Below are 144179 nucleotides of genomic sequence, written 5' to 3' on the forward strand. Positions count from 1 at the left end.
TTGCATGACTGTGAACAAGAAAATGAAAACGAAGACGAAAATGAAAACGAAATAAAAGAGAAGAGAAAATAAAATAAAATGAAAATCAAAGTTTACATTTTAATTTGAATTGTGTCAGTATTATTGCGTGAACATTAATAAAACCTTTGTAAAAAATGTTTTTACAATTTATTTTTCACATTTGCCTTTTCATTTTCAAATTGGCAGTCTTGCCTCGAGATTTTAGTGAAAATGAAATGTCAAATCACCAATTGCATTTTCTTTTTCAATTTGACAGGGACAATGCATTGTCAGTGTAAAAATGAAAATAAAATAATTTCATTTTATTTTTCATTTTGGCACATATGTGCACGCAGTTGTGTATAATGAAATTGCTAATCTGGTTTTCATTTTCATTTTCATCGTTTAATTTATTTATTTAAATTTGGCAGGATTTGCCTCCCATACATTAGAGAGTGTCTGTGTGATCCTGAAGCGGAGGCTTGAATCAAAGAACATCAAGAACATACAGTAAAAATATACTTAAAAAACTGTTTCCGTTTAATTGAGTAGCATTCTTAAAAAAGTAATGAAGGACATGGAATAACGTCTACATAACTCTTCACAACTAGACTGTACATTTGAAAATCATAAAACCTTTGAAAAAGGTTAAAATACGGCGGACCATTGAAGAAACGCTAAGAATATCAAGTGACATACAATATAATTCCAGTGTCAAGCTACTGTACATAAAGTGAGAATATGCTGTGTGTTAGTCTAGAGCTACATGAGAAGGAAGAGCATTCTGGAAAAGGAGAAACAAACACAAGAGCCTACAAGAAAACAATAAATTATTCAGACAAATACATTCCATGCTTGTTGTTCTCGTAGCATAAACAATACAGAGAACATGCATTTGTATTTGGCTGCAGGCTAATAAATACAGTATATAAATGCAAGAAGTCATATTTCATTCTCAAAGCAGTAGTCTTTATATTTAACCGTCTATTGCTGTCATTGCACCTTATGTTCAAAGAAAAACTCTAGATTTTATATTACATGCTGGCATGATCTAATCTCCTAAAACATGACTAGATCAGGTGCAAACGTGTTTTTTAAAACATTATTTAAATAAAATTCCCCTGGTCTTACAACTGTGGCTGTTTTCAACAAACGCATGCACATGAACAAATCCTTTTTCTTGCAAAACAAGCAAACCGTTGCATCCAATCGAAAGTTTAAATGAATCAGGGTTGAAAGCAATGGATATGAAACAAAAGTGTGCTTTCCTATTCCATCAGGCCAAAACGTGAAGGTGCACAGAAGAAATGTTTGGCTGCTCAACATACAGGTAGATTTTACAGTGGAGTCTCTTATGAATGGATGACGACTCTTCTACAGCCTGAGCGTGAAGAACACATCATTGTCTGGACTGGGGGGGCTTCGTTGGGGAGGTCCTGGTGGAAGCTGGCTCAGCAGATCCAGGCAGGCACAGAGATTGTGAGGTACGCTACAGGCTCCCTCGGGATTGCCTCGCTCTTCCATCGGGCTTCCGGTCCCACTGATCAAACTTTGCAGCCGCTGCCTCTCCTGGGCTTGCCTGGCGCGGTTGGCGATGTACCTCACCCGGCTCTGGCTCCGCGAGGAGCTCCTGCGCAAAGACGGCAACTCCTCTTCATCCTGCACCTCTTCTGCATCGCTCTTGCTTTGAAAGTCTTTGCTGGTGAGGGGCTCCACGTCAGTGAGTCTCTTGAGCTGCTCCGTCAGATCATTCTGCTGCGCTTTTCTCTGAGCTTTACCCCGCTGGCGGCTCGACCTCACGATGAAACTGCGGCTAATGCTGCGATACTTGCTGTCAAAGTTACAGACAATATCGTCTGAGGTGAGATCTCCCAGGCTTTTGGATTTGGAGCTGCTGTCCGTGTCTTTCGCTAAGGGGGCGGTCGTCCTCTTGGAGCCAGCGGCGGCGAGGGCGGATGACTGCTTTAAGCCCTCCATGTACAACCTGCTCCACGTGTGGCGTCTCTGCATGAGCCGGCCGGCATCTTTCTCGGTCACCAGGGGCCTGGGTCGTAATTCGTCCTCTGGCGCGCACATTTCTCCATCCCGCAGGTTGGGGTTGGACTTGCTTTTACTGACGACGGAGGACGAGCGAGGCTGGATGCTCCAGTTGGCCATGGATGCCTTGTTGTCCGAGCAGTCCCGCGCGGCTGTGAGGCAGGTAAGGCTCTTTCTTGAAAGGTTGGGCAGGGACAAATCAATCACAGTGTCATTGGAGGAAATGCTGGAAGACGATGACACGCTGTCCCGGTGACTGCTGGGATCCAGTTTGCTCCAGAGTCTGTCAGTCAGAGTGGCGTCGGTGATGACCTCGGGGACGGCTGACGGACTGTTGGCTTTATTCAAGGCCTTGACTTGTCCTTCGCTTCTGGTCCTCCTGACCGGAGGTCTCGGTCCTGTTTGCACGTTTCGCCCCAAGTCTCTGTCAAACTTAGCTTTCAACGTCTGAACCCTTTCAGAAGTCGAAACGCTGCAAACCGTCTCCTTCACGCTGTTTATCTCTAGAGTCTGTCTTGTGTTTATTTCAGCCGCGTGTTGCACGACCTCAGCATCTGCCTGCTCAGCCAAAGGGGGCGTATCGCATCCGATGTCAAGGTAATTTGTGGAAAGTGAAGAGTTGATGTGGCTTTTCCTAGAATCTTCAGCATTGCCGTGAAATGAAGTGTCAGACGGGGTTAGCACAGACGGGTTCAGAATGGCCTCATTGTTTTTCACAGGGATGTCCTCATTGGAAGGAGGTGTTATTGCTGTGGATGGTGGAGGAGATGTAATGGAGTCACTGGTGTGATGTGGTGAGCTATCCACAGGAATGTTATTCTCCTGAAGTTCCTCAGTAATGGATTCCAGACATGAGGCCTTCAGAAAGGGAGTCACACTCTGTGCTTCAAAATGTTCTGTAGGCACATCAAGAGAAAAAAATCAACGGGATGTAAAGTCAACCATTGAACAACACTTAGGGCTGCACAAGTAACGGAAGAGCATTCACACACTGAATACATGAGGTGTCTACATTATTTCACAGGCCTATCAGCAGTGTCCAGCATCTGTAAGCGTCTGACGGACGCATGTTTGATATTTCACGCTCTCACATACAGTCATGATGAACTGCAGGATTCAAGCAGTCTAAGCAAACTTCTAGTGAAAGTTTGATGAATAAAGGAGGGATTTTCTAGTTCTGGCACACTGCTCACTTTTTGTGTATAATGTCAATTGTACTAATCACAGTTGACATGCAAGGGAAATAATTCAATTCATTTTGTAGAAAATATTGTGCAGCCCTAAATCTAAACAATTTTTGCCTAAAAAGATTGGAGAGAGACGGGAGAGAAAACAAACCACATTTGAACAAATCTGTAACATGCTTTGTCTAAATGGATGAACAAATGGTTTCATGTTAATATTAAAATAAACACAAGAAATACACACACAATACCAGAAAAAAACAATGTGCATTAAATATTCAAGTGATAAAAAAGCACATGAAAACTCATGTTGTGATGATATAAAAATGATCAACAGGTTGTTAAAAACACAATGTGAGCAGAGAGCATCAGGCGATCACTGCATTCTTCAACACAACACACATGCCCGCCGTCTATATGTTCAAATCATGCGCTTTACAGAAAGACAATACACAAGTACTGTACACATAAAGTCTGTTTACCTGGTCATTGGTCAACCCTTCAGTTCTGCACTAAACACAGAAAGCATGCAGGAAAGAACCAACAAACCGGCATTTTACAAGAGAAACAGAAGGAAAGACATGTATGCTTCTAGAATCTATATGATTAATTCTCATAAAAACATCTTGAAGAACATTCAGTCATTATTGACTCAACTTCATTTACTTTCATTGAATCAGCCTCATGTCATACAGATATGGCAATAAAGACACGAGGTCGTCCTCTAACCACTGTCAGAGTGCTCAGATCATGTGAACTGTGATATACCTGTAGGAATACTAGCGCACAGCTGCATATGACCAACAGCCCACTCACACATTAAAATACAAGAACATGGCCAATGGTGATGTCTTGTCCCACAGGTGAAGCTAAACATCTGCTTTTGTGCTGAAGCTCAAAGGTGTGGGACAGAAACACATTCTTACATAACAGAGTTTTGTGACCATCACATGAGCACTATAATCACTCACTGTCTGCATTCTAAACATGTAAGCAAACATTCACAGGACTTCACATCTTTTGATATGCACAGTTGACGTGAAAGACTGGGGTGTTTTTCACAGACGAGCAGCAAATGGCTAATTTTCTCTTCAATTGACTGATGTTCGTCACTATCATTTATCTGAGGATCAATGTACTTCTCATTTGTTTTTGAAGACTGTAATGTATGAGCTGTAGTTTCTTGTTTTAAAACCTTACGGATTACTTTACAGTGAAATATGGATTGATGCTTTCAGTGTTTCAGCTGACTGTCATGACTTTAAGCGTATTGAGTTCGAGTCACAGGGATTAAGATGTCACCACTGTTTTAGGAGGGTAAAGGGATTTATTGGGTTCCATCACAATCTATTGATCTCTACCCTACGGGGCCACTGGGAAACTGAGATCGAGTTACAAATTGACCTTACCGGCGAAAAATAAGGGGGATTTACTTCGGATCTCATCCATTTTCTGGGCAAAGAGGGCATTCATCTCCCGCTGCAATGTCCCTGCGGCCCGCCTTCGGTTCTCCATACCCCGCGGTGGGAACATAGCAGGCAGATCAAGACTGGCCAAACTGTCACAGCTGCTCGAATCACTGTCAGACAGGCTCATGACGTCATTCACAGAAATATTACAGCTGCTACCATAGTCGGGTGGAGCGGGGCATTTAAGACAGAGACTGGTTTTGCTGTCGGGGATTGGAGGAGGAGGACCAGACGGGGACCGGAGGAGGAGGCGTGGAATGCTACACGAGAGGGCATTTCTCACAGAGGGGACGTCAATCGGGTGGAAAGATGGAGAACCCAATGTTTGCCCGACCTTTGTCCTCGTTCGGGGTACCGGTACGGGTTTGATTTGACCCCGAGGGTCTGGTTTCTGTTTAGCGTCTGTCTGGGCTAAGACTTGTGGTTTAGGACTAGGCTCTGGCTGAACCTGTCGCGAAGCCGTTGGAGAGCGACAAGTCCTTTCAGACCTGGGTGAAGCAGTGCTCGTTACCTTCCTCTCAAAGACGGGACTCTCTTTGGTGCCAATTACACACTTTATGCAATTGGAAGTCATCCCAATCCGGCCCGAGCTGTTGATTGCCAAGCGAGCGAACACACCCGGCTTCTCGTCCAGCGGATCCCGGAGACGCAACCTGTTGGCTCTCTTCAGGGGTTCACTCATGGTCCCCCTGTCTCGGTAAGGTTTGGCACGAGGCACGGGATAAACGAAAGCGCTCTTACCTTTACTATCATCAGGGTGAAGCTGCCCGTTTGTGCCGTGACCCCATGATTTTGCAGACGCTGTGTCTCCGTTGTGGTGGACTACTGGGCCCTCTTCCGACTCCCGCTCCTCACTGGCGCCCTCTGAGCTGCAGTCTTTAGTGTCAATGGAGATCTCAGGAAAGCCCCTCTTGACTTTGGGTTGACCCTTGGTGGGCGCACTGGCGGTGCGGCGCAGCAGATGAGCACCGAAGGTGGGCTTATGGCTGAGCTGTGAAGCAGCATGGCTGTCGAGAGAGGCCTGCTTTGGATTTCTGTGAAACAGTCCTTTTATACCACTGACTGCTCGAACCTGTAACAGGACGATACACAGAGAATCACCCAAACTGGTACGTTACATTAAAATGTATCAGACTGTAACTGATCTGATCTTAAAACAGAAACCCACGTACACTCTAAAAAAAGCCGTAAAAATAGGGCACAATATACTGTATTAATATGAAGGAATTTTCCGTGTTCATTTTTACAGTTGTTCTACCTGTATTTTACATTTTGCACTGCATTCATTTGCATTTTAGCATTAACGGAAATGTCCGTAAAATAAAGGAAAATGTACTGGTAATTTTCTGCCAGTACTTTATCTGTTTTTTTTACGGGATTTTTTTACAGTGTAGCATTCTTCCGTAAACTATTAAAACCACATTAACACCGCTGTTTAAACCAGTCTAAGGTGGTTGCTGATCTCAGCTGGCTCGGCCAACCTGTTGTTCATCTTGTTTTGCAGGTTGAACCAGCCGAGTGTCCAGAACCCTCTTATCATGACCAGCGATCCACGTTGGGCTGGTTTAAGCTGTCTTTTCAACGGGCTGTACAGACCCCAAAAGACATGTTCTCACACCTGCTACCATTGAGAAATGCTTGATAGCAACAGTACGATTATCTGCTCAGCAGTGCTCATCCACATCTGGACAGTTTATGAAACATCATGCAAGAACTCTGAGCTGATATTACATGTATGTACAACGTAAGTTAGCACAAACAACAGAATCAGGAATGGACAGACACATGTGGGTGACCAACACAGAGCGTTAGAGCGTATGACAGGAATGTGAATAAATGTGAAGGGAAAGGAAGCAGGACATCTTTCAGGATAAAATGACACTGGGTTATCAGTTCAGTGCTTGTTCAGAATGGCCAGAAAACCCAAAGCATCCTCCATAAAATTAATCATTCAAGACGTCTAGAGACCACAACACCCAATGTCATTTTGCCATTCATGCCAGGTTGACTATGAACTGCTTTTACCTCTCTGATCTGCTCACCGCTGACGTGCTGAATGAAGAATATCACACACATGCTGTGATCTCTGTAATTATAATGCCTGTACTCGAGCTCAAAGCAGATTCAAGCTTTACCTTTAGCTCCAAAGATACATGTGTAAAAATGACTAGCTCAGATCTCCCGGCAGCCCCTCAAAGTCATGGATAAAGAATAAACAGAAGATAACAGACTCCACATACCAAGAGTGAGTGCTCTGTTACTGTGAACGGGGCAGCCGAGACTCATCGTGGACCTGAAATGCCCTGAGTTCAGTGAAATAGGAGTAAGGCGTGTCTCCCGCTGTTTTAGGGGTCAATGAGAATGCAGTGGAGGAAGGCGGTCACAATTATGTAGCAACTCATTCTGCACGAGTTGGCATGGTGAATGCTAGCAAATGAATCAGGATTTAACCGCTCACTGGGGAAGGGGAGGCATGCAGGGTGCTGATTGGGTCTCACTACACCTGAGTTATGAACGAGGATCCTAATATTTTCCTGCCTCTATAGACAGCTTTTGGACTAAGATGGGTGTACTGTAATCACAAACATAAGAGAGAGAAGAGAGAAGCCAGAGAAAGAGTAAAAGAGCGAAAAAACAGACAAACTACACAGATAACATCTGCTCTGGACACTGAATGTGTAGGTGACAAATTATGGAAAAGAGCATGTAAGCATGTTTCTAACATCAGATGCCACTTCCCATCAATAGAGGACAAACTGCAATGACATTTCTATCCAAAAGACGTGCACGTGCATTCATCTGTAAATGTTATCTAACACAAAGTATACAAAAGTCTGCATGTCTTTAAATCGGTGCGTGTTCATTTATGGAGCTCTCTTATTGTTTAGTTTGACCCCTTAAGGTCAGAAAGTTTCATTTTTTTGTAGTCTATTAAAGGAAAGTGTCATGTACAGAATATGCAGTGCCATAGAAAATATGCAGAAATACTGTGTGTTTATATCCCAGAGATATTAAAGATTTCTTCAGTTGATGTGGATGCATATTGTGTATTACACCCTTCAACTATTTACTGTGGGAATTAAAAACAGTTTCTTGTATTATATTGTCTAGTATTGCATAATGATTACAATGCATAGTAGCAATGCTCAGCACATTCAGTCTTTTTAGATTTACAGATGAACGTAAGAGATGTCACATACGCTGTGAAGCTATGACTGACTTTGTGAACACTATACAACATTAAAAAGAATTTGTGCCTGTTTACCTGAAGTTTTCCAGTAACTACAATAACAAATCATGCAAAAAGTGAAAATGAAAAATGTAGAGCTCTCTCTGACATGATACCAGCAAACTATACTTTCATGTAGCTACAGGAGGTGCCCACCTTACTAGTGATGTCATTGACTGCAACATGAACAAAGATGGACGCCTCCTCCATGCCTTCCAAATACACATGCCGGTAACCTGAAACACAAACATGAGTGAAAGTGTAAACTTGCATCAATTTTACAAGTGTACATACATGTATAGACTCAGTCTGGGGCTAAAACAAAAGTCTCCTATAGCACAGATTAATGTTTCTATTATGAAGGAGAGTGTAAATCATGACAGATGGTACCAGGAAGCATGCTATTAAAAGCGATGGTCCTCTGGCCAATATAATCCTGACCAATTGGATCATGATCCCAAACCAGAAAGCGAATAAGGGCAATCTCTGGCATGTGTAGAGTAAAGACAAGTGTCTCCTCCCACATGGGGTTAAAACCTGAGAGACAGTGAGAGACAGACAGGGTAATTCATTATAAAGCGGTACATTTATGGAGAAATCAGAATGAATGAGAGATTCAGGATTCCAGTATTATCGGCTTGACCTTCCCACTGCAGTGACTGAATAACTTAAAGTAGCCTTTACTCTTCATAAATTTCTCTGGACTTGTCCACTGTGTTGGTCTATATGATTTCTACTTGCACTTATCATATCAGTTACAAAGAAATCTATTTCTCAGAATCTGAGGTGCCACAGGGCTCCATCCTCGGGCCAATCCTGTTCCACATTTACCTGCTGCTATTATCTTGTTTCTCTTGTCATCATTATGTTGATGATACTCTACTATATTATAACGTCATTGTCTCCACTTTTTCAGATGACAGAAACCTCATAACACTTAACCCTAACCCAATACCTGGTGGGTGACAAATTGAAGCAAACTATGAACTTTCAATTGTGTCCTGAGCCCTGATCATAACATTAAGTCTTTAATCAATAAAGTGTCTGTTAAATGATCTTAATGTACATCTACTTGCATCCGTGAGTTACTTTGGTAAGAAATAGTGAAGTTTCACGCATGAATGTTGCCATCTCTTCCAATCAAACAGATATATACAGTATAAATGTACACTTTTACACTACATGATACTTTAATGACCCATCTCTCAACATTTATGAGTGAAACGACAAGTGACTGCGTGCGTGACATACTGTATAATACCTGTCGTGCCTCTCTTACCGTTGTCGTCAACCACTCGGGTTTGTGCCTTACAGCAGTCCACCGGAAGTCCAATGATCTCCACTTCCACAAACGGATCAATGATCTACAGAAGACATGATGAAAAAGCTTCAAAACAGTTCCCACATATTGGAACATCCAAAATATTCACATTACAACCCCTGAAAGAGACATGTCCCTCAAGAATCTTTGGAATTGAACAAACTGAATTTAGCAAGCAGACATGTGTTGTAAGATTCTTGATTTGTGTATGCAGATGTTTCGGATCATGACTGCAGAGTGACTCAGATCACCTCTCCTCGATCGCCCAGCATGGAGTCTTTGGGTTTGGGTAACTGTTGACCACTGATGATCTTAAGAACCAGTTGTTTCTTCAGACGGCCTGGTAAAGGATCCTCAGCCAACGGATTGAATGAACCTGTCAGAAGAAGAGAAGGACTCATATCTCTGAATGCCAACACATGCATCTGTATAAGAGTAACGAGGTGATGTGCAGACCTTCACACATGCAGGAGGGTTTCTGAATGTAGCCACAGTTGCCGTTACAGTAAAACATTGCTCTGTTCAGCTGCAGAACTCTGCCCTCTGATTGGTAGTTCAAAGCAACTACATACAGCATATAAAAATAAATCAACGTTAATTCACTCATCGGTTCGTTTGACATCAACAGCATCACAACAAACAGGTCGTTCCTAGCCTGTGTACATGTTCTTGTCTCAGGTTTGTTACAGCGCTGTACGGATTATTATTTGTATTTCTGTGACGTGTTGATATGACAGCAGAAGGTTGGCAGCATGTTTCACACATACGGTTTGTTCTGGACAGTAAATGTTTGTCTGTACCCAGATGGCAGCCAGCGTTCCAGAAGGGCTGTGGGTTGAAGTTGCTGGAGTCCACGCGGTAAGGCGACGGGTAGATGCGAGTCAGCTGACGCTGGTTGAATCGTACGAACGCCGCAGGTTTCTGCTGCATCAGTTGATGGGCTTTGGTCTCGCTCATAGACGACACCTGAAAACTGCAGCTGCCTGCGACCGCTCCATCCCCAACACACACGCAAACACACTCATCACGAGGAAATCTTCAACTCTCGCAACTCATGGGTTTATAGAAACTGCACAAAAGATACGCAGTTCTTTTATTAGTCCAGTTCTCTTCTCACCTTGTGTCTCAAAGTCCGGCATGCCCACAGATTTGGTGTAGACCAGATCAGAGAGCGCTCGCGACAGCTTCATGGTTTTCTTCTTTCTGTTGAAACGCATGAAAGCTTTAGATATAAAGAGACATTGACACAAAGGCTTTGACATGACGAATGAGTCGAGCCGTGTACCTGCTGTGATGTACGGCCGCTTTAGACGCTCCACTCGAGCTCTCCTGATCTGTGTCTGTGTCCTCACAACTGGATGATTTCCTCACTTTACGTGTCTTTTTCTGCAGATGAAAGAATAATGGAACTGTACATTCTCTGATCCTTACATTGACATGTAAAACTGCAGTGACAACACAAACATCACACAGAGTGATTATGATGAGAACAAGAAACAGGTGAAGAATCACCTTGCGTTTGGAGAAACTGCCCATGAATGATTTGGCCAGACGCTTATTGCTGCCAGCATTTGCTTCATCTCCAGTGTCAGTGCCCTCATCTCCTTTACCCTGAACACACACACACACACACACACACACACACACACACACACACACACACGCGCGCGCGCACACACACACACACACACACACACACACACACACACACACACACACCGTCACTAGGTGGCAGCAAAAACCAACATGTACAAAAAATAAAAGAGACCCACGGGTTAGCCAGTCTCAACATCATTTACATACAGATAACATAGGTTTTCATTAGCACGTGTTTGTTTCTAGGAAATTACACATGATCTGTCAACTGAGCTACAGCAACGACAAAACGTCTGTTTGATGTTAAAAACCAGAAAGAAGGTCAAGAAAAACTCAAGTAATGTAGCTACAGATAAAACTACAGACTACGACCCTTTCACGTAACCTTGTCTTCAGTCTCAGGATGTTATGGATGACGGGCGGAGTTTTATTTCAAACATCTATCCACAACTGAACTGCATTATACATGAAGGACAATCTCTCTGTCGGACTACTTTCTGTAACATAAAACTTCAAACTGCTTCACCAGTTCAACCTAAAACCAGGCTGGGTGACCAGCTTAAACCAGCCAATGAGCTTAGGCAGTTTTTTTTCAGAAACTAATGTAAATAAATGACGAGAAACAGAAGAGAGTGATTTGTACTTTCACAGCTGATTTCTCAGGAGGTTTGGCCGAGGGCGGCAGGGTTGTGATGGTGAAGCTGTCTGGATCCTCTCGGTCTCGGATCTTCGACTCCTTCATCAGGTTATCTAATTTCTTCTTGGCAACGTTCTCAGCCTGCTTCCGGTTCATAGACGTCTGCACATGGAGAGAGAGAGAGAACTCAAGACTTCTTTAAATGAGCATTGGGACTCCACCTGCAGTTTTCTACAGAGGACGTGAAGGTCCAAACCATTCATCAAAATATCTGGGTCGCTCGCTTCAGGTTTGAAGCCCTTGACCTGATTTCACACACAGAAAAATCCAGGACAAATGTCCTCCTCCTTTAGTTTTACTTGTACTTCAAGCACTTAGGAGAGAAGAGCCTTCATTTAAAATATATGAGCATCTTTCAGACAGAAGAGAGAGAGACGGATTTCATCTGAATATGTCATCAGCAGAGGGAAATGAAAACACACGTCTGTGTCAAATATCACCACAAAAAATTACATTTAGAGTTATTATGGTTATATTATATTATCCAAGTCCCAGTCCAAAGGGGGCCGAATTGGACTCAAGTCCAAGTCCTTAACATCCGAGTCTGAGTCGAGTCCAGAAGGTTTGTATGATTTGAAATTGCATTATTTTTACAGACTCTTTTTACAGTGAAAAGGATACTAACAATGCGCCGTCAGAGCTTTTTTTGTAATTTGCAACCAATTCAAACAATAAATACTGTTTTGTGGTGCTTTAATGTTTAGAGCCTCAGTTTAAGCAGCGTACAGTACATGTTAACCAATCATCTCTTCTAGTTGCACGAATTCAACATGAAAGAACATCAGAACTGTGGAAATATGTCAATGCACATACAGTATCTACTAAAGTTCATCTACTGACTCGCCTGTCTGGTTTGTTTGTTGAATAATAAAAATGGCATATATCTGCATTATGATTGGTCAGATTGCCTGTCAATCAAAATCTAGCGAAAGGTCAATTGTGAATTCAACACTGAGCTCTTCAACATTTTTTTAATCTTTACAAATCATTTGCAATGTCCAGTGCAATCATAAGTTTGCCTTCATGCTCAAAAGGTCAAGATGATGCTGACGTGTACATTCTTTTTCCATTTTTAAATGTTAATATCTTATTTAGCCTCTACTAAATGAAGAAATGAAACAAAATAATGTTCTAATATAACATGCAAACAATTTACACTTATCATTCTATTTAAAAGTTTACACCTCTTAATGCATCAATAAATGGCCCTATGGTGTGATAGGCTAGTGCTCGCTTTCAAGCCGTCACTTACCACGTTCTGCACTCTTACTTTTGCAAGCTGTCTCCACTACACAGCGAATCTCTAATTACATCGTGTCTTGACTCTGTTGGTTATCAGTGGAAATAAATCTGCTGCTGCTGAACACATCTGTTAAGAGCTAATTCTGTGCATGCCCACCTGATGCCAACCCACCTGTGACTGAAAGGCCCATGCGTTTAACAGAAATGTCAGCGATTGCCCGTGCTCAATGCTGTGACAACACAATGCAAATAGCTGAAGTCATTTAGTTTTTACTCATCCAGTGTCTGGACTCGACTCGAGTCCGTGACAAGTCTGAGTTGATTCAAATTGGACTCGAGTCCGAGTACCCCAACCACTGAGTTGATTTATGAACGGTAATACATGTAATGTTGATTGTATCGCAGTGTGATGACGAGAGATTCTGATGTCATGATCGGTTATTCACACAGAGATGTTTGCAGTGAATGGTGTCTCTCATGACTTACGTCTCCATTCATGAGTTTACAGTCGTCCTCCATCTCATCAGCACTGTCCTCATCAGACACGTCCCCCTCTTCTGCATTCTCATCTATATTCGGAGGCAGTTTTTTACCCTATGACAGGCAGATGAATGGAATATATTATAATTCATACAGCGCTGACCTTGATGCTGTAAAAGAGGATATTAAACACCATTTCTCCTACATCAAAGTGACATATTTAATGTTTCAATCTTTCATTATAAAGCTCCATAACCTGTTACAGTGTGTGTGTTTTACGGCATGTCGAGCTGTCTGCAGGCTTTATATATTACAGTCTGTGTGTGAGAGACTCATTGGTAGTCGCTGTCTGTGATGTGTGCCCAGTAATTTGTCAATATGACGGACTGGCCCACATTTCAGTTCAGGATTCACTCCTACAATTATACTGTAGCAACAACTGGCCTGTTTGCCGAGACGCTCCATTCACGGCCCGGTTTCGAGCCCTCACACTTTCTTAAAAGCACGAGATGAGCTGGACTACAGCAAGGACACATTAAAACACTGCTTTCACACCGTCTCCAACACTGAGCATTGTAGACATTTCACTATTATGAACTTCACATTACCATTGAATATATGCAAATACAGTATATGCATTTCGGTTCCTTAGCTTTCTTATTATCTGACCTGTTTCTCACTTGACAACTTAAAAGTGTATTTCTTCATTTTCCTTTCTTTGTCTTTGCATTTATGTGTATACTGTATGAATAATTCTGTTGAATGCTTTACTGTTTTTTTTCCATGCGGAAGCACAAGCTGAATCACTGCATGAAATCCAGTGTGAATATGATGGTCACCTTGATGAGTATTTTTCCCTTCAGCTCTTCGGGTGACGGCAGGAGTCCGGACGGGTCCGTGGAGATGGAGGAGACGTCCAGTTTATCTCCTAACACTTCAGTCAGACACTGAGCCATCTTCTTCTGCTGAGGAACACTGCAGTGATTCTCGATGGACACGATCACTGGATACCTGCACGCACGCACACGCATGATGGACATCTTCAAACACCTCATTGCTCTTACTGTATGATTCTCCGTTTTATCTTCATTGCTTGAGAATGATTAACTGAAGTGAACCTACAGCTGAGCAGAGGCGTACAACACATCATCATCAGGCAAAAATAGATGATAAATAACCCTGCATGTTTACTGCGCTCCTTTTACTATCACTGCCATTCCTGAACTTACACTAAAGCTAAACAACAGGCTGAACAATCTCACATCACATCTCCAGCAATGTTGAGAGGCCGTGACTAAAAAGAGTTTACAGAGACCTCCAGGAGCCACGACAGTGTGAACACACACGCACACGCGCACACGTACAGCGCCGCTGTAGAGGATTGTGGGTCCTTCAGGATTGAAACTTGAGGGAATCTTCAGACACTTGTCCTCTTTCATACAGAAGAGATTTACACACACATGTTCAGTGCCAGACTCTTTCAACCCTCTCTGAATCTCAAGAAAACCACAATAACCCACACTGAGAGATGATCACCTCAAAGGAACAAGGAAAGAAAACTAGACAAATCCCACATGAGATCGCTGTCACGTCTCAACCGTTTCTCCAAGACATCAGTGACATTCATTTCACAGGAGAAACATTTGAGACCGAGAGCTCCATCAAATCTCATGGAATTGGAAATGGCAGTTTTGTCGTCTTCTGCTAAGTTGTAATAACGTCAGGAGATCTTAACGCTCCTACAAACAGACAGCGCTTTCTTTTCGTGAACTCTAATTTCATTTCTTTAAACTTTAAAATGTCTCTTACTGGCTTTTGATGAAGGCATATTTGTTGATGGTCTCGATGACGTCTTTAAAGAGGATTTTGGAGGTCAGGGTGTAGCCATGATGCACCATGGGTTCTCCGTCCGGTCCGTCCCAGCAGTCCACTACAGGAGTATTGAAAGCAAACGTGTGACTTACATGTGTGCTGAGCTCATGATGAAGATGTGAAGACGGACGAGCGTGAGTCTCACCCTCCACGCATCTACAGCCGGCCTGCAGAACCCACGAGTACATGTCCACCCGAGACTGAGACATCAGCTGATCTCCGGTCAGGTATGTGTTATGAGACGAGGCGATGAAGTAATGATTCAGAGGTTGTGTCATGTCCTGATTCACCTCGTAGTGCTCAGGGTTGAAGATGTCTCCGGCGGGACTCCGCATGTAACTCGTAAAACCTGCGCGGATACAAACCTGCTTATATTTCACATCATCACAGTCAGAATAAAACTGTTGCAACACTTAGACATGAATGAAGTTTGTGCTACTAAAATGAAGACAAAGATGGATAATGTTATCACAGAAGAAATGATTGACTGACGAATAAGCCAAAACAATGAGTATTACACTGAAGTTCAGGGAAGAAAAATCTCAAATATGCGGACTATTCGCCAAGATCAAATGGAGAATGTTTCTGTGGTTGTTTCCTCAACTGTATGTGTCGAACTGCACTCAAAAACACCAAAGTCTGCAGAAGTCAGATTCATTTCTCCTGATATATGAGAGCAGGACACGCTAGATTCATTTCAGCATCTTTATAGTCTTACTGCACGTCAACTATTGACTTCAAGGTTTGCTTTACATAAGCCCTTGTGAACGGCTCTGATGTGGTGTGTGATGAGCGATGAAAAGACTCTTACCGTCTATCCCCAGGACGCCCAGGGTCTGGTTCTCGGGACACGGCTCAAACTTGGACACAATCTCAAGGCAGTGTTCTTTTGTGACGCCGGTCATCTGAAACACAAGCAAACATCCACAGCATGCAGTTCAAGTCTCTGGCTCTGTGTTATTGTGACGGTTAAAGACCACAGCTGCCGGCTACATGAACGGACGAGTCGATGACATTCTCATCCATGTCAATCATTCACATGTTTCCTCCAGTGAATGCAGCAGGGGATGCTGGGATATCACGGTCAACTGAATGCTACATGAACACATTTGTCAGTGATTATTAGCTGACAGCGGATCATAAAACGCTTTGCTCTGCTGCATTCTCACCACTGTGTTCTTCATCATATTAAAAAATGATTTAATGGTTGTGTGTGTGCGCGCGCATGTGTGTGAGTGTACCTGGTAAACCCTACAGTATGGGGACAGAATGTCCCCACAAAGATGGCAATATCCAAAGTCCTTGTGGGGACATTTTTTGTCCCCATGAGGAAACAAGCTTATAAATCATACAGAATGAACTTTTGTGAAAATGTAAAAGAGCAGACAGTTGTGTGTGATTGTTAGGGTTAGGGGTAGGGAATATGATATACAGTTTGTACAGTATAAAAACCATTGAGTCTATGGAATGTCCCCATAAAACATGGAAACCCAACATGTGTGTGTGTCTTCATGTTTGTATATCCCGGTGGGGACCTAAACCTGAATGCACACCAACACATGGGGACTCGTGTCACTGTGGGGACCAACATTGAGGTCCTCATGAGCACAAAAGCTTATAAATTGTACAGAATAATATTTTTTTAAAATCTAAAAATGCAAAATGTTTTCTATGATCTTTAGGGTTAGGGGATCAAATATACGGTTTGTACAATATAAAAATCATTACGCCTATGGACTGTCCCCACGGAGATAATAAACCAGACATGTGTGTGTGTGTGTGTGTGTGTGTGTGTGTGTGTGTGTGTGTGCGTGTGTGCGTGTGTGTGATGTCTTGGTGCCGGTGAGCACTGGAGTGAGTGTGGTGAAAAGGTCATCGTGAGACGCTGGTTTTCTGGGTTATGATGTGAGATTTCATGGTGGGCTTTTCTTGCATTTAATCTCAGTGTAATTGCGTCTCAGCCGGCTGTACACCAACTTTTTAATGGGATTTTAATGAACGCCTGAAACGTTATTTCTGACAGATACCACTGGAATCAAACTTCAAATTTGCCATTTAAAGTAATAAGAACATTTAGCACTGGAGGTGATTTTATAAACAAGGTTACAGTACTTGGGTTAATGAACATCGCCCCCAACAGAATAAAAGAGAAAACACGGAATCATTAGAAATTTCAACTTACTGAGGTATAAGCACTGAAGTTTTAATAAAGAAATAAGAAATCCACATGTGCCTGTTAGGCTAATGATAATTTTCTAAATGTTATCTGTACACTCTCAAAATATGAGTAAATCCACTTCAATCTACATAAATATATTCAGAATTATCTTTATATGGGGGATCTGTAAAATCATCTACAATCAAAAAACTCAGAGAAACATAAAGCTCCATCAAATACATGAAATGATTCTTTGAGTGGTGATGATGTGATTTAAAGCAGCAGATGCAGACGTCCATGAGTGGATGTGTGAGAGGAAGAGGATATTTTTGTGGTTTTGGCAGGTGAAGCCGGCTGATCTTATTTCTGTGCTCAGACAGACACCGAAGTGAATCAAACACATTTTCCTGTAATCACATTGTGTGGTTAAGCGTTTATCATTAGGTTAGGTGCGGTCTTACTGATGTAGTCTCAGTGTTCCAGAGCGCTGAAAACAGCTCTTATGAAGCGTGAGCCGTCATGAGTCAAGCCTCGTTGAGTTGTGTGAAAGAGGACTGACGGACTTTGTGCCTCACCTTTTGTTCAGTCTCCAGGAAGCGGATGATGTCATCGGTGTCCAGGTGATCCTTGTGATTACTGTAGGTGAGCATCAGCAGGTACAGGTCTCGTCGTGTTGATATCATCTTATAGAAGGAGCAGAACTCCTCGAATCCCAGCGTACCCTGATTATCATCAGTATCTGCCTCCTGCACATCACACAAACGGGTGGATTTAAACAATACTCTTCAAAAAACAATGTTAGGACTGCGTTACTGCAATGTTATTACAATGTTGTTCGACAACCACACAACATCATAAAGTTGTAATTGCAATCATTATCGATTTACTCTCTAAACTGTGTGAGGTGCATTCTGAAATGAAACACAAGTAGAGATATTATAAACAGCATACAACACATGCTTACAGGGTTAAATGACCCTTTCCTTTCCGTGCATAACAGATGCAAGTATTTCAGAACGGTTGGTAAATGTTTACAGAAATGTGCTTGTGGATCTGATCTGACTGTGTCTATTAGTCACAGATCATTGGCGACTGTATGATGAGCTTCTCAAATGTCACAGTTACACTCCTGCCAGGCCGTGTGTGTCATATCCCTTCGTCTCATCGCGACCACAATAAACCCTGGCCTGCGCTCCCTGAGAGAAGCCTGAAAAACCCCAAACGCCTCACAGACACTGAAGACACGTATTCCCATCACGAGGAGCTCAAACCTAACATGGCTGTGTTTACGCACATAATGAGCAGATGAGCAGGCCATCACACGTGTCCAGAACAAACAACACGTTCACACTGAACTCAACACACAACCGAGAATCACACAGGTTGTAATTCAGACTAAGAGCCAAAGCGTTCAGGTGAGAAATCCCGTCCCGTCACACAGAGCAGACTGTGTCTTACACTGAAGGCCATCTGTGTCCATCTACAACAGACGGGAAGCGTGAAGCTTACAGACCTACACACAGCTGACGTGATGTCACACGCCCGGAAACACACACACACACGCCGAGGCTTGACCTACAAACTCCACACACACGTGTCAAACTCTTTTCACAGGACAAACACGACTGACAGCTCAAGTGTGGATATGTGACAGGAATGGATGATTTACTCACAGGACTATATTATATCATGTGTGAGGTTAAAGTGGTTTTGTGCATTAGCGTGCGAACGTGAGGATGTTCTGTGTCACGTACCTTAAACATCTGTTTGACCTTCTGTCTGGGCAGGTTGACATTGAGCTTGTGCAGGAGCTGAAGGACTTCACTGATGCTGAGACATCCGTCTCCATTCTTATCCGCCTCAGCGAACGTCTGCTTCAACCACGTGATGTTCCGAGTTAAGATGATCATGTTCATGTGCTTTATAGAGACACCATCACAGATTTACAGTACACAAACCACTGTTATGCGACAATGAACATCCCATAAAACGCCGAACATCACTGAAACCTCAAATCATGCATGTGCCTGCTGCAGTTTCACCATGGTATTTGTAATGGTGTGGTAATTGTCACTAAGTGTCTTTGTCTTGTTTTGTAGAACAAATATCTTAAATCAAGAAAAGTGACCTAAGATATTTAGTCTTGTTTTAGGAAAAACAAGTTTATGGTAAAAACAAACAAAAAAACAAATATCTTAGGTCACGTTTCTTGTCAAGTAATTGTATTTTGATTTAAGAATGTTTAGATTCTTTAGACAAGACAAAAATGCTTAGTAAGAATGTCATATTTTGCAGTGTGGTTAATAAAGCCAACGCTTGGAGTTTATATAGACCACTTTGTTAGACGTAAACACCGGTCCAGAAACACTTCTGGCCTGAGATTGTAATCTTTTTTTAAATCCTATAATATTTGTTTAACATTTGGTTATCAAGGGTTATGTGTTGGTTGTATTTGGTTTAAATGTTTATGTACTGCAGTGTTAAAAACTGAAACAGGACCAGCGTTGTTTACGTCATCTGAAGAGGTCTACAATGAGAGTTTGGTTCCAAAATGAGATCATCGAGATGAGAAAAAAAGGTTTTCTTGTGTTAGTCAGCTGTATTGTTTGAGTTCTTATGGCTTAAATCAAAACAAACCAACTGCAGTTTGATTTGACATTATTGGAACGCACAATAAAAGAACATCAAAACATTTTTTGAAAACAGAGTTGTGTCATTTTGGAAATAAACTCTTCATACACAGTTAATAGTTATAGTAAGTAAGTAGTGAGAGTGTAGGGACACATCGGCGGTGTTTCATGGGAGTGGTCATTTTTTGATTGCATTTTTCAGGCATTTCACTTTTCAGGCATTTCATGTTTCCATGGTAACAGTGAGGATTCTGACTGGTGTAGATCTCTCACTCTTATGGGTAGTTATGGATTTTCACTGCATGTACAGAAGCACATATATCAGGATGGTTTTATTTCTGAAGACCTCCTGATGAAAGAGTTAGTTAGTTAGTTGAATGTATAATGTCACACGTTAAAGGTGTGGAGGTTTAGATGCATTTGAGTCTGTATAACTAGCCACATCTATCAGCAGTGTGTTCACGAGACTTGAAGGATATTGATCTCGAGTGCGTTGACGTTTAGCCAGACTGTCTTCATCGCTGATGCCGGCCATCAGATACTTCAGACCGGTGATCCAGGTGCGAGCCTCCTCTCCCGTCCCGGACACCAGGTCCAGAGACTCCATGTGCTCACCGTAATAGATGCTGAAGCAGCAGTTGGGATCGAAGCTGCCGTCGGCATATCTCTGGAAGATGTCTGACTGCTTTCCCTCGCACACTTCACGGACGGAGTCGATGGAGACTGAGAGACGAGAAGGAAGAACACTGAAGGCCACATACAAACATCATCTCGTATGAAGCACCTCCTGAAACACTGAATCATCTGCAGCAGATGCACGCACTCATGGACTGAAAAATACTGAAATGTTCCTCTTAAACGTGTGACATAATCCAATCTGTGATCTCAGAGCGGTCTCCTCAGAAGGCATCTCATGAATGATGAGAGGAATTCAAGTGAAACATTGTTCTTCTCCATCTGAAGTAAATTCAGGTGAGTGGTTCATACACAACAGAGAAAAGTAGAGCGAGGACGAGACACATGAACGACTCTTACTTTTGGCCTTCTCGTTCTTTCTGGAGGGCCGCCAGCGGATGCAGGACTTGTGCTCGTCCAGGTAAAAGAAGCGCAGCAGGCCTTTAGATCCACCTCGCAGTTTCAGCATCTGAGTCCCTGTCTGCATGCAGCTCATGCATTTCTCCACTGCCACAGAGAGAGAGAGAGAGAGAGCATGCGTCATAACATGAACACATTCAATCATCATTTAAAGAAGCGCTGGTACCCTGAACATGTTGAGAATATGTTTGAGATTTGAAATGTCAGATCCAGCTCACACCCAGAGCAGAACAGACGGCACAGATATTTATAGCGTTTCACACAGTATTCCTGCAACAGAGTTTATATCAGCAGCACACGTGTGCATCTCTCAGAGAAACACCAATCCATCAAAACATCTGACACGCCACCCTAATCATTACTGTGACCTTTCTGAACCCACTGAAATGCAATCCATCAACAGAGATTGTGTGTTTCACCTCTCATATTGTGCTCTCGTGAAACATAATTCATGTGTCTGACACACGGGATGGACTCCCTTCAACACGCTCCTATCACACACCACTGTAAGACTGAGACTGAACTCCTCAGCACAGTACGCTGTAGATGTATGAGCACGCTTTGACTACAGATACGATGCCACCACCATCCTGCACTTAGGTAAGAGTCACAATATCGCAGAAACAGAAATACACTCAGGATTTCTGAACAGAAGATCACACGACACATTTCTTCAGACAACAGATTGCTCTTACATAAACAGCAGATGCACAGAGAGACACAGATGATATAATAATCACAACACTTAATACATGGTCATCATGACAACATCCACACAGGCATGATCTTTGCTTCATCTGGGATTTGACATGAGTGACACTGATATGAGTGTTCAGACGAAAATGAAAAGTCATCCTTTTTCACCCCAAAGAAGATATTCCCAAGAATGTCGATCATCAAACAACACTCAACTGAACCCCACTGACGTCCATTACATGAACACATTTCTCAAAATATACATTTACAAGCAAATCTACAAAGCCAAACACTGATGATCTGAGTTTAGTCATGAGCATATCATGAGATTTTATTCTCTGCCACAAGCAGCATTTGCAGATTCAGCCGCTGTTTAACATTCGCTGAAAAAAGGTGAAAGATTCAAGCAATTAAAACATTTGAGGGTAAGGATTCACGTCTATATTTTATAACTTATATGAGCCAATGAAAAATAAAAAAAGTCATTTCTTTCTTCGGTGTGATAACAGACACTGGCGGTGGACAAATGATAGCAGTTGGATTATTTGGCCGTAAGTGTATTTTTGGGTGGATGGATGAACGAATGGTTTTGCCTGTGTAGGTTTAGTGAAAGTTGTTGTGCGTTCTGCTCAGGATGTCGGTGAATTCCTCTGATTTGCTCATGTGACATTATTTCTGAATAAACAGCGGGATGATGCTGAAGCAATCGGGCTTTGACCGAAGCCGTTTTTGTTTGCGCCATGACGAAAGGCTTTGTGAATATATCCCGCGCTGAGCAAAGTGGTTCCCGTGTGCCGCCTGATCACAAACTCTCCTCTAGTTCGTCAGAAACAGTTGCCATGGAAACCAGGTTCACGGTTGAAGCGGTTTAGAGTTTGAAGCTTCACGACGATGGCGCTCTGGAGCTGACTCAGGAACAGTGGTTTCAGTCACCGACACTGAAGAGCTTCAGCACGAGCCGGCTCTTGATCAAGAATGAAAGGTGTTGATGACAGAAGTGTGTGTGTGAGGACGCTCCATCGTCAGGGAAACAATTGGCCATATGTCACCTCTCCATCGTCAAGACGTCTGAACGCCTCTATGAAGCCAAATGTCGGCCAGAAAGAGAAAGAAGTACACAAGTGACATTGTGTGACATTCAGCTGCTTCTCTCACTTCTTCTCCTCCAGCGTGTAGTATACATGAACTGAACTGACTTCACTTCAATCTGTCCATCACAAGCCCGTCCATACAAAGCCTTCCCTTCAGTACTCATTCTCACCGAGTTTCATCAGCTTATCACGGAAGCAAAAGCGATTTTTGATCAAAAAAAGGCTTTAGGTGGATTCTGATCTGATAATAAGACACAAGAGTCTCTCTGTCCATCACAAGGCTGTACAGTTTTTTAGACAAACCAGTGAAAATAATAAAAAATATGTTTAAGTACAGTCAATGTCATCCGCAATCTTCTGTAGTGAAACTTAAAGCTTGACCCAAAACAGAAATTCATGTCTTCGTGAAACATTTATGGATATGCACATGCTTATCAGGACTGTAATCATGGAAAAACTCAGATAACTAGCCAGCCCTGAGCTGGATCTGCCGTAAAGCTGACCTGTGATTGACTGGCAAACAGGCTTGATCTTAAATCAGACAAGAGAGAGAGAAGGTCCATGTTCTTACCAAACAATCCAAGCGTCCATCTGCATCCATTCGCAGAAGTGTCTTCAGTCCAGAAGAAAGCTGCCGTTAACCGTGACAGAGTCAGTGTGTGTGGAGGCTGTCGGGTGAGAGGGGTCAGAGGTCGGTGGACTCGGGTGGGCTTCACTTCAGCCACTAATGTGAGAGGAGCCGCATGAACGCCAGCGGCACACATCTCTCCGCCCGCGCGCCTTTACGTCTTTACCTCAAACAACAAACTCCAACAAAGTGTCTGAGCAATTCTCACACCAAGGTGAGAAAAGTTGGTTTGTCCGAACCCTGAGCAACAGACCAGATTCAGCACGAGATCATCTTCACGTGTCCTTCTGATGGAATGCTTTGAGCTATCAACTGTCCAACACCTGTCAAACAGACACACAAATCCCCTCAGAAGCCTAATCCCCGTCTGGAGGATTTAAGAAGCTTAAACACAGCACAGAGACACAGAGACTTGATTTCGGTTCATCTGTTATTACGAGAATCAAAAAGGCAATGTTTCCTGAGCAAAGCCTTTCATGAGGCACATCTAACGTCTGTATAAATCTAACACCAGAAGTGTTTTATTTACATTGATTCCTCACATATGATCTGGACTGGCGACGGTTATAGTGAATCAGGTCATTGGGACTCATGACGCTCCTATAGGATGATTTCAGGAGCACACGTGCAGTTTGACGAGGAGAGACACTTTCTTTCATTTGACTTCAACTCTGATTGTTCTATATGAACAGAATGTGCTGACGAGCAGTGATGTGTGTTAATGATGACACTAATGTCCACAGCTCATGCTGGACATCATCACAGACTAGAGATGGCAAACTCAGGCACAAACTCTGGTAGAACACACAGAACAGTTGTTGACTCATTCATATATAATACTCTGACGAGGGAGACGTCAGGTCTGCAGGTGAATGATGTCAATCATTTTCATCAATTCATAGTGATATGTTGAATGTTGAACTGTAATCATTTGTGTGGAGGCTGGGAGTGTCTCTTACGCACGCACTCACGCACGCACGCACACGGACACACGGAGAGGGATTTTTCCTGTGGTCTCAGGATAACTCATTAGTTTTCAGCTAGACCCACTTTCCTAATGACTGAAAATCCCTTTTGCTCTTGTGTCCTCTCTCAAGTGTGCACTATACCAGAAGAAGAGTTTTAGTGTGTTTGCTTGTGTCCTAAATTAGACATCAATGTGTCTGAATAATGGCTGTATGGAAGACACCGGAGCATATTTAACTGTGTGTTTAAATTAAATATACAGTAGGAGTCAAAACCAGATTGTGTTCAGTATGTTTGAATATACAGTTTTTCTCGATTGCTTAAACACATTTCTTGAAATTATGCCTGGTATTCTCAAAACAGTGAACACAATTCCATAACATCTCACCCAATTCCCCAAACATCCTATTGTCAGGTCAAAATGAAGCTCTCTTCTCAAAACCATTCAACCTAGCTGAAAAACCACCCTTTTCCCACAAGCCCTCAAATCACCCACACTGAACACAGTCTTGGACACGGCTGAGATCCATTCAAAACACTGTTACTAAACCTCTTATCGGGATTCAAGAATCATTTGACAGCTTAGTGTTTACTAGAATATACAACACAAAAGATAATGAATGAGCTTTAGGAAAAATTATAACATTACACAACTGTAAAGTAGATGAAGACCGAAGACCAATATGAAGTGGTCATGCAACACAATACGGTCCACAACTGCACAAAGAACATTTACATTCAGGCATTTAGCAGATGCTTTTATCCAAAGCCACTTCCGGAGAAGATGAAGGAAACAATACAGTGAAGCCATTCGTCAGTAGGAGGCAATGTAAAAAATATGGCATCCTCTGCACCTTTGGCCCAATTTAGTCCAAGTATTCAGAATTTTCTGCACAAATACAGGACGGGTAAGAAAGGGTGTAGACGTGCTACAGTTTACTGCATACAGAACAGTGACATGTCTCTGGTATAAAGTGTGTAGTGTCACTATACTGTATGTTTCCTGTAGTACTGTAGTATAAAGCCCTGTAGATGATTCTAGCATGAGCTGTTGATATGATCCTGAGATGCTGATTGGTGTGTCATCAGTTTGTTTACTGATGGATAAATGTGTGCTACTCGACTTTACGTCTCCACACTTCAGTTCATTATATTGTGTGTTTGTGTTTTCTGAATGAGAACATGGTCAAACCTTTGCTAAATGTGTGTGGGGTTTGTACAAGTTGGTGTATTGTTCTGAGAATGTGTTTATAGTTGTCAGAAAATGGTGAATTGTTTCATCAATTGTGTGTTAGCAATGGAGAAAAACTGTAATAGACTCTCTCTCTCTCTCTCTCAGGTCTTTATAGTTTATTTCAGCTGCTAACAAGCATTGTTCAATACTGAAGCCACATCTTCAAAACTCTTCACACATTCAGCAAAACAGACGTCTGTGCAGACCAAACTGTCAATCATTTTTCATTGCTTTCAGACAAAATGCATTCAGTGACCACATTTTTCAAAATTCACAAACACTTTCGTCATTCATAGTCCACAACCTGCAAAACACTATGAATTTACAGCACGTTTTTCAATCGCTAACACACTGCTTTCAAAATGCTTAAAAACACTTTTAAAACAGAATGATGACAAATGCGTTGTATTTCTGCAGTCATTATTTTACGTACAGTATAGACAATTTTAGCTGAAATCCTACTCCTGTGATCTGCTTTAGTCTCATGACCATGATTTACTGTATTTATAAAGGGGATGTTAGGAAATATGGATCAAAGAAGAGTGGTTCAGAGAGGGAGAGCGCATGAGACCAAGAGCCATCGTGATCTCTGATGAGATTATTGATCATGTAGTAAATGATGATCTCTCTTTGAGAGAGGCGGTCTAAGGGTGCAACCCAATCTGCCGCGTTCAACAGTGGCATCAACAGTAGGAATGTTGTGACAGAACAACAGGCGAGACAAGCATCCTTTAATGATACTGTAACTGAATTAGACATTCCAGACGGTATTTTCCACGATGGCCAGAGAAGACATCAGATTGATGAGAACTTGTGGCCAAATGCAAGAGAGAGGGACGACTAGATCCCTCACTGTACTTTTGTTGATGTGTTGAATTCATTTTTATTCTTTTTTTTTTGATCATCATTGCAGCCCTGGAACGTTTTTCCTCTTTTTTTTCACCTTTGTATACTGTAACTTTCAAAGATGAAGTACTACTGTATAAACAAAGAAAACTTACTGTACGCATATGTCACAAGACTGATTAAATTCTGTAGTACATTCATTAAAGTGAAAATGAGTTATTCTATTTGAAAGACTGATTTATGAGAAAAATAATTCAGCATTTACTAATAAAGTTCATCATTTCTGTAATGCTCCTTGTTGTTAGTGTTTTTTAGGTCAGTATGTTATGAATGAAATGTGTGTTTTCTGAATGAGAATTGTTGTCAGTGTTATGTTGGAATGATCTTATTTTGAGACATGTATGAAGTGTTTTGTGGGTCGGAGTGAGTTCTGGAGGTGAGATGAAGTGTTTGGCCGACAGTCATGTTGCTCATGCAGACTGTGTGAAGAGTTTTGAAGATGTGGCTTCAGTATTGAACAATGCTTGTTAGCAGCTGAAAAAAACTGTAAAGAGTGCAGTGTAAAGGCAGTGATTTCTCTATATAGCGTTAAAGTCATGGATGCAGGTACATAATTGATGCCAGTAACACACTCAGAATGTATATAATGAGACTACATGTGTACTTGAGAATGACAGTGAACAGGAATCTTGTCAAGGTGTAAGTATGACATTATCCAGCAGGGGTGCAATGAGCACGCTGACAGATCTGTTGGGCCACACAGGAACTCATCCTAGAAAACCTAGAGTTATATAAATACACAGCTTCTTACAAAAGAAATATCTACCGACTACCCACAGATTTTTCTCTATATACACATTTGTCTCTGCTAATATGTATTTTCTGTAAAGCTGCTTTGCGCGTTGTGAAAAAATGTCACAAAAATGTAAAAAGTCGTATAGAAATCCATTTGAATTGAATATCATGTATTCATTCTATGAAAAGAAGAGTATGGAGCAACATGAAATGGGGTTAAATATACAATACATCAGCTATGTTGAAAATAATTTGCCTGTGACAATAATTATTATAGATTTAACAGTCAATAATCAAATTCATGCTGAAGCCACATTCTAAATGCATACAGTAGTAATGACTTGTTGAAATAATGAACTTTCATTTTAATTGTGTTCTGGTTCTTTCCAAAACAAGCAGCCCTGTCTAATTGTGTGTCAGATGAAAGTGACACACACACGCGCACACACGCACGCACGCACACACAGGAAAGAGTTGTGTGGGATCAGAAGCGTGTGCAGAGGGCAGGAGACTGAACAGATGGCAGCGCACAGGAAAGGATTCAATGCCCTGCTGGTAAACCTTCCCCGGGTGATGGTTTGGGAGGGATGACAGCTCAAACGCTCCTGTGAACTGCTCTCATTCAGTGTGACTGCATTTCTTCTGCTCATAAAGATCATGGAAATCAATGAAGACGACGAAAGAAATGTGGCACTGTTACGTATAGTCCTACTCCTTTATCTGACACACCTGCTTCAGGTGTTGGAGTCTCGACTGAAGAGCTGATGGGTTGAATCCGGGTTGTCAGATGAGGGACACTTATCAAATTTACAGGACGAGAGGTCTTTCAGGACTGAAGAGAGAACCGTGACTGTAACTCTTAGACTAACACAGATCTCTACAGTCTGAAGAACACGAGAAGTATGAGAAGTATGTCATATTCGTCAAGATCTCAGTCAGTCTGGTCTAGTATAGCCTTAGAGAGAAGCGTAAGTGTGAACAGACAGGGACGAATACACTATTTGATGAGTAAACACAGAGAAAACATGTAGTGTGTCCATCTCAAGAGACGTTCAGACGGTGTTAAAGCTCAGCGCTTCAGTCGCTGGTGTCTCTGAATAACACTTCAGATGTGGCAGATTACAGGTGGAAAAATGCTCAAACATATCCTAAAAGTGATCATGTCAGCTTTGATCTATACAACACTATTTTCACGTTCTACACGGTGAGAACACAGTCCTTGAACAACATTTCTGTCAGCTCATCAATGTTTTTGGCTGAAACAGACAGAGATCATGAGATGATTCACACATGAACATCACACACATACACCGTACTGATAAACACAACAACACAGCTTCCAATCAAAACATTCATCTCTTACTACATGGTCATCATTCCAAAATACAAAAAGTGGCTTTTGTCAAAAAGAAATGTCTTTATAGAAGTTGCTGCACTCCGTGGTCATGTGATATCTTTAAAAACAACCCAATTATGACCAACACTTAAAGCAGACATCAACTGTACCGTGCCACTAAAATCCCTTCACTACGGAGCCCCTCCTCCCCAGAGAGTCGGCAGTCTTTAGAGATCCATGATTGGCTCTTTTGACGGGACTTCTTCTGCTTTGCTTCTTGTGCATCAGAGGTCCGTTTCAGAAAGGAGGTTTAGTGAAAACTCGGAGTGTATTACTGTAACCTGGTTTACTCTGGGCTTTCCGGTATGTCAAACCCGAGAGAGCGGGGTAACTCAAGCCCGTTTCTAAAGGAGAGGTCACTTCTACTCGGAGTCAGTAACCATAGTAACGTACTCTGTGAACCTAACCTGGTCGGGAGCAGGTTTTCTTTGGTAAACCCAGAGTTTCTTTCCATCTCCTCCCCCTTTTAAAGCGCAAGTGGTGTACCTCCATTCATTCATTCATTCATTCACGCATTTTGATCACACAGAGAGCGTCTCAGTGACTTATATGCCATATGTGCTTTTATAGAGGATTCATGAAGAGGCTGCATTCATTCATTCATAGGGCTGTACTTTGATTTCGGGAGAGCAATTTAGGACCCGAGTGGAATTTTGTCATTTCCTTGTGCATTTTTATTACAACTGTACCACTTTTCTTTACAGTGAATTACATATATCAAAATATATCTCATCCATCCTTACATCAATAACATCAGCCACCGTACGTGTCTTACATCAGAGCAGATTCTTTCCCTTACATGTTCTCACAAATGCTAGTTTTCTATGGAGGATAAGAAACGACTTAATAAAGAAATGAATAAATACAGACAAATGCAGTGATGAAGGTAATAAAGAATTCTTTTAGATGTGCAGCCATTCCTACCCAAAACTGCTCTGAGCAGGGTTCCAACCCAAGACCAACGATCAGTCTGACTTTGACACCAGAGTCTGACGGACTAACAAGTGTCCCACACACCATGACGTCTTTCACTCATCGCTACAGCACTGATGCGGAGTGAGAACATGAGCATCGTTTGATTATTTCTCTTGTTTCATTCATTACTGATTCATTTGTTTGTTTCTTGGTAGATTTATCTATTTGTTAATTGTTAAATCAGTAAATCCACTGTGTGCAGAGCGGAAAGTGTGCCTCGCTCTCTAGCGCTTTCTGCCGCCATGTTGCTTTCTTTGGTGCCGTTGCCATGGCGAATTGATCATTGATCATGGCTTGTGTAGTCGTGGTGCAAGCGCTTGACTCAAGGTAAGTCTACCCAGAGTTGATAGAACGAACTCAAATCAGCTGTTCTGAAACCACAAACTCAAAGTTTCACATCTCAGAGTTCACATTTGAAGTCACTGTGTTTGTTTGTCTGACATCATTCAACACAGCTCTTTAGACACTGTTGTCATTAATGAGCATTTCCAGAATACACAGATGTCATGTCACATGTATGGTAAAGATGCACTGCATTTCTCTCAATAGCAGCGGCAGCTGGATGAATGAGGTTTGCTCATCAATCATCTTCTGATCCTCCATGTTCACTTTAATACATGTGTGTGAAAGGTTAGATGTTTCTGCTCACTCTCTGCACATGCGTGATTCAGACTCAAGTGTTATTTTCTTTGTTTTCTTTGTTAATGCTGTCGGAAAGCAATAGTAAAATATCAACATGACATTGCCAATCCAAAAACAAGAATTTTATAAAGAAAAGTTTGATAAAAAGTCCTTAAACAAGATGACTGTGGAAGGAATGTGCTGGAGGAGTGAATCTCCCACAATGCATTGCAAGCTCACACTCATTTCTGACTTCATTCTGATATGTAACGCTGCGAGCGATGATACTTTTGAAGATGAAAATGAATGAAACCACCCAACGTTCGCTCTATAGATTTGAATTGAGGAAAGAGTAAATCAGATTGACTGTAATAAAGCCGCTTGATAAAGCTATAAACACACTGGATTGAACGAGAGACACTGCTGTTTTAATAAAGATAAAAAGATGATGATGATAGTGAGAGCAGCAGCACGTGTGACTGAAGTGAATGAACTGTCAATCAAACATACATCATCATCATCATCACAGCATGAAGTCATGGAGTGATGAGACGTCACATCTACTGCGAGCTCTTTCGTCTCCAGACATTTGACGCAAATGGAAGAAGAGCGGTTTTCATCCTGGCCACAGGAATACAAATGTCAGATGTCTGTCGTTCGTAGTTTTCAGTAGCCAGACTATAGACAAGAACTGCAGAACGCTTGTGCTAAAGCAACTCAAGACAGACTGGACATGACCTTTAACATGACTGACAGAAACACACGTCTGATGAACATGAACGGCTGTAGACATCACACTTTACTGATCAAACAACTTTACTCTCTGTGACCCATCCAGAAACACGATCATCTATCATCACTTGTGTTTATTTCAGACTCGCTGTAGTTCACACGCCGATCTGTCAAACACACCACCCGTGATATGAATGATTCAATGACATGACTGACGACACATAAACATGCATGTACAGTCTGATCCCTTGACTTCCACCCATGTGAGTCTGTCGAGCTCTCAGACGTGCCTCAGAAAAGCAGAGGGATTGTGGGTAAACAGACCGGACACGCTCAGAAATCGTATTAAACACGAAGCAAAGCTCTGGCATGTCAGACTGACACTCTTATAAATGATTCTTCATTGTTAAACACCTTTCTGTTATTATAGATGTCCTTCATAACCAATCTAACAAATCAATGTCCAGAAGAAAAATCACAGATGACAGGGACCGCTTTCATTTCTCAGTCAGTCTTTTCTCTACGACATGAAGAAGATTAAACCGAGAGCAAGTAGAAATGTCTTGAGTCTCAGATCTGTCTCTCCTGAGGAAAATCTGACAGATGTTTGAGAAGAGATGTCAACAGTGACCACGTTTACACGGACGTCGGTAATGGAATTATTCGCCTTATTCTGAGAAAGCTAATATTACGATGAAGCTGTTTACATTAAGAACATAGTTGGATTAATGGCATCCGTCATTACGTCCCTAAGCGACGCCGTTCAACTTTCCCTCCATCATTCCATGTATCAACAAACAGTTGGTCTTCGCCATGGTACCACATACTTCATTTCTTTTCTAGAATTGTTGGCATCTTTCTTGTTTCCCGTTCGGACCAAAAATGTGCTTACTTGCTTGAAGCCATGTTGTTTGCTGTAAAACGAAACGGCTGTCCACTGCTGTGCGTGCGTGTAACCTGTCGCAAAGTTCCTACGCGCCGCTAATAGTGCGATTAAGGTGTGTACATGTCTATACCGCACTTCCATAATGCCACTAAAACAGGAGTACTCCACCCGTCTTAATTCCATTTGTGTTCACTACCATTATGAGTTTAGACGGATTAAGCGAATCAAAAACCTCTGTTGACATGCTCCATTCTCAATCAGAGTATTGTTTAATCGTGTTAATATCGGATTATTCTTGTCCATGTAAACCTGGTCACTGTGTCAAACTGAGCTCAGATCTGTCAAGTCTGCAATCAAAAGTCAATATCATCAATATCAACTCAAACATTTCTCATCAAATCTAGATGATTTTATAACCGCTTACATTCAAAGTGACTTTAGGAGTTGAAAGGAGCATGTGAAGTTTATACTGTAATCACGTCATGTAACGATGACTGGAGCATGATGAAAGATGACATCACTTCTTTAATCTAACACATTCCACTGGACTACATGGGGAAAGTCATTTTCTTAGGAATAAAATAGTGCGTCTGTAAACGCCGTGTGGTGTAAAGGACAGGCACAGCCAGAAATAAAACAAGAGATGAGAATATAGAGAAAGAATCCCTCGAGAAGAACGAGACGTCCAAGAAAACTCCTACCCAACAACCCCCACCATTATTCTTTGTGTTCTGCAATGAAATGTAAGACAGCTTACCTTTGTCTGGACTGAGACTCCTGATATTGCTCAAATCCTCCATAATTCACCCAGAGAACGCTCCATGTGCTAGCGAGAGCTGGAGAGATGTGTGAGAACAATCCCATGAGCACCTCTTCCACAGGAGAACCACTGAACGCATCTCATTCTCAAGAGCAGAAAGCAAAGCACCTGATCCTGTTTCTCATGTCATTCTTTTCTTAGCCTCTCTCTCTGTCTGTCTCGTGTGTGTGTGTGCTGTGGAGAGTATGAGGAGATCTGGCCACGTGTGTGTGTGTGTGCGTGTGCGTGTGTGTGTGTGTGTGTGTGAGGCTGCTTCAGTGCTTCGGCGTGGCGGGATGCGGCTGAGGAAAAGGAGCTCAACGGACGGCCAGAGAACTGAAGTCACACACGTGAGTGAATGAACGAGAGACAAAGAGAAAGAGCAGCGTGAGTGAGGTGATGGGGATTTCTCTCATCTCATGTTTTATTCAGCGCTGCTCAGCGAGCGCGTCTCTTCAGGACAGAAAGCTTTAGGAGACATGGAGGTGAAGGAAGATTCAGTCGTTATTTCCTCGCTGGAACAAAGACACGCGACTCTCTCGAGCACATCTCTAACATCACTCCATACAAATCTGCTTTCTCCAAACCACACACTGTGACGCAAAACACACCTCCAAGAGACTGAACTAACAATAAACAATACTTTTACATAAACACCATCAACTGTATCATAACATTAACTACTATATATTGTTGATTACAAGTTCATGTTATTTATATGGATGTCCACATATTCATGATTTTGTGTTAGATTTTTCTTTTTTATCTTCACAGGCATGATACCTATGGAAGGTAATTCCTGACAAATTTAAATAAATACATTTAATGATGAAAAGAAAATTGAACACCAGATTAACAATTTCATTATACATAACTGCGCGCACAATATGTGCCAACATGAAAAATAAAATGCAACTATTTTATTTTCATTTTTGCAGTGACAATGCGCTGTTCCTGTCACATTGAAGAAGAAAACGCAATTGGTGATTTGACATTTTATTTTCACTAAAATCTCGAGGCAAGACTGCCAATCTTTAAATGAAAAGGCAAATGTGAAAAAGAAATCGCAAATACATTTTTACCAAGGTTTTTATTAATGCTCGCGCAAAAATAGTAACGCAATACAAATATCTTACACTCTTTTATAGGGAAGGTTTTGTAGTTATAATCATAAGAGCACTAAATGATTTCAAGTGAGCATTGTGACACAGTAATGCTTGAACTGCATCTGAAGTGTAATTTGCTTAATATAACCCTTATACATACTTCTGTCGCATCTATCAATCCATTCTAACTGCCAACTCATCACATACTCAAGCTTGGTCAGCAAACCTCTCTTTAATTCATTTATTTACATTTGGCAGGAATTACCTTCCATAGATAACTATGAACTGTTGTTGTGTTCAAAAGTATGAAGAAAATTCTCCACGAATTAAGGAAACGAAACAACAACAACAACAGGGTTTATAACAGGCAGTAAATAATGCAAAGTCATTTTTGGGTGGACTACACCTTCAAGGAAATGAAAGAGAACTACATACAAGATATCAAAAGTCTTGAGGTTGAGTTCCTTCAGGAGCTGATAATGCTGAACACACAATAGAGATCAAACTCACTGTGCCATACATGAGCCACCAATAACAAATCACTTCTAGGTTTTTTTTGTTGCATAATGCATCTGATTTGAGCGGAGAACACAGTAAAACGCTGCCAGCCGTTTGTCTTCCTCGCAAAAGATGCAGGCAAATTGACAGTTAATGCTATTTTCTGTCATTGGTAAAGTGCTTCGGAACATTCATCTCGTTTTAGGAGACATTTATTGCATCAGATGTCAGATCCATTTCTCTTAAGTGTCAGAAGTTTGAAGAAATGAAATTCTGTGTCCGTGGAGTTCTGTCTGTGTTCTGCTCAATTAAAGCAACACTATATATCTCATCTGCCGTTACGATGGGTGCGTGTGTGGCTTATATCGTGCTTTTATTGTGTGATTTCACTGTGTTAAGAGAAAGAAACGTTTCCATTACGAGCACATGCTGTCTCTGCACCCTGAACATCGATGTTTTAACTAGTCATGCAGGTAAGCCGTGTGCCACGCTTATATTACACGTCTGGATTTAACATATAACTCGTCTTGCTATGAAGATTAATTCAGGCTAGTATTAAAGTTCCTTCTGTAGGGATCTCCATTCAAACCACAGAAATCTGCTTCAACAGCAAACACATTTCACAGACAGCTTTTGCTCTGCCATGACAAGCAATGAAAGAGTGTGGAAGAAACATCTGTGATGCTTCTGTGAGGTGTGAAGCTATTACACAAGAATACAGAGAGGAAAGAAGCGCCACGTTTCTGCAGTCGTTGACATGAAGCTGGAACGCTTGAGCGCTTGAAGTCAACGGATGGAAATGAAAGGCCGGGAGAAGCTCGCGAGCGCTCTGTGGTTCTCTCCGCTCCGCCTGTGGGAATCACCCCACACTCGAGAGAAAGTGGGTCAGAAGAGACCGACAGCAGGAACACAACACACCTCAACATTTCATCCAAAAGCACCGCAGTGAAACACGTCGTATGAAAAAACACAATCAGACACAAACAACCGTACAGCCAAGTGTTTGAGTGTCAGTGTGAATCAATGTAAAACAGACTCCAGTCGAGGGGTTAACAGCCTGGGCTACACATAGAGAAGAGATGAAGGAACGTGTGAAGAACACATGAAAACAGATCAACCTTAAATCTTAAGATCAACATCACATTCATGTCTTATGTACAAATACATTTGATGGTTTGCTCTGACTTCACATGCACGCACACACACACACACTCACACACGCACGCACGCACGCACGCACGCACGCACACACTCGCTTTGGTTGACTATCCCCGTGGGGACAGTCCATAGGCGTAATGTTTTTATACTGTACAAACTGTATATTCTATCCCCTATCCCTAAACCTATCCCTAAACCTAAAGATCATAGAACACTTTTTGCATTTTTAGATTTGTAAAAAATATTGTTCTGTACAATTTATTAGCTTTTTTGCCCCTGGGGACCTCAATTTTGGTCCCCACGGTGACACGAGTCCCCATGTGTTGGTGTGCATTCAGGTTTAGGTCCCCACCGGGATATACAAACATGAACACACACACACACACGCGCACACACACACACACACACACTTGTTGGGTTCCCGTGTGTTATGGGGACATTCCATAGACACAATGGTTTTTATACTGTACAAACTGTATCTCATATTCCCTCCCCCTAACCCTAACAATCACACACAACTGTCTGCTCTTTTACATTTTCACAAAAGTTCATTCTGTATGATTTATAAGCTTGTTTCCTCATGAGGACCAAAAAATGTCCCCACAAGGACAAGGGTTTTGGATATTGCCATCTTTGTGGGGACATTTTGTCCCCATACCGTAGGGTTTACCCTTCCCACACACACACATGCATGCACGCACGCACGCACGCACACACACACACACACAGGCACACACACACACGCACGCACGCTAAGGCTTTGCTCTTTTAGATTTTCAAAAAAGTTCATTCTGTATGATTTATAAGCTTGTGTTATGACCTGGAGAAAGTTTATGCATTATGCTATAGTGTGTTGTTTGTGTTTTGCATTCTCTTGTTCGTGTGTGTAGACACGTCACTAGTCCAGATGGGCGTGGTCTCTACTAACCACTTGGAGATGGTCATTGGTCCTACGCTTTGTGCCCTTTGTATATAAGGACCGCCCCAAACACTCATTCGAGGCCTTGGGTTCCTTGTGTGCCATTGAGCTCTTGTGCCTTTTGCTGATGGTTCTGTTTGGTTCATTCTATTTGTTGTGATCTCATGATTCTTGTGACTATTGTTGGGATAGACTTATTCTTCCTATGCTTATTCACTGCTACCTAAAAGGAAACACTTGTAGCCGAGAGAGTTAAAATCTGATTATGTGAGTATGTGTGCTGTGAATTTAGTAACTTAATTCCAGTATCTGTGGTATGTCTGAACATGGTATTGTGAATACGGAGATTTGGACTTCATGTTATTTTAAGTACACTCTCATACATTGTAAATACCTTTTACATATTTCACCAAGTTTCTGGAGGTAGGGGGTTAGACGCCATTTTGATTTACAGTTTTACTTTGTTTATCCTCAGGCAGACAGATAAGATACCTTGTATTTTGTTTTCTATTATTTATTCTCCTAGGTTATTTAGTACTCTAAAATAAGACTGCTTTTGTTTATTATGTTGGCCTTGTCTGCCCCTGAAGAGAATCCCACATTGTACCAATAAACTTGGTTTACTGAAACTTTGGGTTGCAAGTGTGGTATCTTTTTTTTGTCTGTTTCGGCTTACCCCTAGAGGTCTTAACAGCTTGTTTCCTCATGGGGACCAAAAATGTCCCCACAAGGACAAGGGTATTGGATATTGCCATCTTTTATGGGTTTACCCTTCCCACACACACACACACACACACACACACTCATGCATGCACGCACACACACACGCACACACACGCACGCACACACGCACGCACGCACGCACACACACACTCATGCACACACAGAAACACACGCACAGGCTTTGGTTGACTATCCCCGTGGGGACAGTCCATAGGCGTAATGTTTTTATACTGTACAAACTGTATATTCTATCCCCTACCCCTAACCCAACCCCTAAACCTAAAGATCATAGAACACTTTTTGCATTTTTAGATTTGTAAAAAATATTGTTCTGTACAATTTATTAGCTTTTTTGCCCCTGGGGACCTCAATTTTGGTCCCCACGGTGACACGAGTCCCCATGTGTTGGTGTGTATTCAGGTTTAGGTCCCCACCGGGATATACAAACATGAACGCTCACACACACACGCACACTCACGCACGCACACTCACGCACACACACTCACGCACACACACACACACACACACACACACACACAAACCAGCAGCAGCATTTGTTTGCACACCGCACACAGTTTTACTCTCATCAACATTTGTCAAACAACTAGGTCAGTCATTCCTGTTTCACACAAACCACCCATAATTGGAACTCACGGGAAGACCAGGAACCAGGCAATTACCTCACACACACACACATGACATTACAACAGGAGATAATATATGAAGAGCACAGATTTCAGAACGCTGAGGAATAAAATGAATGAGAACAGAGGTCAAACACACACACACACACACACACACACACACACACACACACACACACACACACACACACACACACACACACACACACGCGACTCCCCTGTGCACACACAGGTGTGAGAAATCAACACCCAAACAGACACTTCTGAGATCCAAACAACAAAACAACACTCTTGTAGAGGTGACTGAGAACTGAGCTTTATCTCTTATATGTCTTACGATATATTGACGTGGTGAATTGATGGTATTTACTGTAATTGATGATGTTTACTACATTAACATGTGTTTTGGTAAACACACGTGTGGTCATCTGAAAGATATTTCTGGATGTGACATGATGAGGACAAACTTCTTCTCATAGAATAACGTGTAGAGATGAATCAGTCTGATGAATGTGTGTTCTGAAAATGAAAGAGGTCATGTGACTGAACACCATTGTCTGTGTCTATCGAATTTGAACTCATATAAGGTTTTGTTCAAATGTCTGGTTTCAGTTGAAGGTTTGTCACATCACATGTACAGTATGAATGTGAACATTAAACAATGACACGTCTGCTCACCAGAATCAATGCAAAACATGAGTGAAATTCATTTGCACTTTAAGTTGACATGACATTAAAAACTGACCACATTTACTGAAAAAATCTTTCTCATCTAAAGAGCATCAATTCAAGGTAATACAGTTTGTCTCATAAGATTTGATCAAATCCTTTCTTTTCAGTCAATCCTCCTCCGATCACATCTGAATGTTTAGTGTTCATCATCCAATTTCTAGTGGAATTAAAGGTGCTGTGTGTCATTTTCTGGTGGATCTATTGACAGAAATGCAATATAATATACACAACTATGTGTTCACAGGTGTATACAGACCTTACATTTACATTTATGCATTTGGCAGACATTTTTATCCAAAGCCACTTACATTGCATTGTACTATACATTTGTGTTTCTGACTATGTGCAATCCCCTGGGATCAAACCCATGACCTTGGCATTGCCAGTGCCATGCTCTGACCACATAATGAAGCGTTATGTTTTTATTATCTATGACTGAGATATTTCTATTAGCATTCACCGCAGGTCGCCTTACATGGAATTCATGGGGTTGTTTCTACGGTAATCCTAAATGGACAAACTGCTCTACAGAACGTGTTTCCTGAAAAAACTATCTCCTTCTGCAAAGAAGCGAAAACATGACGACAGGGTAGAACAATAACCTTGACTACTAAAGATAGTTTCGCAAAGAGCTGCCAGATCTGACTCCTTTAATAACCACACCAATAAATACAGAATCGCTCGATGACATGACCAGCAACATGGGAACTATTTTCTCTAATATATTAGAAGCTGTCGCACCTATGAAGTCAAAAAAGATTAATGAGAAAAACATGGCACCATGGTACAATAGCACCACTCGCGCCCTTAAAAGAGAAACACGTAAACTGGAGCGCAAATGGAAACAAACCCAATTAGAGGTCTTTAAAATTGTGTGGAAAGAGAGTGCAAACTGTTATAAAAAGGCACTAAAAGCAGCAAAGGCTGAGCACCTCCATAACCTCATAGAAACTAACAAAACAATCCAAGGTTTTTATTTAGTACAGTTGCTAAACTAACAAATAAACAGACTTCACCTGACCTGGGTATTCCGCCGCACCTTGGTAGCAATGATTTCATGAATTTTTTTACAGAGAAAATTGAAAACATACGAGACAAAATAGTAAAAACTCAACCTCCAAGTCTGTCCTATAAATTAGTACCAACCATCGCCCCAAAAGAAAGGCTACAGTGTTTTTCACCTATAAAACAGGAAGATTTAATTAAACTTATTGCAACATCTAAACCTACAACTTGCTTATTAGACCCCATACCAACTAAATTATTAAAAGAGTTATTACCCGTTGCAATTGAGCCCATTTATAACATTATCAACTCGTCAATTAATCTAGGCCATGTCCCAGGACCCTTTAAACTGGCCGTCATTAAGCCTCTTATCAAGAAACCAAACTTAGACCCCAATGAACTAGGAAACTATAGACCGATTTCAAATCTCCCTTACCTGTCTAAAATACTAGAAAAAGTAGTGTCCACTCAGTTGTGCTCTTTCTTACAAAATTGTCACGGTCCTGCCTTCTTGCTTATGAATTTCTAGTCGTGTGGCAGGATCGGGACAGATCCCTTGGGTTATATGTGAGAAGGCCATGAGATGTTTATGTTTTTGACATCTCGTGTGTTTTCTCGTGTCTTGTCATTGGCCCCGCCCCTCTCGTTTCTTGTATTGCTTCCCTGCCGTGTCTAATGTTTCCCACCTGCCCTGCGTAATTATCCCTCGTTTGTCTCTCCTTTATAATGCCCTCTTGTTTCATTGTCTTGTTGCTCGTGGATTACGTTGTATGTACTGTGTATGTACCGTTTACCTGTACCTTGTGCTTGTGCTTGTGCTTGTGCTTGTGCTTTTGCTCGTGCTCCCGTTCCTTGCCTTGTCCATGGATTGTTTGTGTTGTGAGTTACCCTGTTGTGTTTTCAGACGTTTGGTCATGTTTTTAGTTTAGTTCTGCTGTTCATGTTTTACGTTTGCCCCCACGTGGGAAGTCTTTTGTTTGTATTCTTAGTTTTGTTATCCCCATCGTGGGTGTTTTGTTTGTGCAGTGTTTTGTTAAAAGAATAAAGTATTATTTTGTTAACCCCTTCATCCCCGCTGCCTGCAATTGGGTTCTTCCCACCACGAGCCGTGACACAAAATAATGACATACACGAAAAATTTCAGTCAGGCTTTAGACCGCATCATAGTACTGAAACTGCGCTCATTAAAATTACAAACGACCTGCTTATAGCATCAGATAAAGGTAACATCTCACTCCTAGTCCTGCTCGACCTTAGTGCTGCGTTCGATACTGTAGACCATAAAATACTTCTAGATCGCTTACACAATTACACCGGTATTCAGGGACAGGCACTACAATGGTTCAGATCTTACTTATCAGACAGACATCAATTTGTCCATTTAAATGGGGAATCATCAAATCTAACGCAAGTAAATTATGGATTACCTCAGGGATCAGTTTTAGGACCCTTGCTATTCTCCATATACAGTACATGCTGCCCCTTGGAAACATTATTAGAAAACATGGAATTAGCTTCCACTGTTATGCAGATGATACTCAGCTATATATCTCATCAAGACCAGATGATTCCTTCCAGCTATCCAAATTGGCAGAGTGCATCGAAGATATAAAACATTGGATGACTACTAATTTCCTTCTTTATTGCACCAAAAACACGTAAACAGAATATTTCGGATTATAACCTGCAAATTGAAGGCTGCACTGTTACTCCAACAAATACAGTTAAAGACAGAGGTGGAAAGTAACCAATTACATTTACTCGCGTTACTGTATTGAGTAGGTTTTTTGTGTACTTGTACTTTTTTAAGTGGCTTTTAAAATCTGTAATTTTACTTGTACTTAAGTATGATTTGTGTGATGTATTGTACTTCATTATATTTAAACTCACATCCGTTACTGAGTAAAAAAAGGACAACATGGCAAGGAAAAAAACGTGACCGGAAATTACTGAATGATGGGCGCGAGAGTTTTTACGTCAATACCAGAAGAGCGATGGAGACGGTTGTGCACATGTCCTCAAGGTGAAACCCCATCGAACTCTGACTGCTGAAGACAATGAAGTAAACCCTATTTAAGCAACCATTTCAGCTTCAAGACAGGATTATGGACACTGTGCAAACTAGCATCTTATAAAATGTGCAAGAATGTAGAGGTAAAGATAAATCATATTTGTACAAATAATGCTCGTACCCTTGTTGCATTGGTAACTTATAAGAAGTTTGGACAGTTTAGTAAAAGTCAAAACAACATTGGTTAGTGTTTAATCCCGTTTTGTAGACGCATGGTTCAATAATGTGTCCAGACCACATTTACGCAGTGTGTATGGAACCGAACTGAACAACTTTAATGACATATTTAAACGTGCATCATATGTCTCTCTCTTCTGTAAGCCTGGGGGGAAAAAATCACATGAAAATATGCTTGCTATTTCATGTGTTTTGAAAAGCCTCACCAGCCCTGCCGTAAAAAGGACCGTGTTACCAGATTATATTGTTGAAAAGAACAGCAAAAAATGACAAACCCAAAATAAACCTACACATCGACACATTTAAAAGGCAAAAAACCACTACGCGCAACTGTTCACTTTATTAACTATATAATGTATCTGCAGCTTCATAAGAAAATGCTAAACAACAAATGCGAAGCTCTTAAAATATGTAAACATGGCAACACCGCGAGAGCGCGCTGTTAAGCTCTGAACATAAACAAAACACAGCGTCTCTGTTTGTGTTTTAGTTCAAATTGCCTCACTTAACCAGCCTTTGGCCGAACACAGCAGATACGTATCAAACGGATTAAACTCTTGGGATTCATGTTTCTTGTTAACTGCGATCAACAGCAAAAATGTTGCCATGGTAACGATCGGGTTACAACTGTCAATCATTACATTTACATTTACTCTCATTCCGTACAAACGTGGAACCATTTATATGTGGTTTCACTACTGAAACTTAGCAGTGTGTGCCATTGATTATTTATTAAGAAAATAAGCCTTACAATCTTTTTTAAGGCTTAATTTTGCTTCTGAAGAAAATGTATATTGATTTAAGAATTGTTTTTGTTAATATTTCTGTGATATTTCTGCAAAACAAGGCAAACATTTATTTGTTGCAGTGCACTTGTACCCTGTTTTAATATATAAAATTAGGCACTATGATGACTATTGTTGGTGTTGCACAAAACAGGAGAGGTCCCCCCCACTTTTAAAAAGTAACGAAGTAACTTTTACTTTGAGTAAATTTTAAACAAGCTACTTTTACTTGAGTAGATTTTTTGACTGGCAATTTTACTTGTACTCAAGTACAGTTTCATCAAAGTAGTAGTACTTGTATTTGAGTATAATTGTTTTTACTTTTTCCACCTCTGGTTAAAGACCTAGGCGTTATATTAGACAGCAACCTGTCACTTAGAAATCACATCTCAAATGTCACAAAAACAGCCTTCTTCCACCTTAGAAATGTTGCCAAATTGCGAAATATTTTATGTGTGGCTGATGCAGAGAAGCTTATTCATGCATTTGTGACCTCAAGACATGACTACTGTAATGCACTTCTTAGTGGTTGTTCTGCATCATCAATAAACAAACTACAGTTAGTTCAGAATGCAGCTGCCAGAGTTCTAACCAGGTCCAGAAAAAACGATCACATAACCCCAATGTTATCAACCCTTCACTGGTTACCCATTAAGTGTCGTATTGACTTTAAAGTTCTTTTAATTACTTATAAAGCCTTAAACGGTTTAGCCCCTACCTACATAACAGAGCGTCTACCAAACTACAACCCATCACGCTCTCTAAGATCTCAAAACTCCAGACTTTTGATAACACCTAGAATAACTAAATCCACCAAAGGGGGCGGAGCTTTCTCATACGTAGTACCTAACTCTGGAATACCCTTCCCTATACTATTCGAGGGTCAGACACACTCTCCCAATTTAAATCTAGATTAAAGACACATCTTTTCAGCCAAGCTTTCACTTAATACATAGTTAATGAACAGCAGCTACGCTAATTATTCTCTTTCTGCCCCCGCCTCGGGATGCCCATCCCGAGGTAGGGAGAGATTCCGCCAGGCCCAGATGAACGTCATATGCCCATCCCCAACTAGAGATTACGCCAGCTACATCGGAAAATCCCGTGCCATCCTCCTGCGAGAGCCTGTGGACTGACTGACCATCCCAGCTCCATCCAAGGCAATTCCATCACCACCCAAGAGAAAAGCAACCATCTGACCGGCCCAGCTCAGACAATTCCATCCCCAACCAAGAGCAAAGACAGACTAGTTGTCACATTATTGCTTAATTTACAATACTTGGTATTGGGACCGGGTTGGACCTGCACGGTTTCGGCGGGTGGGGCTTCCTGGGTTGCGGCTGGTGGGCTCTCCCTGTTCTTCGTGGACGTTGCTCGGTGGCTTTGGTCGGGGTCAATGAGTGCAGCTATGACACGTCAGAGGAGATCTGGCCCTCCCGGCTGAGCCTGGTTTCAACCGAGGTTTTTTTTTCTCCATTTATTTATCTTTGGAGTTTTGGTTCCTCACCACAGCAGGGCAGTGTTGGCTTGCTCAGCAGGAGACTGCATTTATTTATTTATTAGATATGATTTATTAGAATGATCTTGCTTGGTCTATAAACACCATGCACTGTGCTGTGTTTTACCTTTCTGTGTTTTTCAGTTTTACTTATTTGCATTCTTAAATGCACATTGTGAAAAGCGCTATATAAATAAATTTAATTGAATCTTGGTTCTGTGTCAGCCACCATAGTGCTTCCAAAGGGTGGCTGGAGTTAGTCTCAGTGTTGTAATGTAACGAAGTAAAAATACTTAATTACAGTACTTAAGTATTTTTTTGGGAGTATCTTTACTTTACTTGAGTTTTAAAATTTCTGCAAACTTTTACTCCTTTTCCTGAACAAAATGTATACTTTTTCTCCGATACATTTCCCCAAAGTATGTTCGTTACTACTAAAAAAACATGAAACAGAACAGAGACCGATCATAGACCAATGAGCGATCCAGTCACGATGACAGCGCTTAACCAATCATTGGTTAAATCTTAATGTGCAAGTGCAGACAGGCGCGCTCGAATTTCAACACAAGTGCGGACATGTCGGATGCTAGTAGCAAGCGATCATTTGGGGCGGTTTCAATCGACAATAATGACACACGTTTGATAAGAGAAGCAGAGAACGCAGCAGCACCTCCTACTTCCGAGGTAAACGACGGTTGTAACGAGGACGAACACCCATGGCCGTATTTGCAAGAAATGTTTTCTGCGTTGGAATGAAAGACTCTTCAAACAGGATGAATTCCCTTTTATGCTTACCTAAAAATACAGAATTACTGGCATTTAAAAACTCTCTGTCCAATCTCAAACACATTGAGGTAGTTAACGGTACTCAGCAGATATTTAATTAACGTTATTTCGGTTCAGATATGTAACCAGCAACCTAGCCAATCATTGCTGCTGTGTTTTATGCTGCCTTCACGTGCTTTCGGAAATTCGTCCGTTCCCACTTCTGAAGTAATGATTCCGAGCTGGTTGTGTTCAGGTGCTTTGTTGTCGGAAAAAATGGAAGACGCCAGATTCATGCTTGCGTGTGTCTTGAGAAAATCATATACGGTAATAGTTTTTAACCGTATACATCCTGTATAGTTTTACCACACTATCTAGTCATCTTGCTGACTATTCTGGAATATTGGTGAAATACACGCTATTTTCACTGTGTATAAAACATACAGTACGCTTCGAATGATTATTCACATATGTAAATATACCAGTTTAACAACAATACAATTAAGTTGTTGTGGGAAAACTAATAAGTCATATTTGTCAGAAATCCTTCTCCCATCCGCCATATTTAAAGTTTTGAGAGAGTTGAAAATTATGTAAGCTGAATTTGTGTTAATGTTAAAAAAAAACATTCTTGTTAACAAAACATATCAAAAAAGTACTTAAGAAGTATACTTAAGTACAATATTTAGCTGATACTCTAAGACATTTACTCAAGTCTTATTCTAAAAGGTGACTAACTTCTACCAAAGTAGTTTTCTGGCAAGATATTTGTACTTTTATTCAAGTATTGATTTGAGGTACTTTATACATCACTGGTTAGTCTCAACCTCAGACATCCACGGACCGTTGGCTAAACGTCTGATGCATAAGGCACACTTTTCTGGAAACACTTCAGCACGTTCGAAGTCATCATCTGATTGGTTATATTTCACAGGATTTCCGGGAGACGTGTGTCGCGTTCTTTAACGGTCCACCTGGAAACAACACGAAGCCGCCTGATCGAAGTACTGTAGTAAGCTGTCGTGTTACAACGATTGCTATAAGACGATCGACTAAATGCTTAATTCTCAAAAGTATGCGTGGTTCACGGCATAAACTTATAATCATCGTTGTTGCTGTTAACTTTTGACATGTTCATGAATGTTCACCAGTCTGTTACTGCAGAGACATTTCCACACCTCTAAACATGACGCAGCACAAAGAGAAACATGATTGGTTGCTTTATCTGTCAGTCCTATGGCTTCTAGACCTTCACATGACGGGAGAATTGACTTATCTACAGACACCTGCGCTCTGTGACTGGTGAGGGAAGTACACTTCCTAGGGTTCAAATCAATATCTTGAAGAAGCTGTGTGAGGAGTATGTGTTGAGTATTTCAGCATGTCTAGAAGGAAGGCGTTTTATTACAGGGAATCTTTATATTTACATATGTTTGTGTGTAGAGATAACAGAAATGTGTCGTCGTCATCATCATACAATCTCCACTTCTCATCTCATTCAGCACACTCACACATAACACTATTAAAAAAACACAAGATCGGTAATGATGATTTAACTGTGATCAGGTGAGACATTCAGTGATTCAACACATGCATGATTTAAAGGCAGAATATGTGATTCCGTCCAGAAACATTTTTTGGCATGCTGGTTGGAAATCTCTTTACATCCTTATAGCAATCAAAAAGTATAGTGGTTAAATAATATTTGTATAATTATATATCGTCTGTGAAAGGCGTAGGACCAAAAAACGTTCGCCCAATCAAAACGTTCTGGCCGAACGCTGTGGCTGGTCATGTGTACATTTTCAGCCAACGTATTTGGCATACCACTGCGCACCCTGTTCACGTAGACATCATACGTCATCAGCACGCTCACGTCCGCTGTGTCACTGATGCACAAAATAAATGGATATCTATCAAAAATTAGCTTATAAAAGAAAACTTTTTAATGTGTTTACATGCATATCAATAAACTGGCTATGCAGAAAACCGTGTTTACATGGACATTTGAGACTTGCCAGGTTTCTTGCGTGCAGTGACATCACCATCGATAGTCCATCTACCAATTAAAAATGGCAATGGAAATCGGTCAGAAGCTGCATTTTTATATCTTGAAATCGGCGTAATGGGCAAAAAACTTGTCAAGAGTTTTGCTTACGCTGTTTATGAGCTTTCCCCGATAAAAGAAAACCGATTTATGCATTTACATGACCTTACACGTTATCAGTTTATTAAGCATAATCGGAGTAAGACTGTGCATGTAAACACACTCAATGTAGGGAGAATGGCGGATAATCAGCAACAATCAAACTTGCCTGTGGAACCGACAACAAGTAAATCTACAAAACGAAAGTCAGTTTTTGAAAGAGCAGTGAGGAAAAAACGTATGGATCATGAAAGAGGAAAAATTGGAATTAACATCGGTTCAGCTCTAACATGATGGAGACCGCTCCCTGCCAGAGGGTCTGAAAGACGATACCATGGTTGCTCTCTTTCTTTTGGATAGGTATGTACATGCTTCCAGAAGAATTTAATGGATTTCGTTTGTAATTCGTTACGTGGATTTACGAAATACATTCATGTGTTTGGAGGAGGCGTGGCTTTAGACGGCGAATCGCAGAGGGTGGGATTATAATTTCAGTCCTAGCAGGCTAAAGTTAGCACCTTTCCAAATCAACCACCCTACCTTTAACTGACTAGATAAATAATAGCAAAAGAAAAAATCTTCAAAAATATAATTCCAGTGCTGCCAACTCTCACACTTTCGCCGTTTGATACACGGTTTTGCCTGTTTTCACACGCACTCACGCCACACATCCAATTACTCACGCAAAAAAATGCCCTGAGATGAAATAAAGCCCTGTATACCCTTGTTACGGATGGGTCAAATGACACTGGTATTTCCCAAACTATTTGAGATTTTTCTCCTCTGCAAAGCATTTGCTTTGTGTATTTTTAAACATCTAACAACATGAACATCTGTATGATTCTAACTTGTCATTATTATAGGAGTGCAAAAGATGAACCCACTTACTGTCCGGGTCTTCATGGGCAGTAAAGTTGTCCACCAGTTTTTAAGTATGTGCACAACAAGTGGGACGAGATGTGGGACAGCAAGTGCGATCTTCACCAAAATTAACTCCACCTTAGACTAGCATGGCATCCCTTGGGAGAACTGCATTGGTCTCTCAGTCGACAATGCAGCTGTGAACATTTGATCACATAATTCCATTGCCTCTAGGGTCCTCCAGAAGCATCCCAACACCTATATTCATGGTTGTCTTTGTCATGTGGCACATAACACCGCCAAAGCTGCAGGAGTGGGATTTTTTAAAGTGAGTTAAGGCCTGATTTATCTTTACATGTAACTTTTTATTTGTATCCTAATTACGTGCATTGACTGAATGTGTTATGATTTGATTAATGCATTGCAGGTGTCCGGTTTTGATTTGGAGGATATGGTAGTGGACATCGGTTACTGGTTCAAGGGTAGCACAAATCGGAAAGGATACCTGACAGGTATGCATGTTTGATACTATTAAGTGTCATATTGAAATTCTGAGATGTAGAAAATATATGATATAGAATTAAATGTCTGAAACAGAGTTTTGTGAGCTCCATGAAGCGGAGTACATGGAGGTCCTCCTGCATATCTCGGTTCGTTGGCTAAGCCTTGAACGTTGTGTGACCAGGATCCTGAGGCTGTATGAACCTCTGGCCAGCTACTACAAATCTGCTAGTATGGTCATCAATTTTCAATTTCATTATGCAGCAACTACATAGATTGTTATTCACATACTTGTATTAATGACAACCTCTTGTTTTGTGTTATTTATTGATTGATTCAAGATGAAAATCAGGCCAGGTTCATGAGGCTTGTGCAGACATTCACTGACCCTATGACAGAAGTGTACCTGCTTTTCTTCTAAGCCACCGTACCAACTTTCACTTCTTTCAACTTGCTTCTTCAGCGAGAGCAGTCGTCAATATTTTTGTTACGTGATGAGGTGGGATTGGATTTAGCTGTTTTTTCCATTCTGTGTTTCTTGCTGATATCTGCAGGGATCCTCTAAAACAGGTTTCACCTACTATTTTCGTAAATGTCTGTTATAGATGGTGAAATTCGTATGCAAGCTATGTTCCAAGTTTATGGTTCCAGCAGCTCTGCAGTGAAATTGCGTTTAAAGAGAAGGCAAACCATTTACCAGGTTAGTGTTTGACTATTATTATGATCAAACACAGTGATATGTGATATTTAGCCTTGTACCTAGCCTTTTGCCACTTCATGAGTAGAAACCTAGTAAGGTTTGTGGTAGTCCTTCCATTAACCGTGAGCTTCTGGTTGGATTTTTGCCCTATGTGTCTAGCTATATATTGCCGCATCAGCATGTTAAACTATTTATGTTAACCTGATATGCTGTATCTGTGACAGGAAGAAAGTTGAACATTGGGTTCACAACCAGGGCTAAATTTAACAGATTACTCGACGAGGGTGCCATCACACCACAGCAGGTGGATATATTCCATGAAGCTGTGTTGTGTTTCCTGACAAGTGCTGTGGACTATGCACTTAAGAAGCTACCACTGGAAGAGCCACTGATCAAACATGCAAAATTCGTAGATGTACGGCAGAGGGCTGAAAGTGACATTGAAGATGTCCTGTACTTTGTTGAAAGGTTAGTTTTTTTTCTCTAATTATTGTCTATCATCTTGGCTAAAATACCCTGCATTTTATGATGAGGTATGTTCACTCCTAAACTGCACATGAGCTATTCTTATGTGGCTTCTCCTCAAAGATGCGTATGAACTGCTCCTGGTTGATGACAATATACCTAAAACTTAACAACTTGTAACTCTACTTTCATAAATAGGTTTCCCCATCTCCTCCCATACCATGGGCCAGAGAGGAGCATGACCTTCTGGGTGAGGAGTTACTAAATTATCAGACCATGCCAATGATATCCCTGCAGGACGAAACTGAAATGGAAAGCTTCTGGGCTGAAATGGCAACCCGGAAACATAAGGTAAACATTTTTTTTTTGTCTTTCGTTTTGGCAGGTGTGGCTTGGCTACATCTGTTGCTTAAAAATTGTTGCATGCATATATGTGTCATGCATGTTGCAAATTATGCATGTTTTTATCTTTACTTTGTTAATGGATCAACCTACAGTATACTTACAGTAGTAATCAACCAAAAATCAAGGTATGTTTTTCCATTGTGTTCTTGGTGCATTTTCCATAGGTGACAGGAGCTAAAGAATTCAAAAGGCTTGCTGCCGTCGCCAAACTGGTCCTGGTGTTGCCCCATGCAAACGCAGATGCTGAGAGGGTGTTTTCAGTTGTGGGACTGAACATAACCAAGAGAAGAAACAGCCTAGCACTGGATGGCACCCTGTCATCAATAATGACCATAAAGATAGCCAATCTGGAGCCCTGCTTCAAATGGGAGCCCCCATAAGATATCATCAAGGCCTTCAAGAAGGCCACAGGCCAGCATAACCATGCCCACAGGTCATAGACAAGGACTTTACCCAGCTTCTGATCTGCATGTGATACTGATTATGCCTCATTTTTAGTTATTTTTGTAATGCATTCATATGTTTTATTGCTTGAAAAAGTTGTACTGTTTAAGCACTTTATTTGTTTCTGATGGACCATGTGGTGGGAGGCTTTGATTGAAGAATAATGTCCCTCCCTTACTAATCTTGTGTCATTTTTGGCTGAACATTAATCATCAAGTGCTCTTAAGAATACAATTATTCACAATATAGGCTAGGTTTCAGTTAAGAATTAGTTTAATACCATTCTAATCAAAATATCAATCAACCTACCTAGGTCAAATCTTAAACACTGGTCTATGAATAAGGCTTTATTGTGGTACATAGGCAGTCATTTAGGCACAACAATAGTTTTCTGGTTAAGTGTTCAGCTCAAGTCTAGAAGGCCCTACAAGTCATTATGCCGAACATGAATCAGAATAAGTTCAGGTATTGCACATCTTTAGCAGATCACCCAAAAATCCACTAGAATGCAGGAAATCACATCTACTTAATCCAAAATTTCCTGGGGGTGGACCTTCAGCTATGTCTGCTTCACAGAATGTAACCAATATTGTCCATCTCCATTATGCTGCCCCTATCAACGGCTTTGGGCCTCCCCACAAACCACCAGAATGCAGGGTACAACATCAAATTAATTCCAATTCTCTGATATCTGAGCCACCATCTTGTGTGGCTGCATGCGCGGCATAATTTTGATCACCCCTGACAAAATCTCAATCCAAGGTTTTTTGAAAAGTTGGCAGGTATGTAATTCTTAATCAAGTGTAACATTTGCCACACACACAGTGTGTGTGATCCTGTCCACAAGATTCTTTCTCTGAGATGTGTGTATTCATCTCATCTGTTGTTGTGATTAGGGATGTAACGATTCACCGTGAGCCGGTTGAAAATCGGTTATAATGAGCGACGATTCAAATCGGTTGAGGTGTGAACTGAATCGCAATACATTTTTTGAACAGCAGGGGCCGCTATTTTCACTGCAAATCTAAACGTGGATGCTGATATTTCTTAAATGCAAAAAAATCCAAGAAAAGCACAGACAGTATTAGTAGTTTGTTTATATTAAAGAGACTTTTTCTATTATTAATTTGTTATAAAATTGCAGTTTAGTTTTGTTATTTGAAATAAAACATTATTTTATCATACAAAGAAACGTGAAGCATTTAAGAAATAATGCAAGGGACGTTGTTCATTTCTAATTGGTTTCAACTCATTTTTTCTAAATAAATCGTGAGTAAATCGTGAATAAATCGCATCGTGAGATCAGAATCGTGAATAAATCGCATCGTGAATCGTTACATCCCTAGTTGTGATTCATATTCACATTATATTTAGATGAGATTTCAGTTTGTTGACATGTCTCTAATATATCTAAGTGATATTCCTGGATGTGTGTGAGACAGAAAGCTCAACTGTTGTTTTATGTGTGAAATGAAATGAGATTGAGAGTCTGACGTGTGATGCAGTATGAACACAGTATTTAAAGCTCCATTACAGTTCATACAGCAGATTAGATGACATCTCAATAAAGCCTTCCACGTACTGTACGTGAGATTTCAGGGCCGTTGGCTTGTATTACCTGTATTCATCTTCACATTAATGTGTATTCCAGTTCACACACAGAGAGATGCAGACGGGAAGAAATTACATATAAACTGCTCATTTTATGGAGGCCAGAAACTACCTTCTCTGGTTCATATCCCAGAATACATTACGAAAAAACACCCAGGGTGGTGGACAATGCTACAACATTTGTTGACTTTAAAAGGATGTTCAGTTCATTCCATGCTACAAGAACAATCCATGCTACACAATCATGTGTGCTGTGTATTTAACCATTAGCTTAGCAACATGCTAACATCAAACCAAAGATATTAATATAGAGGGTATGGACGTGTTGTCACAGCGCGCCCCGTGCAAAATGACTGCTGTGGAAATATTTTTCAGATAAAAGTATGATTTAATTATCAATATAATCAATAAGTGTTTTCTTTCATTAAATCATTAAGCTGTGTGCTTTTGTCATGTGCTTTCTATTTTACTCAGTGGAAAGTTACTGTGGCAAACGGAGTGAGACAGGATAAGTGGGGGTTGGAACCATAAATTTAACTAAGTCAACACACACACACACACACACACACACACACAAAGAGTCACACAGAAAAGAAATGTTATGAATCAATCCACTGCATATGTTTTAAGTATAATCATGAGTTGTGATGTGTTTTAATGAATCATAGGATTAAGAAACAACGCTACATAATTAAAAGCATTAGATGATTGAGTGTTTTCTTTTTACTAAAAGAATGTTAAGAATGTTGGTATGTTGTCCGGCCACAAGAAACTGTCTCTAGGAAACACTCCCCAAAAGAAACGGTCTCTAGAGAACATTCCTCAAAACTAGCGACTGACCACAGGATGTAAAACATGTGTTGCAAAGATGTTGTTTTGCAGATATACGTGGTGCACGGTGATTGGTGGAAAGGGAGCAGCACTCCTTAAAAGGCAGAGGAGGAGTCAGAAGATGCGAGCGACGTCACATACTGAATAAATATGTGTGTTTTTGAATAATTTGGGTTGTTGGCTTGTGGTGGAGTGAGGAGATCGTCTGACATCCCAAAGCTTTGTTACTCCTTTTTACATCTGATAATAAACTTCTAATCGATTTTGGAGAACGTCTCTGTGCAAATTTTTGAAGATGCAGGACTGCCTAAAAAGTAAAACAATGCTGACAATAACAGGAAGAGTAATTCCTTTGTAAGTCGTAGGGAAGTGGTAAGGATCGCTGTCGAGTCCAGCTGCTTGTAATTTCAGCAAATAATTGTTTTAGTCCCGGTTTCTTTGTTTCTCCTATTCTCCTCAGCCATTTTGCTGGGTGTTTTGCCACCCAGGGGAGCGTGTACCAACATGTTCACATGCGAAAGTGACATCAATGCATACCCTCTATTAACAAGATGTGCCACTGCTTTTACAATTAGGGCTGGGAATCCATTCCAAAAAGAATAGATTCCTCGATTCCAAGGCGTTGAGAATCGATTCCATTAAAGGAATCGACGACTCTTTAAGAGCCTTCATAAGCACAAGCCCCGCCCCTTAGCTGATGTCATTGGTCAACTAAATCACATTAGTTTCTTGTCTAAAACAGTGCAGACTTCAGAAAAAAACTGATAGATTAAGTCTAGAGCTGTGGAATGACATAAATATTCTGCATCCATAAAAGCAAAAGCTTTGTTTGCACACACAATGAAGATATAATTACATGTATCCACACATTTAACAAATCATATAAGCACGTTTGCTTTTCAGTCGGACTGTAAACGGACCGTCTTCTCTGACTCTACCGATGAGCTCAGTATGTGCGTGAAGAGAATGACATGTACAGTCTCACAACATATTTACTTGGATGTCTGTTTAAAGCTGTTCAAGCTGGACGAAACGTTTTCAACACCTGTCTGCAGTACTTGCATTTAACAGTAATATTAATATGCACAGTATTCTTACATATTTTTAATGCTATTTACTGATTATCGATCTGTCTATACCTATATTCCTCAAGTATTTTTGTGTAAACTGCTAAATAACTTAAAAAATAGTAATTTGACCTGTGCTTTATTTTTGAAAACAGCTAGTAAATTAGATTATTAATGATATTATTAAAGATACATTGGAATTGCAGGAGAAGATCGACATATTTGGTTAAGGTTTTTGTTATAGAAACAATAAACAATTAATAAATGTAAAAAGGGACAGCTTAGAAAATAGTATTGCATAAAAAATGTGTACTTTTTTAATAATTAATAAAAATCCGTAGTAAAACAGGGAATTGACCAGGAATCAAAAACAGCAGCTAGGAATCGATTCCCAAACCAGGAACTGGAATCAGAATCAACTCCAAAAAATTCAGAATCGAACAGCCCTAGTTACAATCATAGACTGTATAAAATATGGACGTAGTGTCCATGACGTCACCCGTAGGTTTGTGAAGAGTAAAAATGAAGCCTAAAGTAGGCGGAGCTGGTCGTCGCCATCTTGGCATCGCGCGTCACTCACGGATAATCGTAAATGGGCAAAGGGGCGGGACGAGGTTGGAGCTGAGGCGCCCGGTTGGCTGAAACCACTTGTCACTCAAGTGGCCACGCAACTATTTTGCAGAATTTTAAGGCTTAATAGAAGTTAAATGGGTGAGTTATAAAAAGATGCACTCTCCTCACAGTTGTCATGAAGGGTAAACAGATAGCACAATCCATCTGGTTTACATCTATTTGACGTCTGCATTTACATCTGCAAGACATCTTAAATACATAGTTTGCTCATCTGCAATACGTCTCGGAGACGTCTGAACGTCTGTAATACGTCTGCTAAAGATCTGGAGATCTGCTGCTTAAAAACATCTGCTAAACATCTTAGAAAGAGCTGTTGTACATCCATTCTAAATCATAAACATCGTACAGACATCTTCTAGATGTCTATATGATGTCTGACAGCAGACATCTCCGAGACGTATTGCAGATGAGCAAACGATGTATTGTAGATGTCTTGCAGATGTAAATGCAGACGTCAAATAGACGTAAACCAGATGTATGTGTGCTATCAGGGAACTGACCTATATAGACCAAAATAATTTTCTGTAACAGGCTGTAAACATGTTTTATTGTGCTGTAAAGTTGGCCATTTTAACATGGGGCTCAATGAGATTCTGCTCTGTTTTGGAGCCAGCCTCTAGTGGCCAGTCGATGAATTGCAGTTTTAGTCACTTCCGTGTTGGTTTCACCAGAGTTGCCCCTTGGTTACAATGAATGGCGAGGAATGTAACGCTCAAGTCCCGCCTTCCAGCAAAACTTTTTTTTCAGTAAACAATTTAAGCTTAGCAAAACAAAGTTCAGTTCATGCCATGGTTTATTATCGATCAGAAATATGCTGTTTAATTGTGATTTTTGCCAGCAATATTATAAATATCTGCCTTCCCCCATTCAAGTAGATAGGACTGTGGACTTGCTCTGATGTAAATAACTGCCCAGAGGCGTTCAAACATGGCCGCCGAGTGACACGACTTCAGTAAACAGACTTTGATCAAACTCTATTTAAACTGAGGATGATGGCTGAGGTCTCCTGTGTGCCTTACGTAAACTACTCTTACAAAACATATTCCATTTGATTTCATGTGATCATTTCTGTCTTGAGAAGCTAGAGAGGAGAATACAGTGAAATCTGATCATTGCAGATATGGCATTGTCCGTTGATCAGGATGAGGTGGATTTTAAAACTGATAGAAGAGAGATTTAACACTTCAGTTCTGGTTATTAAGCAATGCTCATAATCTTGCACTGATCAAGAACGACTGAAGTATGGATGCATGATGATGAGAAAGCAGGATTTCTACAGTAGTTTAGGAACGGTTGATTCCAGGAGAACCGACGGTGATAGAGAGAGGCAGAAATAAAGAGACGCTGTGTGAGTCTTCTGGCCTTGGGCCGCTCTCTTCTCCAGAGAGAAGACCAATACAGAAAATTACACGCTCACTGCAATTTCAGCCTTATTTAGAGGAAACGATGTTTATCCTGAAGAGAGATGGAGAAAGAAGACATGGAGGTGGACACAGAGAGAGGAGGAGGAGGACACCATTAAAACCGGACCAGACAGAAAACATGTGATCAGAATCACAACGGCACAGCTCAACAATACAAGAGCTGAACAGCAAACTGTGACTAAACGTTATTATTTATTTTTACATGTGAAGACATAGACACAGACACGTGCTCACACACACGCGCGCACACACAAAGACAAACACACGCGCACACACGCGCACACACACACACACACGCACGCACACACACGCACACACGCACACACGCACACACACGCACACACGCACACACACATTTTCAAACAAAACTGTATTAGTGTGGACAAGACCTGCAAAGCTTTTGTTGGAATGGTAGCATTTCAACTATTACTATACATAACAGCACCAGACAGACTGACCGGATGAATGTTGGAGACATAGATAGAAGGATGGCTGGAATTGTAATATTCCACATCAGAATGAATGGATTTATGAAAGAAAAAAACTATCAAATACAGCAAAACATATCGGCGCACTTGCTGATGTGCATTTTTAATTTGCTTTAATAATTTATTTTTATGAGAAGAACAGTCATGTGCCAATGCCATTATATTAAAGAGAAAAGCCTCATGTAGGAGTCAGCAGATGGATTTGTAGAAGATCCTGGAGTTAAAACAACACTGAAGGGATTGATGCCTTTAAATCCCTGTATTGACTAACCTTTCCATCAGCTTCATTATTAATCTTGTGCAGTGTTAATAAAACCTGACCCACACCCACCCCAACGCATTAAAAACATCCCGTGTCTGAATGACGTTTGCATTCATTGTGTACATACATGTTAAACATGTTCACCAGTGTGCGGTCACTCTCACTATTCAATACTGAATGTGAAGCATTCATACAGGCCTGAAGTTCTGCTGGAGATGTGACGTATTCATCAGCCATCTCCAAAATACACACTTCTATCTCAATGTTCAAAGCTCTCTTCTGAGAGACGACAAACAAACCCGTGCAAGAAAGAGAGACACACACAGAGAGAGAGAGTTTTGGAAAACACACTTATTTTCTTCTTCATAGAACATGCTGAGCCGCAAGCAAACACACGCACACGCACACGCACACACACTCACAAACACATGCACACGCACACGCAGTTCATTCTCTCTAGTGATCAAACAAAGGTCAAAATGATTTACACTTTCATGATAATATCATAAGGCCACAAAAACATGTGTGTTTGTTTGTCATATATCTGGGCTGTTGTGGGTGGTTGCCAGGGTGTTGCTATGCAGTTGCAGAGATTTCTGAGTGTTGTTTTTGTGTAGTTGTCAGGACATTATTACTGTGTGTGATAACTAAGATGTTCTGAGAGCATTCTGAGTGTATTGCGATGACTTTGAGGTGTTTGTCAGGGCGTTCGGAGTGTTCTGACAAAAGATCATCACAAGAACCACAATCTATTTTCGTCAGCATTTAATGTTATTATGTCCTGACTGGCACTTACAGTAAATATGAAGCAGCATTCATGTGCAATATTCACTGCAAATGAGCTACACATTAATACACAAGATTCTGACCGCGGGCGACAGGATAATGCAGCGAGTAATATTTCAGCTGAACGTTTGTCATTACAGGAGGTGTTATTCAAGAACTTGTTAGCGCTGCCACAGGGAGAGAAAAGCGGCTTCATTTCAGCGCAGAATTGGCTACGGTGTCTTGAATTCTCAGTAAATAACCCCAAGAAGCTTTGAGAACGGCAGAAGAATGAGACGAGAGGTCATGAGCTCCAGGAGAAAACACCTCAAACAAACACATTACGCTCCATTCATCTTCACACACGCAGCGCTAACATCACAAGAATTCCTTTCAACTTCTCAGCAGAGCATGAACCTCTCATCCTGGGATTTTACAATGATGATGCCATCAAACTCAATAAGGGCTATAGACACGCTGATATTGAGCATTAATGAGGTAGAAGTATGTAAATGCACTGTAAGAAACCATACACTAGTTTAGTTTGTTTGTGCATATTCAAGCAGGTCTCTGGCCGATACGCTTCAGGTCACGCTGCTGGACTCTCTCGTGAGTCATGGGGAAGTCAATGTTAATAAGATTAAAATATGAAAACCATTGTCACACAAACCCATCGGTTCACTTCACAAGACCTTTATGAAGCCCCTGCAGTCTTACGTATGATGGATGGATGGATGTGGATCATTCAATATCACATTCAAGAAAAAGATATGGAGAACTGTTTATTTATCTGAGACAATCTAGTGGAAAAACAGAAGTGTGAGACTATGAAATGATATCAATACAGGAGTCAATTTCAGGTGTGAACAGGTTTCTGGAAGCACGCTTGAAGAAACACATTCAAATGTCTAAGCTAAAGCCAGAAAAAATGACAACCACACATGAAAAATGCTGTCATCTGTATAGTAAATGTCCAAAAGTGTCTTCTCAGCAGATTGACTTGTAAACTTCATTGGAGGTTCACAGATGACAGTAGTCTAGATTCTGTACGGCATGAACACAATGTCAACATTGATTCACTATGAGCTGTGTATTAATCCAGTTATCACAGTCTAGTTTACTTTTCTCTCCCTCTCTCTCCCTCTTGTGTTCGTCTTTGGTAAAGTGACAGTTTGCCCAAAAATGAAAATTCTGTCATCATTTGCTCACTCTCATGTCATTTCATACCTGTATAAATTACTTTGTTTTGAAAAACACCGAGAAAGATATTTGGAAGAATGTGAGCAGTTTGACATCATTGACTGCCATAGCAGGAAAAATTCAATGGTAGTCAAAGGTGCCCCAAACTGTTTGTGTTCCTAAATTCTTCTAAATATCTCACTTTGTGTTCAACAAATATATAATATTTGTTTTCCTACTATGGTAGTGGATGATGTCACAGAACTGAAAATGGCTAACATTCTTACAAATATCTTTCTTTGTGTTTAACAGAACAAATCTCTTATAAATCTCTTATAAATTGCACATCTCTTATAAATGTGTATGGGAAATATTCCACTCAGCACATCAGGCCACAGGTCACTGTGTGTTTTGGAAAAGGGTCACAGTGTAAACATGAGTATCGTTTATTTCTCATGTGTTTTATCTGTCAGTTGTTAACCTGAGTGAGCATCTCAGCTCTTGATCTTTGATCTAAACACACACCATCTTCAGTCCTCACTCGTGTTAACTCAAAGAGCTCACTGACCTTTCTGTGTCACATCAGACCTCAACCTTTCTATACACTCAACACACACACAGAGAGAGAGAGAGAGAGACCAAGATGCACGTTAAGATGTTATTAGCCTGAGCTTTAGAAACGGCTCATGAAAAATAAATGTATCGGCTCATCTCAGTCAGCTTTAATTGAATATGGTGGTGTCTGTAAACTGTTTGAGATGACTGGTGAATTTATGAGGAATGGGATGTTGTGCATCAATGCAAGGAACCTGTCATTGATCAAATCTGCTTGACGTCTAAAGTTTTCCTAAATGCTTGAGGTCAGTCCATTTCAGATACAGAATGAAACATTTTATCAATCCTGCATTACAAACACCCCGCAGGTGTAAAACATCAGCCAGGACCTCTATGCGTGTGTGAGAGAGAGAGCGAGAGAGAGAGAAGGGCTGGTGTTTATGATGCTTGTGGGAGAGATAATGAATGATGTCACAAACACACACACATTGGATTACAGACTGGCTGCTCTTAAAAGTGTTGCTTTCAAATGAAAAGAGTGTGTGACAGCATGTTAAACTGCCTGGTTGATATTCATCAGCTTCACACGGCGTATAATCCTGCGAGAAATCTCTCACACAACACTTTTATCCATTAACTGCTTCTGTAAATTGTGACACATTTTTTTCATGGTGCAATGCATGTGTATTTTCATGCAGACAGTTAGCTTCCCAGCAGTACGAAACCCTCAGCAAAACATACAAACACAACACCATAGAATGAAAGATCAGCAGATGAACCGTTTTTAATCCTGAAACGGACACGCGCAAGACACGACGAGCAGCGTAATGCTTGAGAAAACCTCACAGACTTCATTAAACTGTTCTCATGAAACACAATAAAGAGTTTCCTGTATATCACAGAAGTCAAGACGTGAGTGACACATACTCCATATGCTTTCTGTAAGTGCTGCCTCTCAATGCAGTGCTGTTGTGGGTGGTTGCTAAACCATTACTATGCGGTTGCTAAGATGTTCCGAGCGGGTTTTAGTGTGTTGCTAGGGTGTTTCGGATGGTTTCTAGGGCATTACTGAGGGGTCTCTCAGGTGTTGTGAGTGGATACAGGTCCAAATCCAAAGCCTCTGGATAGCTCGTGTACGGGTGTGTTTTATCGGAAGGTACCAGCACGTCTCCGCTCAACTCAGCACACAGAGGATCTGAGGATCATTCCTGTTCAGTGAGAACTTTAATGATGTCACACCGGAAGACAGAATGAAGTCATGAGAAGCACGCGTTCTGCGTTCTGTCACAGCTCAGGCTTCATACGTGAAGCGTGATGGTTTGGTCACGTGGAGCTGTCCAGCGGCCGCGGTGCTGAAAGCATCATATTGTAGTACTTACTGCTTCTCATAAGAGCAGCGCTTGTGAAACAGTGGGGCGGTATAGCTGTGAATTATTAATAATGCAAATCTTTGCCAGTGCAATAACAATGAAGCGCCGCAGCATCAAACGCTAACTGTCAACACTCATCCTGTGTGCATTAGGATTCATGGATGTAGGATCATTTAGCTGCAGCGGCAAAGTTTTCTGTACGGCAAACCATATCACAGCACCATCATTTGCACGTGACACGCCATCATCTTCAAAACCTCTTTGAAGTCTTTATTGCATGAAGCACAAATGAGAACAACTGAAAAACAGGCTGATGTTTTGCTCTGTGCACCTCGGGTTCCAATTTAACAAGAAAGGAATCAAATAAACTGCAGTATTTGTCATCAGTGAAGTGTCATTACTCATTATTCCTTACCATCATCATTACTGTAGTATATCACTTGTTTTAATCGTCTGACAAAATAACAATATTCTGTAATCTCATGTGTTGAACGGACCTCCGGCTGGTTTAGATTTAGAACAACATGAGGCTGTGTCAATGGGTCTGGTCCCAGAGGACATTCACACGCCCTGAATGAAGGCACTCTCAACAGAAGTGTAAATGTAAAATTTGTAAATCGTCTGCTGCTTTTGCTCAACTTCAGCCAATTCTAGCATTAAACAAGCACGATATGAACAGAAGTGAACACAGATAAACACTCATTAAAGCTGAAACATTACGCAAGCATACAGAGGACAGAAGCCTCCAGCCGCTGTTAGCAGATATTACATTAGATTTTAATAACGTGTGAAGTGTTTTCTACAACACACGGTTGATGAGCGAGGGCTTTTATGAATAACGCTCAATGTCTGAATAATCTTGCAGCGTTTTTCATCAGAGAACCCTCAAACGTAAGTCTGGTAATGCCATAGCAACCGACATCCCAAATGCCAAGACTGACTTCAACTGCAAACACCTGCACGGAACAACAGACCAACTGTGAACACATGTGCACACTTCTCCAAACCATCAATTCAAGCAGAAAATGATTACTTCATACACCTCAACATGGGTTTGATCTCGGATACAGATCAACTGATTTTCTCTTTTCCTCAAATGATGGATTTTCTGGAGCTACACCACTGAGAAGATATCTCGGCATCCAACCGTTTGTGCTGAATAAAATGTTCGCCGGCAGTCAGAGATTCATTAAACTACATTTCAAGACAGCACAGCACACACACACACGGATGACATACTGTATAACACAGAGTTTGAAAACTTCCCCGCAGGTCACAAGCCTCACGTCAGACGTCCGCATCCACAGTCACATCTGAAGTTCACTCATTAAAAGTGAAGAGACACGAGAGAAGAACACGAGCCCAAACTGAGCAATGAAATCTGTCGTACATACTGTGTTTCTGAGGCTGAGCTCCATCGTTCGCCATCATCTTCTGACACTTCAGCGCACATCTGCATGAACCACAAACACCTTCTGTGTCTGCTACACCAACACTGACGGTGTGCTCGAGAGGAAGACGGGGGTTATGATGTTACCAGAGAGAGAGAGAGAGAGAGAGAGAGAGAGCATTAAACAATAAAGGAAGAGCAGTCAAATCTATGGCAGGTTGCAGAGATCAAGAGAGAGAGAGAGATGATGAGATTGCAGAGAAAATGATGAAATCTGAAGGTAAAAGACAAATGGTGTAATGTGATCACACATATTCAGAGAGACTGGTGTATGTCCACACACCTTCAGTTTTAATAAGAATGATGCGTTTCATTTTTCCAAATGTTGTTTTCTTAATGCACAGCGCTGTTTATTTATTCTTAAATATAGTCTTTATAATGAGTCACATGTATCTGTGGCCCTGAAACTGCTTTCAGCTGACCTCAGCACAGCCTCTTTATTTTCATCCATATCTGTCATATTTCACAGTCTAATCGACCCCATCTCACAGATGTTGATCATGTGGGTTATTCTAGATCCCTGTAATGAGTTGTGTGTTTCTTAAAGCTTTATTAAAGGTGTGAGACTGTCAGACACAATGTAATGTTCTCTTACTTCTGATGTTGGTTTGTACTGTATGTTTCACATGATGACGGCTGAGATGAGATGAGATGATGTCTGTCAGGTGTTTGGAGTTCTGCTCTAGTTTTTGTCAAGTATTCTTATCAGGATGACGAAGGGCAGACGAAACATCCACTCCGTCTCATCCCAAACCCTTTCTGGTAAAGCCAGAGGCTCAGGACAGAATACAACTAAGTGTCCCAGTCTCATTTCCATAGCCACAGCAGAATAAAGAGACCTCGGGGTGCTAGCGCGCAAGCTAATGTAGCCGTGACCCCTGAAAGTGGGACAGAAATTGAATATATTCTCCATAATGCAGCACATTCACTGAAATACAAGAATGACCAGCAACACAACGGCAGTATAGAGTCTGAATATAGAGTCTTCAAGATATTCGGTTAACATTTCAAATCAGTTATAAATATTCTGTTGGTTGTTGTCTTGTTTACACATTTGTATAGTGAAACAGGAAGTTCCTCCGGACCTCATCTGAATACAGTGGTATATACTGTAGGGGTTTTGGACACTTTTTTCAGCCATCCAGAAGAAGAATAGACCACTCTAAAGTCCCCATGAACCGGACGTTGCGACCGTTTTTACTTCCATATTTTGACGGATTTCCGAGTGAAATGGAATTTGGAATGAGTAAAATAGTGGGCGTGGCCTTTGTCTTTCTCTGCGATTTGATTGGATGTATAAAAACAGATGTTGCATTTTGAAACGGAACCGGCTGCAGACTGACGGTTGAAGGGGAGGAGTTAACGGATGCCCCGCCCCAGAGCCGTTGAGAGAGAAAGTCGCGACAACGTAAATTCAAAATTTCTGCGCGTCACGTGATTCATGGAGCGTTCAGATAGTTCCAAGAAGTTATGTTTTCTCTTTAAACGCTTTATTTCTTTCATTTTATTATCCATTAAACGACTTGCTTCTGCCAGGCGGCTCCAGTCTCCTGATTGGTTAACGCGCCAAAGTTCAGATTATTCGATTCGCGCGTCAAACGCCCAAAATGCTCAATTCGCGCCGCAGGATGTCCTATTGTGTCTTTGCATTGACTTAACATGTAAATCACTCTCGCTTAACGCTTCACTCGCGTTTGGTGGGACCGCAGCATAACATACAGTACGTCATTTTAGACTGATAGTCACTAGAGGACGGAAGAGCATTTTCAGATTTGAACTGAAGATTATGAGGGTACACAAACTTTAAAAAGAGAATGACCCACAATGATAAACTATTTACAATAAACGTAGCAATATTTCATGAAAAAATAGGCACTGTAATTGTTAATTTCACTGGGACTTTAAAACATCTGAATCCAGCACAGACCAGCAGGATTTCACTCTTTCTCATCGTGTTTCTAAACATTGAGTGTGAGAACTGCATAACACCGCTTGAAGGTTAATGGAAAAATGATGTTTTACAAACGAAAGACCGCAGAAGCCATTTGAACACACAGTCACTGCTGGTTCATGTTATTTTATGTTTGATTTCTGTGTAGATGTCACCTGCATTTCATTGCACATGAACAGATGTCATCCGGAGGAATATGACACGCTGACTGTGTATGAAAATGTGTGTGTTTCTAGTGTGTTCATGTGCTGAAGCTCTGGACTGAAGACATACATGCGTCTGTCCCTCAGGAGCGCTACACAAACACACAATATGAGCTGATCGTCCTCCGCAGACAGACAGACAGACAGACAGACAGACGGACGGATGGACGAGCACGCGGAGGGCTCTCAGTACATGCTGTCAGTGGGTCAGGACAGTATCTGTGTGTTTGACCTGGACGCTGTCTGACATGCAGCAGAACGCCGGCTCGAGTCCTGTAACACACACACCTCAGTGCCTTCACTCATTCAGTATTCATGTATTCACTGGGGTCGGCCTTGATCTCCATCGTGTCGGCAGACAGCAAGAATCAAGTATTCATCTTTCATTCTGAATGAGGACTAATGAATTCAGACGGATGAGATTTGGGCTGGGTAATTCTGTTGATCTAATAGATGAGATATGGCAATGAAGAGAGAGGGAGGATGGAAGATATGAAATTGCCGGTCAAATGATGAACGTCCTCTATTATTCTCACGGCGGTGAACTGGCCTGTTGAGGAGAGCTGTGTGATATTCAATGAAAGGACAGAAAATGAGCCTGAAGGAGCGATCTGAGCCAGAGAGAAATCTAAACCTGAGGGTCCGGTGAACAGCCAACAGCCACATACAGTACAGTACTGCTGAGAGAACGTCTCCATCTATACACTACACCACAACAACAACAACAACACACTGACATCACTTCACATCAGCAGGATGTGTGTGTCAAATAAACAATTCATTCATTCTTCAGACCAGCATTCACTTGAGTCACGCTAAGAATGTTTTCCAGTCAGCTTTTATTCATGAAGCACACAATGACCTGCTCTCTTATTCCATTCAGTCCAAGAGCACAAACACAATACAGCCTACATCAAGCACACGCTCCCAGATCAACATCTCTAATAATAGTACTAAATAATAGACGCTTTCATCCTAACAACATAAATGAACTTTTCTGCGCATGCGCACTTTTGTGACCCCAACTGAACACTCGGTACACGTTCACAAACAATCGAGCGCCTGTAGATTATTTCTGGTAACAATCAAAAGAAACCGAGAAGAAGCGTAACTTGGCTAAACTTGTCTCTCCAATATTTTGACTTTAGAATCAGAATCAGAAGAGCTTTATTGCCAAGTGTGCTTGCACACACAAGGAATTTTCTTTGGTGTTGGAAGCTTCTAGTACAGACATTCAACACAATGACAATACAATATAATACGATTTACAGTCTAAAAGATTCTAAATTGTGCATATATAAAATAAAGACTATTTTACAGAAAATGGAGGATAATAACATATAAGAGACATTGTACAGGGTAGTATATAGTAGAATAAACATATTAACAGATTTACACTGCGATGCCGAGCTCAACCGCTAGATGTCAGTGTACCGTACGCTTTCTTTAAATGCCACCGAACTACAGGACCCATTCAACAAATTGTTTATTTAATACAATTACTACGCAATAAAATAATAATACAAATGAATATGAACGTAAGTTAAATGAAATATAAACACGCGCGTCCGATGAAACGGTCCATAGTGATGTACTAATAATGTACTATTATTCATCACTACTAAGTGATGTGTGTTCACATTTCATTTGCTGATTTCAGTCGTTCTCATTCTGAGCATTGAGTAGAAACGGTGAGAGAAAGCAGAAGACGGTTTCAAATGATTCCTCATGAGGAGGATTTACTGTACCTCAGACACACTGTATAACATCATTCATTCATCTCAGTCCACATGAAGTGTGAATCATGATGATGAACACTGTTTGAAGACTGAATGTGCACTATAATATACACAATGATCTACAACTTTATTGGAATGGTCTGTGAAACAGCATGCGCTTTACAGACCGGTGTACAGTACACTACATTCACACTAATGTTTTATTCAGCGAGCATGTAAAAATGAGGACTTGGTTCATTCATGAACGAGCATTGCATTGTGGGATACAGTCTTCCCTTAGCGTGGAGCGTGCCGGTGGAATCATCTGCTGCATATATTCATGTATAAAGTGCATTATATATGCAGGTATAATGATGGTCACGCGTGTGCAGAGCTACACAACCTCTCCAGACATCTCAACTTCATTTGGCTTGAGCCATGAGTGAAAGTCGTCCTGTCAGACTTGTAAGCATCAGACAATAATAAGTTAGACCTTGAACCGTATTCCTATCAAGCATTGAGCTATTCAGTGTAAATGTAAACATATCATCTCCATTTGATTTACCTGACAAAACCACAACCTGTTCTTCAGTTGTCCACTAAAACCAGTTTCCAAAGGAAATCTCATCACAGCACATGTCGTTCACGTGATTGTTAGTAAAGAAATGCAGACGTCATCTGTGCAACATGAAGATGTCTGTGTATGAGACTACAGGTCTGTCGTGTGAGATGATGATGATGATGATGATGATGATGTGTAGATCTAGACATCTGTGTATTCAAACCATCTACTGTGTGTGTGTGATCGGGTCAACGTGATTAGCATAGTGCTATTGGGCTGAGATCAAGAGGTCATGTGATATTGTGATGTCACATTCATGTCACTTTACAGACGAGTTTCTAAAGGTTCTCTGCTGATCTGATACACTAGGTTAGTGTGTGATCAGTGAGAAAAACATTGATCATAAATACTTTTATTTCTTGTTTAGCACTGAATCAATTATTATTCAAATCAACCATCTTATCCAATCTGTGTTTTATATATGTTATAGGTCATGCGTGTGGGATTTGCCCATATTTATTTTCATCAGACACTCTGAAACCCAACGTTAGTGGAGTTTCATTAAGAATGAATTGGTGTTAATCCTCAAACATTGTCATTGTGTCTTATATGTGTGTTTCTCAACCACGGGACTGCTTCAAACATTCAAAGGATTATCAAGAAGTCTACAAATAACTAGAAAGAAGACAAAACTAATTCAGATATTTCTTAACGTTTGGTTATTTTAGAACGATTAGAACCTTTCTAGCTATGTCAAACTCTAAAAGTAAATTTAGCACGATTTGAGGTAAAAAAAAAAAAGTAAAATAATGATTGCTCACTGTAAATATACATGACTGAAAAGATCCCATGTAAGTAGAGATAGCTGCCGAGAGAGCTGACCGGCCCTCACATCGTTAGCTTAGCATCACGCTAATAGAGCATGGCAGGGATGAGGTGTTTTCGTAGGCTAAGCCCAGAGCTCAGTTTTAGCTTCAGAAGCTTTCAGAAGTTAGCATTTTAGCACGTCTGGTGCCATCGCTCAAAGTCAATGGGTTTTTTGGTAAATCATCTGAAATAAGGTCTGTGCTTAACAAAACTTCTAAACATTTTCACATGTTAATCCATGACATAAAACATACCAGCTGCAACCCGCTCGTGATTTTTAAAGCTTTATTGTGTCTTACGTTAAACATCATCACATGTTCACATGTATTCACAGAGAAACGACTTACCAGGGAACATGTTTCTAATCAAGTTTGAAAGAGTTGTGGGAGGTTTGCTGGTGGTGACGTTGATATCGAGCGACCGCACTGTGGTCTGTTTATAGCGTCGTGTTAGCGTTTTATTTCTGGTGATTGTATTATTTAGGATTCAAAACTAGCCAATATTGTGTTCGTTTATAAAGATGATCTTAATACGTGTACGTGTACGTATCATAAACCTTATCATGTTAATCATAGATCTTATTCTTGGCATCTATGGAAGAATTTACATTTACTTCCATAATGCTTAGCTTTTGATGGAGAGAACCAGTGCGGCGTTCACTTTCAGGCTGGCCTACAAAAATACGTCATCCCTGCGGCGCTTTATTTAGAAAACAACTGATAGTGGAGACTCTTGTGTACTTTCACAGGATATCATTGAATGTTTCACACTTTCTGCCTACATCAGCTGCTCCAAATCCATCACTTATGATGTACATCAGAATGTTTCTCCATTCGTCTGCTGAGACACAGACGAATCTAATCCAGACATTATTACCCTCTCTCACACACAAACCCCTGAAGAGCAGAAATACAGCTCAGCTCATGCTATGAGCAATAGTAAACGCTTCCAAAAGCACCAGAACGCTTACCTGACACAAAACACTCAGTTTTCATCCCCTGGCATAAGCACATTATCCTTCATCCCGAGAGTTTCATGCTCTTAAAAACAATAGTGGATGAGCGGATGTAAATCACTTTCCTCGGGGAAGATGGATAAGGCATATTCTCAGTGGTATTATTCATCATGTTGAGCTCATAATGGCTCCAGCGCTCGAAAACTAACAGCCTTTCCCAAACTACAAACGTCACCACGCTGTCAATGAAAATGGATTGAGGCATTATGACAGAGATTTATATGCTCACAGTCATCTGACCGCCCACAGGTGTCCTGAGCTGTGTGTGTGTGTGTGTGTGTGTGTGTTCACTAGGGTTGGGAATCGAAATCTATTCCAATTCAGAATCGAAAGGAATGGAAATCGGATCCTTAAAATTAAAATTTCAATTCCTCTTATCAATTCCTGTGTGCATATTTTCAGAAATGTGCATGTGTGAACTTGTGATAAAGCACAGGAACCACAAATTTACCAGTTTCATTATAGTTTAACCATGATGTAGTTAAACTATGGTAATACAAATTTTAATAAATCAGACAAACGTGGTTGATATATGAAGAGTTTGGTTCCAAAATGAGATAACTCAAAATTTCAAAAATCATGTTTTTATTGTGTTTTTATTGTGTTAGTTAGCTGTGTTTTTTGAGCTATTATGGCTTAAATCAAAACAAACCAACTGCAGTTTGATTGATATTAATTGGAATGCACAATAAAAAACATGATTAATTTTTTTTTTTTTATCTCATTTAGGAACCAAACTCTTCATATGTATATACACACAAAATGGTGCTCATAAATATATATGTTTTTCAAACCAGGCTAAACGACCATTCAGGCTGATATCTAAATGTTTTACTTCAACTGTGGAATCGAAACTGGGAATCGATCAAATTCAAACAATACCCAACCCTAGTGTTCACAGCCGTCCGAATGTGTCCTAGACATGTGTGAATATGTTTGATGATAATACTTCACCCAGCACTATATAGACGTGCAGCAGTACAGTGACCTCTCACATCACGATGAGGTCCACACGGGACAATCCTCCACCATCCGAGTGCTGGTCATCTGTACAACACGTCAAGTGTCATTTCATTCTGACGCCTTACAAATAAAGGTCCACTCCCAGACGATGTCATAGAGGAATCTGTAAAGAACCGGCTTTAACATACACAGAAAGTTCTCTAAAAACGAATAAATACTTCTATTTAAAGAACCTTTTCTGAATGATTCTTTAAGAAACCAAAAATAGCACGCCTTTATCAGTGACGAGTGACCATCCCAGTACACGTAAACACATAAAGCACACTTTTAAAAAATCCGTAAAAAACCCGGATATTTTCTGTCAGCTGGAGCAACAGACACTATTGGACATACAGTATACCCTAAAATAATAGTTTATTTTTCTTGTAAATTTGCTTTCTTTTTCTGTGATTTTACGTTTTTGGCCGTATTTCAAAAATACATGAAAAATCTGTAAAAAAAAACTGTACAAATTTGATTTCAGTGTGCATCAATAACCAGTTTAACCCATCTGAGCCCAGTGATATAAGCTGCTCAAACTGGTCGAAGCTGTTTTTACTGTGAGCGTGATGATTCTGCTGCTGTCAGGTATGTGTTAACGTGTCTATTAAAGCTGTGAAATGTGTTAGCAGTGAGCTATGAAGGCTGTGATGTTGTTATGAGAGCAGTGTTTGTCTCATGACACTGTATTCACTGTACACATGTGCTGGATTGATGTGCAGTCATTTAGTTCTTTACATCACAACATTTCCACAGATAGACGACTTTATTACAGTGCATGTCTCCTGTGACTGTCAACACTAATGACTAATCAGAATGAGGCTTTTATGGCTTTTAATCGCTGTCTGTTGGCTTTGTGGCCATCGATAATGTACCAACAAACGACTTCTAGCACACACGTGACCCTGGAGCACAAAAGTAGCACAGGAGTATTTGTGGTAATAGACATTACATCGTATGGGTCAAAATGATCCATTTTTCTTTTATGGCAAGAAGCATTAGGATATGAAGTAAACATCATGTTCCATGAAGATATTTTGTAAATATTATTTTTGTGAGTGCATGCAGCAGAAATGACCAGAAACACGTCTACAGAAACAAACATCACTCGCTGCTGTCGCTCCACTCGAGTTTGGGATGATCTATGTAAAGCTTTGGGGTTCTTCTACTCTCCACAACATCATTACAGCGGTAAACCCATAGAGACCTGATTCTTCTGAGCATCGGCCTGCTACAGCACCTCTGATGGACAATTTTGAAGGCCATTTGCTCAAGATTGGGATTATTTGCACCCTCAGACTCCAGAGTTTTAAACAGTTGTATCTTGGCCAAATATTGTCCTGTCCTAACAAACCACACAACAATGGAAAGCTTATATATGATGATATATACACTACGTCTTTTGGGAAAATATTGATATTGATTGACTCGTTTATATTGGAAATATGAAAAATCAGTTTGATTTTGTTTATCAACCCATGGTCAGGTAACAACAACCCAGTCCCAGTGTATGTTCATTTAAAGCCAACGGTTGATGTGTTTTCCATATTTTAGTCTGAAAACAGCCCGGTGTGTGTGTGATTCTCTGCAGGAGAAGAAAAGGGTGACGGGAAACTCACGAGAATGCTTAAATACACGCTAGAGCTGTATAGGATTGAAAAGAGCAGGAAAATTCAGCGGCGTGATTATTCGGTGTGTACGCCTCATAAATAAGCATCAAAGCGGCTGTGGGGTTTTTTGATGATGGTTGTGCACACACAGGCTCTCAATAGTTTGCTGTGCAAACACACCCATCATCATCATCATCATCAATATAAAGCCGGTCAAACCCACACACCAGCAGAAATAATGAGGTGTACGTGTTATTATACTGAGACCTTGAGCCATGTTTGAAGAGAAAGAGAACATCTAATTATTCAACAAGGACGACTCGTCTTTTTATAGCTTCATATCCCAAACGCTGAAAAACACAGCAGAATACAGACTGAACAGAGTTAGGAATCTGAAATGGATTGATGGATGTGCTGTGAAGATCAATACTGCTGTGTGAATATTAATCGAACATGATTATTAGTGACTTTCAGAGCAGATTTACCACCCGAGGGTCTCGCAACACACACACACACACACACACACACACACACACACACACACACACACACACACACACACACACACACACACACACACACACACACACACACACACACTGTGGCACAAAATAACTGCACATGTCAGTCACACATCTTTGTGCTTGATGTGTGTTGTTAGAAAACTTTAAAGCATGTTTTGTAAAATTAGTATAACAGTATGATCATTGTGAAGTGTGATAAAGTCACTGTGGATATCTAGTGGATTTGTTTTAGTGAACATAAGTGTCTGACATGTCAACACACTATTCCATGATTCGCTGAAGATGAATTCTGCCCTCTGTTGGATATGAAGATGAGACGTACTTTCATCACGATGATAAAACGAGTGTGTGTGGTCATGAGATGATGAAGATAAATGTGCTCTGTGGTTCGCTGTGCTCTTGTACTGGTGGTTTGACAACGGCCTGTTGGGACATGTCAGCGCTGGAATTCATCGAGGTAAATCTGCCATCCATAAAGTTTAGTGAGTAAAGTGAAGACCAGTCATGCAGAAAACTGGAGAATGAATGAGGATCAAATATGTGCTTTTCTCTACAGCAGGAGTATGAAGAACAAAACAATGTTTGACACAAACAAACCTGCAGATACAAGTTCAACTCTAGGGGCCGGTTTCCCGGACAGGGATTAAGACTAGTCCTAGACTAAAATAAATGTTAGAGCTGTCCGAACGTGCACTGACATATCTTAAAATACATCAGTGCCAACGTGATGTCTCAAAATGCACACAAGCCATCATTTTTGTGAGGCATGTTTGTAAAAAACTCCTTAAAAGGCATAATTTGACTTGGGCCTAGTCCTTCTTTAAACTAATCCCTGTCTGTGAAACTGCCCCTAGATCAGTCTCAGAGAATAGCACGATCCTTACAAGAGGCCGTCTGTATAAAACCTCTCGCTTTAGTTATACATGATCTATAGATGACAGCACCGGGGAATAACACATCTATTGTGTGCATGATCACGTGTTTATCACAATACATAGCGATATGGGGTTTTGGGGGGCCGATATCAGGAAGGAAAAAGGTCTAATATTGACATATAAGCCGATATTCTTTGTGAGTATATTATAGTACAGAACCAGTCTAGAGTTTGGACACACAAATGGGAAGTAGCAGTAGAATACAGTATGTACATAAACAGAATATAGTATATATACTGTATGAAAACATTTTTTTGCAAAATTCACTCAAATTATGTGATCAAACATGTATGTATGCATCAAAATTGTGACAAATTTGGTGGAAATCATAGAGCCCTAATGATGTAGCAAACAGATATAAGATGATTAAGGGAGTAAAACACGGGGACATTGTTTATTTACTTTATAGCATTCCGTCTTATCAACTAGCTGACAACTTAGAGCTGAACCAGAATGTTTGTGTTTATGTGGAGATCAGCTGGTATCACTACACTGACCTGGGTCACCGGTCGCAAACAATAGAGCGCGCTCTGTTGGACAAACTAAGAAATTACACCATTCACAAACATTTTGGGGTGGTTTCCCGGACAGGGATTAGTTTAAACCAGGACTGGGCCTTAGTTAAATTAGGACATTTAATCAGTTTTTACAATCATGCCTTACCAAAAAGCTTTACTGGTGTGCATTTTGAGACGAAACAAGAGCACTTATGTATTTTAAAACATGTCACTGTAAGCTATTTTCAGTTTTGACAGCTCTAACATTTAATTATATTCAGTCTAGGACTGGTCTTAAACCCTGTCCACCCCTTTATCTGCGTTATACAGTATGTTCTGTTCTGTCAAAATTTAAATCGGTGGCATATTTGCGGCATATACGCCGATGCTGATATATCTGAGACAGGCTCATATCAGCCAATAAAATCAGCAAACCGATAAATCGGTCGGGCTCTATGAAAATCATTAACAGAACACTTACAATTGCATGCGTGTCTTTAAATAGCATTCAGGTTTTTAAAGTCAATGGACTACTTCCGCCTTCTCCTCGATGAGGCACAGTCAATTCCGGTCAGTGTTCAGCGTATCTACATGCGGAGATCATGGTAGATTATTTCTTTTTTTAGGGCAGTCACTTAATTAAAAACAATAAATCCTGTTTGTGATGTTAACACGCTTTAATGTGGGTTTTTATGACGCATCTTAAATGAGTAGAAGTTCACCTCCGTGTTCTCATCTCGTGAATAATAATAAAGGCGATGTGTGCACCCTGCAGCAGTCCATCACTTTCCTCTCATTCATAGATTATATATTTCATACATTTTAACGACAATAAAATGACACCATGCAATGATTATAAAATTTTCTCTGGGATTTTAAAGTAATTAGACGTTCATTCGCATTGCAAAGTATTTAAAAGTACGAGTACTTTAAAATAGCAATGTGCAGATAGAGCAGATTTGATGCCAAATAAAAACATTAACTGCAAAATGTTGTAGCATTTATCCTTCAATGTTATAACTACACTTTTTACATAGGCCTACTGTCACGGTCAGTTCAGGAAAGAGAACCCAGGCGCAGACAGCGGTGTGCGAAACAAAACTAAAGCTTTATTAAAAACTCAAACAAAAACCCACGAGGGGGAGTTAAACAGGAACTTTACTAAATTCATAAATTAGAAACAAAGACTTCCCACGAGGGGGCAAAAACATAAGGACAGGGTCAAAACTACAACTCACAATATAGACAGGACTGGGGAAACAAGATATCAAGACACGGTCTAATCCACAAGGTAAGATCTACTTGACCAGATAAACAGTCATACGACTTGGCAAGACAAGAGCTAGGCAAACATAGGCACAGGACAGCAGACACAAGGGCATTAAATAGGGGAACTAACAAAGGGTAAATGAACACTAGGCAGGTGTGGGGAATGAAACACTGATGGAAAGCTAAACGAGGAAACAAGAGGGGCGGGGCCAAAGACGAGACCGGAGAGAGCGCATGCTATGTCAGAACCAACAATAACATGCCTCTCTCCACACAAAACATGAGGCTCTGTCATGATCCTGCCACTAGACCAAGAAAGACATGACATGATGAGGCAGAATCATGACACCTACAGTCATTGACAAAAATTGCATTTACATTGATAGCATTACATTTGTCATTACAAAATGACACAACATAGTGATCCAAACATGTAATAAAAAGGTGTTGAGTGTGGTGGTCAGGTCGACAGGCGGTCTCACGCATGAAACACTGCAGTATTTGAAGTCTGGAGTGGTTTAATCCAAACTGTGCTGCTATGATTCCCTGTTAAGGCTAAAATACACTACAAGACTTTTGCTCAGATTTTCAGTCTGGACTTGTTGCAGAAAGTCTGTGCCAGTCTGCAGATTTGATCGGTTAGTGTGTTTCTTTCTATCTGAAACTTTCAAAAAGTCTGCAAGTGTGTGATGTCTAGTCTGAAAGAAATCTGTTCATATTTTAAAAGTCTTGCAGTGTATTCCAGCCATTAGTCTCCTTCAGCCATCTGTGATGTGTGTTCGGTGGTTAAAAGTCTGCAACGGAGCCGTGCGTGAGGAGAAATCGTTCACCAGCCATTACTTTCTCAGATGATGTACCTAGTGATGTTTAGAATGTTTCTTCTTATGTCGCTCATAATGTATGTGCGTAAAAATCTTATTTTTCAGCCTTTAGGTTTCACAGGGAGCAACGGCCCATTGTAAATAACCGGAACCTAGTGAGCCGTACGATTACAAGTCGGAAGTACGTCACGGGGCTACGTGCATTTCAATTCTACACTTTGAAAAGTCAGATTCAGCTGTGATTCATGTAGATATGTAATTGATGTCTATAAACTGTGATCATCATGTTAACATGCTCACATCATTCTGAACATCCATGACGAAACGTCTGCTCGTGCTGAACTAGTGACGATGAAATCATGTCAATATTGTTTTGATGAATGAAATTGTGACTGACATCATTCTCAAACTGTATGTCGTCAGTGTTGAACAGAATTCTAACGATGTTTACATTTGTGAGTGAACCTCAAGCACTTACAGTACAGAAACCGTTGACAACAAACAAGTAAATCCAGGACATCACGATCTGCTGATGTTTATTTCAGTTCTTATCTCCTCACTGCCGTTCGCTCATGACCGTCTCCATCATCAACTCTTACTGGGCCATTAGCACATGATTCTGCCTCCTGTTATGTCATCCTGGATTTCATGAATCATGACACGTGTCCTCTCTACACATCATTCACTATTGCTCTAGTACTGGTCCTAACAGGAAGACAGGGTGAAACTAAATGGCTTCCGTACACTATTTGCGCTCCCACCATGCACAGACAGTGAACAGATTTCCCTCATCACGCTTGTGACAGAAACCACAAACATCTGAACACAATCAAACCGAATGGATCGTCAACACCACTCACTTGGTATTTGACTTCGCAACCATGAATTTGACAGACGCACCCAAAAACCAGCGTAAGACCAGCGCTGTGTAGCTTTAGCTCAACACTCACATGTCAATCATGACGAGAATATAGGATTCACACCAGCGGCAGCAATGACACGGCGCACAGTGTGTGTGTGCGATAGTAAAAGGGATGAAAGCGCTCGGTGTTTATTTCTGTAGTTCCTTGATATGTTTGTTGACTTCAACTGCACAACACAGATCCAAACTCATCAAAAGCAAAGGAGTTTAACCCAAGATCCTCGGTTTAACCCAACAAGAGCAAGTGGAAACACGTGTACTCACCGACGGTGGTGCAGTTTGATGAGAGGAAGCTGTTGTGGTGTAAGAGTGAATCTGTGTCATCGGTGATGCCCACAGACCTCACAGACACGTTCAGAGATCCCGTACTGATGCTCGCGCTCCCAGACACCCACGACCGCTCCATTGCGCTTTTTCACTTCCTTACTTCCTATGACATCGACACTGCTGGCATGTTATGGCCTTCGGAGCAATCCACAAAGTCCTGGTCTTGTGTATGAAGGCCTGTTGTGTTGTGGCGTGACGGAGATCCACAGCCTGTCGCTCACCTGTAGAAAGGAGGTCAGCGTATGATGCCTGAAGCAAAACCACACCTGCAGTCGATCGCACACACCTGTTAACACAACACACACACCAAGAGTGAGATTGATTCTTGATCTCTTTAGTGTCTCATCATGTCTTACAGTTCACGTGATGAAGCGCACCTGGACATACAGTATTATCAGCGCAGGAGGCAAAAGAAACGATGTCATGGAGTCTTGTGTTTTATTTGTCATCGGTGTCTGCAGCGGGATTGTCTGATGTCAACGGACTGATAAACCGAACAAAGGCTGTAGTGTTCATTTAAAGTGCCGGCAGGATTTGACTGAGACGTGTTGATACCTGAGGCTGCGTGACCGGACCTGTCAGTCATGTGTAACACCTGGCCTCGGGTAACAGACCACCAATGACCTTCAACAAACATGACTGCCTGAAGATTTACTGAATTCCTCAGCAGACAAACACGACCGTCTTCACACGATGATGTTTATCTGCTGCATCAGACGGGTGAAACAGTACACTGTAGAAAGGTTTGCTGTACTTTTGCAGCTAGTTGCCAGTAACTTACTGTAGATTTAGATTGATCGAATTTATTTGCAACAGTTTGTTCAAAGATAAATGAACATTAACAAGTCTTTAGCTATACTAAAAAAAAAAACACACACATTCTGGCAACCAGAAATCCTCATCAACCCTTTTCTGTTTTTTTTTCTAATTTTGGTTCAGAATGCTTTGCATGAGGATGTTATATTATCGTTTTATTTCTGCAAAGATCTTGTTAATGTTTAATGTTCATTTATCTTTGAACAAACTGTTGCCAGTAAATGACATAAATGTAAATCTACAGTAAGTAGATACTGTCATTTCTACAGATTTTTTTACAGTGCATCGTTGAAGACACTGAAGAGACTGTAGTTGTGTATGAAAGAGTACATATGGAGAGCACGGTTATGACAAAAATCATTATTGTCAATTATTCACCTCGATATGGTAATTGTGATTATTACCGTCGATTAATCGAATGTTTTATCACTTTCTGTGACGCAGCTGCATGCCATATTCTTTCTATAAACATCCAAAACTACGTAAATCGTATCATGTAGATAACAAATAATTATGGGAGTTATGTTGTCAATTAAAAATCCAAAACGAATAGCGAAAGAACCATCGACGTATTAATTCTCTGATTCGCCACCGCGTCTGGTGCCGAAACGTACAGAAGTGAGCGCAAATGGACCGCTGTAATTGAGCCTTTCTAATTGAGTATGTAATTGTTTCACCCGTAATTATAATCCCCGTTGGTTTTTCCATTAATTGAGAGACGATGTGAGTCACAGGAATAAATCATAAGGCACTATGAGCTGTATGACTGACACACAAAACATCTGCTGTGAAACACCACCGACAGCTTCTGAGAGCAGACGTCCTGTCACAGCTCACAGCATTTCAACATCCCACTGAAAGACATTCAACACTTTGTGTTTTGTTTTCACATAATGTTTAAGAGATGAGTTAAATGTATTCTTGAATCTGAGTTCACACCTTCGGTGACCAGAACATGAACATGGTGATCAGTCGCGCGCATCCAATTCAAATCTCTGCTCTTGGCCTACAAAACCACCACTGGTTCGGCAGCACCATACCTTCACTCGCTAATTCAGACTTATGTACCCGCCCGATCCCTGCGCTCATGCAATCCAACAACCTCTTAAAGGGAAAAAATCCCTCTCACGCACTTTCTCCGGATGTGTTCCACGACTCTGGAACGATCTCCCACTTGCCACAAGATCAGCGGATTCTGTAGCGGTCTTTAAAAACACATCTCTTCCGTCAACTTCTGACCCATTAGTACAGTCTTCTACTTCTTTTCTACTTTCCTACCCCCCCCAAAAATAAAATTCTTAGCTTGGTATACTGTGATAGGCTGACTGAGACCAGTTGTACTGCACCGGTGCATTGCTGTTCTTTTGTTGCACAACTTGCTTCTACTGTTTTCCCCTACTTTGTACATCGCTTTGGATAAAAGCGTCTGCTAAATGACTAAGAGTAAATGTATTTGATGAAACATTACAGAAACTTGACCGCATCATAGGTTTCTGCTTATTTGACTTATCGTCTTGTTTTGTTTTTATTGAAACCTGTAATAAAGAGCCCAAACTTCATTACATGAATATATATGTAATGTGTTATATGCGAAGGTTTGAGTGGCAGTGAATCTGACAGGGATGTGAAACACTCATGACTCATTGAATCAGGTCAGAATGAATCAGACTGGATCATGTTCAAACAGAGGACACAGAGACACGGAAAGCTGTTTGATAGGATCTCATGTATGGGATAACGTCTCATCTCTCTCAATCTGCTACTGAAGGACACGCAAAAGCTGTGCGTGTGTGTTCATGTTTGTATATCCCGGTGGGGACCTAAACCTGAACACACACTGGTCCCCATGGGCAAAAATGCTTATAAATTGTACAGACGAATACTATAAAGAAATTTAAAAATGCAAAACGTTTTCTATGATCTCTAGGTTTAGGGGATAAAATAGAACGTTTCTATAGTATAAAAATCATTACGCCTATGGACTGTCCCCACGGAGATAATAAACCAGACGCGCGCGTGTGTGCGTGTGCGTGTGTGTGTGTGTGTGTGTGTGTGTGTGTGTGTGTGTGTGTGCGCGCGTTTAACATGAGCGCAGTGCTTACCGGAAACACAGCGAACATGCAAATGTGTGTCTTTAATCCTTGCCCTTAAACAACATTAAACTTTGATCAAACGTACAGCTTATTTACTTTCAGACAAATGTTTCGTATCAGTCAACAACAGAGACGCATTGTTTGTCCTGAGAGTAACACAGCCGGTACACAACACAAAGCAGACAATAGACAGTGTAACATGAGATCTGATAGCAAACCAACAAAACACACGACACGACATTCCACTAAGATTTCATATTCAACATCTGTTGTGAAACACTGTCCTGTAACACCAATACCACACATACGGTCTCTCTCCGAGCTAGAACTGCAATGACAGATATATCTGTGGATGAAGACTCCGATTTCTGTTGGGGAAAGCCCAAATGACATCCATTCCACTGCTTTATAATTACATCACTTTTCTTTTCCTGTTTTTCCAGTCCATGTGAAATTACGGAGCAGAGACGGGACGCAGCGAGCACTCGATGTGTGCTGAAGTGATCCACAAAAGAGCTTTTCTCTTACATCCAACATACACTGAGACATGAAGTATTACACATGAATGAGACAGAAAGGCGTTCCCTGTCGAAATACACCGCTTCAACTTTAACAGATCACATCCCAGTAAACCGCTCCTGACCGGGCTCAGATTTGACTCAGAAAGCAGGAATTACAGTTTTAGGACTAGACAGAATCACATCACAGTCTGTTATAATGGCCTGTGATTCACATACAAAATCACACTTTTCTTCAGGACATTACAACAGCATGAATGATATGACTAATGTCGTGATAAAAATAAATCTTTGACTTCAGTTTCGATGTTTTTAGTCAGAGCTGTGACCTTGTTTTAGGTTCAAGCGTTCCTGCAGTCTTGATAGTGTTTGTACCCGAGCATTCAGGTGGAATGTGTTGAGTTTCACAGGACAAAAGTCTCCCAGAAAAAGAAATGAGCTGTCAAATGTGCCGAACAAACTGCTAATAAAGAAACGTCCAGAAACACACGCTCTGCCGTCACATGTGAACGTGCAAAAGTGAAAGCAACGCGGGTTACCTTTGGTGAAAGAGAAGCGTGTACGGCGATGCGTGCGTGCGGTTCTTCGGGAGAGATGAGAAAAGCTTCAGGTTGTCATTTGAAAGCTCTTTGACGGTGAAGCAACACTTCTCTTCTTCTCTTGCCCTGCGTTCATGGGACATGTAAAGACACGGGAGTCTTTCGACAGGTGGGAGGGATACGGGGTGGAGTATAGAACTCTTAACATCTCACCTCTGACTTTAACACTACCGAGTGTGTACTATACGTGTAGATACTTCGACATTCGTTGACTGTGTGAGGGTATATTGTTATATGGAGAGTTTTTCTGACTCACGGATGTGTGTATTGTGTTCTGTCAGATCAGATTGTGAACGCAGACTGTGTGTGTTCTGGGAGTCTTTCTTCAGCTCATAAATCAAACTCAAGGTTCAAAGTTCTTTCCAGCTAACAGTTCAGAACATCATTGCAGATTTTATTGCCCTGCTGTAAACATGACATACGTTGTTTGATCTTTTATGCCTCGTACAAGCTCAAGGTAAAACTGCTCGTCTACAAGACACATAAACTGCAAAACAAGTCTTGCAGAAGCATTTACCCATAACACAAAACAACAGTTTGAATCATGATGATGAATGTTGACTGAGTTTAAATCCACATATCCATATTTCAGCAATAACATGAATGAATGAACTACAGTCTCTTGATGGTTTTCTCAGCCCAAAGAGCCACAGCTGATGAAGAACTGTGGATCTTTGCTCATCTTACCTGAGCTCCGTGAGGAGTGTGAGGACGACCTCTGCACGACCTCTCATCTGTCTGTCTGTCACCATGAGAAAAACATCATCATCCTCAGCTGAAGAGTCAACAGAAAGAGGACGGCCGGTAGAGATGTGTGTTGTGAAGTTTAATGGCCGTGATTGATCACGCTGCATTACAGGAACAAAGAAACCGGTTTTACAAGCTGGTGAAAGAAGCTGGCCTTTGTGAACAACCCAAGAAGAGAGCAGGCGGCTAGAAAGAGCCTATACACATCTCCAATGAATCTCATTATGAATACTCAAACTGTTTGCATGGTTATTTTTAAAGCAACATTACAGACAATCGTAACTTAATCTTGTAATTCTCCTGAGCCAAAGATGTCTGTCTCAATTCAAACTATCATGAGATATCATGTTTTATATAGTTACTAATAATATATCATTTCATTCTAAGTGCCAAAAGTGTTCGTTTCTGATGCAGGCGTGAAAAAACACTGACATGACACTTAATGTAGTATACTACTGTTCTACAGTAAATCAATCGCTGTGTTAGAAATGCATGCATTTATCTCATATTGTTTATGCAGTGCCAGTGTGTATATGTATACTCAACACGGTATGCAAACAGATCAGACCTGTCCCTGTTGAAGAAACCAGCATATGCTGGTTTGTTATGTTTTGATGCTGGTTTGTGCTGGTTTAAGCTGGTCAAACCAGCATCAAAACATACCTAACCCAGCATATGCTGGTTTCTTCAACAGGGGTGTCAGATCTATGATTATATAACTGATCTCAAGTCAGTGTCACAACCAATAACGTTTCCTTTGAGAGAGAGACCCTACCTCTCCAAACCCTTACTGAAATTTACCATGGTTTTACTACAGTTAAAACCAAAAAACCATGGTTACTGTGGTAAAACAATGGTTATCACAAAACAACCATGGTTTTGAAAACCATGTTTTTGTAAAAACCATAGTAAACGATGGTTACTGTAGTAAAAGCATGGTTTTGCCCTAAGTAATCAATGCACCAAAAAAACCATGGTTACTACACTTGTACATCACAAAAAAACCATGGTTAATTTTCGTAAGGGAAATCATATATACTGTAGTACGTCGAGTATTGTAAATGAGTTTATATTACCTGGATAGTCTACTGTGACTAGCAATAGATACCACGACATATGATACATTTAGCAAACAGTAAATTACAGTTCAATGCTACGTACGGATTGGCTAACGCTAAATGTTCTCTGGGCTCTTCTCCATCCGTTCGCCTTTAGAATCGCCCGTACAATACGCCTGTTTTTTGCTATGTTTGTTCTCTGGAAATCAAACACACAACAATATTTCACACAGCTGCTAATGTTCTACTGCTGAGCTACATGAACTAATGTACGTTTCTCGTTTGATTCTGATGAACATATTTAATACAATTATGACAGTTTCATCGGCCGCACGCGCATGGCCCGAGGTTATCTTCCGGTCTGTGTTTAGTTATAATGTAACAATTTATTTGATACTTAATATTACTTAATATCAATATTTTATTGCATATTAAATTATAGTTATAGTATTTATAGTTATAGTTATATATTCTTTGCGGAGGTCTACCGGAAGTTAAGTTTATGTTGTTGCTGCTGTCTGAAACCGTCTAACAACCGTTTAACAAGTGTCTAAATAAATAGATTTTCTTATATGTCGTTAATAAAATAAAATAAAAATCTTTCAGATTAAAGGAACTGCATTATAATGGATCACAACCCAGTCACGTGACCATATGAGTAAATGTATGAATTATTTAAATCTAAAAGGCATATTCCGTTTATAAATTAAGAAATATGAGCGTCTCGAATGCATTGAATAAACCTCAATGTTATATCTCTATAGATTTTGATGTAGGCCATTGAATAATGACACGTATTGACCAGCAGATGTCGACAGCGTGCGTTTCCAATGATCAACCGGGCTTTTCAGTCGATTCATTGATTGAATTGAATTTTGACACTATCTGAAGTTTATGCCGCTGATGGTACAGATGTTAAGAACCATTACAACCATTGTGTAACGCTTTAATTCCTTTTCTAAATAGTGACATCTAACCAGCACAGCTTGTGAACCAGTAGACCAATGGAGAGCTCGTGTGAGAATCACGTGAGTAAACCCGGAAGCGTGTTAGAAGCGCGTACAGTAAAGACGTCGACACCGATCTCCATAAATCGCCTGTTTTTGTGAGTTCAGACGTGCAAGTGTAAATGCCGGTCGTTGACAGATGTCGATGAGACTGAGCGATGCCTTTAATCCCCGCGAACCAGCCCCAGGTGATCCGCAGCTGTCAGAAAGATGAGTTTTACCACAGTAATCTCAGTAACCAATCCAACGAGCTCTTCCACGCGTGCGCTGGTGAGGAAAACACGGCTCACGCGCTTTTTAAACCCATTAAACACGTTTAATGTCATGTATATTTTAAGGCCATCTAGTGTTTTGGATGTTATTTAGTCACAGTTCGTGATGTCTGTCCGCTCTTCGCAAATCATTTGATACCACTGTACCTGTCATGTGTGTGATGTTCTAGTAGTAATGTGGTGCTTCACATACACTGGAGAGACACGTAGCTGTGTGTGTTTTTCTCGGTGAGGTTCCAGACGCTGGCTTCAGTGGAGAAAAGAGGTTGAATTGCTGTCTGACCTGACCTACTACGTCCTGACAACATTATCTGGTGAGAGATGACCTTCACACCTGCCCATGTCGTGCTCGTGAGCTGCACGTGTGTTTCACGGCTCTGTTTTCTTCAGGATATCAGACTCTGGGTGAGGAGTATGTCAGCGTCATACAGGTGGACGCCAGCCAGAGGAGAATCCCCTCGAGAGGACGCAGGACGGCGCTCGTCCTCTTCCACGCGTTCGTGCCGTATGTTCTGGACAAGATCTGCGTCTGTGTGGAGAACGAGCTGGAGACGGAGGCGCGAGAGGTGAGCAGGACCTGGAACCCGGCGTCGCACCTCAGGTTCTGGATTCACAGAGCGGTGGCGATGTTGACTGAAGCTCAGAGGAAGTCTTTGGTGCCGCTGGTGTTTGCCCTGCAGCAGGGAATCACTCTCTTCTACCGTCTTCACGTGGCTCTCTTCTACATCACTGGAACCTTTTATCACATCAGTAAAAGAGCTGCGGGTGTGCGCTACGTAAGTTACTGTGACATAACCCACGACTAGCACAGATCCATTACAAGAACACCACTGAGGGATAGGTCTGTGGACCTGAGTGGTCAGATTCTACTGAACGCATTTAAGCATGTGCCGCACGGGATATATGCTAGTAAAATACTGTATATAATACCTTAAACGGGCTCATTTCGGAGGAGTGGAAGGAGCTTTGACATGTCTGATTGTGTGCAGGTGAGGGTGAGAAGCGCGCACGAGGACGAGCCGAGGATCAGGAAGACTTATGGTCTGCTGGGGGCGCTCTCTCTCCTGCAGCTGATCGTCACGCTTACACTGCAGCTGAAGAACCTGCGACAGAGAGCTCGACACCAGTGGACACAACACAGACACCTGCTCCCCAGGTACTGCCCTACACCCAACACCTGTACACACGCTATTATCATATGAACCTCTGCCTTTTGTGTGAAGGTGATGTTCAATTCAATGACACACCCACATCCGCCAGGTTAAGGAAGCAATGAATGAACAATACGAAAAGTGACATCTAGTGGATAGTAGGAGCAATAACATTCAGGTTCATGAACGTTCAGTGCTTGCGGAAATATGAAAGAAAAATCGATTCATGGCTTTTGAGAATCGATGTTGAATCGACCGCATTTAAAAAATGTTTAATCGATTTTTCGCCCAGCTCTAGAATGAGTGCTTCTAGGTGTATAGGTGTGTTTTTGTTAAGCGTGAAACTTGTGTGCGTGTGAACGTGTGTCGGTGTTTTGTGTGTGTAGTGGTCAGGCGAGCGAGGCGGCGTGTCGCTCCTCTCGCTGTATCTTGTGTTTGGAGGAGCGCAGGCACTCGACGTGTACCCCGTGTGGTCATGTGTTCTGTTGGGAGTGCATCACTGAGTGGTGTAACACGAAGGTAAGGCGATCAGGTAACTGAGTGGCGTTTCACGCGTGTGCTGTTTCGTGACTGACGGCTGTTTCTGTGTCAGACTGAATGTCCTCTGTGTCGAGCGAAGTTTCAGCCTCACAGGCTGGTCTATCTGAGATGCTACCAGTAAATCCAGACTCCCCATCGTCACACTTCACAAACTCCATCGGTGTGTAAAAACATTGCATTCAATATAAAAGTCACATGCTGTATACATTTTGTACAGAATTTGTGAAGATCACTGGCATTGTAAATTTCATTATAATTGTACTTACTGTGAATGACTTGTAAATGATTAAAATGAGAATGTAATATTTACAGAACATGAGGTGTGTGCACTGTTTTTGTTGATTTGACGTTTCTCACAGTTTGTTATTGTTGGGTTCGTGAGGCTCAAGTCTGTCAGCTCGAGCTGTCAAGCTTGTTGAACAGACTTTCACCAGAGTAAAATAGACCTAAGACCATAGGCTATATGCTTGTTTTTCTTATCAAGAACATGTCAAACTAAATAAACAAGATAACCATATATCACAGACTGTCAATATTCTTTGCGTTTTGTTTTGTGTGTTTGGTTTAAATGCAGTTTTTTTAATGTATTTTTCTATTTTTTTCCAACGTTGCTAATCTTTTCAATATTATATCAACAGGATATAATATTAGTGTGTTATGAATATTTACTTATAATTATAAGCTTGATGTGAAATTGTGACTAAATAAAAACGTAACAAATTATGTCTTTTTAAACTTAATTTGAATAAACGAATATTCAATTTTTATGAGCTCAAATATTCAAATATGAAATTATTGAAAAATGCCCATCCCTAGTGTCCATGCACATTCAGAAACAAATCAACCTATTTTCTCACGCAGACGCATGCAATGATATGAATTCGCTTATATGCAATGCCCAGAGTGCACATCTGAGGCGGCGACACGTTGTATATTGGTCCAAATGTTAATTATTAAATACATCATTTTATAATGTATATGATTAGATTACCAATCACACAGATTCATTTTAACAATGCTACTAGGCTTTTATTTAAACTTAGAAACCTTTTTATTCAGGTGAGGAAGCTGGCATTTTGCATAGCATTTGCGCGCCCTCATGCCTTTATGCCACTGCAGAGGCATATTGCAGTATTAATGTTAACGAGTAATCGATTAATTGATCGTTAATTTAAATGAAGATCGATTATGGGAATTGGTCTAAATTGACATCCCTAGTATTAAGGGGATGAGCTGTTATGAAGGATCACATGTTTAAATTCCCAGCTCATGTTATCTCTGTTAAATGGGCTCTATTCACGTGTTACTTCTGCGTTTAATGCAAGAACCCTCTTCAGTTTCCTGGTGGAAATACTTCAAGCACTGAGGAATGGGACACTGAAAATAGTAACATTTAGCAGATGCTGTACACTGACAAACAGCAGTGGTATATAGAAGTGCTGTTCCCCCGTATTTGAAAGGATATTTTCATAAGTTCACATGTCATTATAACATTAAGTAAACACACATACATATATCCAGGGACGTTCACATACATTTTGAGGGGCATGGGCTCAAGTGGAAAAAAGGGCATTTCTCATATTTTAATTTTTTCCAAACAAAATGTTAAATATATTAAAATAACTATTTATATAAATCCCTCACACTCACCCAATTGTTTCATGTTCCAAAAATGGTCTTCTGTAGAATTAACAAATTTTATCACAAGAACAGGTAACAACAAAGGAAATTAAGCCACAATGTATATGTTTTCTATGCTAAAGTTTCAAGTAGGATAAATGACTGCACAAAGGAAAATGACATATTTTCACTAATAATTTATATATATAATATAATTTGTTTTGCACAAGCCAATAAACTTTTTTAATTATTTTGGTGTTATTGGGACACCAACAATGATCTTCACACTAAACTGAAAAAGGCAGTAGGTGCTAATTTGTTATTTTACAGGACAAAAACCTGCAAAAATAATTAAAACACACTGCAAAAAAATGATTGACAAAATACAAAAATACAGCAGCTTAACTAATTATTATTATTATTAATATTATTATTGTTGTTATAATTACACTTACTGTACCACACACACACACACTGATGGTGACAAGAACTTTGTTTCACATCTGAGGGAGGGCAGTTTAGCTCTATCAGCATACACAACATATAAAATGGATAGTCATTAGATGAGGAGTCTGACATCAAACTGATCAAGTTATTGTTTAAGGCAGGACACTTTATGTACTGTTCAAGTTTGAGATGTTGGTCTATTTTGCTTTCATGTCTTCTTTTGCTCTAATGGAAAGGAAATTTCCAAAATACACATAAAGTTGTTTGTTTGCTTCTGTAGATTTCTTCTAAATGATCCAAAACAAGCTGCATATACAGTATATCTGCATATGTAAACATAACATTTCAAGGGAAAAGACTTTTGATGTAAGTCATATTAGTTATTTTGTTTATCCTGTTCATCTGAATTGCCTGACAAATATATGCAAGTGAGCACATTTTTATTACTTAATGCCTGGTTTACATATCAATGAGGCGATTCTGATGACGTTATTAATTTGACTGTGTTCAGCTGTGGTTTCTCCATCAAGTTAGCATGTATGCCAATGATATACCGCCTTAGCCTTAGCGAAACTTTAGCTATTAGCTTACTCATTAGCTTATACGTGATGGATGTTAGCAAAACAATATTTGCAGTTTGTCTTTTGGATAATTAGGTGTGAATTCGAAAGCACATGTAGCTAGTCTGTTCATCACCACTCACCTCCACACCAAGAAGACAAATGCTACTGGAAAGGAGGGAGGGCTTCACTTCTGTGGCTCTCTGCCTGATGTGCCAAACTTGCTACACACACAGCTGTGCTGCGCCTGCGCGCTATGTGCGGCTGCGCGCCTGCGTGGAGACGCGGATGGGAGAAAGGCATCGGAACTCTCAACATTTCCCAACCTGACCAGACATTTTCTAATGGTTTGATGAGGAAAGCCGTGCGCAAATAGAAACACATACGCGTGCACATTCATATATCCATTTATAAAAAAATCCCAGAAAAAGGGCACTTTCTCAAGAGGAAGAAAATGGGCCTGGGCTCAAGCCCCCAAAGCCCCCCCCCCTGCACGTGCCTGCATATATCTATATAAAGCAAACAAGCGTCAACAAAATGAGCTGTACAACTGGGTGTTTTAATAACTATTGTTCGTGTAGTAGCACAGAACTCTACGATCGATCGGTGGAAATAGTCGAGGGTTCTGAGCATATTCACCGAGCACATCATGTACCGCCGTGCATAGAGCCCATTACTGTAATAAATCACAGCACCTATTTTTCTGTGATAATTAAGAAGAAAACTTTAAAATCAAACAGTAAAGTACAGTATCTCACAGAAGTGAGTACACCCTTCACAGTTTTGTGTAAATGTAGGGGTGTACTCACTTTTGTTGCCAGCGGTTTAGACATGAATGGCTGTGTGTTGAGTTATTTTGAGGGGACGGCAAATGTACACTGTTATACAAGCTGTACACTCACTACTTGACATTGTAGCAAAGTGTCATTTTTTCAGTGTTGTCACATGAAAAGATATAATCAAATATTTACTCAAATGTGAGGGGTGTACTCACTTCTGTGAGATACTGTACATTTATATTCAGTTATGTGTATCATATAGCTAACCTTTATTTATAGATTACATTTAAAAATAAATCTTGATTGATCAAAGTGCTGTACTTAAATAAAAAAATTAATGAGGTAAACAAAAAAAAACACCCAGAGCATTAAAAGCACCAAAAAGGTGTGATTTTAACATGGATTTGAATTGAGCTAGATTGTTGTTCCACAGCGTTGCAGGCAAGATCATGGTACAGACACGACATGTTTTGTGATCTGAGAGATATTCTAGATGGATTGTGGACAACAAGTAGATCAGAAAGATACATTTTAGAAATAAAATGAGTTTACAATCAATACAGTATCAGACTGTCAGTCAATGCAGAGAAAGTGTGATTAGTGTGATGGGGTCATGTCGGAGCATTTGGAGGTGAGAAATTGAAGACAGAAGTAACCTGACATAAAACTTGAATTGACAATATTTGCAGTTTTTAGCCCAGTTGCTTGAGACAGTTTCAAACCTTGATGTGTGTGGTTTTGAATAGAATTGTTGGTAGGGTTACAGTGATGATGGTACTGAGCAGATGCTCATTTGTATTTATTCATACATTTAAAGAATTGTTTCATTTATAAGATCTTTGTTTATGATCTTGAATAGTTGAAGTTGAATGTAGTGGTTTGTGTAAAATGTTGAGTAAGATGTAAAGTGAGATTTACTCCTGACCGAGCCGTAAAGATGTTCTGGAATGTTCCACTGGTGTGTTAACAGAACTAAGACACAACAATGTGATTGTGCAGCAGTCAAATATACTGCTTATACTGTACCCCAAAAACCATCATCCAGCTTTAATTCTGCAGATTTGTAAAGAAACCCTGTAAGGAAATGCTCAGGTTGTGAAGATGAGACAAATGGCTTTCAATCATGAAATGATGTTTACAGATGTCTTATTATTATGGGATTGAATAAGTGTATTGTACAAACAGCTGACACTGGAATAGTTCCGTTTATGGGGCAGGGTGCAGGATGATTTAGTTGGCATGTTTTAACATAAGTCTGTATCTTTGAGAAACACCACAGGAGTTATGATGATGAAAGAAAAATGAATGAATGCTGAAGGAAATATGAGCGTAGTGTCTACGCTTGTAAAACACTCTCTGGAAGTGTTGACAGTAATGCAACATGTTGTGACGTGTGACGGTTAAACTGGACACATTTTTGGAGTCAACCGGATGTGAGTCATATGATTTATTTCAATATCACTGTCCTTTCTAAACACTGATATCTCAAGCAGCACAAATATCAAACATATTATTGATCGCAGTCTATTTCTCTCTGAGTCTTTTTTGTGGGTCACTATTGTGCTAAAGAACAGACATCAGAGCAAAGAATCATACGCTGCATGTAAGAGATAATGCTGGGCTAGCCGTGGATTATCCCGCTTATGCCATGGTCATTTGCCAAGTTAAAGCTGTTATTGATGTTTACATTTGTGCAATTTTTGATCAGACAGGTGAAAAGTTATTTTTGTCAGTTCATTTTTAACATTGATCAAACTGACGGTTTTAACGCACACCTTCCTGCCAATCAGAATAGAGTATTTAAGCAGACCATGGTACCATTGGCTTATTAAACTGTGTAGATTTAAACCGATTTCATTTGAGGCCACTGAAAAATATTTCCTAAAACAGTTGATGTGTTACAGGGAAAAAATCACTTTTACTCAATTCTCACGTAGTTCATGACAACAGACACGTGCAGCTAACTCTGCTTTACAGTTTTATTTAGTAATCCATGTTACAGCAATTGAAATCTTTATTAAAATTTGTTGAAATCACATGTAGACATCTGAGATCTGACTCAAAGAATATGAGACACATACTCTGATTTTACTCTTATAATTACAACAGAACAAATGTATTATTGTATAATAATAGAAAATAATCAACTAAATAAATAATTTATTAAAATATTATATTTATTCATTAATTGTAGTGGTCCAGTTTCTGAGACCTGGGGCCTCATTTATAAAACTGTGCGTAGGATCCTTATTAAAAGTGTACGTGCGCCCGAAAACCAAAAATAGCGTACGCCAAAAAATATTCAGATTCATAAAACCGTGCGTACCGACACCTGTAAGCAATATTCGCTTTATAAATCACAGATCACCTGCAAGTGTGTGTACGTGAATCAGCCTCATATGGCATATCCCGCCCTGTACACGCCCATTTTTACCCATAAATAGTCAATGCAAAGCACCTCATGAATGCTGATTCGTATATTAATAAGCCTGACATCCAATCCGCTTGTTAAACTTGACGTCACGAACCATAATGGACGTATACCGTTTCCGGGTCCTGCCAGCTATCAGATGCCATAGAAAAATAACAAAAACTTATGTAAAACCCCCGATCCTTTATCTCCATAACGAAATCACAAATGGCCACACATGAGATTCACTGAGATTTCCATATTAATAATTGTTAGAATTATTATTATAATTATATTAAAGCCAAAGAAGGTCTCTGCAGCATTTATATGTTTACAGCATTTAGACTGATCATTTACACCTCATTAAAATCACCTCATTAATTACTGGTGTCCTTCACCTGAGATCACATTTGAAGACATAATTGTAAAAGACGAATGTTTCTTCATTTTTTCTTCATTTTGTTATGAACATCGTTAGGACTGATAACATATATATATTTAGTTATAGTTAGAGTTATTTGATGCTGTCCTATATTCTATGCAGTCGTATCATCTCCTCCTCATGTGCTCATAGTGTGATGGTGAGACAGCGCTGTTTAAATATTTAGATTGAATTTTTATTTAAGATTTGAGTTTGATTTTACAAGAGCTGCATGAAACAAGTATCACTCAATACAAGCGCAAATAACTCTGCAGATTTAATCTTCGTGATAATGAGGATATTTAAGGTCACATTAAATGTGTGTGAGGGATTAATGCTTATGCGTTTTTATCACACTTACCTTTTGCAATCTAACTTGAGTTCACTAACTCACCATCGGTGTCGCCAAACTGCTCTGTCTCCAGAATGTCCGTACGCATGGGTCAGTGTTTGCGTGCAGGTGCGCACATTTTTCCGTCAAGTTTGTTTTTATAAATCCCATCTTTTGCGTGGGAAGTGGCGTACGCCTCTTTCAGGGCATGTTTTGTGCGTACGCAACGGTTATAAATGAGGCCCCTGTTCTCTCAACACAATACTCTCTTCTCACTCACTAGAACAATGTTCAAAAGTCTCTGTTTTTTTAATCTCGTGTGATTTAATAATGCTGTTTTGTTTAACCCATGATTGGGTCAGATATGGTTTCTGCACTCCATCTGACAAAAGCTATGAAGCTTTTCTTGTGTGTAATGGTTTATATTTTCAAAACACAGACACAGTTGATTATCTGAGACTATAAACCAACAAATCAAGACTTGATTAACACACAACCCAAAAACTGCAAACTATCAGCTTTCATGGGCCTAATCCAGTTTTTATTTTCTGAATGTTTCGGGGAATCATTTTTTTCTACAGAAACTACAGTATAATGTGTGTTGATCAACACTGCCCCCTACAGGTCTCTACAACACAACACACTGAACACAGCCACAGAAATTAGTTCAGCACGGTTTTCAAACTTGTATTTGTCATCTGAACCCCTTTTATTTACTTGAAGTACCCCCTGACATTTACAAATATATTTTAAGAACACATTTGGATGTTTATCTTAAAAAACATTTAATTTTATCTGTTTTAAAGTTTTTATCTTACAGTAGTATTTTACATAGGTCTTACTATTGTTACTTTTAACCTGCAATTTAACTTTTTCAAAGTAATGAAAACAACACTGGTAGAGAGACAGTTTACTGTGTCAACTCACAAACCTCCTGCAATTCTTTTACGAACCACCAGGGGTTCGCGACCTCCAGTTTGGGAAACCCTGGTCCAGCAGCACATATCTTTTATAGACATTTACACACAGCTGGGTACATTACTTATGAATTGTAATCAGTTACTGATTGCAAATTACATGACAAAATTTGTAGTCAGTAATATAATCTCTTAGATTACACATTTTTGATAACGTAATCTGACTACTTTTAGGTTACTTTTGATTTAAATATTATTTGATGTCACATACAGTTAAAGTCAAAAGTTTACACCCCCCTTGCAGAATCTGGAAAATGCTGAAAATTTGGGAATTTTTGAAGTGAAAGTTTATTTTTAATTTAGTCCTGCCCTGAACAAGTTATTTTACGAAAGAACATAACCAAAGAATAATAACAGAATTTCTAAAAATAGCCCAAGTCAAAAGTTTACATCCCCCTGATTATTACAGTTTTTCTCCATTGCTAACACACAATTGATGAAACAATTCACCATTTTCTGACAACCATAAACACATTCTCAGAACAATACACCATCTTGTACAAACCCCACACACATTTCGCAAAGGTTTGACCATGTTCTCATTCAGAAAACACAAACACACAATATAATGAACTGAAGTGTGGAGACGTAAAGTCGAGTAGCACACATTTATCCATCAGTAAACAAACTGATGACACACCAATCAGCATCTCAGGATCATATCAACAGCTCATGCTAGAATCATCTACAGGGCTTTATACTACAGTACTACAGGAAACATACAGTATAGTGACACTACACACTTTATACCAGAGACATGTCACTGTTCTGTATGCAGTAAACTGTAGCACGTCTACACCCTTTCTTACCCGTTCTGTATTTGTGCAGAAAATTCTGAATACTTTTGACTAAATTGGGCCAAAGGTGCAGAGGATGCCATATTTTTTACATTGCCTCCTACTGACGAATGGCTTCACTGTATTGTTTCCTTCATCTTCTCCGGAAGTGGCTTTGGATAAAAGCATCTGCTAAATGCCTGAATGTAAATGTTCTTTGTGCAGTTGTGGACCGTATTGTGTTGCATGACCACTTCATATTGGTCTTCGGTCTTCGTCTACTTTACAGTTGTGTAATGTTTTACTTTTTCCTAAAGCTCATTCATTATCTTTTGTGTTGTATATTCTAGTAAACACTAAGCTGTCAAATGATTCTTGAATCCCGATAAGAGGTTTAGTAACAGTGTTTTGAATGGATCTCAGCCGTGTCCAAGACTGTGTTCAGTGTGGGTGATTTGAGGGCTTGTGGGAAAAGGGTGGTTTTTCAGCAAGGTTGAATGGTTTTGAGAAGAGAGCTTCATTTTGACCTGACAATAGGATGTTTGGGGAATTGGGTGAGATGTTATGGATTTGTGTTCACTGTTTTGAGAATACCAGGCATAATTTCAAGAAATGTGTTTAAGCAATCGAGAAAAACTGTAATACTGTATGATGTTACCTGAACAATCAATGAGTTTTTATGGTTTGTCATAGTTGTGAACACAGCAGAACACAAAAGAACAACACTGACTTTCATTGAGAGGGAGGTCGTGTCCATTCATCTCTCATCACACATCTGAAATCTGTGAGCAAACACTCCACTGTGCTGTTGTCATGGAATCATTCTTTTATATTCTGATTGTAGAGCATTGAACCACGAGAAAGACCATTGTGAATGGATGGGTCACACGCGAGTGTGATGGTCCAGGTGAAGCAGTGTAACTCTTTGACATGTGGTCATGTTGACACCTGATAAACTGAACAGCCGTGAGGTCACACTGATCTCAAACCTGCGGGCTCATAAATAAACTCTCATACACATTAACTTGTGTTTGTGTTGAGCACGTTCTGATTCACAACATGCGTTCTTTTCCACTGTGATTTAAATGTGAGAAGTCCCGCAGTCAGGAAATCGTTTTCTTAGTTCTTTAAATGTCAACATTATCATAATTTGAGTTTTCTCAGTCGTGAAGAAAATTGAGGCAGTGTAAACTCCTCAGACCAACTACATCACTTCACATCATCGTCTGACACATGAGCCACATTTAAACCAATAAAAACCTATGAATGTAAGATCAGTTCCAGAGAACGGGCATTAATCAGCACAATTAATACCGTATTTGTGTTCACAGGATGAAGAATGACTTTCTCAGGTCACGGATTTGTCCACTAGACAGTCTCAGGGAGAGTCTTGACACAGAGGACAAAACAAAACCTTCACCGTGTTCAAAAAATGTATACAAATAAAACACTAGATATATACTGTATACAATACATTCATAATACCGAGCATAAATTCATCAAAGCAGATTTTTTAAAATCGGTTTATGTGACCTATCATTAAATACTCACTTTTATAAGGTGTGTGCGGTGCCTATAGTAAATCCACACACTCCATTTTTTATAATTCACATAAACCAAAAGCGGTCTATTCCGATGAGAGGATTCAGATGGATCTGTATACTGATGTCATTGTAGAGATGATCTGCGCTATCAGACACAAGAGAACAGAAGCGCCTTTCTATATTAGTCATATTGTCATAGATGTGTTCTTGACCTTAGAATGGCTCATCTTACCCCACTCTCTCCTGTGTAAAGAATCAAGTAGCTTTAAATGTATTAAAGGGGTCATATGGCGGAAGTACGTGTTTTTCTGTCTTTGGTGTGTTATAAGTTGCCCATGCATGTATTAGACACGTAAAATTGCACAAATGAAAGTGTGGGAACAAAAGATGCATTCTATCTAAAAGCGATTGCTCATCCAGACTTGCTTTAAACGCCTCGTGTATCCACACCCCTTCTAATCTACGTAACTTCGTAACATGATTTGACTAAGACCGCCCAAATCTACACGTAGTTAAGGTGGGCGTATTTGTAAATCTCATTTTATCTCCTGTCAGTACAATTGCTTTGGAACCTGATGTTCCGAATATGGTAAGAGGCGTTACATTTCCGTGAAACGCTTGCAGTATTTGACCAATCACTACACACTGGTGAACTGGCCAATCATAGCACACCTTGCATTTCAGAGCCATGAGCTTTGTAAAAAATCAGCGCGTTTCAGAGAGGCGGGGCAAAGAGGAGATACAAACATGCACGGTATATGGAAAATACAACGTTTTTTAATCTTTAAATGGTGTATACACAATTGCGTTACATCTAAAACAAACCATAATATTCCTTTTAGCCGTGCAATATGATTCCTTTAATGTCAGTATGTACTGTACATTAATGATGATTTCTGATGAATGTAATGTCATTTTGCTCTGTGTTACGGCTGGAGCGCCGCTGATGTTGTGTCCGCTTTTTAAAGACATAACACAATATGTGACGTCATTTAGCCATTGTTCAGTTTTTTACTAGAAGCTCGAGCTCACGGCTCTGTGCACTCTGCCGGAAAGGAGCAGAGACCAGCAGCTCATTTGCATTTAAAGAGACACGCCAACATTTAGAGAACGAGATAATAATATGGAAGCATATTGGTAGCAATTATCAAATTGAAATGCAATTTCAACACTTTTATCATCTCTGCAGCCGGCTGTGGATCTGTCACAGCCCAAACTGCAGCATCCGGATGAATTAGAAACCAAGGTTAATTTTTCCACATGGATGGGTCGTGTTTGGGCTGTACAGTCTCACAAAACGAACATTTCTGAATGATTGTGTGAAGATATTGTGACTAAACAACACTCAAAATACTGAATGTGTTCATGATGAAAACGCGTCTGCACGCGTATGAGAAAGTCTACATGAGACACTCAGCATAGCGAGCTCACCACCTAATAAGGCTATAAGAATTTTCTGCGAGATGTTCTAACAATGTAGCTACTAGTTCTATCGTCTACAGACACCTAATAATCTTAAGAAACACTTAAGCCATTTCTGTCTTTGTGCTCTAATTCGTGTGCACGCGATTGATTGCTTTTATCAGCTGTCTGCAGCCTCACATCAAGGCACGTACACGAGCTCCGCCTTCACACAATGACGCTGTAACGGGGAGGGGGCGTGGCCAGCTCGAAATGCATTCTCAAGTCCACATAGAATTTTGCAACACTCGGCGCGCTGTGTAATGAAAATGTAATCCAAACATGTTCAACCCGTGAATGTTAATGCATTTAGGGAGAATAACATTTGAATGATCATTTTTCAACAGTTTTGCTTGGCTATCTTAAACACATATACTCAATCCGGGGAATGCATTTTCATTTTAATTTAGCAACTTAAAGAGCGTTAAAATATGCATTTCAAAATACATATTAAAAGTAGTGTAGAAACGGACAAATGTCAATTGTGTTATTGAATTTTCATTTTCATTTTGCACCTAATGTTGCAGATATGTTATTTTAAATGTATATTTAAAGACATAAATGCATTGTCATTTTACGTACTGCATTGCCATTTTGCAAATTGCATTTCAATTTGATAACTGCTACCAATATGCTTCCACATAATAAATCATGTCTGGTGTATTTTCAGTGTGGTGTGTGGTGTCACTCTGTGGCCCCTGAGACTTCTATTACATCTTGTTAAGAGGGCCATAACAGGTGCCCTTTAAACAGATCACCTGAGAGCTGACAGGTGTTGGTGAGGTTCACTGGTTATGTAACACCTCCTATAGAGACTATAGCACGAGTCCGGTCACAATACAGAGCGCCGCTCAATGCCAAAAACTGCCACCAGTACCTGAAAGAACACACTCCACACGGCTTTAACAAAGTTCAATACAAGCTACACCTAAAACACACCCGCTCCTTCAGGAGCTACTCTAAAAATACACCAACCGCTACTCATTTAAATCAACTTTTGCCTGTACGCGTGAATGAATGACGGTCTATATTTAACTGCAGAGATCAGACGGCTGTTGGCTTTCATCCAACACGCCTCACGTTTCATGTGTGCAGAAGATAAAAACCTCACCATCAACCGTCACCTGGACTTTGACATATAAACGTGAACTTCAAAACACGACATGCAAACAAAACCCAGATCATGTTGATACACATGGGACGGGAGCGTTGTTTATTGAGTTTTATACACAAACGCTCTGTCAGACGGGAAATAAACACAACACCAGCAAAGAAAAGCGTTCACATCCAGCTGTCATTCACTACAATGTGTTCTGTGATGAATCCCAAAACCAGCATGCAGACATCTCACTGGCTGTCAATCCAACAACCTAATTCCCATTACGGTCATTCAAAACATAAATATTAGATAATAGGCCGATCATTCCGTGGTATCATACAGTAATATTTATTGTAATTCATTCCGATTTGAATTTGACTTTAGCTGCAAAAATATACTTACACAAAATATGACATATACACTTTTTCCCTGTACACACCACCAACACTGAGAGGCATGTATCTGTCATACCGTACGTAGTGTTCAAAAGATCCTCTATAAATACTTTAAAACTCTAAGATTAAAAATATAAGATTCCATCGTCCCTTGAAAGATAAAGGCAAATGATTTTCCTGCAGCAGGATTTGAAGTCTTGTATTGTTGTGATCTTAACATATTTTCACTTGTATGTTGAAGTGAAACCTGAGAGAGAGTCCTGTGTGTTGTGTGAGGTCACAGTGGGCCGTCGGGAGGTGCCGGAGGGGCGTCCAGCAGCTGGAACATGTCTTCAATCACCTGCCACAGACAGCTGTCCAGCGGGAAGTCGTTATCCACCAGATTCACCAGGAAGTAGTTGTCATGGATGTACTGAATGATCATGCGTGAGGGCGATTCGTCCTCGTACAGCTTCGCCCACTGTTCGATCCACAGCGCGAAGGCCTCGTCCTGTCAAACACACACACACCGAACGTCAGGTGACGCGCTTCTGAAATCACTTCATCTGTAGAACATCTGCTGAAATCACAACACGTGACTCATTCGAAATGGCTTTACCTTCCAGGACATGAAGCTGACGGGATCCACCACGGTGGGCTGGATGATCTCACGGCCCGGGAATATTCCCCACGTCACAGCGCTGGGCTGCATGTCCGGAGCGTTTGTGATATTCCTGCCCTGAAAACAGTATTGAGCTGATGAAATGAAAATTCTGTTATCATTCAACTTGCATACATTTCTTAGTTCTGTTGAACACATAAGAAGGTATTTTCAAGATGGGCTATCATGCCGTGTCACGCATTCTGCCTTCTTTACACTGGTAAACGTGCTGGTTTCTCATGCTTAACATGGTCAACTTGTTCAAAAACGAGTTGCACGGATGACGTGGTATTTCTGTGCTCCATTCACTCCGCCAGGGTTCGGACAGGTTTCAGAATGGTTTTTTCGAACATGGATTCCCGTTTCGTAACAAGGGTTTCTAGTCCCTTATTGGACAATTCTCCCGGAAAAGCACTGACTGAAATGCAAATCAATTTGTAACCCCTTTTCAGTTAAAATAAACCTACCATAAAAAATGATAGACGCTTCATTTCTTTGTAAGCAGGCAAACTTATCAAATCAGCAGGGGATCAAATCATTACTCCCTCACTGTATATGTCATCAAAGTAAACACTCTTTGAAGATACGACGTATGCAATACTACTGTATAGGCACTCAAGATTAATATGAGATTTGAGTGTGTTACCTCATCTTTAAAGACTGTCGGAAGCTCAACAGTGCTGGGACACCGCTGTCTACCACAGGAGATTTGGTTCCTGCTGTAGTAGTAATAGTGCCCCAGAACTGTTTGGTTACAAACATTCTTCCAAAGACTTGTATTTTGTGTTTAGCACAGTTGGAACAACCGGAGAGTGAGTAACAGTAAATGATGATTTTTGGGTGATCTGTAACGTGTCCCTGTGAGGAGAACAGTACCTGCACGTTCACTATATGATAGTTCACACGGGGTTCATACTTCTTCAGAACTTGCAGAAGAGCCGTAACATTTTCACTCGATGTGAAGAACTCCAGGTACGCCTGAGAACAGACAAAACACACTGAAGAAAAGAGCTGGTTTCACATCACACACCGACCACAGCTTGACTACAGTACAGTACACAAAGACTCCAAACCCATATTTTTTCTGTGAAAAATACGTTTTTCTGTGAAGCATAAATGTGTGTGTTTTTCTGACCTTCTGAAAGACGTATCCCCCCGCCGGACCCCAGCCCGCAATGGGATCAGAGGAGGCTTTGCCGTTGATGTTGGGTTGAGAGTTAATGGTGAGAACTCCTCTGTGGTTCACCTTCTCCAGCTCATCCTTCAGCAGATTGGTCTCTGGAGCCAGAGGATCATCATTCCACGGCAAACACATCACCTGCACAAGAAAAGTTTCAAATTCACATAATATACGTCTGTGTACTGTGCATATTCATTTTGGATTTATAAACACATATAAATATGTGACCCTGGACAACAAAACCAGTCTTAAGTAGCACTGGAACATTTTTAGTAAGCGGCAAAAATACATGGTATGGGTAAAAATTAACGATTTTTCTTTTTGCCAAAAATCATTAGGATATTAAGTAAAGATCATGTTCCATGAAGATATTTTATAAATTTCCTACTGTATATGTATAAAAACTTTATGTTTGTGAGTGGATGGTCTGCCACAGTGCCTCAGATTAACAACTTCAAAGGCGATTTTCTCAATATTTTGATTTTTTGCACCCTCAGATTCCAGCTTTGTAAATAGTTGTTGTTCCGCCAGATAGTGTCCTATCCTAACAAACCACATATCAATAGAAAGCTTATTTCTTCAGCTTTCAGATGATGTAAAAATCTCAATTTCGAAAAATTGACCCTTAAGACTGGTTTTGTCATCCAGGGTCACATATATACTGAATATATGCATGTATGTCATTTAAATGATATGTAAAAAAATGTATTATTTTCTTAAATATATATACGTGTTTTTGTGTTTAACAATACAAAGTTAATTTGCACACAGTAGACAGACTTATATGATGTAAACACACACTTTTACTCTGGATGCCATTAATCGTTTAACAGCCCTAAAATTGTTGTATGCAAACCAAAAGATCAAAAGTTTCTTTAACTGATTTCTCATGGCATCAGTAGACAAACAGCTTTACTTGCTGTAACTCTTGAGTTTCAAACCGTTAATCAGTTCTTGGAATAATTGTGACATTCTGACTGGACGAGACACATCTCCAGTATTATACAGCGTGGCAGCAGACGAAAATGTACGCCCTGAGGTACACGTTCAGTCTGGTCTTGACTTGTTCGTGGTGATGCGTGTTGTCACGTGATGGGTTTCGATACCTTGTGTCCGCTGCGGTTGGCCTGGCCGCTGATGTAGTTGGTGAAGACTTCATACACGCTCTCCTCGCTGCTTAGTTCCTCGCCCCACATCTGCAGCAGAGCTTCTTTAGGAGATTTACTCTTCAGGTAGAACAGATAATAGTCCGTCAGCTCTCCAAACGCCGGTGAGGCCGAGTTCCCCCTGAACAACAGATAAACACACCTTTAACATCACACTCGGAGAGCTCCAGAGGAGAGAGAGAGAGTTCCTACCATCTTCCATTGGGGAAATCGTCCCAGTCCTGTGTTCTGTAGATGTAACTCTTGGGTCGGGAAGCCCAGAAGATGGGCCTGACATCCTCCACCTTACGCTTGGGATGAGCGCTGATGGCCCACGGGAGAGGACGCCTGAACGTCAAATCATGACACGTCCACATGAACATTACTGACAGGTCAAGAATCCACCGGTTGAAAGCAATAAAGCACCGGAGGCCATCTATGACAGTGACATTTGTAACTTAAGATCATTTTGTAGATAGACAGAGTGGTTTTTAAATGAGGTACCGTGGATCTTCAGCCCATAAGCCCAACAGTCGGAGAACTTCTATAGTGGCCACCTCTCTGTTGAGCGTGTAGAAGTGAAGGCCGGGCACCTCGCCGCTGGACAGCAGAATCTTACACATCTCCACCGCCTGATGGATGCCGTAACTGCGGATGGCAGCGTCATTATCTTTGATGGGCTCGATCACCTGCGTGATCTCCTCCGGCACTTCCAGTTTAGACAGTTTGACCAGCTGACGCAGCGAGTGATAACCCTGCACCGACAACACCACATGTGTTTCATTCACTCCATCTTCATGATGAAACAGACATGCAATAACAAATTCATTTTGATTTCGCTAAAAAAAGCTCAAAATATTGGGTTTTTTTTAATGACGAATGTTGACCATTCATGATAGCGGTCATCTGTTTACAGAGATGGGAAGTAACGAAGTACAAATACTTCGTTACTGTACTTAAGTAGATTTTTCTGGTATCAGTACTTTACTCCACTATTTATTTTTCTGACGACTTTTTACTTTCACTTCTTACATTTTTACGCAAATACCTGTACTTTCTACTTCTTACATTTTCAAACCAGGCTCGTTACTTTAGTTTTAATCTGTATTTGATGCACAATCAATATTATTTCTTGTCATTGCGTGATTTTTTCAACCTAATGATAGGTCTGCCTAAAAGCCGAAGCGCTGTGTGAGGTGGCCACTAGCCAATCAAATGTAAGAAGGCGGGAGTTACTGTTTACAGAGCAAAGCGGTGACCAATCAAATCAAAGAAGACGGAGTAACTGTTCTCAGATCTCGAGTGTGATATTCTGCATCATGTGGTGACTCGTGAATGGTAGGGTTTTTTAGCGCGAAAGGACCAGATTTTAAATATGTAATTTAGCTATTCGCATGTTCTACAAACATATACTTCACGAAAGATGTACTGTAGCTCTGTCAGAAGTTAAAGCAGCTCGTTAAGGTAAGCGCATTATTGTTGCTGTTGTTCATTAGTATGTATGAATTGCATATTTTTTGCTATCGTGTGTGCGTTAAGTTCATGAACGAGTGAAAAATACCTGCTCATTGCGTTGCTAATTATAGTGGGCACTTTTGCACAAAAATGCGCTAATTTCCTGATTGCCATTTGAAGTGGTTTCTGGACATATCCTATTAGTCTTATTTTCTAATTTTCTTAATGCATTTGCCTTGTTTGATCTGTTTGATCTATTTTCCTGATTTTTATTATATTTTTTCATCTTGTCATGATTAAAATTATAAGGAAATAAAAAACGATCCTTATCAACGTTGATTGACATTGCAATAAAATACTATCACATTATTTTGGAAGTTAAAATTTTGGGCTGGTTTTTGTTGGAGTGAGTAGGTTTTAGTGAGCCTTTGGGCTGGAAATCATCCACCTAATCTAGCAACACTGACATCAGTTTTAATGTTGAACCAGTGTAACGTACAATGTAAGAGGCTAAACATTTCATATTTTAAAGCTAGGCATAATTTCAAGAAATGTGTTTAACCAATCGAGAAAAACAGTTATTTTTACCAAGTTTATTGACTTGCCTAATTAATTATCTCTTTATTTCTCAGTTTTCTCTTTTTGACAAGATCTCTCAAGTGTCTACAACCTCTGTATAATGATATGTCCATGAATGGTCTGTGCTTAAAATTTAAAGGGACAGTTAATCTAAAATTGAAAGCAGTGAAATTCTGTTATAAAATGTTTTGACAATCACAGTACCAAACAGTCATTTCCTGGCTATTACGCATCGCAGACATAGGCTAGTAGTCTAAGAAGCTGCCACGGACCAAGGCGGAAGGCAACACTAAGAATAGCTAAAATTATGGTTGAGAACTTGAGACAAAGGGAATTCTGTCACAATTATTATCAATACGCTTGTCCTTTACACTCTTATCTTACATCATAATTGTATTATAAATTTGTGTTTTTCTCCACTACCTAGGTAGTGGCAAATAGATTTATTCCATCAGTCTTTTTTATGCTTGTGTTCTACATAATGGTAGTTCAGTTGTGAGGTACGAGCGTGTTTCTTAAACAGGTAGTAGTATTGGCTACTTTTTACTTAAGTACATTTTAGAGCCCATACTTTATACTTTTACTTGAGTAAACAAGTTTAGTCAGTACTTCAACTTTTACTTGAGTAAACAAGTTTAGTCAGTACTTCAACTTTTACTTGAGTAAACAAGTTTAGTCAGTACTTCAACTTTTACTTGAGTACTTTTAAACATGAGTATCTGTACTTCTACTTAAGTAAAGGATGTGTGTACTTTTGCCATCTCTGTCTGTTTACCATTTTGCCTTAACAGCCACAGTGGTTACTAACGCCCTACACTTGTCGAATGTGACCAAATAAAGAGAAAACACAAAAGAAACGAAATTCAAGATGAATTCGACTGATTGCATCATTTCATCTTGACGATATTGTTGTTGTGAATGTGTCTGATGAAAATCTGACATTGGGCCAGCGCTAGTCCCATTTAAAGACATATGCCGCTTTCACAGACAAGGCTTAAGACTAGTCCCAGACTAAAATGAAAGCTTGACCTGTCTTAACTGACATATCTTGAAATATGCCATTGTTTTGTCTCAATATACGTCATATTTTTATCTAAGGCATCGTACTAAAATATCCTAATTTAACTTAGGCCTAGTCCTGGTTTAAGATAAGCCTTGTCTGTGAAAGCGGGCCATAAAGTGAGAGATATTTTGAAAAATGTCAACTGAAGACAATGTGACATGTGGGATGGTATATGCACGTATGAGTGTACCTGGATAGGGAAGATTCCCGGGAGTACAGGGCAGGTGATGCCAATGGCCCGACAGTCTTTGACAAACTTGAGGAAGGTTTCTGCTCTGAAGAAGAGTTGAGTGACGATGAAGTGAGCACCAGCGTCCACTTTCTCCTTCAGATGTCTGAGGTCCACTTCATAGCTCTCTGCCTCCGGATGACCCGTGGGATAACCTGTCAATCATAACGACAAACATTCACACACTGTAATAATGATGCTCTCTGTGTGTGTGTGTGTGTGTGTGTGTGTGTGTGTGTGTGTGTGTGTGTGTGTGTGTGTGTGTGAGACGCTCACCTGCGATGCAGATGTCAAAGTAATCATCAAATTCACAGCGAATGTGTTTGACCAGATCTGTAGCGTAACTGAAACCTCCCTCCTCCTCCACCCAGTCTTCTCCAATGGGATCTGCACAACAAGACAATTGACTTCAACACTTATAGAGCAAATACAGCACACTACTACTTTACTACAGTATGCATACTGCACATTTCACACACATTGTTTGACTAGCAAGATAAAACACACAATCTTATGAGGTCACGTGACAACAACGTAGTTCACACTATTTTAGAGTTTACACTGAACAGTATGACCTAAGCAACACACGACCGTTTCATTCGGAACGAATTTGGCAACGGACTGAAAGTCATAGTTTCTGTTTGGCACACGTCATGTCAGCAGAACGATGCCTTCAGCTAGCATTCTAGATAAACCAACCTCCTCTGAGAGCCATGATGTTCTTCAAGCCCAGGCGCTTGGCTTTGTTGAGATGGCCTGTGATCTTGTCTTTGGTCTGGTTACAGCAGGTCAGATGCAGGACGCTCTCCAGGCCGCAGTAATTCACCGCTGTGCTCGCGATCATCATGGAAGAGGTTTCTTTATCCGAGCCCGGATCTCCAGCCGGATGCCAGGTGACGTCAATGAAGAGAGGACCACCAGAACCCATCCGGTCAAATCTAGCGCACGTCAACACAGAACAATGAAGCGCCGCGGGAGACTGACTCCGTTCATTTGCCTGACCGCTCGCGTGTGTACCTGGAGATGAGATTGACAGCTCCAGATGTGGTGCGAGGAGGGAAGAACTCCAGCGAGAACCAGCGGTCCCCGGACTCGATCCTGCGCCTCATCTTGTCCCGCAGGCGGTCAGTGCGGTCGGCGTCCAGCACGGGTGTGGAACATCTGGAACTCTCTTTCGAGCTCTCGCCGCTGTTACTGGTGCCGCTGGAGTCGCTCTTACAGGACTGCCAGTTCGCATCAGACCTCTGGTTCACCATGATTCCTGCGCACGTGTTCAACATATCACATTCACGCGCGCTCGTCTACACACACGAGAACTTACTGTACACACTGAAGCATCCGGGAGACGCTTTGATGCATACACAACACACAAGCATTTCATGTAAACGTGTATTTGTTGTGCACGCTACACCAGTTTTTTATGTAACGTGATCACGAATGAGATATGAGCTTTATATTAATCGTGCACGAGAGACGCGCACAATAGCGCGAGGCTGCGCCGGGCGGTTCCTTTAAATACAAGCCGCAGAATGAAACCCAAAGGATCAAACAGTCTGTATGTGAGAGTGTCACTCCTTCGTTACCTTTAATGTTAATCTAAACCTCCAACTGCTACCCGAACTCTCCTGATGAGCTGAGCTGTGCCGCGTGCGCCAGGAAGCATGGCGTTTTCAAAATCCACGCCCCGTTTCATAAGAGACACGCCCATGTTAGCCCAAACGGTCCTGCCATTGGATGCAGCGTCCGTCATCGAGTGTGATATAAACAGCATATGGGCTCATGAATTATCTAACGAGGTCTCGGTCCTTTATTCCTCGTCAAAAAGAGTGTAATGTTCTGATAGACCACGCCCTTTCGTATGTGCGCCACGCCTACCCGACCTTTCTATTGGCTGTAGAGACTGTCAGTGCTTGACCTTCTTAATAAGCCGATTAAAGAGCTTACACTGACTTTCTGCCCTTTTCTCCAGTTCGTTCATTCATATTTATTACTTATTGAAACATTTCTTTGTGTTACTGTTAACTGCCTGTGGTGTAAATATCCAGCACTTACAAAACAAATACAACATTTAAATGCTTTAGAAAGGTATTGTACAAACTCACAAAATGTCACCGTTCTGCTAGACTGAGGAGAAAGTGCCTGACACATGTCAACTAAAGACTTGTTACAACACTTTATTCTTTCCCGTTTAGTGAGTATGCGTTAAAGCTGCGCAGTCCCCGTGCGCTCGAAGCCACTGTGCTTGCGTTGTAGCTGCGCAGCTGTTGTACGCTTGAATCCCTCAGCGCGTGTCATGTGATCAGCGCGCGACCCTGTGTTGTGGAAGATGGCGTGCTGTGGTGGTTGTTTGTGTTGTTGTAATGAAGGAGAACCCAGAACACCAGAGGAGCTGGTATGATGTCATTTATTTGTGTGCTCCGTTTTCTCATGCATGCGGTGCTGATGCTCTGCGCGTGCTGTGTGTGTGTGTGTGTGTGTGTGTGTGTGTGTGTGATGCTGCTGTTGCTGCTGTGTGTGATGCTGATGCTGTGTTGTGTGTCAGTGATGCTTTCTGATGTTTTCTCTGGCTGCTGAATTTAACATTCACAGCTTGTGATGATGTAACGTTAACTGTGTCTCAAACCAACTGAAGTGAGTTCCCTAACTAGTCAGCAGCAGTTTGGTGATCTTTATCCAGGGGATCAGTTTGTGAAATCATATCATTTAATTGAAAACAGGGTTCTCATTGTGATGAAATGAATGTTGTAGTGTTGTGTTCATATGTGTCATGCTGCAGTTGAATGATGTGAAATGTGAAGGCTGCTGCTGCTGTTGTTTGTATGAGTCTCTCTACTGTCTGGTGTCATGTCTGGCCATCTGTTCACTGTGAGCTCGGAAAATCTCTGAGGGACTTTATTCTGTAAAGCATCTGCTCCCATTTTATGAAGTCCTGTGTTGATGTCGGTGCTGCTGTCTTGTGTTTGCTAGACCATACTGGGTGAAACCAGGGATGATGATGATGATGAGATATTACCCAGAAAAGACTACGAGGTCAGTGAATCATACACTTAGATGAAAAAAATAAAGCTCGAACTAAAACCTGACCTGAGATCTGTGGTGTGTAACACATTTCAGAGTTTGGATTATGACCGCTGTATCAACGAGCCATATCTGGAGGTTTTGGAGGGCTTGGATAATAAGGTAAAAGTTGTGATGTGTTCATTTATCACATTTGAACGATGTCGTCATATTTCTGAATACGTTGTTTATTTCTCTCTGTTTTTCTTGCAGAAAGCTGGAAAGTATGAAGCCATAAAGTGGATTGTGGTCTTTGCTATCGGAGTATCAACAGGACTGGTATGCACTTTAAAGCCAGCTCTATGATTGGTGTTTTTATTGATGTGGATGTATTAGGGCTGTCAAACGATTCATCCTAATATACGTAATATATGTCTGTGTACCGTTCATGTTAATTTTGTATTTATAAACACATACATGTAGACATATCTAGGAAGTATTTACATGTATTTATTTATTTATATTTACCAATAATTGAAATTATAGATAAGTGTTTATTAATATTTTGTGTTTTTCTTAAATATATGCATGTATGTTTATGTGTTTATAAATATATACTATATGTACATTTACATTTATGCATTTGGCAGACGCTTATATCCAAAGCCACTTACATTGCATTATACTACACATTTTGTTTCTGACTATGTGCAGTCCCCTGGGATCCATGCTCTTACCACTGAGCCGCAGGAAAGCTGTGTTTGTCATATGTAAATGTGTCCTGAATATATACATGTGTGTGTTTATAAATACAAAATGAATATGCACACAGTATACAGACATATATTATGTAACTTTTATTCTGGATGTGATCCATCCATTAATGGTTTGACAGCCCTAGGTTATATACACTATATATTATTTAGGGATAATGTACAGTCAGCTGGCTGTTATTGCAGATTATTACACGGCTTATTTGAATGCTTGATTCTGATTGGCCAGATAATGTACAAGCAGCCGGTTGTTATCACAGAAATAAGCCCCTTCAGTGTGACACAAGACCCTCCGCTTCACGTTCTGATCACACTGACGGGGATTATCTCTGGCATAACAACTGGCTGCCTGGACATTATCCCTCACATCAACCTTAGGGTGAGGAACATGCAATTTGGTTGAATCATTTGTACTGTAAATATAATCTCATTTATGATATTAAAAAGGCATATTTATTTATATTTAATTTGCGTACGCGTGACTATAGCCAATCAGAATCTAGAAGCTAGCTGTTATCAATCTGTCTGAAGTAGATCTATAATTGTTATTATGCTATAAGTGTGAAAAGTGTTTTTCTTCTTTCAGACTGGGCTGTTTGTGGATTTCTTTGTGCGACTCTTCACACAGCTGAAGTTCAGTTTGGTTGGAGGATGTATCTTTTGTCGTCTTGTGTTTTGTTGTGTTGTGTGTGTGTGTGCTGTGTGTTTGTCATGTGAAGATCTTGTTGTGGCGAATCAGTTTTCTTACATTGCAAAAAGAACAAAGGTTCCAGGTGCCAAAAGGTCAAAACTTTATTGCTCGAGTCAACAAAGTGAGACATCTGACAAATGCACATCTGACTCCAACATTTATACAAAACTTACAAGGGGTTTTAGTCGATCATGATGTCATCTTATTTTATTAACCAATCCTTCTTTCGCCCACCACAATTATGTCATGAGTCATTGGTCATCATGACCTGTTTCAGGTCATGTTCCCCCCTTCTTCACCGCCTTCTCTCGTCTTTAACTGTGGCCAAACTTCTGGCCTTGCTCGCTGTGCTGTATCAGCGTACAAGATTGTAGTCACAGTTTTCCTGTGGCTCAGTGGTCAGAGCGTGGCGCTAGCAACGCCAAGGTCATGGGTTTGATCCCAGGGGACTGCACATAGTCAGAAACACAAATGTATAGTACAATGCAATGTAAGTGGCTTTGGATAAAAGCGTCTGCCAAATGCATCAATGTCAATGTAAATGGCATAGTAACGGAAAGTGCCTGGATTTCATAAACACTAGCAAACATCAAAAACACAGCTGTGCAGGGTGCTTTTCTGAATGTCATACAAATGTGTGTAAAACGAAGAGCAATACATGGTGAATACTGATCAAAAACATAAAGACATATCATGAAATTCCTCCATAATCCTTGACGTGTTGTTCAGCCGTAGAGGAATGCAGTGAGAACGGATGTCTGGCTCTGTCTTTACTGGAGCTGCTCGCTCTCAACATGATGTTCACATTCATCTCCAGTGTTCTGGTGCTCATTGAGGTCAACTTCACAGACACCTTACATACATGATGTCATCACACGTGTCACGCAATGATTTATAGCTCGACCCGAGTACAGAATCTCTAGAACTTCACTGAAGTATGAAGTAATGGGTTTGTCAAAATAGTGTTTACTTTTTTACTGAATTGTAGTCCTCATCATCTTGTGTCATTCATTTTCTGAATCTAAATGTTGAATCTTGAAGTTTTAACATGTAAGAATGGAAAGAATGTCATCATGTTTTTCCATCGACTGTTTCTTTTTTCACTATGTCATGAATTATTTTGTGATGTCACAGCCGGTGGCGGCCGGGTCTGGTATCCCGGAGATTAAAAGTTACCTGAACGGGGTGAAGATTCCTGGCATCGTGCGCCTGCGGACCTTCATTTGTAAGGTCACAGGAGTCTTGTTTGCTGTGGCCGGAGGTACCAATGACAGAATCATGTCAATCAAGCGAAACAGATGTTTGCTTACGTTTTCCTTTCCTTACTCATTCGCTCTCTGTATTGTTTTCATCTCAGGATTGTTTGTTGGTAAAGAGGGACCGATGATCCACAGTGGAGCGATTGTGGGGGCGGGGCTTCCTCAGGTACACGCCCACTGGCCGAGAGCCCATGAAATGGCTTTCTTCTCACTTCCTGTTACAACAGGAAGTAGGGGTGAAACGTATAGAGGGGTTTGTCCCGCTTTTATTCACGGTGATTTCAGTCTGTCAGAGGCCGGTGGTCCGTTCTCATTCTTCAGAGGATTTGACAGGACACACGTCTGTTTGTGCTGATTACCCAGATTTCACTGGATGTCTGGAGAACCCATGAGCTCTCAGCTCTCATTCTGTCGATTGAGTGGATGGATGTTTTTTACCTGTTGTTTGAGTTTATTGTTTATATGGCAGTGTGTTTATTTCTCTTTAGTTTCAGAGCATCACCTTCAAGAAGATCCGCTGTCACTTTCCGTACTTCCGCAGTGACCGGTGAGCACCAAACCACCAAAATCCTTCATTCGAAGTGATTGGGTATCAGCATCATGTCAATCCAAACAAGCCTGTTTGATTTTGAAACACTAAAGGGTCACACACCCCTCAAAACAACATTCTCTCATCCTCCAAGTCTGACCAATCAGAGGGGGTTTTATTCACGGCTGAATACGTGATGTGCTAGCTTTTGGGTAGTGGCAAAATAACATGAGAGGAATCGATCTTTTTTCTGCACGTCCTAGAAATCTCAAATCGGACATTGTGAGAAATATTACAGTCATCAATAAATGCCCTTTCATTTTTTTGATTTGTTTATTTGCTTTCCTTGTGATCTATTTGGTGGTTTGCGTTCTTTAATCTACTGCAGCGGTGACTTATTTTGCTTGTGCATGGAGAAACAGCATTTCTGTTTTCACTTCTTCAGGGATAAGAGGGATTTTGTCTCTGCGGGGGCGGCGGCCGGAGTCGCGGCGGCTTTCGGTGCACCTATAGGGGGCACCCTCTTCAGTCTGGAGGAGGGCTCGTCCTTCTGGAACCAGGCCCTCACGTGGAAAGTGGTACGTGGACGTGTGTGGGGCTGTTGATCAACTGCAAATCGCTTGAAAAAAACCTTTACTCATTCGGTTCCCTTCCTTGTGGTGGAATGAACTGCAGCATCCTTCATAACTTTCAAAAAACAGCTAACCAATAACTGTCTGCCTGTCTAAAGAGAAAACAAATTGTTGTTCATTGTCTCCTGGGCTTACTCCAGCTTTAATCCTCTAGTAGCGTGGCCTTGTAAACGAACGGTTCTGTTTAGCGTGTTGACAAAATGTTATATGCTCTCTTACCTGTAAGTGGCTTTGGATAAAGGCGTCTGCCAAATGAATACATGTAAATGTACGTGCTCCTGAAGAGAATGAAGAAAGAATCACATAAATCATATGAAATGTTCAGTAATGTCCCACATGATGTGTTTCAGCTCTTCTGCTCCATGTCTGCCACTTTTACACTCAACTTCTTTCGTTCTGGGATTAACTACAGTAAATGGGGCTCCTTCCAGCTGCCCGGCCTGCTCAACTTTGGAGAGTTTAAGGTATAAAACTGAAGCGGTTCATATTCTTCAACAGATTTAGTTTCCTTACAGATGTTTAGTTACTTTCTTTAGATATTATGCACAAGAACTTCATTTGTCACATAATTTACCATCTCTGTGACCCTCAAGTGAAAAGGTGTGTTTGACTTCATTTACATTTATTCATTTGGCAGACGCTTTTCTCCATATACTTCATGTAACACTGCACACACCGATCAGCCGGATATATCCCTTGCAGACTAATCCTGATTGAAATGGTTTAGAGGGTTTCTTTGACAAAGTCACTAACATTTTAAGTTAAAGTTCCGTTCCCTGTAGTTCAACCTTTAGTTAGTGTGTAATGTTGCTGTTAAAGCATAAATAATATCTGCAAAATTATAAAGCTCAAAGTTCAATGCCAGGCGAGATATTGGGTCTCATTCACTTAGCATGTGATCGCACAAATTGCGTGAAATCTGCATACGAACACTTTCACAAACAATCATGATTCACAAAAACTTTCGTACTAACATTTATTCTAAATATAAGAGAAAAGATGGGAACAGCTGAAAGCACACGTATGCAAAAATCACCAGTCTCTTTCTCTCTCTCTCTAAGACAAAATGACAAAATGTATTTTTCATCTTAGGATAATAGTTATATATTATACTTTTTTTTTATTATGGATATGTATACTTAAATTTAAAATGATTTCATCATATCCAGTGAAAGAGCAAGAAAACCTGTGTTAGACTCTAGCTCGAGTTGCGGGGCTTCTCTGAATAACAGTGCTTTTACAGCCGGCTAACCAGAACTCTGTAAACTGCGTGTCTGTATAAAAGGTGTTTTATTGCGTATGAACTGACTTTGAGGACTGTGCACTTAGAATTACTTGCGAGAGCTCGTCTGTAGACAGCGTCACATGGGGTTGTCTGGAGTAACTTTGACTTGAAGATGGACTGGGTATGTTCTATGCAAATGACTAAACTCGTGCACGCGGCCGCTCATTTAGAATACTCCAAATTCACTAACATTAGGTGGAGGTTATTTACAAATTCATATGCGTATGCACGTGTTGTGAATTAGGCAGACAATTTTCAATTCAAATGTCCGTATGAATACGAAAAATCTACGCAATTATTAGTGAATGAGACCCATTGTCTTTAACGGAATTCGCTTTTCAAGGACTACAGAGAACGTCTGGAATCGGACTGCAGCCGAGGTACATGATGTCACTATTCCGAGTTTTTGAATAACCCCTGCCCACAGGAATACGCCAAAAAAGGGCCGAGGCTGAAGAGCCGCTGGAGTAGTGTTTGGTTATCATCGCTTAATTACTTTCACTTTCATCCCCTCGTGAGCAAAAGTTCTATAGTGCTGCTTTAACGCCATATGTCACAGGACTGGCTCTACAACATTTCTAACCAGAATGCACTGCTTTAAGTCTTCATGCAGCGCTGCATGAAGCCGAACACACCTAAACTTATTGCTATGTAGATGACCTCTGGTATTACATGAACTCCTTCCAATCAGGTCATCATGGATGAATTCAAGAGATGTTTTTCTCTTCTGTCTGCAGTGTCTAGATGGAGATAAGACGTGCCATTTGTGGACAGCAGTAGATTTGGCGTTTTTTGTGTTGATGGGGGTGGCAGGAGGTCTGCTCGGCGCTCTCTTCAACTGCATCAACAAACGACTCGCAAAATACCGCATGAAAAACGTTCATCCCAAAGCAAGATTCATCAGGTCCATTTTACAGATTCATATCACGAGATTCATCAGGTTCATTTGACAGATTCATATCACGAGATTCATCAGGTCCATTTTACAGATTCATATCACGAGATTCATCAGGTCCATTTGACAGATTCATATCACGAGATTCATCAGGTCCATTTGACAGATTCATATCACGAGATTCATCAGGTCCATTTGACAGATTCATATCACGAGATTCATCAGGTCCATTTGACAGATTCATATCACGAGATTCATCAGGTCCATTTGACAGATTCATATCACGAGATTCATCAGGTCCATTTGACAGATTCATATCACGAGATTCATCAGGTCCATTTGACAGATTCATATCACGAGATTCATCAGGTCCATTTGACAGATTCATATCACGAGATTCATCAGGTCCATTTGACAGATTCATATCACGAGATTCATCAGGTCCATTTGACAGATTCATATCACGAGATTCATCAGGTCCATTTGACAGATTCATATCACGAGATTCATCAGGTCCATTTGACAGATTCATATCACGAGATTCATCAGGTCCATTTGACAGATTCATATCACGAGATTCATCAGGTCCATTTGACAGATTCATATCACGAGATTCATCAGGTCCATTTGACAGATTCATATCACGAGATTCATCAGGTCCATTTGACAGATTCATATCACGAGATTCATCAGGTCCATTTGACAGATTCATATCACGAGATTCATCAGGTCCATTTGACAGATTCATATCACGAGATTCATCAGGTCCATTTGACAGATTCATATCACGAGATTCATCAGGTCCATTTGACAGATTCATATCACGAGATTCATCAGGTCCATTTGACAGATTCATATCACGAGATTCATCAGGTCCATTTGACAGATTCATATCACGAGATTCATCAGGTCCATTTGACAGATTCATATCACGAGATTCATCAGGTCCATTTGACAGATTCATATCACGAGATTCATCAGGTCCATTTGACAGATTCATATCACGAGATTCATCAGGTCCATTTGACAGATTCATATCACGAGATTCATCAGGTCCATTTTACAGATTCATATCACGAGATTCATCAGGTCCATTTTACAGATTCATATCACGAGATTCATCAGGTCCATTTGACAGATTCATATCACGAGATTCATCAGGTCCATTTGACAGATTCATATCACGAGATTCATCGGGTTCATTTGACAGATTTATGTCACAAGATCCACCAGGTTTATTTTACAGATTCATATCACGAGATCCATCAGGTCCATTTTACAGATTCATATCACAAGATCCATCAGGTTCATTTGACAGATTCATATCACGAGATCCATCAGGTCCATTTTACAGATTCATATCACAAGATCCATCAGGTTTATTTGACAGATTCATATCACGAGATCCATCAGGTCCATTTTACAGATTCATATCACAAGATCCATCAGGTTAATTTGACAAATTCATATCACGAGATCCATCAGGTCCATTTTACAGATTCATATCACAAGATCCATCAGGTTCATTTGACAGATTCATATCACGAGATTCATCAGGTCCATTTGACAGATTCATATCACAAGATCCATGAGGTCCATTTGACAGATTCATATCACGAGATTCATCAGGTCCATTTGACAGATTCATATCACGAGATTCATCAGAATGATTTTACAGATTTATTTCATATTCCTCATTGTGATTTGTGTGGCTTTGGATGCACAGCCTTAAACTTCTTCATATGACTGTGCACTAATTCCAAGACTTCTAAAGCCGTAGGGCTCAAATCTCGTTTAAACCCATACTGTTTGGCTTTATGTGTTGACATTAAAGTTTGTACAACACATGGTAATGTAGTGTTTTTAAATATAGGCTGTTACGCAAGGGTTAATAATTGACAGAAATGAAACTTTTGTGTGAAAAGTGTTTTGTACATGTAGATATTGTATGTGTTGGTGTTTGTGTGATTGTTAGGGTGTTGGAGAGTCTTCTGGTGTGTATGGTCACCACTCTTGTCATCTTCATGTCCTCAATGACTCTCGGGGAGTGTCGAGATCTCGTCTCCCCTATGACCAACACAACATCACAGGTCAGACGGACATCACCTCTCTCACACACAAGTGTTTGTGTGTTAGATTTGTCATTGAATCACTGACCAATACAGCATTAGATTCACCGATAGTCCCCTGTATTATAAATGCAGGTGAGACAAGGTTGCTGTGTTGTTTTGATCTGAAGTCAATACATGAATACAATGAACAATGTTTCAATAAATGATGAACAACTAAACACATACAATAGCTTTCCTGTAGCTCAGTGGTTAGAGCATGGCGCTAGTAACGCCAAGGTCATGGGTTAGATCCCAGGTATTGCACAGACTTAGAAACAAATGTGTAGTATAATGCAATGTAAGTCGCTTTGGATAAAAGCGTCTGCCAAATGTATGAATGATTGAAATGAAATGATTAAAATAAAATTAATAGCAGTGAAATACTGTGTTGAATTAATTGAATGTGTCCAACATAAGGCTATGCAGTTTGATAAATGTAATAAAGTTAAACATACAGCAGTAAATGAGTTTCACCTAATTCAACATTTAAAAAAGATTTTTTGTCTTTTGGTGTGATTTGTGTGGCTGAAGAGACTAATGCTGTAGTTCTTTGTGTGTTTTGTAGGAGGTGAACTCAACCATCCGCCGTTTCTTCTGCTACAATAACACATATAATGACATGGCCACGCTGTTCTTTAACCCTCAGGAGGTGGCCATCCATCAGCTCTTCCATCAGAACGGTCAGACACGTTATGATCATTCACATACACTGTATTTACACGTATGTAAACTATGTAAGTATGTGTGAGTTCACGGATTATGTGTAGGAACCTGTACAACTATTCAACGCTAGTGTCCGCTCAAATGAAACACACGTACTTTGGATTTCATTCTACAACATTTGATGTCAGCATGTAGATAGATAGCCAGCCGATCTAGCGGTCCCAATCCCCTTTAGACAATTAAAGTGTGCTAACCATGGTTTTGCTGGTTTGAAATGAAATGCTTTTCTAGAAGCATACCCTGAAGCTCAACGATCTGAAACGATAGATGTGGAGTTCATTATTAGTTTAAGAATGTTAAAAGATAGTTTTTTTTTTCATTTGGTTTACAGCGACCTTCAGTCCGGTCACCCTCTCGCTGTTCTTCGTGCTGTATTTTTTTCTGAGCTGTTGGACGTACGGCGTGTCCGTCCCCAGCGGTCTGTTCGTGCCGTCTCTTCTCTGCGGGGCCTCACTCGGACGCTTGGTGGCCAACATCCTCAAAATGTAAGATTCACCTCTACATCCAATGTGTTTGTAAGGTTGTTTGAGGTGCCCGAACACCCCCCACACAAGAACGATACAAAACTAGAAGTTCATCCACCAATGAAACTAATCCCAAAATGATGATTTACAGATGGAATAAATTCCACATGCATATGGATATCACGAGTTTTGTCATTTAAATGTGTTTCATTGCAGAAACTTTCATATGCAAATCTATTCGGGCACTTTTGCTTTGATTGGAGCAGCTGCCTTCCTGGGAGGCGTGGTCAGAATGACAATCAGCCTGACGGTTATCCTGATCGAATCCACCAATGAGATCACTTATGGACTGCCCATTATGATAACACTGATGGTATGAACGTGATGTGAAGGAAGGAGATGAAAATGAATGTTCTGAGACATGAATCAGTCAAACACAGGTCGCACTGCTGTTGTGTTGTGTTGTGTTGTGTTTGATCAGGTGGCCAAATGGACGGGAGATTTCTTCAACAAGGGCATTTATGATATTCACATCCACCTGAAAGGCGTTCCGCTGCTGGAGTGGGAAACTGAAGTCGAGATGGACAAGTACATCATTTACTCTGTGTGGTGTCAGTGTGTGACCGGAGGAATAGTGTCGAGGAAACGTCTGCTGTTTCATTTTTCATGTCTTTACCGACTGTACGTGTGCTGTTGACCGGTGAATGTGTTTGCTTCGTCAGACTGACGGCCAGTGACATCATGGAGCCCAACCTGACGTACGTGTACCCTCACACCCGCATTCAGTCTCTGGTGAGCATCCTGAGGACCACCGTCTACCACGCCTTCCCTGTCCTCACCGAGAACCGAGACAACGAGAAGGACTTCATGAAGGGAAACATCCTCATAAGCAACAACATCAAATTCAAGGTTGCACAACATTGTTTTGACCACGTGATGGCGCTGACAGACCGCTGCTTGCATTTGCTTGACAGCCAGCGGAGTTACAGATCAGTTCGGACACATTTTACAAAGAAAACGCTCAAATCCACAGCTTCACCGTCTCTTTAGTGGCACATTTAAAAGCAACTGTTGTAGTCGTGTGAAACGCATCATTTCCTGTCGAAGAAGTCTTTTATGTGTCGTTGGATCAGTAAAGGTGAACTCACCTACAGATGTGTGTGTGTGTTCAGAAGAGCAGCGTGTTGACCCGAGCGGGCGAGCAGAGGAGGAGGTGTCAGTCTATGAAGTCATACCCATCCAGTGAACTGCGTAACGTGTGCGATGAGCGGGTGAGCGAGGAGCCGGCGGAGGAGGGACAGGACATTCTTCAACAGATGCTGGACAGAAGGTCAGCGTACACACATTACTGATGTCATCAAAACACATCCAACTTACTTATATTCAGATAGATAGATTTAGTCGCCTGTATTTATTGTTTAATCACATACAGACGTGCTCAAATTTGTTGGTACCCGTTCACAAAAAATGAAGAATACACAATTTTCTCAGAAATAACTTGAAACTGACTAAAGTAATTGGCATCCACCATTGTTTATTCCATATTTAATAGAAATCAGACTTTGCTTTTGATTTTTTAGTCAACACAATATTGTCAATAATAAAACAAATGAAAATGTCATGGACAAAAATGATGGGAGCCCTAACCTAATATTCTGTTGCACAACCTTTAGAGGCAATCGCTGCAAGCAAAGGTTTTCTGTAGCTCTCAATGAGACGTCTGCACCTGTTAACAGGTAGTTTGGCCCACTCTTCCTGAGCAAACTACTCCAGCGGTCTCAGGTTTGATGGGTGCCTTCTCCAGACCGCAAGTTTCAGCTCTTTCCATAGATGTTCCATAGGATTCAGATCAGGACTCATCAGAATAGTCCAATGTTTTGTTCTTATCCATTCTTGGGTGATTTTAGCTGTGTGTTTTTGGTCATTATCCTGTTGGAGGACCCATGACCTGCGACTGAGACACTGGGCAGTACGTTTGGCTCCAGAATGCCTTGATAGTCTTGAGATATCATTGTGCCCTGCACAGTTTCAAGATGCAGCAAAGCAGCCCCACAACCTAACCGAGCCTCCTCCATGTGTCACTGTAGGTATGGTGTTCACTTCTTTGAAAGCTTGATTTTTTCCTCTGTGAACATAGAGCAGATGTGACTTCCCAAAAAGCACCAGTTTTGACTCATCTGTCCAAAGGACATTCTCCCAGAAGGATTTTGGCTTGTCAATATGAATTTGAGCAAACACCAGTCTGGCTTTTTATGTTTTTCTTTCAGAAGTGGAGTCCTCCTGGGTCTTCTTCTTGCTCAAAAAGCGACGGATGGTGCGATCAGAAACTGACATACCTTCACCTTGGAGTTCAGCTTGTATCACTTTGGCAGTTCTCCTTGGTTCTTTTTCTACCATTCGCACTATCCTTCTGTTCAGTCTGGGGTGGATTTTCCTCTTGCGGCCGCGCTCAGGGAGGTTGGGCTACAATTCCATGGACCTTAAACTTCTTAATAATATTTGCAACTGTTGTCACAGGAACATCGAGCTGCTTGGACATGGTCTTGTAGCCTTTACCTTTACCATGCTCGTCTATTATTTTCTTTCTGAGCTCCTCAGACAACTCTATCCTTTGCTTTCTCTGGTCCATGTTCAGTGTGGTGCACACAATGACACCAAACAGCACAGTGACTACTTTTCTCCTTTAAATAGGCTGAATCACTGATTACAAGATTGGATACATATGTGACACTAATTAAAGAAACTAATTAGTTTGAAATATCACAATAATCCAATTATGTGTTATCTTTTCTAAGGGGTACCAACAACTGTGTCCAGGCCAGGCCGGTCTTTCCACAGCTTCTTTGCTTTATTCTATGACATACCAAAGGCATGCGAGAGTATACATTTACTTACTTAAAAGAATGACATACTTTTAATTTCATCACTCTTCAGGAGGAATGAAGCATTGTTTCAATGAGCTGTAAGGGTACCAACACATTTGAACACATCTGTATTTAGTTATTAAACGCTAGATCACATCTGAACACGTTCAGTCTCTCAAACACGTGCGTGCTTTTTCTCTTTATTGTCTCCCTAAAGCTGTGATCTGTCATTTGAAACATTAAACTGCGCATTACTTGATGTCAAACTGACGTTTTCCCTGAAATCAGAGCCGACGGCTCAACTTATAAATGTAAATGGGGTTAGGAGACGGCTTTCAGCACTCATTTGTTGTGTACGTGCTCAAACCCGTATTTGTTTCTTTTTAGCAACAAAAGTTACAGATTGCGACTTTAATCATGTAGTGACGTTGAATGGTTTGTTTTGTAGTTTAGTGATTTCTCTCTGGATTTGTGTTGTTGTTGTGTGTGTGTGTGTGTGTGTGTGTGTGTGTGTGTGTGTGTGTGATGATGATGATGTGTCATGTTTTAATGATGGTGGCACGAGTGATTTGTGCCGTGTGTTTTGTCAGACATGTACCGTATCCAAACCTGTACCCCGATCAGTCTCCCAGTGAGGAGTGGAGTATGGAGGAGAGGTTCCGCCCGCTGACCTTTCACGGGCTCATTCTGCGCTCACAGCTGGTCAATTTACTGATCCGCGGCGTCTGCTATGCCGAGAACCAGTCGGTCCGTCTCGCCTCTCTACTTCACTAAACTTGAACCTGTAATATCATAGATTCATGAATACTGACGATGTCCCACCCTGCATTCTGTCCGATGAAAGTCTAAGAAATACTTTCTGTGCATTATCTCTCTGTCCTGTAGAGTGCCTCTCAGCCACGACTCTCTCATTCAGAGATGACGGAGGATTACCCACGATTCCCTGACATCCACGATCTTGATCTGGCCCTTCTCAATCCACACATGATAGTGGTAGAGCACACACTCCTCTTCACGTGTGTGTGTGTGTGCGTGCGTGCGTGCGCGCGCGCGCGCGCGTGCGTGTGTGTGTGTGTGCGTGTGTGTGTGGAATTGTTCGTAATGCACTCGTGTTGTGTTCAGGATGTGACTCCGTACATGAACCCGTGTCCGTACACCGTGTCTCCAAACACGCGTGTGTCTCAGGTGTTTAATCTCTTTAGGACGATGGGTCTCAGACACGTACCTGTGGTGAATGCAGTAGGAGAGGTGAGTTTTCACATACTGTAAGTACTAAACCACAGCACAAAACTGCATGGGTCGGGTTATGTCACTGTGACTGGGCATGTCATGATATGTGTCCACACAACTCTTAGAATAATACAGTACGCTGCTGCTCCATGTCACTGCTCCAGTCATGTGACTTTACTGCTTTAGCTCGGATGAGGAAAGATTTCGCTGTTTTCACTATGTGTTTGTGTTTCAGATTGTTGGGATGATCACCAGACACAATCTCACTCATGAGTTTTTAGTTGCTAAACTCCGACAGCATTACATCACAATCTAATACAACACCCCTCGTGCTACAGCCATTTACTGTGTGTGGAGCACCACAGTCCATTACATCAGCCCCCCCGCGCACGCACACGCGCAGACGCAGACACAGATCTGTGCGTGACAGGTGAGATGCCGGAAACACTTTTCCTTTCCGTCTTCAGACTCCTGAATGTTTTCAGTTTGTGTGTAACGTTTGCTTTTGCACAAAGCGCTGCAGAAGAGGACCTGAATCATCCCGACATTACACAAGCAAATATTACTGACCTCTGACCTCTTTTCACTAAACATCCGTTAATTCTGCTCATGTTCAGATTGTTTTAACATTACAATATTTGTTTCATGTTAATGTTCATGTCTAACCTAACATTATGGGTTTCATTCCAGGCATTTACAGCCAAGTCAATCAAATCAATTGAAAAAAAAGATTCGTTTGTTTGCATAAATGAAACGAGGGCTGTTTTAGGACCATTCGTTTGTTTTATTGTACTTTTGCATGGTTTAACTGCATTACGCTAAAGAGAATTTGAGGCTGAATATTCATATTCATTTGTTTTTTAAGCAATAGTAAAATAAGTTTTTTTTGTTAACATTAGCTAGCATGAACACTACTTCTACAGCATTTATTCATCTTACTTCATGTTCATTTCAGCATTTACTAAACATTTTTAAGTTGTAGATGTTAACATTGGGTTATGCTCAGTGAACTAACATGTTGATATGAACATAAACAAGGGTGAATAAATGCTGAAACGACTATAATGTTAACAAATACAGTCTATTGTCAAGTGTTACCCTTTTAAGAGTGAAATATTTGTTTATTATTTTGTGGCATTATGTGAGGATCATTTACATTCCCTGATGTTTGTCAGAGATTCTCACGCTGTGTGTCAGTAGTATTGAACATTGATGGGAATATAAATACAGGGATTGAACTGTAATAGACAAGTTTGTTTGTCTCACGTAACATGGGATGCTGATATGAATCTGATAACACGGCCAGATGTGCATCTTCATATGACAGCAGAGTAAAACAGAGTTCTTTATGTTTGTTTTGTTCAGTGTTATGTTCTCTTTTCTTCTTATTTGCTTTATTTAAGAAATTTCACTGTGATTTTCCTATGTGTTGCAAATAATGTTTTTAATTTATATACGATGATGTAGGCCTATATTGCAGTATTTTTATTGCGATGGAAAACTGTTATTTCAGTTTTACTTGACTTGTGCATAATGATGTATGTTTTCCAGCATACGGTTTCATGTTTGAGCTTTTGTTAATGTGATTCAGATGGAGACTAAACCACCAGCCGTCTGTTTTAAAAGCTTCATATGCAACTGACATGTTAAAATCGTCTACAATGTACAATGTATACTGTCAATGCACGTACTTGGAATAAAATGTGCACACTTGTAAAACTTGTGTTTAAATGAAGAAATGAATTTTCAGTATTTAATGAATGTAATTTTACATAATAACGTTTAAGATTGTTCATTTTGATGGATTGATGATGGATTGTATATATTACAATTGAGTGTTGTGTTAGAAATGTAATGCAAATCTAATCTAAGACCTTCAAGGACCGATCAGAAACTAGTATTTTAATTTATTATGTCCTCATATGATGCATACAGTAATAGGCAATAACACATTTACAAATGAAAGCTGTTTTCTGAAAACCTTTGAATTATTTAATAGTTTATCAATAAACAGATGTTTCTTAATATTAATATTACGAAAGCATATAGGCTACGTTGACTTTTTCTCTGTTCAGGCGTCATCTCCTGTTAAGCAAGCAAAAATCATCTGTACTGAAGTACCAAATGTTCAATTGTTAATATCTCCGTTTCTGTATGTTGATCAAACAAGACATAGTTTGTCAAATTAAAATGGATATTTAACCCTTAAATTAACACAAATAAAGGCTAGTTCTCATGTTCACCTGAGTGTGATAACATGATAAAAGAAAACTGATCCATGTTGAGAAATGGAGGAGGATATCAGGACATGTATAAGCTGTATTGAACATGAAGAGTGTGTGCGCGCGCGCCGCGCACCTGCTGAACTTCATGAGCGTCTTCACGCTCGAGCGCGTGGAGTTAAACAAGTTTTGACGCGCGCACACAAACCTCGTATAATAGAGTCTGATGTGTGTCCGACATGCACTGATTTAATTTCCCTCGAGCTTTATTAAACACTGCAGACGAATCGTGCCCTTCGTCAATGACACGATTAAAGAAACACTGTAATCCATCATTTACTTTTTTCTGATGAACACAGAGAAAGATATTTTGAAGAATGCTCATAACCAGACAGATTTTGCCCCCCATTGACTCCCATATAGGAAAATTTACTTTATCATTATTTTTGTTCTGTTGAACACAAAAGGCGACATTTTGAATAATGTAGGACAGCAAACAGTTCTGGGACACTTTTGTATAGGGGGAGGAATCTGTTTGGTTATAAGCATTCTTCCAAATCTCTTTCTCTGTGTTCATCAGAACAAAGACATTTAGACACATTTGGAACAACTCGAAGGTGAGGAAATGATGACAGAATTTTCATTTTTGGGTGAAGTATCCCTTTAATCCCATTCACATCTGTGATGTCATATCAACAAACAACCGGGCCGTGTGACAACACGTTCAATGAGTTTTTGAAAGCAATAACAACAGCAATTTAACGCGCTACAGGTTGTTGTAGAATAGGATTATAAAAAATTGTTTATACTTTTCTGTATTTTTGGACTATCACCCACCAACCGAGCTTAGAAAAACAACATTTATTTCTACATGAAGACATTTGGGGCATATTTCCATGTGTCTTGTCCTTTCTGTTAATCTTGTTGTATATAAAGGTTTTGTTTTTATTAGCAGGAGAAAGTGTGCGCAGTCCCGGTCTTTACATTTATGTCATCCTCAGAATCTGTGACGTAACTTTATCACACACGTGATGAGATGCAGACATGGCTCACACACACATCACTGATGGGCTGTAATTGGATGATGTGTGTGAAGATCTGTGTCAGTCTGTAAGAATGTGAGTGAGGCTGGAAATGTGACGCGTTTCTAATGAGAGCGCACGCGCATTATTCATGCAATCAGCCCAGGGTCCCGCTGAGCTCAACTCGTGGGATTATAGGTGACATGGCCGGAGGGTTTTTGAAGGCTTCGGGCAGGTGTTTATAAGAACCACCTGCAGCTGCTTCACTCATTAGGGTACAGCACTGATGCGTCGTCTAATGAGTGTGATAATAGCCGGCGTGCGTGCGTGCGTGCGCGCGTGTGCGTGAGTCATACAATGACTTTCTCTGTCTTATTGACCTGAGCACAAAAAACAGAATTACTCAAGTTTTTGTCGAATGGTTTTATTAAGGTTACATATTCTCAGTTCTACAACTGGTGGAGTATCAGATCAGTTCCTGAAATCTCACGTATTTTACAACCGTTTACGGTGTGACCGTTGTGTCACACACACCTAAAACAAGTGTTTGTCAAGCAAACATTGCATGTCAGCAGTTCATGAATAAATGCAGAAGAATAATACACATTATATGTCTTCGTGAGCACTCAGGTTAGTCATTCTTAATAAATACGTTCACAAAGCAAGCTAAATGAAATCTGAATAATGTACAGTTTTACCAAAAGAAGACGTTGGATCCATAAATCTGTCAAAATCAATTTAATGTGAAAGATTACAGCCGACAGATGAGCCCCTCTCTCAAAATACATCCAGAGACTGATGACATTCTGAAAGATAAATGAAGGATTCGTGGGTGGATGGAGGAGGAGGTAACGGCTCTCTTTTCACTCACGTTAGCCTTTCTTGGAGTTGCACCCGAGAGTGTTGGTGGAGCCGATGCGATCCAGTCTTCCCCCAAAACATCCAGACAAACTTTTACTCCGGGTCGACATGAGGAGATCAATGAGGCGTTTTCTCTGCGTCTCGTATCCCTCGGCGGGGCTTGAGTCCTCGGCGGCGGGGACGTCGTCCTCTCTGTCCCAGGCCGTGGAGGCCGGGCTCCGCTCCATCACGCCACGGTTGATTTCTTCATAATCCGTGTCTCTGTCAGAAGTTTCTTCTGTGTTCAGAATCTCTTCAAACTGCTGTAACAAACTCTGGAGAGAAACACGACACATGGTTAACTCTCTCGTAGCTTTCCTGTGGCTCAGTGGTCAGAGCATGTCGCTAACAATGCCAAGGTCATGGGTTCCATCCCAGGGGACTGCACGTACTTACAAACAAAAATGCAATGTCAGTCACTTTGGATAAAAGCGTCTGGCAAACGCATAAATATCGTCTGCTTTATCTTATTGTGCATCCGCCGCCAGGTCAAACTGGAATTTAAGAGCGTAGCCTGAGCTCACAGAACGCTTCATTCATCTCTCCAACAACTCTTTATTGTTGAAAACAGAAACAAATTGAAGAATAAATAATCCGTCTCATTGAATGACGTGCTCTTACACTCTTAAAAAAAAAGAAGGTCCTTCGATGCCATAGAAAAACGTTTTGCTTCCACAAAGAACCTTTAACATCTGAAGAACCTTTCTGTTTCACAAAAGGTTCTTTGTGACAAGAAATGGTTCTTCTGTGGCATCGCTGTGAAGCACCTTTGTTTTCAAGAGATCCTGAGATCACGCTGGGATTGTAGATACAGAATCAAATGTTAAAGTGCGGTTGGTTGGTGTACCTTGAGTTTGGTGTTGATGCCGGCGGTGTGTCTGCTCAGTGTGTGGCCGCGTACATCCATCTGTTGGCAGATGAGCAGCAGAAGAGCGATTCCTCTCATCATCCTCATGGCTGTGTTCCTCTGGATTGTGAACTGGCCGTCTGCCTGAAGTCTGTTTATATAAGGACAGTTGACCGTCAGCTGCTCATCTCTCGTAAAGCGTGTGAAGTGCATTCCAACACCTCTCCTCTGATAAGAATCCATTTCCATTTAAGTGTCTGTTTGCAGCCGTGGAGACGCTCGACGCCGTGACCTCAGGTGGCACACACGTGTGGCATACATCAGCGGGAATGCATCCGCTTCACAGGCGTCTGCCATCGGAACCGATAGAGAACACACGGAGAACCATCAGGGGTTAAAGCAGATGACGGCCTTTATACGGCCATGGAGTTCAATGACATCATCATCAGATGCCCTCATGTCAGATGGGATTGTTTGACGCAGATGAGCCGAGCGTTATGACGCCCTTACAGAAAAGACACATGAACATGTGATCGATCACACATGTGAAATGTGTGTTTCTGGAACATTTTGGTGTGAAACCCACGATCACATGTGAAGACATATCACCACATGTTGTGTTCTAATGGGTTTTTACATGTGATCCCATGGGTTTCACATGGGAATGCACACAAAAATGTTCCAAAACATGTGTTTTTGCACATGTGAGTCTCTTGTGTCTTTTCTGTAAGGACAATTGTCGCTGTTTCAGACATAAATCTGAAGAGGACGTAATATTTCATGTTTTGTTAGAGTCGCAATCTCAAATAATCGAACCGTTTAAATGTCACTGTTCCTCCGGTGGAACCTGTTCATGGAAAACGATATATCACTGGAAAGGTCTAAAACACACAAGATACATGATGCAGATCACTGAAGATCAAATGTACAAGAACGTTCTCGTGATGATGTTTGTTTCATCAAAGATCTGCCAAGTGTGTTCTTTCAGAGGAGACTGGCTGACTTCAGGTCCAAGCATTCGTCAAGTACGACCATTAACGTTGTGCACTTTCATGCGTGTTCTCAATACATTTGGTGACAGTTAAAAGGTTCATATTAGAAGCGTTTTGGCTCTGAAATGATGTGGCTGAGAGTTTTTGAAAAAAAAGTTTTGGTGATGCAGAAAGCAGTGACACTTGATAGAAGACGTATCTGTGTATTATTGTGCCACAGTGTCATTGTTGAATGAAGTGAATGTTGTGTATTGAGATGTAAGAGCTGAAGTGTGATCTCATCATGATCTTAAAGCGTGACTGATGTACTGTATTGAGGAAAATGACTTAAATTCCCTTGTTTCGTCAAAGACATTAAAGAAAAAGACGAGATCAATCCAAAAGCATGTCAGCATAAACATTTATTAAACAAAAGAATGACAACGAAAGGAAAGATGCATATAAATACACATAACTTGACAATCGAATAAATATCTCAATAAATATGCATAGTTAAGAACAATGGCCGGACTCTGTCGTGTAGAATGACGCAGAAGGTTAAGACATCGCTTTCTCTCAGGACCTGAAGAAGAAGAGAAGAGAAGACACGTGCGTTACAAACAATCATGTTTTCTTCTTCCTTGAATCACACGATTGGTGCGGACACTAACCTGTTGGTCCTGCCGGCAGTTTTACATCCCAGAGACGACATGGAGCCGATTCTGTCCAGTGGACGGCCGAAACAGCCGGAATATTTCTTGGAGTCCTGCCGGACGGTCTTCAGGTCCCGAGCAGACAGATACTCCCGCACATCCGTCTCGGTTTCGGGTTGAAGGAGCATTTGATCAATGTTGACCTGCTCCTGCTCCTGGTCCCGTGATGAAGCAGGACGAGATTCTTCAAGACGCTGTAGAAGAAGCTGAAGGGACACACACACATCAGGTCACTTTCTCAAAGACTCTTTTCATTCCAGATTCTTGGTTTTAGACTTACCATCAACACGTCCACGTCCTGGCTTGTTAAGGCCCCTGTGTGGTGTAGCGGTAAAGCGTTCATGAGCTGAACGCTGAAGATCAAGAGAAAGCCCAAAGTCAGAGGAACGTCAGAAGATCTCATGTTTTCTCTTCTCTCTGCTGCTCTCCTCTCGACGCGTCTCTCCGAGGTTTTTCGCTCTATCGGTGGATCCTCTGGATCTTTTATACCTAAAACTTCGACACGCAAGTTATGCGAGGAATGAGCGCTGCATTCCAACACCTCATTCTGATAGCGCGTGCTGTCGGAAACGAGTCCTTTTAAAGCGTACAGAGGGAGTCACGCATGGGCCGCACATAGCAGAGACTCCTGACATCTCCTGACATCCACACATTTACTGGACTTTCACCACATGATCAAACTGAACCGCCTCGCTCGTCGACATCTGGATTCAGATCACATACAGGAGGATCTCCGTCAGCTCAAGATCTCTTCATTCAGGAATGCTCCTCCAAGACTAAATAAGCACAGTATTAATGCAGAATTCACATTGAAAGTTCATGTTTGCTGTTGTCTTCTTGAACTTCAGTAAATGTTTTGTTTTTTAACAACAGTTGTCAACATCACGCAGTCACTGATGGAAGAGAAGTGAAAGATGCTGACGGATGTTTGTCAGGAGGAGAGAACGGCTCACATCAGACACACACACATTGAAACAAATAATGTTGTGAAGCTTTTATAAAGTTATGGATTTGTTATTACTTTATATGAATGCTGTTTAATCATTCAATCATTCTGTAAAACCCATTCGTTTTACATCCTGAATGTGTTTCTCTAAAAGCATTTATATTCTTACATTCAAACAGAAGATGCAGACATTCAATGTATATGCAGCCCAAGAAACAAATCAAGAGAGCATTCCAAATGTTCATTTTAAATCAGCATTTCTAGATGTATTGTGGTCATTCTTGTTCAGTGTCTGTTGATGTTAAACAAAATCCAAAATCATCCAACAGCAAGACTGACAGCATGAAAACTGTGTGAAAAATCCAGATTATCACATTACTAACTGTTCCTAAATCCATGTAGAAATATGACTGTTTTATTGCTTAAAAGTGATTCTGAACTTCTTTTCTTTATTTGAGGTCTGATAAAAACAAAGCATCTTTTCTGATATTTTCACCTGTTTCTCCAGTTTTCATTTTCTGCAAATAAATGCAAGATTTTGATTTGACATTTGGGAGAAATATTGTTTGTAGTTCACAGAACGAAACAAAAATGATCATTTTACCGAAACACATACCTAAAAAGAGTCAATTCAGAAAAATATAATCATTTTGAATTAAATAATTGATTTTTTTCAGCGTCTGTACGTATAGCCTACATATATTTACTGTATAGTGTCGTGGCAATGTACTGCTGAACGTGAGGGGTTCTCTGTGCGTACGGTTCTAGAGAGGAGAGAAACACATGGATAGCTCTGACTGACTACACTTTATATAGGAGACATGATACACGAGACCCACAACTTCTGAAATGACACATATTTATTTTATTCAGTTGCTCAATTCAATTATTTATCAGTGTTTGCTTGGTTTATGTTGTAACAGATGTGCAATGTGCAAGCAAATATAAAAACAGCAGTTTTTTCTGTTATATATTTTATTGTTGACATAACAACATAAAACAAAACTTTGTTTTAAGAACAGTTTTAATAACACATAACATAAAGAAAACAGCTAGAAGAAAAAGGAAAGATAGAACGAGATGGATGGATGGATGGATGGATGGATGGATGGATGGATGATCGGTGGGCTGAACAGCAATGCTTTTTTAAGTAAACAAACAGGTGAAAGAAAAGAGGGAGGGAGGGGAGGATTTGTGGAGGTTTTTTAAGTGAACAAACTGAAATATACAGAAAAATTGTGGCTTTATGTTGTGACATCTAACTACATCAAACTTCATAGAATCAGGCAGAGAGCTCACTTCACTGTATATCTGTCCACTGTCCACTTCATCTTTAAAGACGAATCAAGGCTTGTGCTCTTATATTGTATCTAGTAATAATTGACTCTCATGGTGTTTTCTGTTTAGACAGTATCTATAAATGAGTTCTCGTGTTTGAGATGGACAAACCCACACCTGCACATGGAATCATTTCTCTTCAACAGCCTGTCATTCGTGTTTAAATTTGATCGTTTTAGTCTTGGACAAAGCAATATACATCATCTTATATGATACAAGAGTGCATTGAACGAGGACATATGTCAATCAATCAATCAATCAATCAATCGATAGATAGATGCAACAGTACAAGGCAGAAGTAGTGTCTTTACATACAATTATTTACAGATCTAAATCCAGAATAAATAATGACAGACAGATATCACCTGAACACAAATCTACAGTTAACCTGCAGTCAACACAGACGTGCCTGCCCGAGGATTTCAAGTCAAGAAATGTGCCGTGACAGCCGCACCTGCAACATATATGACACATGACTTCGTTTTTTATGCACATCAACACGAGCATGTAATAAATGACACCTTCATCTCCAAACGTACCTGTCGCTTAACACCCGAGTCCGCTGAACGACCCGATTCTCTCCAGTCTGACCCCAAAACAGCTCCTCAGTCCGCCCTTCTTAAAGCGGCTCCAGGATCGTTTGGATGTGGACAGGATGTCTCCCAGCAGACGCTCGAGCGCGGCGTCCGTGCGCGCCAGCGCGGAGTTTCCAGGGTCCGAATCCCACTGATGCGCGTCCGCGCGAGCCTCCACCTGCGCGCTCTTCGGCTCCATCTGCGACTCCGCGAGCGGCGCGTTTATTTCTTCATCTAAAAACTGCTTGAGACTCTGCGGTAAACGTTATCATGTGTTAGCAGTGCGCGTGTCACCTGTAAGAGTGAGGTCGAGCATCAGAAGACTCACCTGCAAACTGGACACCGGTTTGGCACCTGTCAGGTGGAACAGAAGAAGCGAAGAGACGCAGAAGATGTTGAACATCTTTGCTGTGTGAATATTGCTGGAGGTCAGCCGTGCGCGTCTCCGTTGACTCTCCTCTCGAGACGCGTGTCCAGGTGCGCGCTCTTATATTTGGCGGATTTCGTCACGGATGCCCGTGAAAACAGCAGCTGGGAGGGCTCCTTACTTTCCTCCACATCTCCACATGACAGTGACGGTGTGATGGAGGTCAATGCTGAAAACATCATCTGGAGCCTCGCATAATTTCATGCAAAGAAAGTTGCCCACAGCAGTTAGGCTATCTGAAGAAGTTAAGTAACGTTTAGTCTGTTTGATTTGAAGCGACATGACGTCAGATCACAACACAACACAACACAACACAACACAACACACAGGAATCAGACGTGAGACATGTACAAAAGCTGAAAACTGAATAGCACATGAATAAGGATGTCATGTAAAAATGTCAAGGTACGTGCATGTGTGCTTATGTTGTAATATATTATTTTAGACCTTTTCAAATCTATTTCAAAGGATCGACTACATTGAGACTTCAGTAATCTACATTTTATGCTTTTCATAATAAAGGCGAGTGATGATGGGTTAACGCCGGGATCATTTAATGACCATCATCCGCCATAGGCCATATTTCATTTGAACACAGTTGACTGAGCACTGCTCTTTTCATCATGACACGTCAATGGAGCTAATTATGATTTTAATGATCCTCCAAATGTCATTTGTTTGCAGAAGAGATCAGATTTGTCATGTATAACAAATGTGTCGCCCAGAAAGCCATCAGTAAGATCATTCTTACATTATTGAGTAGATGTTTGCTTCTGAAACACTTCAAGATAACATTGATCATTGTAATAGCCGTCTCATCATGACGGGTCCTCAGATGTCCACTGACCTGTTTTCCATCCTGACCCGCAGGAGAACTCCATTCTCTTTCAGAGCTCCAGCGGTTAAGTAGCACCTCAAGTATCTCTCAGAAGAAATAAAAAGAGAGTGTCATTGTTGAAACTCATGAAGACGTCACATGATCTGGATTTGAGTCAATTTGACGAGAAATGTTCATTTTGAGATCTTCAATAAAACTGCCTTTAGATATGATGACTTTTGATAACTGCTGCTGTAAATGTGATTTTCTTAGATTTGTTTAGCATCTCCTCTCTCTGTCCATGTGTGCGTTTATTGAGGGCTGATGCTCAGATCTTTGATCTTGTGTCAGTATAAGCATGAACTTAGTCACTTGTGTTGTTTACTGCAATGCAACGAAGATTTAAATCTACATTCAGGTGGAACAGGGCGATCATCCGGTCCTGTCAATCATTTTTCAAATACATAACTCCAACACAATCTCACGGGAATGTGTAACTATTTTACGAGGTGACTAACTTTGGCTTATTGGTATAAATTTCAGTAGGATTTGCTTTCACACCAGTGACGATGAGGTTTGGGGGTGAGCCTTCCGTATTGTTTTTTTCGAATAATTGTGTAATTCACATCATATGAATTCATATGAATAAGCCACCTTCTTAAAAATAGTTGAATTCTTAAGGGCAGGAGCTGAGCGTGCAGTCTCTGTAGTTTCCCCCAGACTAGAGGAAATACATTATGGCCTGGTTTCACAGACTTAAGCCAGGACTAAGCCTTAGTTGAATTAAGATAGTTCTGTCGCTTTTATAAACATGCCTTAGAAGAATATATTACTGGTGTGCATGGTGAGACAAGATATTTCTGGGCAAGTTATATTGAGATAAGACAGGTGACACAGGGACTAGCCTTGAGCCTTGTCTGTGAATCCAGGCCTATATGATTTATAGGACATTATCCACTATAAAATGATGTCGTTTCTAATATAATGAAGCCATCTTTAATCAGTGTTTTACTGGTATTTAGTTGGTTTTATTGTTTCAATTTTCTTTTTCCGCATGTCTTTTTATGGTAAACTACAACATTGGATGTGCTGTATTTAACGGTGCACTATAAATCACACGCACTGACTCCGCCCTTGAATCAATGTGATCCAGTCCTGTAGATGCGGAGGTTTAGCTCAGAGGAGGATTGAGCAACATCTAAAACAGCAAGCCATATTTTTGTGTATTGTAATTCTTTGCATTCTGACCGGATGAGCGGGTGAAGGCAGAGATTTACGGGTGTACTGCTTTAACAGGGCCACTGTGTCAGACGCAATGTTTAGAACCAGAAACGAAATAACACTCTGATTTTAATCAACGTGTTTTAAAGGGTAAATAAATGACCAGACTTATGAAAAAACATGCAGATTTTTGAACTCGCTTTATCTTTACGTATGTTTGGTTTCCCGTCGGGTTACACCCTCAACATCCGTCTCATATCCCATAAATGACATCACGGTTCTTCCCGCGGCTCGGCTCTTATCCATCCCGCTGCATTCCACTCCACACTACATGAATCCTGTCGCCTCCTCAGCATCACCTACACCACTGTTTTACTAAAGATAAGACCTCGTCCGATATATTTAGCCTCGCTTGGGCTATTTTTAACTTTTCATGTTAACAGGACCAGTACACTAGCCAGAAGTCAAAACGGGGGAGATATTTTGTCACCCACCCAAAATATATTGAGTCATGACCTGTGTTCCTCCTTCAGAGTGAAAGCACCCTAATGCTGAAGATTGTCCATGTGTGGATGTTAATACTTTACATAGCAGATTCATTTACACGTGTTTTTTCTCAGCAAACACATCACTGTTGCTCTCTGTACTGTATGTCTCGCTTTTATCTGTAAATGGAAACCGTTGTGTAATATATTCCAATGGGAAACAAGTCTTTCCATTTTCACACCCTGCACCAGCACGCGACGCACGCGGTAATGTGGGAAATAATCTGCACTGAAGCTCAAACAATCATTCTCATCTATTGCTCTTTAATGACTCTGTTTTACATGTGGGATGGGTTTTCAAAATACATACGCATTGTTTTCTCTGAAAGGATAAACAATGAATTATATACAGTGTATATGTGTTTGTGTATCCCGGTGGGGACCTAAACCTGAATGCACACCAACACATGGGGACTCGTGTGACCGTGGGGGCCAAAATTGAGGTCCTCATGGGCACAAAAGCTTATAAATTGTACAGAACGATATTTTTTAAAAATCTAAAAATGCAAAAAGTTTTCTATGATCTTTAGGGTTAGGGGATCAAATATACAGTTTGTACAGTATAAAAACATTACGCCTATGGACTGTCCCCACGGAGATAATAAACCAGACATGTGTGTGTGTTCATGTTTGTATATCCCGGTGGGGACCTAAACCTGAATACACACCAACACATGGGGACTCGTGTCACCGTGCGGACTAAAACTGAGGTCCTCATGGGCACAAAAGCTTATAAATTGTACAGAACGATATTTTTTTTAAATCTAAAAATGCAAAAAGTGTTCTATGATCTTTAGGGTTAGGGATAGAATACACAGTTTGTACAGTATAAAAACATTACGCCTATGGACTGTCCCCACGGAGATAGTAAACCAGACATGTGTGTGTGTGCGTGCGTGCGTGCGTGCGAAGAGTTTGGTTCCAAAATGTGATAATGTTTCAAAAATCATGTTTTTTATTGTGCATTCTGCAGTTGGTTTGTTTTGATTTAAGCCATAATAACTCAAAATATACAGCTAACTAACACAATGAAACACAATAAAAACATGATAACATCATAAAACTTGATTTTTGAACACTTTTAAAAATGGAGTTATCTCATTTAGGAACCAAGCTCTTCATATACTGTGTAATGTCTTTATTTTACTTACTTACATTATAATTAAAAGGAAATAATAATGATATGTGAAGCTGATTTGCAACAATGACAACTGTGAAAGTGCTATATAAATAAAACTGAATTGACACTTTGTATTTTCTTGTTTCTTTTCTAAATGAAGCAGCATCTTGACATGACCTCTTTTGGACTGAGCATTTTCCTTCATTTCAAGGAATTTGCTTTGAATGAATATGAGATTCATTTTGCATTGCAGTGTCCTCATTGATATAGTGCTCTGAATCAGCCTGGAGGACTGTGGTGGTCATGTATGATGTTGACTGACACACTGATACAAAACATCCAAACCTTCACTCATGCTCAAGAACACGACACTTCCACAGACACTTTCAACGGTTATTATTTAGTTTAAAGTAATACATATATTTACCTGATAAAAGCGTACAATCGTTAACATGATTTGTATGTATTTACTGACATGTCGTGACATACATAGGAAGGAACTCTTGACAGGCTAACCCGATCTCTGTCATCCCAGAAATAAAGTGCCTTTATTTCAACGTGGCACGATTTATAAAACGACCAAAGAGAAGAAATGTGTCATTTCATCCCACCGTCTCACACCTTGTCAATCTCTTGACTCAGGTAGATCTCATAAGAGACATCAAGCAGCTCACACTGGCTCTTTCAGAAGTCAACATGCGACACAGCATCGTGACAGAGACAGATATGAAGGAGCGAGCTCTGGACCTCTGGCCTGTCCACACGGTCGCTGGAACAAAACGAGAGCAGAGGAAAAATGAAGGCGCACATGAAAGGGATTTCACACGGTGACATTCTCAGCTCTGGAGAGAGAGGCTTTGATTCGCTGCGTGACGGTACAGTCTCCAGCTACATTAGAACATTATATCATTCATCTGATCATTAATCCTGCTTCTAATGAAGAGATTATAAAGGGACTTGCTAATAAATCACAGCGGTGAATGGATGAGGTGCGCTGACTGTGCCATTCACAGACGTGGAGCGCATTAACACCAACGGGAGCTTGGAAAGCGTGATCTGCATATTTGCTTGTTGTGTTGTCAGCTCATGCGGTGCGCCGCCTCTATCTGCCCCTCGGCACTGCCTTGTTTGGGGTGGAATGTGTCCGACCCCTCGGCAGCCGCCAGCCCCTCCAGACACCTGTGAGAGTCGTGAATATAAAGCACACAATATTACACAACACATGTGCTGCGTTCTCTCGCTCTGTGTGTGTGAAAACTGTTTACCTGTGTACTGCATTACCAGCTTAACATCTGTAAAGCCTTCGTTCTCTTTTCATTGAGCAGTTTTCCTGTCAATGGTTGAATGCAGGTTCACTACAATACTACGGTATAGTCAAACCGCAGTTTGTTGTAGCGATTATACTCCAAAGTCATTGTATAATACTCCGTTAAACTTCATGTAGTTAGCACACAAATATCAATGTACTAGTAGTGTACTGTTTCAATACTACTTGGCCCAAAAGTGTACTTCAAGTGTAGTAATCTCTAGCACACAACTACTGTTGTTTACAAGTATATTTTTGGTTTGTGTGGCAACTCTACAAGTGAACATCTAGGTGTACTAGGTCTAGGCGGTCAATAATTCTAGCACATTTTAGCTGATAAATGCACCCTTTGAAGTACTATAGTACACTCAGTACTAGCACAATTCTTGGAGTCAACTTAACATCATACTTAAAGTTGACTGTTTATGTATTATTTAATATGTTTAACGTAACTTTAAGAATACGATGTTTCTGGCATTTCCTTAAAATGTACCTTTCTTAAAGAACACACGTAGATTTGAGTTCACACACACTTGAAGTAAATGGATCAGTGTGTATAGAGAAGAACGGTTTCAGTTTCACACGTGTTTGATTGACTCTGTTTCACCCTATAAAGCTGAACATGAACATGGACATTAAACAGGACAATGTGTGAACATGTATGTCCAGTAAAGGACCACTCACAATGCTTCATTATACGTGTATACACAGCTCATCAAAAGATCGTGGAGCTATTTTCCATAGAAAGTTTCATTCAAGCTGAAATATATTTAACGGAACTACATGTTGTTATCAGTTATATGATATAATAGTATTTCATTATTTTAAATTGGACTGAATATCATGTTTATTACATTAGATTATATAGGTTGAAATGATTGGCCAAGTAGAAATAACTATTATAAAACTTAAAATATTACAATCAACTGTTATTTCATTTCAGTGAGTGAAATGCTTGTATCATTTGGAGTATGAAATAGTTTTCTGTTGACATTGAGCTAAATACTGTACATTCTTCTTTTTAATACTGATTTGAACGTGACTGCAGAGTTGACTTCTTGTATTGTTAAGAAGGCAATGGGTTATCGTGTATCGTAACACCGGCGGTTCGAGGGCTGACCTCACCTGTTATGAGCGCTTCAGGTGTAAAATCATGTCCCCGGCGGGCTGAAGGCACTCACCCGGACAGATGAACTGCTCTTTACTAAACCTTTCATTATTTGGACAGGGATACTAAACAGCACCAGCGCTGCAGGGTTACCATGGTGACGCTGCTTTAAAGTCCCAGAAAAAAGGTTAGCTGGTGTATTGCATTTGTCTTTTAGCCCTCAGGCTGGTAACCGAACAGTCGTGTCATACTGGACCACACAAATGTTTGTTTGTTTGTTTTTTCATGTCGTGGTTCAGGGTTTCCTGGGTGGTGACCGAAAATCACCACACGTTTCATAACACACTGTCAATGGCAGCTCAGCTCATACATGATTGCAGATATGATGCTAAAGGTGGAACATTATAACTAGACGCGATGCGTCACGTGTGAGGATCTGTCAAGTGCTCATGAAGACCCCGTGACAGCCCCATTATCTGCAGGAATGTGAGAGGAGTGATTTCAGCCGGTGTCCACACCTCCAGACACAAGTGAGTGTGTGTGACATGACCTGCCAGACCTCATTCACTTTTAATATGAAGCTAATAACAGCTAATGTTCATCACTCTGACGCAGATCAACACCACCACCTCACTCTCGCTCTCTCGCTCCTTTGGTTTGTGATACATTTCAAGTTGAAAGGCAAATTCGTGTTTATCTGGATCTGTATGTTGATGCTCTGTGTCAGTGTTTTAATGCTTTGACATCTGTGTATGTGCGTTTGAACGAGTGAATGTAAACACATTCACACCTGCTCATAGAAAAACATAAGAAGTCTTGAGTGCTGTACGTACCTGTGCCGCATATATTGGGCTAACCAATAACTGTCTAAAAAAATTGCTCATTCTCTCCTTTGCTTACTCCAGCTTTAATCCTCTAGTAGCGTGGCCTTGCAAACGAACGGTTCTGTTTAGCGTGTTGACAAAATGTTTATATGCTCTTCTACTTGTAAGTGGCTTTGGATAAAAGCGTCTGCCATATATATACATGTAAATGTACGTGCATATATGCAGTAGAATGTGAAGTGATTTTACGTAACTCAGCGTCTGCAGGAACACACCTGTCCGTGCGCATTTGCATGATTTTCCAGCTTCAGCTCAGACTGGATTGTTCTGGTTCAGAATCCACACAGATGACACACCGCCAAGACGTCTGTTCTTCTTTATTACATAAACGACGCTCGTATTTCATTTGCATTAAGAGCTTCTTGTTTGTGAAACTGACACACATAACGGGGACAAAAAAACTGATTAAAAGCCGTTTTCGTTTATGGGTTTGCTTTGTTTCTTCTTTCATAAACTATTAGGCCTACCAAGTGTTGCTGATTTCAATAATGTCCTGAATGTTGTGTTGCTCTGGTCATCTGACATCACGGAGATGTTAGACAGGCCGTACACTGTATGGTACAATGTCTCCTCCCTGTGGTCAGATTCTCAAACATGTGACGATGTTAAATATTTCACAATAGGCAAACATTAGGTATGGAAAACTGGCACGTGTCCTTGTTTTTATGTCCTGGTGGGGACCTAAACCTGAATGCACAGCAACACGCGTGTCAAGTAAATCGTATTTTTGAAATCTAAAAATGCTAAAAGTTTTTTCTATGATCTTTCGTTTTAGGGGTAGGGGATAAAATATGGACTGTCCCCACGGAGATAAGTGTGTGTGTGTGTGTCAGAATAATTAGCCCGGCCAGGCCCGTCTGCCTCCACTGAACTGAAACACAATGGCTCTGGGGGTTTGTCATGTGAAAGCCTCATTCATCACGTGAGCTCAATTATGTGCCACTTGTGTTAATGGAGATGACGTGCTGCTCAGTGTTCACTGAAGATCTGCTGCCATATGAGTAAATCACCTCAACACCTTTGAGTTTTCATCATCATTTACTCTGATGTCCAGCTCCAGTCCCTCAACACTTCACTATCCAGACTGAATATAACACTGATATAGAGGGTATATATATGCACGTGTCGTCACTTTCCCACGTGTGCACGCCGGAGCGCGCCTGCTTGAGTGGTCAAACACTGGGCAAAACGAATGCTTACAATATCAGGAAACGCAATTCCGCGCAACATTTGAGGAACACCGGATTCCTTTGTAAGTCATAAGGTAGTCGTAAGGATCACCGTCGAGTCCAGCTGCTTGTAGTTTCAGCAAATAATTGCGTGTTTTAGTCTCGTTTTTTTGTTCCTCTTATTGAATGCAGCCATTTTGCCTTAGTTTTACCACTCAAGGGAGCGTGTGACGTGTCCCGGCGTGTTCACGTGGAAAAGTGACATGACGTCAATGCATACCCTCTATACATACACCAATGAAATTTCATTATAACAAATGCCTGAAATCTTGATTTTTAAAAAGCTTCAAAGCAGACTCCTTATAGATTATTTGACTTAAGTATATTTTTTGATTTGTTGAACACAAAAGAAGATATTTTGAAGAATGTAGGAAAGCACTCAGTTCTGAGGCACCTTTGACTATCTTTGTCATTTTTCCTACTGTGATAGTTATTGGTGGCCAAGATCTGTTTGGTTACACGCATTCGTCCATCGTCATCAGAATAAAGAAATGTATACAGATTTGGAACAACTCGAGGGTGAGTAAATGATGACATAATATTATTTTTTGAGTGAACTGTCCCTTTAAGACCAGCCTGAGCTGGTTGCTATGTTTTAGCCTGGTTTTGCTGCTCCCCCAGCCTGGCTTTTTTTGTCAAACATGTTGCAAATAACAGTGAAAATGTACTATATGTTGTATTATACTGCTTTGAAGATGATGAGTGTTTTGAAACAAAGTGCTAAGATTTAAAAAGAAATGCAGTTGTGAGATTGTATAGTTTAGTCCTATATACAGTAGCTTAGTTCTCTAAAATATTTCTATAAAGGCGACTGAAGATCAGACTATATTTGACAGAGCGTCACTGGCTCACTTTGAAATCAAACCACAAAAACCAAAGCACTGATTTGAAACACATGATTCATGGTTTTGAAGCTTTGTGAATCATTCATTTAAACCACAAACACACTCACAGTTTTAATGTGCACAACATCCAGACACAGTTGACATTATGCCACGTGTTATTGTTTATTTAAATATCTTGTTATTGACCAATCACTATAGTCCTAATGTCATGCAATAGATATGGAAAGACTCTTTACAAATGACAACACACACATTTTCATTTGGTCAAGTTTATTTCAAGATTCAAGAACAGTGATTAGATACATTTTTTATTCTATATGTGACTTAGAAAAAAAAAAAAAAAACTTCAGAGGAAGAATTACCAGAAAGAACCATATTTGCCCTACATGTATAAAATCCTTCTAAAATATAAAGTGTGTATTAATCAGAGCAACACGTCACATTCAAGGAAAAGACACAAACACACACGCACGTACGTACGCACGCGCACACACACACACACACACACAGAATTACTTCTCACCTAAAACAAGTCTGTATTGTTTGATTTGATCTGGATTTTAAAATATTTTATGGTTTGTAATAAGGAATTATTTTGAGAACACTTTATGATCGAGTTCAAATGTAAATTTTAATAAAGCAGTAAGCCCCAAGATGCAATGGGTTACCAGGTGTTTTACAACAGCTTAGAACGTGGCTCAGCCAATCAGAATCAAGGACCAGAACTGACTGATTTATAATCCAGAATAGTTCATAGACTTTCATGTTTTGTGATGACGGTGCAATATAAGGCTATGGGAATTCAATTTTTGTTCAATATAGTGTGGTAGTGGACACACAGTCACAACTATTCTTCATTCTTGGTGAAATGTAAATGTATTTTTAATGTTTACATAAAGGACAAAATGAAATCAAAATATATTTTAAACCCATGATGAAACATGTTTTGTTTTAAACCGAATGTCCGCACGTCCTGTCCTGTCATTGATCAGCGGTGCAGTGAGTCACTGAACCAGGAAGCAGCGAGCTTTTGTCATTGTGTTGATTGGCTGGGCTTTCCTCTGTCTCCTGCAGCGCTCCCACCATTGAGCCCAGCGTCCCAAACCTGCCGGCGCACTTCTCCACCTGTGCAGAAACTCGCAGCGTGACCTCTGACCCCTGCAGGTGATGCAGAACATCGGGCCGAGAGACGGCTGTCAGGCTGTCACCTGCCACGCTGGCCTGAACAATGAAAAACAACAACACACAGTCGGAGGGGCATTCACGGATAACAAATCAATGAAACACCTGATTCATAACAGGAATGATGCAAATAAGGTGAGAGCAGTTAAAGTGATACATAGTTCATCCAAAAATAAACATTCTGCTCTTATCATTTCAAACCCTTAGGACTTTCTTTCTTCTGCAAGAATGTCAGTAACCGAACAATGGCAGCGCCCATTCACTTGCACTGGTCTTGTGTCCGAACAATCGAAGCCTATGGGGATCCACGGTTTTCTGTTACCGACATTTTTCAAAATATCTTCTTTTGTGTTTTGCAGAAGAAAGAAAATGACAACAGGGTGAGTAAATGATGACAGAATTTTCATGTTTGGGTGAACTATCCCTTTAAGGACTATTTAGAAGACATGTGCGTCATATATGTGTGTATTGTGCGAGAGGACTTACGTTGCTCCCCGCAGGAGGCTTTTTCTTTCTGGAGATATTTGGGTTCCAGTGACACACCAGACTGTCATTCTGGACACTGTAGTTTTTGTGACCGATCAACCAGTATGTGTTCATTTTACCTTTCCCCTGAAAAACAGACACATCACGCACCTCATGATCAATGTTCACATGAGCGCAGTGACACCACATGACAAACATAAACCCATCATTAGTTTCATAACTACTGTATAATAATGTACATCTGTAATATCACCGTGATCTACAGGATTTTCTGTTCATCTCTAGATTGCAAAAGTATGAACATTTCTAGAATGCTTCTCACCTTCACTTCAATCTCACCGCGGAGCTGTAACTCATAAGCGTTGTCCTTCATGAGCGCCAGATATGACGCAGAGCTTGCATGAATCTTCTGGGCTAAAACACACAAATAAACACTCTTTTGCACTTCTGTTTGGTGTCATTTCTGTGTGTCTTTCAGGGCTTTATCATATTGCGCACATGCTTGGCTATGTTCACATTTGACTTCTTTTTTGAAGCTGTTAGCGTCTGTTGTACATTATAATCCTATGGAGTAAACCGTGTTTTCAAAAAAGTCCTGAGCGCTTTTTTAAACGCCAGTGCCGGCCTTTTTCTGCAACCCCGCTCTAGGTCAAGCACTTTTTCTCACAGCTAACCAATGACAAGCGAGAACTGTCGTTTCCATAACAGCATGCGAGGAAGGTAGTTGGTCAAGCAGCATCAAGCTCGAAAAAATAAAATGGCGGCCGAAACGCCGGTCGGAGAATAGTTTTGTATAAATGTAAGTTTAGTTTTCACTTTTCAATAACCGTCGATTGTAATTCTAGCGAGATATTACTATTGTAGTTTTTCAATATGTGACTGGGAGACGCTCTCTCTCTGTTTATAATTCAGATTCAGAATCAGAAAGAGCTTTACTGCCAAGTATGTTTGCACATACCAGGAATTTGTTTTGGTGACAGGAGCATCCAGAACACAGAAACACATTCCATTGGAATAGACTCTTCCGTTACGCTTCCTGAAGCCTGTCTGGATCTGTTTCTCTGAGCTGCATTCGTGCACAAACGCTGCCGCTGAAGTCATTGCCAGCTGCTATTTGTAACCACAACACTGCAAGCTTTTAACTTTTTCTTGTTAAAAAAGAAGTCAAATGTAAACATTGCCTCAGAAGTCATACTGTGTGTGATATTATAAACACATTATCATTGATTCTGTTGCGTCTACAAACGTTTCCTAGCCATCGGAGGGGAAGTTTCACTGTAAGATAGTAAAGTTGGCATAAACAGACATACGCAGGCTGGTGGATTCCATCCGAGAGGCGGTGTTCACTGTATCTCCAAACAGACAGTACCGGGGCATCTTATAACCAACAATACCAGCAACACAAGGACCTTGAGTACAAAACACACGTGACATAACACTGTCAACATACACAAAACATCTTCCTTAACTTAAGCAATCTGACACATTTCAAGAGAATATTCAGCGTCGTCATAGGACTTGATCTTCACCCTTCAATAATGCATTGAATGTCAAAGCATCCGACTGAAACATCATGGCTGCCGTGATTTTAAAATGCTGTGTGAGTGCATGATCTGTAATGTTAGGGATAATGTCCAGGCAGCCGGTTGTTATGGCAGAAATAAGCCCCGTCAGTGTGACCAGGACGTGAAGCGGAGGGAAAAGCCGTTTAGTTTCGGTTTTAAAGTAAGAAACGACGTTCAAATGTCAGGAACAGGCAATTTGGTTGAATCATTTGTAAATATAATGTCACATATGTTATTAAAAGACATATTTACATATAATTTGTCAAAAAATCCTGGGTTAGCGTGTGTTAGTAGTTTTGAGAGGTTGTCTTATCTGGGAATAAGGAACCTGCTAATGTCGCCACTGGCCAATCAGAATCAAGCATTCCAACCAGCCGTGTAATAAGAACAGAATAACAGAGCTTACACAGATGGATCGTTCAAATGTTCTGAATACAAATGATAGCATGTCCTACTAGATGTACACGGTATTTAAAAAAATCAAGATTTCATGAGAATCCCCCAAACCCCTTTATGCCTGAACGTCAAGTTCTGACTCGTCTTTTCTGTTGTTTCCTGACTGTTATTGTTGCTGTGACCTTTACTACATCACTGTTTAGTGTTGAGTTGATCATCAACCGTAATCTAAATCTAGTTATTGGCTCATAAATAGTCTTTTATGCGGTTGGACGAAAGATTATGACAAGGCCAACGTCTCGTGTGATAACACATCATATCAAATTAAATAAGCAACTTTTGGTGTTTTGCTTGACGTTGATTCCTCTGACCTGTGTGTATGCCGGCGCGGAGCTGAAGGCGTTGAGTGGCCATGTGCGGTATTGACACCTGTCTGACAGCAGCCACCAGATCCAGAGACATTTTAGCGATCTCGTCCGCGTGTTTGTCTCCGTTTCTCTCCGGCAGTCCACTCACCACCATGTACGCGTCTCCTATCGTCTCCACCTGTTTCATCAACACACACACACACACATGTTGGGTTTCCATGTTTTATGGGGACATTCCATAGACGCAATGGTTTTTATACTGTACAAACTGTATTTCATATTCCCTACCCCTAACCCTAACAATCACACACAACTGTCTGCTCTTTTACATTTTCACAAAAGTTTATTCTGTATGATTTATAAGCTTGTTTCCTCATGGGGACAAAAAATGTCCCCACAAGGACAAGGGTTTTGGATATTGCCATCTTTGTGGGGACATTTTGTCCCCATACTGTAGGGTTTACCCTTCCCCCACACACACACACACGCACACACACGCACACACGCACACACACACACACACACACACACACAGCCTCTTACCACCCTGTCAAACTGCCCGAAACTCACTCTTCTCCTGTGTTCCTTTCAGTGTTGATTTATGCATTTGTTTACATGCCGCATACCTTGTAGACATCGTAGGAG

The 144179-nt window shown here is 40.6% G+C and overlaps 8 protein-coding genes across 19 annotated transcripts in view; 2 read left to right on the top strand and 6 right to left on the bottom strand.

Annotated features, from left to right (window-relative positions):
• Nucleotides 1–519: 519 nt before the first annotated feature.
• On the bottom strand, nt 520–80981 carry plch2a (phospholipase C, eta 2a). Of its 8 annotated transcripts, none has more exons than XM_057326846.1 (25): nt 80103–80235; nt 76074–76422; nt 20951–21097; nt 20395–20638; nt 19040–19169; nt 17861–18031; nt 15939–16032; nt 15273–15476; nt 15065–15185; nt 14095–14266; nt 13262–13369; nt 11480–11635; nt 10753–10851; nt 10526–10626; nt 10358–10443; nt 10041–10223; nt 9697–9804; nt 9492–9616; nt 9199–9283; nt 8310–8456; nt 8076–8155; nt 6716–6742; nt 5432–5762; nt 3704–3733; nt 2840–2933 (listed from the first exon to the last, which is right to left on the bottom strand). In XM_057326846.1, the coding sequence occupies exons 2-24, from the start codon at nt 76213–76215 to the stop codon at nt 3723–3725; spliced, it is 3072 nt and encodes a 1023-aa protein (XP_057182829.1). In that variant the 5' UTR covers nt 76216–76422; nt 80103–80235; the 3' UTR covers nt 2840–2933; nt 3704–3722. The 8 variants fall into 8 exon arrangements, with proteins under 8 accessions (XP_057182823.1, XP_057182822.1, XP_057182824.1 ...); XM_057326845.1 differs by having other exon boundaries at nt 4631–5762; XM_057326840.1 differs by lacking the exons at nt 3704–3733; nt 80103–80235 and adding an exon at nt 80850–80981 and having other exon boundaries at nt 520–2933.
• Nucleotides 80982–83010: 2029 nt separating this feature from the next.
• On the top strand, nt 83011–85583 carry pex10 (peroxisomal biogenesis factor 10). Its single transcript, XM_057326857.1, has 6 exons — nt 83011–83244; nt 83480–83560; nt 83637–84022; nt 84236–84402; nt 84784–84916; nt 84990–85583. The coding sequence occupies exons 1-6, from the start codon at nt 83133–83135 to the stop codon at nt 85056–85058; spliced, it is 948 nt and encodes a 315-aa protein (XP_057182840.1). The 5' UTR covers nt 83011–83132; the 3' UTR covers nt 85059–85583.
• Nucleotides 85584–95292: 9709 nt separating this feature from the next.
• Nucleotides 95293–105847, bottom strand: mthfr (methylenetetrahydrofolate reductase (NAD(P)H)). Its single transcript, XM_057326879.1, has 12 exons — nt 105632–105847; nt 105066–105309; nt 104748–104986; nt 104325–104435; nt 104010–104203; nt 101227–101477; nt 100936–101070; nt 100684–100864; nt 99533–99715; nt 99274–99375; nt 98356–98475; nt 95293–98247 (listed from the first exon to the last, which is right to left on the bottom strand). Exons 2-12 carry the CDS (start codon nt 105302–105304, stop codon nt 98035–98037), a joined length of 1968 nt encoding a protein of 655 aa, XP_057182862.1. The 5' UTR covers nt 105305–105309; nt 105632–105847; the 3' UTR covers nt 95293–98034.
• A 486-nt stretch (nt 105848–106333) lies between these two features.
• clcn6 (chloride channel 6) lies at nt 106334–122522 on the top strand. 5 transcript variants are annotated; one of them, XR_008962225.1, is made up of 23 exons: nt 106334–106440; nt 107016–107078; nt 107163–107228; nt 107319–107384; nt 108405–108471; nt 109239–109345; nt 109644–109770; nt 109867–109934; nt 110257–110315; nt 110743–110875; nt 111280–111393; nt 112952–113118; nt 115085–115199; nt 115786–115900; nt 116275–116428; nt 116624–116780; nt 116889–116995; nt 117130–117316; nt 117580–117737; nt 119862–120018; nt 120157–120519; nt 120737–120931; nt 121017–122517. XR_008962225.1 is itself a non-coding variant. In XM_057326859.1 (23 exons), exons 1-23 carry the CDS (start codon nt 106375–106377, stop codon nt 120815–120817), a joined length of 2568 nt encoding a protein of 855 aa, XP_057182842.1. In that variant the 5' UTR covers nt 106334–106374; the 3' UTR covers nt 120818–122501. The 5 variants fall into 5 exon arrangements, 4 of the variants coding, with proteins under 4 accessions (XP_057182842.1, XP_057182841.1, XP_057182845.1 ...); XM_057326859.1 differs by having other exon boundaries at nt 120157–120264; nt 120394–120519; nt 120737–122501; XM_057326858.1 differs by having other exon boundaries at nt 120737–122515.
• Nucleotides 122523–124617: 2095 nt separating this feature from the next.
• Nucleotides 124618–125599, bottom strand: nppa (natriuretic peptide A). The gene is made up of 2 exons (XM_057326871.1): nt 125493–125599; nt 124618–124920 (listed from the first exon to the last, which is right to left on the bottom strand). The coding sequence occupies exons 1-2, from the start codon at nt 125592–125594 to the stop codon at nt 124618–124620; spliced, it is 405 nt and encodes a 134-aa protein (XP_057182854.1). The 5' UTR covers nt 125595–125599.
• A 1337-nt stretch (nt 125600–126936) lies between these two features.
• On the bottom strand, nt 126937–127590 carry nppb (natriuretic peptide B). Its single transcript, XM_057326876.1, has 3 exons — nt 127457–127590; nt 127135–127382; nt 126937–127046 (listed from the first exon to the last, which is right to left on the bottom strand). Exons 1-3 carry the CDS (start codon nt 127577–127579, stop codon nt 127040–127042), a joined length of 378 nt encoding a protein of 125 aa, XP_057182859.1. The 5' UTR covers nt 127580–127590; the 3' UTR covers nt 126937–127039.
• Nucleotides 127591–129028: 1438 nt separating this feature from the next.
• On the bottom strand, nt 129029–130521 carry nppal (natriuretic peptide A-like). The gene is made up of 3 exons (XM_057326866.1): nt 130364–130521; nt 130000–130288; nt 129029–129914 (listed from the first exon to the last, which is right to left on the bottom strand). Exons 1-2 carry the CDS (start codon nt 130436–130438, stop codon nt 130007–130009), a joined length of 357 nt encoding a protein of 118 aa, XP_057182849.1. The 5' UTR covers nt 130439–130521; the 3' UTR covers nt 129029–129914; nt 130000–130006.
• A 9987-nt stretch (nt 130522–140508) lies between these two features.
• Nucleotides 140509–144179, bottom strand: part of LOC130549576 (uncharacterized) — a 6258-nt gene continuing 2587 nt past the window's right edge. Inside the window, exons 3-8 of the mRNA XM_057326821.1 lie at nt 144161–144179; nt 143538–143712; nt 142516–142614; nt 141528–141619; nt 141206–141331; nt 140509–140758 (exon numbers count right to left, since the gene is read on the bottom strand). The exon at nt 144161–144179 is cut by the window's right edge and continues 116 nt beyond it. Coding sequence (XP_057182804.1) covers nt 140519–140758; nt 141206–141331; nt 141528–141619; nt 142516–142614; nt 143538–143712; nt 144161–144179 — 751 coding nt within the window. The 3' untranslated portion in view covers nt 140509–140518. The remainder of the gene's footprint in view (nt 140759–141205; nt 141332–141527; nt 141620–142515; nt 142615–143537; nt 143713–144160) is intronic.

The sequence above is a fragment of the Triplophysa rosa genome, unplaced genomic scaffold (genome assembly GCF_024868665.1).
Source record: "Triplophysa rosa unplaced genomic scaffold, Trosa_1v2 scaffold139_ERROPOS793776, whole genome shotgun sequence".
NCBI classification, from domain to species: domain Eukaryota; kingdom Metazoa; phylum Chordata; class Actinopteri; order Cypriniformes; family Nemacheilidae; genus Triplophysa; species Triplophysa rosa.

Excerpts from the sequence above, each read along its gene's own strand:
- plch2a (XM_057326840.1), bottom strand. The coding sequence starts at position 76,215 with ATGGAGCGGTCGTGGGTGTCTGGGAGCGCGAGCATCAGTACGGGATCT. Across the intron at positions 21,098-76,073 it reads ATCAAACTGCACCACCGTCG|TGGAGAAATGCATGAGCTGC; the intron begins GTGAGTACACGT and ends TCTCTGTGGCAG. Across the intron at positions 16,033-17,860 it reads TCCTGGAGACTGAACAAAAG|ATGACCGGCGTCACAAAAGA; the intron begins GTGAGGCACAAA and ends CTTGTGTTTCAG.
- pex10 (XM_057326857.1), top strand. The coding sequence starts at position 83,133 with ATGCCTTTAATCCCCGCGAACCAGCCCCAGGTGATCCGCAGCTGTCAG. Across the intron at positions 83,561-83,636 it reads CGTCCTGACAACATTATCTG|GATATCAGACTCTGGGTGAG; the intron begins GTGAGAGATGAC and ends TGTTTTCTTCAG. Across the intron at positions 84,917-84,989 it reads CTGAGTGGTGTAACACGAAG|ACTGAATGTCCTCTGTGTCG; the intron begins GTAAGGCGATCA and ends TTTCTGTGTCAG.
- mthfr (XM_057326879.1), bottom strand. The coding sequence starts at position 105,304 with ATGGTGAACCAGAGGTCTGATGCGAACTGGCAGTCCTGTAAGAGCGAC. Across the intron at positions 101,071-101,226 it reads TTATGGGCTGAAGATCCACG|GCGTCCTCTCCCGTGGGCCA; the intron begins GTACCTCATTTA and ends TTTGACGTTCAG. Across the intron at positions 98,476-99,273 it reads ATCATATAGTGAACGTGCAG|GGCAGGAATATCACAAACGC; the intron begins GTACTGTTCTCC and ends TACTGTTTTCAG.
- clcn6 (XM_057326858.1), top strand. The coding sequence starts at position 106,375 with ATGGCGTGCTGTGGTGGTTGTTTGTGTTGTTGTAATGAAGGAGAACCC. Across the intron at positions 106,441-107,015 it reads CCAGAACACCAGAGGAGCTG|ACCATACTGGGTGAAACCAG; the intron begins GTATGATGTCAT and ends TGTGTTTGCTAG. Across the intron at positions 110,316-110,742 it reads CCGTACTTCCGCAGTGACCG|GGATAAGAGGGATTTTGTCT; the intron begins GTGAGCACCAAA and ends TCACTTCTTCAG.
- nppa (XM_057326871.1), bottom strand. The coding sequence starts at position 125,594 with ATGATGAGAGGAATCGCTCTTCTGCTGCTCATCTGCCAACAGATGGAT. Across the intron at positions 124,921-125,492 it reads GCATCAACACCAAACTCAAG|AGTTTGTTACAGCAGTTTGA; the intron begins GTACACCAACCA and ends GTTTCTCTCCAG.
- nppb (XM_057326876.1), bottom strand. The coding sequence starts at position 127,579 with ATGAGATCTTCTGACGTTCCTCTGACTTTGGGCTTTCTCTTGATCTTC. Across the intron at positions 127,383-127,456 it reads AGGACGTGGACGTGTTGATG|CTTCTTCTACAGCGTCTTGA; the intron begins GTAAGTCTAAAA and ends GTGTCCCTTCAG.
- nppal (XM_057326866.1), bottom strand. The coding sequence starts at position 130,438 with ATGTTCAACATCTTCTGCGTCTCTTCGCTTCTTCTGTTCCACCTGACA. Across the intron at positions 130,289-130,363 it reads AACCGGTGTCCAGTTTGCAG|AGTCTCAAGCAGTTTTTAGA; the intron begins GTGAGTCTTCTG and ends CGTTTACCGCAG.